At 43.5% G+C, this 116,900-nt stretch overlaps 2 protein-coding genes, 1 non-coding gene and 1 pseudogene across 5 annotated transcripts; 2 read left to right on the top strand and 2 right to left on the bottom strand.

The window, feature by feature from the left end:
- The first annotated feature begins 5,031 nt into the window (after positions 1-5,031).
- On the top strand, positions 5,032-5,093 carry LOC112426009 (U7 small nuclear RNA). Its single transcript, XR_003017255.1, has one exon. It is a non-coding gene; the product is annotated as a U7 small nuclear RNA (small nuclear RNA).
- A 16,585-nt stretch (positions 5,094-21,678) lies between these two features.
- Positions 21,679-77,990, top strand: LOC105478172 (taxilin gamma). Of its 2 annotated transcripts, none has more exons than XM_011735228.2 (10): positions 21,679-21,819; positions 52,513-52,816; positions 54,100-54,191; positions 60,490-60,660; positions 62,000-62,194; positions 65,202-65,321; positions 66,864-66,938; positions 70,782-70,874; positions 72,995-73,090; positions 74,919-77,990. In XM_011735228.2, the coding sequence occupies exons 1-10, from the start codon at positions 21,718-21,720 to the stop codon at positions 75,243-75,245; spliced, it is 1,575 nt and encodes a 524-aa protein (XP_011733530.1). In that variant the 5' UTR covers positions 21,679-21,717; the 3' UTR covers positions 75,246-77,990. The 2 variants fall into 2 exon arrangements, with proteins under 2 accessions (XP_011733530.1, XP_011733531.1); XM_011735229.2 differs by having other exon boundaries at positions 72,995-73,149; positions 74,919-75,001.
- Positions 77,991-78,111: 121 nt separating this feature from the next.
- On the bottom strand, positions 78,112-105,016 carry LOC105478171 (RB binding protein 7, chromatin remodeling factor). 2 transcript variants are annotated; one of them, XM_011735226.2, is made up of 12 exons: positions 104,689-105,016; positions 103,727-103,871; positions 96,695-96,840; positions 92,075-92,248; positions 90,948-91,063; positions 87,084-87,244; positions 86,157-86,283; positions 85,969-86,046; positions 85,466-85,542; positions 82,694-82,751; positions 79,281-79,391; positions 78,112-78,562 (listed from the first exon to the last, which is right to left on the bottom strand). In XM_011735226.2, exons 1-12 carry the CDS (start codon positions 104,702-104,704, stop codon positions 78,494-78,496), a joined length of 1,278 nt encoding a protein of 425 aa, XP_011733528.1. In that variant the 5' UTR covers positions 104,705-105,016; the 3' UTR covers positions 78,112-78,493. The 2 variants fall into 2 exon arrangements, with proteins under 2 accessions (XP_011733528.1, XP_011733527.1); XM_011735225.2 differs by lacking the exon at positions 104,689-105,016 and adding an exon at positions 104,146-104,514.
- A 4,848-nt stretch (positions 105,017-109,864) lies between these two features.
- On the bottom strand, positions 109,865-109,933 carry LOC112426015 (U4 spliceosomal RNA; annotated as a pseudogene).
- Positions 109,934-116,900: the final 6,967 nt, after the last annotated feature.

Below are 116,900 nucleotides of genomic sequence, written 5' to 3'. Positions count from 1 at the left end.
GAGACCCTTGCCTCTACAAAAGTACAAATGAGCCAGGCGTGGTAGCCCGCACCTGTGGTCCTAGCTACTTGGAAGGCTGAGGCAGGAGAATCGCTTGAGCCCAGGAGATCCAGGCTGTAGTGAGCCGTGATCATGCCACTGCACTCCAGTCTGGGTGACAGAGACCCTGTTTCAAAAATAAGGGGGGGGGGCAAGTTTTTAGGGGGATGAGAAATATTCTTGGTAAATCAGGCCTTGTTTTATTTTGTTTTGTTTTGTTTTGGAGACAGTCTTGTTCTGTCGTCCAGACTGGAGTACAGTGGCTTGATCTCGGCTCACTGCAACCTCCACCTCCCAAGTTCAAGCGATTCTCCTGCCTCAGCCTCCGGAGTAGCTGGGATTACAGGCACCCACCACCATGCCCGGCTAATTTTTTTGTATTTTTAGCAGAGATGGGGTTTCACCGTGTTGGCCAGGCTGGTCTCGAGCTCCTGATCTCAAATGATCCGCCCGCCTTGACCTCCCAAAGTGCTGGGATTACAGGCGTGAACCACCGTGCCGACCTTAATTGGTAATTTTTGAAAAAAAAAAAAAACTAGAGAAACACCATTTCAGAGATAAAGCAGCAATTACACTTGTACTCCCAGTGATTTAAGATGCACTATTGTAATCAAGATGATTTGCTTTAATCAAAATATTGTTAAAAATAGGATTTCAAGACATTTAAAAGGTTTCAGCAGAAATCTTATGATTATGTCTGACTTGCAGTATTTTATTTGCCTGTTTGACAGCTTTTTTTTTTCCTTTTTTGAAACAGAGCCTCACACTGTTGCCTGGGCTGGAGTGTAATGGTGCAGTCTCGGCTCACTGAAACCTCTGGCTCCCAAGTTCAAGAAATTCTCCTGCCTCAGCCTCCCTAGTAGCTGGGATTACAGGCATGCACCACCACACCCGGCTAATTTTTGTATTTTTAGTAGAGACAGGGTTTCACCATGTTGGTCAGGCTGGTCTTGAACTCCCAACCTCAGGTGATCCGCCTGCCTGGGCCTCCCAAAGTGCTGGGATTACAGGCGTGAGCCACCGCGCCCGGCCTTGATGGCTTTTTGGTATTAAAAACCAGGACTCTGAATGTGCATCAGTAATTCAAATTATTTTATATAGTTACTCTTTCTAGTAATAGTGAGATATCCCCCTCCATTTTTAAGTAAAGATAAACATTTTTTAATTAGGAAAATTAGGCACATTTAATTTTAGCAAATTTAGTTTTCAACTTTTTTTTCTTTTTTCTTTTTTTTTTTTTTTTTTTTTTTGAGATGGAGGCTCACTCTGTTTCCCTGGCTGGAGTGCAATGGCCACAATCTCGTCTCGTCTCACTGCAACCTCTGCCTCCTGGGTTCAAGTGATTCTTCTGCCTCAGCCTCCAGAGTAGCTGGGATTATAGGCCTGTGCCACCACACCTGGCTAATTTTTGTATTTTTAGTAGAGATGGGGTTTCACCATGTTGGCCAGGCTGGTCTTGAACTCCTGGCCTCAGGTGATCCGCCCACCTCGGCCTCCCAAAGTGCTGGGATCACAGGCATGAGTGGTAGAATTTTTTTTTTTTTTTTTTGAGACAGGGTCTCACTGTGTCACCCGGTCTGGAGTACAGTGGTGGGATCTCAGCTCACTGCAGCCTCTGCCTCCCAGGCTCAAGGGATCCTCCCGCCTCAGCCTCCTGAGTACCTGGGACCACAGGCACACACCACCACACCTGGCTACTTTTTGTATTTTTTGTAGAGATGGGTGTCTCCCCATGTTGCTCAGGCTGGTCTTGAACTTCTGAGCTCAGGTGATCCATCTGCCTCGGCCTTCCACAGTGCTGGGATTACAGGCATGAGCCACTACGCCTGACCAAAAGTGGCAGAAATTTTGATATGGTTTATAATCAGTTTTATTGTGGGGAAGATGGGCCATTTTAATGAATGATTACTTCTGTAGGCTAAACTACCGAGTCATGACATGACAAATACACATGAAGCTTTAATCACATGCAGTTACATACTTCTCACAAATCATCAAATGATTTATCTGGTCTTCACACTAAGGGATTTACTTAGATAAAGCCATCTATGATTTCAGTTGTTGAAAGTATGGCTTTTAAAACAGCATTTATTCAATGCATCCTGATTTATTTCAAAATGAAAAATTGTATTACGCTTTTTTTCTGAATAAATAAACCTTACTTTTAGTGGCAAGGTATAAGTTATAATGGTTGTTCCTGGGTAACTAAAATTTCAGATAAAGAGGACCTGTAAATATTTCAAAGCCATCTGGTATGTAGGCTCCTATTGTTAGAATTAAAACTGCCTCGAGATAGTATTGCATTTTAAGAACACATTTTACTTTCACTGTAGACTTCTCAAATTCAATGGGTTGTCCTTCATAATGAAAGACCATTCTAACCCACAGTCAGTAGCTCTGGTATTCCAAGGCTGTTGTGGGATTTTTCCTTCACTGCCACCCGCCCCCAAGGAGTGATAATACGTAGTGATTTTTCTTTTTTTTTTTTTTTTTGAGATGAAGTCTCGCGCTGTCACCCAGGCTGGAGTGCAGTGGCCGGATCTCAGCTCACTGCAAGCTCCGCCTCCCGGGTTCACGCCATTCTCCTGCCTCAGCCTCCCGAGTAGCTGGGACTACAGGCGTCCGCCACCTCGCCCGGCTAGTTTTTTGTATTTTTTAGTAGAGACGGGGTTTCACCATGTTAACCAGGATGGTCTCGATCTCCTGACCTCATGATCCACCCGTCTCGGCCTCCCAAAGTGCTGGGATTATAGGCTTGAGCCATCGCGCCCGGCCCGTAGTGATTTTTCTTGTTCTTCCCTGCTAACCATAATAAACAGTGACTGTGCTTTTTGCTGGCCAGAGCTAAAACTCAGCGACGTTAACCAGCTCCTATGACCTAATAAATAGAGATAATAGATCAATTCATCATAATGGAGGTTTTGAGTAACTACTCCTACAGTATCCAGTGTCCAGCTGTAATCAGCATAGTAGCCATAAAGTGCGTAATGTTCTCTGCCATTACTGCACTTAGACAATGAAAACATCCTGATATAGCAAAATGACTACATCACTCAGCAATTTTAAACTGTTTCATGGAGATTTGCTTTAGGGTATAAGTGGCATGTGAGAACTGAGCTAAATAATATGCCACTATCAAAGGACTGTGGCACAAGAACACCATATTGATGCCACTAACAAAATTGTTGAGTGTTCATTGTTAATTGGATTAACAGAATACATGCTTGTGAAATTGAGGCATGAAAATAGATACTATTTTAAATCTGGGGCCGGGTGTGGTGGCTCACGCCTGTAATCTCAGCACTTTGGGAGGCCAAGGTGGGCGGATCACAAGGTCAGGAGTTTGAGACCAGTCTGGCCAACATAGTGAAACCCCATCTCTACTAAAAATACAAAAAATTAGCCGGGTGTGGTGGTGTGCTCCTGTAATTCCAGCTACTCGGGAGGCTTAGGCAGGAGAATCGCGTGAACCCGGGAGGCAGAGGTTGCAGTGAGCCGACATCACGCCGTTACACTACAGCCTGGGTGACAGTGCGAGACTCCGTCTCAAAAAAAAAAAAAAAAATCTGGATAACACACAAAGGTAATTAATAAAAATAGGCCAGGCACAGAGGCTCACGCCTGTAATCCCAACACTTTCGGAGACCAAGGTGGGCAGATCACTTGAACTCAGGAGTTAGAGACCAGCCTGGGCAACAGGGTGAAAGCCCGTCTCTATTTAAAAAAAAAAATTAACTAGGCGTGATGGCGGGCACCTGGAATCCCAGCTATTCGGGAGGCTGAGGTGGGAGGATGGCTTGAGCCCGGGAGGAGGAGATTGCAGTGAGCTGTGATCAGGCCACTGCACTCCAGCCTGGGCAACAGAGCCAGACCCTGTCTGAAACAAATAATAATGAGCTTGTGATGGATGTCTTGATGTCCACATTACCATGCTTTTAGAAATGGGGCTAAACCGGTCAATCTCCTGGCAGCAGGTAGTCATCCTCAAGCATGGCTGCACAGTAGGACCTCCTGGCAAGTCCAGGTGCTACTGATGCCCAGGCTCCCCTGCAGAGAGACTGATTTTTTGGCGGGGGATGTAGCCCTGAGGGTACAGGGTTGTTTGAAACTCTCCAAGACTTTGTAACAGCAGCCAAGATTGAGAACCACGGGGCTGGGGAAAGAGATTCGAGTGGAAAGTCAGGAAACTTGGTGAAAATACTCAGCCTGACACACTCAGCTTCTTTAACAGTACAATGAAAGGGTTGGACTGCACGTTTTTTAACAACCTGTGTCTAAAATGTCATCCTATTTTTAAAGAGGCCTTTGTAAAATAAATACTGTTTTAGTTCTGTTTTCAAAGTGGGGTTTGGTTTTTTAGTTTTCTGAAATGTACAATATCTTAGGTTTTCACACAAATATATGCATTTATCGCCACTCCATCCACAAACCCCACTGAATGACAATAAAGGAATGAAAAGAAAAGCTGTAAATTCATAGTGACAAAAACAGAAGGGCCAGCAACAGTCAAGTGATAACAAGAACACTTTCATGCTTCAGAAGCCTGGAAAGGCTCAGGAATTCTGGAGGTGCAATAGCTCTGAAGGCTGAGGAAAAGCTGGTATCAGAGTGGGCAATTTGCAGTCTATGCACAATCTACAACTGAAAATCAAGGGCAAGTGGCGTAAGCATATTGTTATGAGACATAGATGCAAACAGACAAAACTGCTAAGAGTTGTAAATGGCTCCTGGGAAGTGGGAATTGGGGATGTGAAACGGCCTTTGCAAAAATTATAACAGTGAGACAGTTATGGCAGTGTGTAGATTTGACCTAACTGACTCCATCTTGCTTCTGTGTTCATTCCTGGGCATAGGCCAAACTAACTTTGGGAAGAACTGAGTTTATAATTTAACTTTGACACAAATTATAACAGCCCTTTCCTCAAACCCCATTCTTGCGTGGGAACCAGACTGCCTTTGTAGGACTAACAAATTAGCCACAATATTATGGTTTAGTGTTACAGCTGTTTTAGAATTTATCTAGCAGGTTTTCTGGTCTTTACTGGAAAGCCCAAGAAAGTAAAAATAGCCGGGTGCGGTGGCTCATGCCTGTAATCCCAGCACTTTGGGAGGCCTAGGCGGGAGGATCACTAGGTCAGGAGATCGAGACCATCCTGGCTTACACGGTGAAACCCCGTCTCTACTAAATATACCAAAAAAATTAGCCGGGCTTGGTGTTGGACGCCTGTAGTCCCAGCTACTTGGGAGGCTGAGGCAGGAGAATGGCGTAAACCCGGGAGGCGGAGCTTGCAGTGAGCCGAAATGGCGCCACTGCACTCGAGCCTGGGCCACAGAGCGAGACTCCGTCTCAAAAAAAAAAAGGCCGGGCGCGGTGGCTCAAGCCTGTAATCCCAGCACTTTGGGAGGCCGAGACGGGCGGATCACGAGGTCAGGAGATCGAGACCATCCTGGCTAACACGGTGAAACCCTGTCTCTACTAAAAAATACAAAAAACTAGCCGGGCGAGGTGGCGGGCGCCTGTAGTCCCAGCTACTTCGGAGGCTGAGGCAGGAGAATGGCGTAAACCTGGGAGGCGGGGCTTGCAGTGAGCTGAGATCCGGCCACTGCACTCCAACCTGGGCTACAGAGCGAGACTCCGTCTCAAAAAAAAAAAAAAAAAAAAAAAGAAAGTAAAAAATAATAATAATAAAAGAAAAATAGCCTGGGCACGGTGGCTCACCCCTGTAATCCCAGCACTTTGGGAGGCTGAGGTGGGCAGATCACCTGAGGTCAGGAGTTCGAGACCAGCCTGGCCAACATGGTGAAACCCCGTCTCTACTAAAAATACAAAAATTAGCCGGGTGTGGTGGCGGGTGCCTGTAATCCCAACTACTCAGGAGGCTGAGGCAAGAGAATCGCTTGAACCTGGGAGGCAGAGGTTGCAGCGAGCCGAGGTAGTGCCATTGCACTGCAGACTGGGCAACAAGAGTGAAACTCTGTCTCAAAAATAAATAAATAAATAAAAATTAAAAAATAAATTATGGTTCTGGAGTCTTGCAGCTAGAGGCCACAGGATTCTTTTTTTTTTTTTTGAGACGGAGTCTCGGTCTGTCGCCCAGGCTGGAGTGCAGTGGCCGGATCTCAGCTCACTGCAAGCTCCGCCTCCCGGGTTCACGCCATTCTCCTGCCTCAGCCTCCCGAGTAGCTGGGACTACAGGCGCCCGCCGCCTCGCCCGGCTAGTTTTTTGTATTTTTTAGTAGAGACGGGGTTTCACTGGGTTAGCCAGGATGGTCTCGATCTCCTGACCTCGTGATCCGCCGGTCTCGGCCTCCCAAAGTGCTGGGATTACAGGCTTGAGCCACCGCGCCCGGCCGAGGCCACAGGATTCTAAACCTCCTCAATTGCTCCTAGGGATAACATCACTACCCACTACCGTAAAACCTAAGGTTGGTGTTCAAGATATTTTTCAGTCCCTGCACTGAATGGACTAGCTGGCGCCACCCAGATCAATAAACTGGCTCATCTGGTGTTGTGGTCCCCACCCAGGAACCGACTCATTGCTAGAGGACAGCTTCGACTGACTCCCTAGGATTTCATCTCTGACCTGACCAATCAGCGCTCCCCACTCCTTAGCCCTCTACCCACCAAATTATCCTTTAAAAACCTCAGTTTCCAAATCTTCAGGGAGACTGACTTGAGTAAAGTGAACCTCAAAAATCTGAGACAGGCCTCAGTTAATTTAGAAATTTTATTTTGCCAAGGTTGAGGATGGGTGCCCATGATACAGTCTCAGGAGGTCCTGACGACATGTGCCCAAAGTGGTCAGAGCACAGCTTGGTTTTGTACATTTTAGGGAGACATGAGACACCAATCAACATATGTAAGATGAACATTGGTTTGGTCCGGAAAGGCGGGACAAGTGGAATCAAAAGGTGACAACTCCAAGCAGGGAGAGGGCTTTCAGGTCACAAGTAGGTGAGAGACAATAGTTTGCATTGAGTTTCTGATTAGCTTTTCCAAAGGAGGCAATCGGATATGCATTTATCTCAGTGAGCAGCGGGATGGCTTTGAATAGAATGGGAGGCAAGTTTGCCCTGAGCAGTTCCCAGCTTGAATTTTCCCTTTAGCTTAGTGATTTTGGGGGCCCAAGATATTTTCTATTCACAGTAATAATAAAACTCCGGTCTCCTGTTCGGCCAGCTCTGTGTGAATTAAACTCTATTACAATTCCCTTGTTTTGATAAATCGGCTCTATCTGGGCAGTGGGTAAAATGAACCCATTGGTAGTTACAGAGAGAGAAGCACTGGTCAGGGGTCTCCGTTGTTTTAAAAGCCTTGTGTAATTTGACTTCTAAAATTAAGGACATGCATCCTTTAGAATTTTTTGGGTTTTTTTGTTTTTTTTTTGAGACGGAGTCTCGCTCTGTCGCCCAGGCTGGAGTGCAGTGGTGCGATCTCCACTCACTGCAACCTCTGCCTCCAGGGTTCAAGCGGTTCTCCTGCCTCAGCCTCTGGAGTAGTGGGATTACAGGCACCAGCCACCATGCCCAGCTAATTTTTGATTTCTTTTAATACCTAATTTTGACACAGGGATGGGGAAAAAGCATAAAAATACTGTAAATGGGAATGTAAAATTGTTAAATCTTTCCAAATGGCAGTCGGGTAACAAGCATCAAAATGTTAAATGTGAGGAACATTTAACCCAACATTTCTACTATTGGAATTCATGCTAAGGAAGTAATTAGACAAGCACTGCTTTGAGTATACAACAGAAAAATTGGCAGCTACCTATATGTCGTACACCAGAACCTTGATTCGAACAAATGATTGTTCATCCACACGATGGAATTGTGTGCAAATATTTTAAGTGATACATTTTACACCCATCAGATAGTCAAAAATGTAGAAGTCTGAAGGCTGGGCTCAGTGGCTCACGCCTGTAATCAATCCTAGGACTTTGGGAGGCTGAGGTGGGCAGACTGCCTGAACTCAGGAGTTCGAGGCCAGCCTGGGCAACATGATGAAACCCCATCTCTACTAAAATACAAAAAATTAGCTGGGCATGGTGGTGCGCGCCTGTAGTCCCAGCTGCTTGGGAGACTGTGGTGGGAGAACCACTTGAACCTGGGAGGCAGAGGTTGCAGGAAGCTGAGATCGTGCCACTGCACTCCAACCTGGGCGACAGAGTGAGACCCCATCTCCAAAAAAAAAAAAAAAAAAAAAGAAGTCTGAAAATATCAAGAGTTAGTAAGCATGTGAAACAACAGGAACATCGACATGCTATTGGCGCGACTATATACTGGCACAATCTCTTTGGAAGAAAGCCAAAACTGGCATTACTTCAATGAAAAGTTGAATATGTACTTCTCTTTGCCCAGCAAGCAGTTCCTCTCCTGGGGAGTACCAAATGTATTAACCACTTATGAAAATAACTACCATTACTTAGTAAAGTGGAAAATAAAAACAACATATGGCATGTGCTAGTAGGTGGTACATGCACAACTGTCAATAAAAGTGATGTTCTAGTGACCTCAGGCTGCACCCAACCCAAATGTGCATCAACAGTAGAATGGAATTATAATGACAATGTAATAACCATAGAGAAGAGCCAAGAACACGAAAAAATAACAGCTGTGCACAATGCTGTGAGTGAATCTATGAATCTCATAAATGTAATGTTAAACAGAAAATGCAAGATTGGAGAGAAGACCTATGTAAACTCCAAATACAGGTATAACTATACTACATATGTAGTAGAACTAAAAGAAACAGCTACCGTAAAAGTCAGATATTACATAGCATAAGAGAAATCAAGAAACTACAGCTACATAAAACAAGAAGACAGGTCCCAACATTACACACATCAATAAAACACCCAGTTAAAACTCTACTGACTGGGCCTGGCACACCTATAATCTCAGCACCTTGGGAGCCCAAGGCTAGCAGATCCCTTAAGCCCAGGAGTTCTATACCAGCCTGAGCAACATAGTGAGACTCCATCTCTAATAAAAAAACTAAAAATTTGCCAGGCATGGTGGCATGCATTTGTAGTCCCAGCTACTCGGGAGGCTGAGGTGGGAGGATCACTTGAGCCTGGGAGGTCAAGGTTGCAGTGAGCTGTGACTGCACCACTGTACTCCAGCCTGGGCGACGGGGCAACTGTCTCAAAAAACAAAAACCCAACAAAGACTATCTCATAAAACAAACAAAAAAACCCCCAACAAACTCTACCGTCTCAAAAAAAACCAAATACATAAAAAGTAAAAATAAAAGATTAGCTGGGCATTTACTGCAGTGGCAAGAGAATGGCCTGAGCCCAGGAGGCCAAAGCTACTGTGAGCCATATTTGCACCACTGCAATCTAGTGTGGATAGCAGAACAAGACCCTGTCTCATAAAACAATAACAATAAAAATTTAAAAAAAAAAAAAAAAGCGACTAACTCAAACAATCTAAAGAGAAAAAACCGCAACAACAGCAACCTCGGAAAGGCAGTTGCCAGGTAACAGCCACCTCTGGTACACTGAGGGTGAAATTAAGCCCAGCTCAAATACATACAGCAGTTCTTTCAGGCGAAAGTGTAAAGAAAAGTATCATTCTTCAAAACAATAGGTTTAAAGGACACCTACGGCTTTTAACTTGTAAATGTTTTGCATGCAGTGCACCATGGTTATGCAAATGAAGCTGAGTCATTGCCCTTTAGATTAATGCTGTAGCTCCCAAGCATGACTGCAGCCTGCAAGGCAGGGAAAAGGCCCAGTCCAGAGTCCACCTGGGAAACTGAACCAATTTGTTTTGTTCATCAATGCCCTGACTGTGATTTCTTTTGGATAAAGGATTTCTTGAATGCTTTAAAAAATGACGTCAAAGCGCTACATTTGACATGAGAGAAGGTTCACAATATAATGTTAAATGAAATATAAAAGGGAATTTACAAAAATATTTAATATGATTACACTTTTTCTTCCAAAAATGCCCGTGTATGTGTGTGTTGGGCATGCGTATGTGTTACTGGTGGAGGGTGTCCAGGTTCCTGGCGTTTTGAACAAAGAATTGGACAAAACGCACAAAGCAAGGAAAGAATGAAGCAACAAAAGCAGAGATTTATTGAAAACAAAAGTACATCCCACAAGGCAGGAGCAGGCCTAGTATAGCAGCTCAAGAGCCCCAGAATTTTCTGGGGTTTAAATACCCTCTAGAGGTTTTCCATTGGTTACGTGGTGTACATCCTATGTAAATGAAATAGTGGCCTGCAATCAGTCTGATTGGTTGTGGAAAGCAACCAATCAGAGGATGAAGTGTAGTTACAAAGTTACACTCACTCCCATGCAAACGTCTGATTGGCTACAGAAAGCAACCAATCAGGCTAGGCGTGGTGGCTCACGCCTGGAACCCCAGCACTTTGGGAGGCCAAGGCGGATGGATCACCTGAGGGCAGGAGTTTGAGACCAGTCTGGCCAACATGATGAAACCCCATCTCTACTAAAAATACAAAAATTAGCCGGGTGTGGTGGCACATGCCTGTAATTCCAGCTACTTGAGAGGCTGAGGCACAAGAATCGCCTGAACCTGGGAGGCAGAGATTGCAGTGAGCTGAGAAGGCGCCACTGCACTCCAGCCTGGGCCACAGAGGTAGACTCCTTCCGAAAAGAGGAAAGAGAAGAGAAGAGGGAAGAGACGAGGGGGGGAGGGAGGGAGGGGAGGGGAGGGGAGCAACCAATCAGAAGAGAAGAGAGCAACCAATCAGAAATGCTTTCAATTTTCCATCTGCCACACAGAAAAGGTGTGGAGCGGGGGATTTGCAAAGGGAGTAGCTTCCAATCCTTTTGTTATTTAGGTGTGGAAAGTCGGGGTTTTCCTTTTGACTTAGTTCTAGGAAGCTAGCGTGAATTGGCCTTAGGTTCCCTGCCTCCAGACCCTATTCTCCTGCCTCATATGCATAGAAAAAAAAAAACTGAAGGCTTACACCAAAATGGCGGCTATATCTTTTTTTTTTTTTTTTCTTAGAGGGCGTTTTGCTCTTGCCGCCCAGGCTGGAGTGCAATGGTGTGATCTCGGCTCTCCGCAACCTCTGCCTCCCGGGTTCAAGCGATTCTCCTGCCTCAGCCTCCCAAGTAGCTGGGATTACAGGCATGTGCCACCATACCTGGCTAATTTTGTATTTTTAGTAGAGACGAGGTTTCTCCATGTTGGTCAGGCTGGTGTCGAACTCTGGACCTCAGGTGATCCACCCTCCCGGGCCTCCCAAAGTGCTGGGATTACAGACGTGAGCCACCCGCGCCTGGCCATCTTTTTTTTTTTTTTTTTTTTTTTAACTATTTGTGGTTATGTTTTTGGGAATTTCTGTGCTTAACATAGTAAGAAAAAAATAAGAAAAATCGGTAATAATTTACATTTCCTTTCCTCAGACCTGGAAGCAGGCAATTCTTCGAGGAATCTTGATTCCTTTTGATGGGAAAAGGTATTTACTCTTCAAGAATTGTCAGCCTGGGCCGGGCGCGGTGGCTCAAGCTGTAATTCCAGCACTTTGGGAGGCCGAGAGGGGTGGATCACGAGGTCAGGAGATCGAGACCATCCTGGCTAACACGGTGAAACCCCGTCTCTACTAAGAAATACAAAAAAAAACTAGCCGGGCGAGGTGGCGGGCGCCTGTAGTCCCAGCTACTTGGGAGGCTGAGGCCAGAGAATGGCGTGAACCCGGGAGGCGGAGCTTGCAGTGAGCTGGGATCCGGCCAGCCTGGGCTACAGAGCGAGACTCCGTCTCAAAAAAAAAAAAAAAAAAAAAAAAAGAATTGTCAGCCTGGCACCGTGGCTCACGCCTGTAATCCCAGCACTTTGGGATGCCAAGGCAGGAGGATCACCTGATGTCAGGAGTTCGAGACCAGCTTGAACATGGTGAAACCCCGTCTCTACTAAAAATACAAAATTAGCCAAGCATGGTGGTGGTGCATGCCTGTAATCCCAACTACTTGGGAGGCTGAGGCAGGAGAATTGCTTGACCCCGGGAGGCAGAGATTACAGTGAGCCAAGATCAGGCCATTGCACTCCAGCCTGGGCAACAAGAGTGAAACTCCATCTCAAAAAAAAAAAGAATTGTCCTGCAGGCTGCGTGCAGTGGCTCACACCTGTAATCCCAGCACTTTGGAAGGCCAAGGAGGGAGGATCCTTTGAGCCCAGGAGTTCAAGACCAGCCTGGGCAACATAGTAACACCAAGTCTCTACCAATAAAATGAAATAAATAAATAAATAAATAAACAAATAAATAAATAAATAAAAATTAGCCAGGCATGGTGGTGCATGCCTCTAGTCCCAGCTATTTGGGAGGCTGAGGTGGGAGGATCACTTTGTTACCGGGGAAGAGTGTCCAGGTTCTTGGCGTCTTGAACAAAGAATTAGACAAAACGCACAAACAAAGCAAGGAAGGAATTAAGGGATTTATTGAAAATGAAAGTACACTCCACAGTGTTCGAGTGGGCCTGAGCATAGCTCAAAGGTCCTGTTTCAGAATTTTTGGGAGTTTAAAAGTACCCTCTACTTGAGGTATGCCCTATGTAAATGAAGAGGATAAAGTTACAAAGTCATTTACTTGGCCTACGCCCTATGGAGAGGATATTTCATGTCATAGCTGAAGTGTGAATCGGCCTTATAGTCCCTGCCTCCAGACCCTATTTTCCTGCCTCAACTTGAGCCCTGGAGGTCAAGGCTGCAGTGAGCTATGATCATACCACTGCACTCAGCCTCGGTGACAGAGCAAGACCTTGTCTCAAAAATTAATAATTAAATAAAAATTAAATAAAATATAATGACATTGATCAAAACTTCGTTAGTAGTATTAGAAGACAAAGTTGAGATCATCTACAAAGTACAGATGTTCCCTGACTTATGATGGGGTTATGTTCCAATAAACCCATCAGAAGTTTAAAATATCATAAGAGGAAAATGCATTTAATACACTTAACGTGACTGGGTGTGGTGGCTCACGCCTGTAAGCCCAGCACTTTGGGAGGCCAAGGCAGGTGGATCACCTGAGGTCAGGAGTTCGAGACCAGCCTGGCCAACATGGTGAAACCCCTTCTCTACTAAAAATACAAAATTAGCAAGGTGTAGTGGCACATGCCTGTAGTCCCAGCTACTCGGGAGGCTGAGACAGGAGAATTGCTCGAACCTGGGAGGCAGAGGTTGCGCAAAGCCAAGATCACACCATTGCACTCCAGCCTGGGTAAGACAGAGCAAGACTCCGTCTCAAAAAAAAAAAAAAAAAAACAATCTACCAAACATCATAATTTAGCCTAGCCCACCTTAATGTAAGCTCATAATACGTTTGTTTGTTTATTTGTTTGAGATGGAGTCTTGCTCTATCGCGCAGGCTGGAGTGCAATGGCACCATCTCAGCACACTGCAACCTCCACCTCCCAGGTTCGAGCGATTCGCCTGCCTCAGCCTCCCAACTAGCTGGGATTACAGGTGCCAGCCACCATGCCCGGCTAATTTTTGTATTTTAGTAGAGATGAGGTTTCACCATGTTAGCCAGGTTGGTCTCGAACTTCTGACCTCAGGTGATCCGCCCACCTCGGCCTCCCAAAGTGCTGGGATTACAGGCATGAGCCACCACGCCCGGCCAAGCTCATAATACTTACATTAGCCTACAGTTGGTCAAAATCATCAAACACAAAGCTGTTTTACAATAAAGTGTTGAATATCTCATGTGCTTTATTGAATACTTGTACTGAAAGTGAAAAACAGAATGGTTGTATGGGTACTCGAAGTCAATCTACTGAATTCATATCACTTTGGCACCATTGTAACATCAAAAAATTGTAACCCTGGAACTGTCTGTAGCAAAACAGGATATAGGAAAATAGAAGAGAAAAGAAACATGGAGCAGGGCACCGTGGCTCCCACTGAGGCGGGAGGATCACTTGAGTCCAGGAGTTTGAGACCAGCCTGGGCAACAGAGCAAGACCCTATCTCAATTAAAAAAAACAAAAAAAGAAACATAAAAAAGAAATTACTAATAGGATACTATACAACTAGGTTGTGGATAATATTTACATGAAAATAATGTAAAAAAATTAAGATATTAAATTACCAAAATGAAAACACCCATTTCCAGAGGATGGTGATGGGAGGAAGTGAGCATCTGTGTGTGTGTGTGTGTGTGTGTGTATGTGACTGTGAGTGAAAAAGCATAGACCCTCTTCCCTAGAAGCAAATCTATATATATCTTTCTGTGATTTCAGAATCAGTTTGATGGCAAGTGACAGAAAAATCCAAAATTACAGTGGTGTAAACTGGATGTTGATTTCTTTCTTTTCTTTCTTTTTTTTTTTTTTTTTTTTTTTGAGTCTCACTCTGTCGCCCAGGATAGAGTGCAGTGGCACAATCTCGGCTCACTGCAACCTCCACCCTTCTGGGTTCAAGGGATTCTCCTGCCTCAGCCTCTAGGGTAGCTGAGATTACAGGTGCCCGCCACTATGCCTGGCTAATTTTTTGTATTTTTAGTAGAGATGGGGTTTCACCAGGTTGCCCAGGATGGTTCTCTTTTCTTTTCTCTTCTCTTTTCTTTTCTTCTCTTCTTTTTTCTTTTTCTTGAGTTGGATTCTTGCTCTGTCGTCCAGGCTGGAGTGCAGTGGCGCGATCTCAGTTCACTGCAACCTCCACCTCCCAGGTTCAAGCAATTCTCCTGCCTCAGCCTCCCAAGAAGCTGGGATTACAGGCACGTGCTCCCACATCCAGTTAATTTTTTGTTTTTTTGAGATGGAGTTTTGCTCTTATTGCCCAGGCTGGAGTGTGATTGTGCGATCTTGGCTGACCGCAACCTCCGCCTCCCAGGTTCAAGCTATTCTCCTGCCTCAACCTCCCAAGTAGCTGGAATTACAGGCATGCGCCACCACGGCCGGCTAGTTTTGTATTTTTTAGTAGAGACGGGGTTTCTCCATGTTGGTCAGCCTGGTCGCGAACTCCCAACCTCAGGTGATCTGCCCACCTCAGCCTCCCAAAGTGCTGGGAGTACAGGCATGAGCCACTGTGCCTGGCCTAATTTTTGTGTTTTCTTAGTAGAGATGAGGTGTCACCATGTTGGCCAGGCTGGTCTCGAACTCCTGACCTCAGGTGATCCACCCGCCTTGGCCTCCCAAAACGCTGGGATTACAGGCGTCAACCACCGAGCCCGGCCCTTTCTTTTCTCTTTTTTTTTGAGACAGAGTCTTGCTCTGTTGCCCAATTCGAGGCTGTAGTGGGCTAGGATGAAAACCACTACACTCCAGCCAGGGTAACAGAGAGAGAGAGATTCTGTCACTTAAACCAAAAAAACAACAACAAAAAACACAACTTAAAAAAAATTGTTTGACTGGGCACAGTGGCTCACACCTGTGATCCCAGCACTTCGGGAGGCTGAGGCCAGTGGATCACGAGGTCGGGAGTTTGAGACCAGCCTGACCATCACGGTGAAACCCCATCTCTACTAAAAATACAAAAATTAGCTGGGCATGGTGGCTCGTGCCTGTAATCCCAGCTACTCAGGAGGCTGAGGCAAGAGAATCACTTGAACCCAGGATTGCATTGAGCCGAGATCATGCCAACTGCACTCTAGCCTGGGTAACAGAGTGAGACTCTGTCTCAAAAAAAAAAAAAGTTTTAATTGTTTTGAGTCAGGGTCTCACTTTGCACGCTAGCCTAGGTGACACAGCAAGACTCCGTCTCAAAAAAAAAATTTGCTTTGTTTTGAGACAGAGTCTTACTCTGTCACCCAGGCTGGAATGCACTGGCATGATCACAGCTCACTGCAGCCTCAACTTCTCAGGCTCAAACAATCCTCCTGCCTCAGCCTCCCAAGTAGCTGTGACTACAGGTACGCACCACCACACTTGGCTAAGGCTAATTTTTTATTTTTTGTGGAGATGGGGTCTCCCTATGTTGCCCAGGCTGGTCTTGAACTCCTGGCCTCAAGCAATCCCCCTGCCTCGAACTCCCAAAGTGCTGGGATTACAGATATGTGCTACCACGCCGGGCCCCGTGATTTTCAATAAAGCCTAAACTTACTTGTATTTTGTATTTTTCTTTTCCATTGTCTCTATACATGAACGTTGTTTCCATGTCCTTGAAGTTTATAATTATAGGCGAGACTTGGGGAAGTATATCAGAACAAAATTAATGAATCCCAATACTCTGAAATATGCAATATACGTATTCGAATTTTCGAAATGCACATACTCTCTCCCAATAGTTCATACATGAGAAGAGTTTTTATTTTAAAAATCCTCTTTCTGCTAGAGCTGGCACCCTGGTGTGTGCCAATCTAATAGTACACTCCATAGCCTGCCATCAGTATGCCTGAGTGATCTGTGTATAAAGTACAATCATTTTCTAAATCTTTCAGTGTCTGCCAGAAATGTGGACATCTATAGCAAATGCAGAAACTGGCCAAATTCCTACAAGGACTAAAATCAGGGTTAGCTCAGAAAGATGGTATTGTGTAATCATATTAAACAATAAGCTCTTTGTTCTGTGAAGAGGCAAACACTCTTTTTCACTACCTACAACCCCAATAGTATGCAACAAACATGAAATTCAACTCTTTTGATGAAACAATACTCTTGGCTGATTTAAAAGTTAGTAGGAGCTTTTCTTTCTTTGAAAGTACTCTGAGGTGGACAAGTCAGAATAGTGTGGCTAACTTAACTTCTGTTGCCCTTTAGACACAGCTCAGATGTCACCTTAAAACATCCTTAAACCACCCACCACCAGTAGAAAATAACCCTCAAGAGGTTACCCTGCAATACCTCCATTTTATACATTATTGTTTGTTGTACATGTTCAGTGTTATACGTGTTCAGTGTTATACATGTTCAGTGTTGGCCTAGGTGCCCCTTATTCTAAATCAAGGTATGCCCGGTGGCTAATACAGTGCTCCTGTTTAACTGATGAATGAAAACTTTCTATTGCCACCAAGTTTATACTGGGTTGACCTTGGTCCGGTGGCTGCTGGAGGGTCTACACAGTGTTGCAGAGGGACATTGCTATCAGAAAACTCTCCAAGATGTTTCAACAAGGGATAGGATATCACCTTGGGGAACTGAAGGTTTGGTCCTCATCTGAACAGATTCAGAAAATTGATTTATTAATGCAGTTATCTATTCAGGGGTTCTTTTTCTCAGTAAGTATGTGTGGAGAGCTTTCTCTGTGCCTGGCTTTTTTTTTTTTTTGGTGGAGTCTCACTCTGTTGCCCAAGCTGGAGTGCAGTGGCGCGATCTCGGCTCATGGCAACCTCTGCCTTCAGGGTTCAAGCAATTCTCTTGCCTCAGCCTCCTTAGTAGCTGGGATTACAGGTGCCCACCACCACGCCTGGCTAATTTTTGTATTTTTGATAGAGGTGGGTTTCAACATGTCGGCCAGGCTGGACAGATCACCTCAAGTGATCTGTCTGCCTCAGCCTCCCAAAATGCTGAGATTACAGGCGTGAACTACCATGTGCAAACTGTGCCTGGCATTCTGCTGGGCACTGGGAACACAGGAGTCTCATGGGTACAGTCCTTGCCCTCACTTTGTTCACCATCTGGCTGGGGGAAAGAGTCAATTAGACAAGCCACTGCCTTGAAGAGTGGGGACTGGCCTGGTATGGGAAGTACAGTATGCTAGGGGTGCATAACATGGGCAACTAAGTTACTCGGGAGGCTGAGACAGGAGAATTGTTTGAACCTGGGAGGTGGAGGTTGCAGTGAGCCGAGATCATGCCACTGCACTCCAGCTTTGGGCGACAGCAAGACTCCGTCTGGGGAAAAAAAAAAGAAAAGAAAAAAGAAAAGCCCATCACCACACCACGACCTGCTAATTTTTGTATTTTTAGTAGATACGGGGTTTCACCATGTTGGCCAGTCTGGTCTCGAACTCCTGACCTTCAGCAATCCATCAGCCTCGGCCTCCCAAAGTGCTGGGATTACAGGTGTGAGCCACTGCTCCCAGCCACCTTTTTTTTTTTTTTTTTTTTCTGAGACAGGATCTCACTCTGTGGCTCAGACTGGAGTGAGTGGCACAATCATAATTTGCTGTAATCTTGAACTCCTGGGCTGAAGAGTTTCCTCCCACCTCAGACTCCCCAGTAGTGGTGACTACAGGCACCCACCACCAGGCTGGGCTAGCTTTTCTATTTTCTGTAGAGATGGGCACTCACTATGTTGCCCAGGCTGGTCTCAGACTCCTGGCCTCAAGTGATCCTCCCACTTCCACTTCCCAAAGTGTTTGGGATTACAGGCATGAGCCACTGCACGGAGCCCCAAAGAGCCTTCTAAAAACCTCTTTATAAACATACTTGGAGGTTGGCTGGGCGCGGTGGCTCACGCCTGTAATCCCAGCACTTTGGGAGGCCGAGGCGAGCACATCACGAGGTCAGGAGATCGAGACGAGCGTGGCTAACACGGTGAAACCCCGTCTCTACTAAAAATACAAAAAAATTAGCCGGGCGTGGCAGCGTGCGCCTGTAGTCCCAGCTACTCGGGAGGCTGAGGCAGGAGAATGACGTGAACTCGGGAGGCGGAGCTTGCAGTGAGCAGAGACCGTGCCACTGAACTGCAGCCTGGGCGACAGAGCGAGACTCGACTCAACAAACAAACAAAAAACACACTTGGAGGCAATTCTACATAAATGGAATATTTTTTCTATATCAATTTTTTTTTTTTTTTTTTTTTTTTTTTGAGACAGAGTCTTGCTCTGTCGCCCAGGCTGGGGTGCAGTGGCCGGATCTCAGCTCACTGCAAGCTCCGCCTCCCGGGTTTAGACCATTCTCCTGCCTCAGCCTCCCGAGTAGCTGGGACTACAGGCGCCCGCCACCTCGCCCGGCTAGTTTTTTGTATTTTTTAGTAGAGACGGGGTTTCACCGTGTTAGCCAGGATGGTCTCGATCTCCTGACCTCGTGATCCGCCCGTCTCGGCCTCCCAAAGTGCTGGGATTACAGGCTTGAGCCACCGCGCCCGGCCTTCTATATCAATTTTTAAAAAATGTTCATCAGTTTTAATGGCTTCGTGGCATTCTATTGTACCATAATTTAACTACAGTGCATTTGCCACTTGATCCCTGGAGAATTGCATTACCGATAGATTTATTCTGCATCTTGTTGGGACTTGCCTTTAAGAATATGAGGCCGGGCGCGGTGGCTCAAGCCTGTAATCCCAGCACTTTGGGAGGCCGAGACGGGCGGATCACTAGGTCAGGAGATCGAGACCATCCTGGCTAACACGGCGAAACCCCGTCTCTACTAAAAACACAAAAAATTAGCCGGGCGAGGTGGCGGCGCCTGTGGTCCCAGCTACTCGGGAGGCTGAGGCAGGAGAATGGCGGGAACCCGGGAGGCGGAGCTTGCAGTGAGCTGAGATCTGGCCACTGCACTCCAGCCTGGGTGACAGAGCGAGACTCCGTCTCAAAAAAAAAAAAAAAAAAAAAAAAAAAAAAAAAGAATATGAGACATGGGCCGGGCGCGGTGGCTCAAGCCTGTAATCCCAGCACTTTGGGAGGCCGAGACGGGTGGATCACGAGGTCAGGAGATCGAGACCATCCTGGCTAACACGGTGAAACCCCATCTCTACTAAAAAATACAAAAAACTAGCCGGGCGAGGTGGCGGGCGCCTGTAGTCCCAGCTACTCAGGAGGCTGAGGCAGGAGAATGCCGTAAACCCGGGAGGTGGAGCTTGCAGTGAGCTGAGATCCGGCCACTACACCCCAGCCTGGGTGACAGAGCAAGACTCCGTCTCAAAAAAAAAAAAAAAAAAAAAAAAAAGAATATGAGACATGGTGGCTAAGGTCATCAGTTTTATAGAGTCCAGTTACCGGTTCATTATCAGTTGTCACCTACGTCTCAAACTATGCTTTGGTTTTGAAATCGCAAAGCTAGACTGCGATGTTCTGCCCAGGAAACAAAATAATGATACTTTTTTCTTTTTCTTTTTTTTTTTTTTTTGAGACGGAGTCTGGCTCTGTCACCCAGGCTGGAGTGCAGTGGCGCGATCTCGGCTCACTGCAAGCTCCGCCTCCCGGGTTTACGCCATTCTCCTGCCTCAGCCTCCCGAGTAGCTGGGACTACAGGCGCCCGCCACCTCGCCCGGCTAGTTTTTCGTATTTTTTAGTAGAGACGGGGTTTCACCGTGTTAGCCAGGATGGTCTCGATCTCCTGACCTCGTGATCCGCCCGTCTCGGCCTCCCAAAGTGCTGGGATTACAGGCTTGAGCCACCGCGCCCGGCGATACTTTTTTCAAACTTACAGAAATATTTAAAAGCAATGGATGGAATTTCCCCAATATTGAAATTTACTCTCATCTATGTTATTAAATTTTTGCCGCCTGCTACCAACGTTTTGTATTCAAATCTAATAAAAAGTGATATGACTTGCACAGATTTTCATAATGAATTGTTATTATTATTATTTTTGAGACGGAGTCTCGCTCTGTTGCCCAGGCTGGAGTGTAGTGGCGCGATCTCGGCTCACCGCAACCTCCGCCTCCCGGGTTCAAGCGATTCTCCTGTCTCAGTCTCCCGAGTAGCTGGGACTACAGGGCGCACCACTATGCCCGGCTCATTTTTGTATTTTTAGTAGAGACAGGGTTTCATTATGTTGGCCAGGCTGGTCTGGAACTCCTGACCTCGTGATCCACCTGCCTCAGCCCCCCAAAGTGCTGGGATTACAGAAGTGAGCCACCGCGCCCGGCCTCATAATGAATTATTTAAGACAATCTATCAGGCTTTCATGACGGTCTGTGCCTTTCAGAGGCTCGGCCATTGGAGATCTGGTTCCATCAGATGGAAATAGGGAATATTCCTGAGGAAAACTCCCCTCTCTCCCCCAACATCATATCAAGAAAAAAAAATTCGGTTCAGCAAACCGAGTTTGTTGAACAATTTAGGTAATGAAACGAGTAAATGGGGTGGGAGAAAGCAGGATACATTCAACGTGAATGAAGTGCCAAGTAAGTGTGCAGAAGCCGGGGCGGTTCAACCAAGGTGAATAGAATGCGGCACCTATCCTGCAGGAGCTCGGGACAAGTAAACCGTGGTGACAACTCTGGTGGAGGGCAGGACTCTGAGCAGGTGCCCGAGCACGAAACTTCAAATTCTAAGAGCCAATACGCCTTCCGTCTTGAAAGTCGCGAAGTATTTTCCCTTATCCCCAAATCATTCGCGCCCGATTCCTAAGAACCGCAACAAAAACAAAAACACAAGAATGTGTCGCCGATCGTGCTCCTTCTCAAACACGGGGATATTTCTAAACTTTCCCCGAAGGATCATAACGAATACCTTCCTGTAGCCAGACATCGCCCCCAGAAACCGCAAGTCCCACTAGGCTGCACACGAAGCACACTGGGTGCAGCACTCTCCCCTTCTCAGAACGCCGCTTTATGTTGTTCCAATCCCGATCCGAGCCTGCTAGCTGTGGCCGCACGCCCTGCTGGGACTTGTAGTCCACTCCCGAGTCCTAGTCCCGATCGCGCAGACTCACACGGCCTCTATCTGCCCTTCGGTCTTGCAGAAGCCCAGCCCAATATTCAATGCTCCCCACCCCCATCTCGCTCCGTCCCCTCGGGGGCCAACCTCCTCCGGTCACGTGGGGAGTCTCGCATGCGGCGATTGGTCGTGGGGGCTCGGGGGCGGGGCGACAGGCCCTGCGAGATTCCGTGCCCCTTGTCGGGCCGCTTGTTTGGCTGCTGCCGTCACCTCATGGCGACGCGGGTAGAGGAGGCAGCGCGGGGAAGAGGCGGCGGCGCCGAAGAGGCGACTGAGGCCGGACGGGGCGGACGGCGACGCAGCCCGCGGCAGAAGGTCAGTCAGGGGGACGCCCTCGTTGTTGCTGGGCCGGGGGGATGTTTGGGCTCCCTTTTTCGGGGTCCACCTCTTCTCTCTCCCTGGTTACCTTTAGCCACGGGACGAACATCCGGTCCTCTTCCCTCCCGGGGGTGACGACAGTGGGAGCAGGTGGGGGGGGTGGGACCGCGATGGATGGGGTGGGAAGGGACGACGGTTGGGGTTTGGCGGCTCGCGGCTGGGAAGCCGGGAGGGAGGGCAGGGGGCGCACGCGGTTCTAAGGGGGTAGGGGTGCGAGGCGGGGGTGCGCCAGGTGTGACAGCCACGTGCGGCCAGCACCGCGGGGATCCGGGGGCCAGGCGTTCGGTCTCCCAGTCCCCGCCGTCACCGTGCTCCCGGCGCTGGGTGCCGCCGTCTGGGGGCGCGCAGGGGTCATGGACTTGCCCTCCTGGCGTCGGGCAGGTGCGCAGGGCGCGCTGCGGGGTGCCCCCGGGCTGCTCAGGCTAGGCTGTTGCGCAGTAAGATAACCGCGCCGGAGCCGGGGTGTGCTTGGCCCCCCTTCCCCCGCCCCCCTGCGCTCCCCGCCACTGCGCGGGCGGGCAGGCGAGCGGGTGAGCGTCGCAGGGCCGGTGCGAGCGGGACGCTCGGCCCCCGGGACCTAGATCCCGGCGCTCCGCGGGCTTGGCTGCACGTGGGGCCAGGGATGGATGGGGAGGCGATGCGATGCTGTAGGACCTTTTTTGGTTCCTGCAGAGTTGGGATGTCGCGTGATAGCTGGTCCTCCCAGTCCTATTTACCACCCTCCCCTTTTTTTTCCTCTTTTCTTTCTTTCATTTATTATTAGTTTTTTTTTTTTAATTTGATGATCGGAAACTTGAACGCCTTCCGGACCCTGGCCTTGGGTCTTTCTTAATCTGGGAAACAGGCCGGACTGTTCCCCTTGCCTTACTTGACTCACGTCAAGGAGTTTTCAGTCCCTCCCTAGATACAGGAAAATTGAAACCTCTTTCAGAATGGGATAATTCCACTTGTTCTGGAGCTCAGTGGGTGGAGTTTGAAAAAGATTGCACAACGAATGGGGTACAGGGCTTTCGGGGCCCTGGAATGGATAACTGCGGGGACTGAGGCTGGGAAGATGGGAACCCCATCTCTTTTTTTCCTTGCAGGCAAACATATTGAAACGTTCAGCCTGTTGGATGTCTTGCTTCATCACCGAGGGCTATTTAATATTACTTAATTATGTATTTGAACACTCTTAACTCCTGTATGAAATTACGAAATAATATTTTTCTAATGCAATTCATAAACTTCAAATGGGAGAACAAAGGTCCAGTTTACATCTGAGCAGTGTGTTAAGAATTAGCTTTTTGGGGCCTGTTTCTAAGGTCAGGTATTTTCATGTTTTTGCATGACAGTGTTACTACTTCTCAATTACCTCTCTTTCTTTCTCTCCCTCTCTTTGTATTCTAAGAGAAAGATCCAGTGCTTGCAGGACTGAAAAAGAAGCTGTGGACCAATGTCCTGTAAGGGATTCAACACGTCACTTTGGACACTTTACTTATTCCCTGAGGGTGGGGTGCCAATCTCAGTATTTGATTTCATAGGTTCCCCAGGGGAGGAGGACTCCGAGGTTGAATTAGGAACTGAGGTTTAATCAACTAGCATTTTAAATAACCAAGATAGGAGGTAATGATCCTTTGGGGTGCAGAGCTCTGCTTAACAGCTGGATAGGAATAGTCATGTGTATGTGTACTTATTTTTGTTTACGTACCTCATATTCCATTCTTCTTTGCTTATGCTCTTCTGGGCATCTTTTTCCTTTTGATTTCTAACTGACAGTGACGGCATTCAAATACATGGTAAAATATTAATCTTTGAATTTTCATTTAGCAAATTGGGTGAATATCTTGTGTTTGCAAAAATCATTTTTAAGCCAGCTATGGTGGCATGCACCTGTAGTACCACCTAGTCGGGAGGCTGAAGCAGGAGGTTAGCCTGGGCCACAAAGTAAGACTCTGTCTCTTAAAAAAAAAAAAAAAGTTTTTTTTTTAAGTCAGAGTCTCACTCTATTACCTAGGCTGGAGTGCAGTGGTGCGATCTTGGCTCACTGCATCTTCTACCTCCTGGGTTCCAGTGATTCTCGTGCCTCAGCCTCCTGAGTAGCTGGGATTACAGGTGTGCGCCACCACACCCAGCTAATTTTTGTATTTTTAGTAGAAACAGGGTTTCACCATGTTGGCCAGGCTGGTCTTGAACTCCTGGCCTCAAGTAAACCACCCACCTCGGACTTCCAGAGCGGCGGGATTACAGGCATGAGCCACTGCAACTGGCCAAAAATTTTTTTAAAAATCATTTTTACATTACTTCTTTTTTTGAGACGGAGTCTCGCTCTGTCGCCCAGGCTGGAGTGCAGTGGCGCGATCTCGGCTCACTGCAAGCTCCGCCTCCCGGGTTCACGCCATTCTCCTGCCTCAGCCTCCCGAGTAGCTGGGACTACAGGCGCCCACAACCGTGCCCGGCTAATTTTTTGTATTTTTAGTAGAGACGGGGTTTCACCGTGGTCTCGATCTCCTGACCTTGTGATCCGCCCGCCTCGGCCTCCCAAAGTGCTGGGATTACAGGCGTGAGCCACCGCGCCCGGCCCTACATTACTTCTTTATGTCCCTTAGTTTTTAAAATTTCCTTTGGGTCACTGACTTGAAAAAATATGCTTTAATTCCAACTTAACCTCTACCCTTTTTTTTCAGGAAGCAGAAATGATGTTTAATGAATTGAGTTTTTGAAAATATTGAAAGAATGAAAAGAAAAGTGACTGTTTTGTCGTTATCTAGTTACATCATGGGACCTGAAGTGAGGAACAATTGGAGATGGGCTTTTTTGGTTCCTGGTTGCTTTAACCATTTGCCTAGTCGTGACCTGCTCAGTTAATTGTGGCATTGTTTCATAACTACATTCATTTGAATGGTCTCTTGAGGTAACCTTTTGCTTCTAAAGGTAATGTTACAGTACATTACTGGGGTCTCTTGGAGTTGTCTAAAACTGTGCTGATAGTAGCTGCTAGTGACAGGTAGCTAAATTTGTTAACTATCATTAAAATTAAAATTTTTTTTCTTCAGTCCTACTAACCAAGTTTCAGGTATTCAGTAGCCATTGTGGCTAGTGGCTACTGTATTAGAGCAGATCTGGAATATTTCCATCATTGCATAAAAATTTTATAGAACAGCATTGGGCTAAAAAGATGAGTACACAATATCTAGTTTGTCAGGCATTTTTAAGAACACCAGGCTCATTCCTTTTACTTCCTAAATCCCTAAGTAGAATTTGTTTTATAAGGTTGATTTAAAAAAAAAATTAATAGACTTTTTTTGGGGAATGGTTTTTAGTTTTACATCAAAATTGAGTAGAAAGTACAGAGTTTCCATATACCCTTTCACATACCCTCTTTCCCCCTATTATTATTATTATTTTTGAGATGGAGTTTTGCTCTTGTTGCCCAGGCTGGAGTGCAATGGTGTGATCTCGGCTCACCACAATCTCCGACTCCCAGGTTCAAGCAATTCTCCTGCCTCAGCCTCCCGAGTAGCTGGGATTACAGGCATGTGCCAGCATGCCTGGCTAATTTTTTTGTATTTTTAGTAGAGACGGGGTTTCTCCATGTTGGTCAGGCTAGTCTCAAACTCCCGACCTCAGGTGATCTGCCTGCTTTGGCCTCCGAAAGTGCTGAGGTTACAGGCGTGAGCCACTGCACCCGGCCCTTATCCCCTATTATTTACATCTTGCATTAGTATGATACTTGTGTTAAAATTCATGAGCCAATATTGATATATTATTATTGACTAAGTCCATAGTTTACGTTAGGGTTCACTCTGGTGCTATATATTCTATGCATTTTGACAAATGTGTAGTGACATGGATCCACGATTACAGTATCACACAGAAGAGTTTCACAGTCCTATAAATCCCTTGTGCTCTACCTATTCATCCCTCTCTCCCTTTCTCTAGACTACTGGCAGCCACTGATCTTATTTTATGTTTTTGAAATTTTATTGAGATGGGAGTCCTGCTGTGTTGCCCAGGCTGGTCTTGAACTCCTAGGCTCAGGTGATCCTTCTGCCTTGGCCTCCTGAAGTGCTGGGATTATAAGTATGAGCCACCACACCTGGCCTGATCTTTTTACTGTCTCCATAGTTTTGCCTTTTCCACATGTCTAAGGTTGATATATTTTTTTTGTTTACTAGATTTTTGCTTGGGAATGTTAAAAATTATTTAACTACTATTAAACTAATTTTTAGGTCCATAAACCATGTGGAAGAATAATACAAGGTACCCAGGCCCAAATTAACAAAACCTTGCATTTACATAATGCCCTGTAGTTTTTATGGCACATTTGCACATACATTAACTCTTTCAACACCAGTCAGATGCTGTGGAAAAGGCTGGGCAGCTGTCACTGCCCTCATTTGCTGATGACAAGCTGCTCAACAAGGTTAACTCACTTGCCTAAGGGGTGAAGCTGAGTCTGGAACCCAATACTCTTTCATCTATACTACAGTAATAAGTAGTGTAGTACTGGGTAAATCTATGGATTTTGGAGTCAGGACTCCTGGCTTTCTGCCGCCCATAGCTCTGCAACCTTGGGCAAGTTTCTCAATCTTTCTAAGCTTCAGTTGCATCATCTGTAAAGAGGGGATAATGCTCATCCCTACCATAGAGGATTACTGTGAAGAAGGAGTTAATGGGACACATTTGGCACAGTGTGGGACATGTAGAATTTTACATGGTTTGGAGGGGAGGACATATGGAAGAGATTCATTTCTCTTGCATTTAGGGTGCTAATTTTGTAAATCCATCTTCCAACCTTTGTATTCTCTCCTCTTCCCAGAATCTCTCCGTGATAGACATAATGAGGAGAAATCAGGTCAGGGTTGGGCAAGAGTATGGGGGCAGGAAGAAGCCATTTCATTAATCTTGTTTTTCTCCTCATTTGCCAACTTGATGAACTTCCACTCTTCTGGTACAGAGATTAAGTAATGAGAAGTAAAGTGATCTTCTGCTTACACCATTGTTTTCTAATTGTATCACCAAGCTTTGGTAAATTTATTTTTTTCTTTTACTGGGATCAAATAGGACAAGCAGTAATGAGAACAAACCAGATACAGCATATTCTGCTATTCATGCCACATTTTCATATCATATTATGCCATATTTATTGTTATTGGAAGGTGTTTTATTTATTTTTAATTTATTTTGTTTTTTTGAGATGGAGTCTTGTTCTGTCGCCCAGGCAGGAGTGCAATGGCGCAATCTCAGCTTACTGCAACCTCTACTTCCCGGGTTCAAGTGATTCTCCTCCATCAGCCTCCCGAGTAGCTGGGATTACAGGCATGCTCCACCAGGCCTGGCTAATTTTTGTATTTTTAGTAGAGACGGGGTTTCACCATGTTGGCCTGGCTGGTCTTGAACTCCTGACCTCAAGTGATCCACCTGCCTCGGCCTCCCAAAGTGCTGGGATTACAGGAGTGAGCCACCGCACCCGGCCTGGAAGGTGTTTTATATGTTACTTTGTGTGTTATTTATATTGGTCTTGCTTAGAGAAGTTTTATTTAGGGAGGTATATATCAAATCCAAATGACATAAAACTGCTTTTGTGGGATTCTTCACAAGATTCACTATAATGGGCTTCTGTTAAATAGATATGCTGTTACAGTTTTACACTTCTCAGAGTTACGTTTCAAAGGAAAGAAATTTTGAGGCCGGGCGCGGTGGCTCAAGCCTGTAATCCCAGTACTTTGGGAGGCCGAGGCAGGTGGATCACGAAGTCAGGAGATCGAGACCATCCTGGCTAACATGGTGAAACCCCGTCTCTACTAAAAATACAAAAAACTAGCCGGGCGTGGTGGCGGGCGCCTGTAGTCCCAGCTACTCGGAGGCTGAGGCAGGAGAATGGCGTAAACCCGGGAGGCGGAGCTTGCAGTGAGCCGAGATCGGGCCACTGCACTCCAGCCTGGGTGACACAGCGAGACTCCGTCTCAAAAAAAAAAAAAAAGAAATTTTGAGGCCTCAAATTTCATTTGTGTTTCATGCACTGTGTTAGTCACTTAAGGTGTGAATGCATTCTAATATCTCCTTAACTCTGCAAGGTAGGTGGTATCCCCAGGTATATAGGTAGGGCATCTGAGTCTCAGTCAGAAACAAACTTGCTTGAATAATAGAGCCCACAGTTGGTGAAGTTTGCTAGAGTGTATAGTGTGATTGATAATATGACAGATGTCTCCTAATGCATGGGAAGTTTCTGCTTACTTCCTTAAGTTTTAACTTAATACCTCAAGAAATCTGTTTGCCTGTTCCTCCTCTTCCTGCTGCCCTCCCCCTAATTCCTTTTGTTTGGTTCTAATGTGATTATGAATAACTTTTAGTTAATATAACAGATGTGTCAGTATTTATAAAGTGTGGGCCAGGCATGGTGGCTCATGCTTGTAATCCCAGTGCTTTGGGAGACTGAGACAGGAGGACTGCTTGAGGCCAGGATTTTGAGACCAGCTTGGGCAACACAGGGAGACTCCCGTCTCTATGAAGAATAAAAAACTTAGCCAGGCACAATGATATATGCCTGTAGTTCCAGCTACTTGGGAGGCTGAGGTGGAAGGATCACTTGAGTCCAGGAGGTCAAGGCTGCAGTGAGCCATGATTGGGCCACTGCACTCTAGCCTGGGCAAGGGAGTGAGATCCTGTCTCTAAAAATAATAATAATAATAATAATAATAAAAAGTAAAGGCCGGGTGTGGTGGCTCATGTCTGTAATCCCAGCACTTTGGGAGACCAAGGCAGGTGGATCACCTGAGGTCAGGAGTTCAAGACCAGCCTGGTCAACAGGGTGAAACCCCATCTCTACTAAAAATATAAAAATTAGCTGGGCATGGTAGTGCATGCCTGTAATCCCAGCTACTCGGGAGGGTGAGGCAGGAGAATCACTTGAACTTGGGAGGCAGATAATGCAGTGAGCTGAGATTGCGCCACTACACTCCAGCCTGGGTGACATAAAGGGAGACTCCGTGTCAAAAAAAAAAAAAGTATACAATAATATACAAATTTAATATCATATTCATCAGCATTGAGATGGGGCATTTCTAGAAGAGGGTAGAAATAGGTAAGGTGACCTTTAAGATCCATTAAGACCCTGGGAGTATATTTTTATGATTGAATTTGCCTCCTAGTTGAAATTCTGTTGGCACTTATAAATACTTGCATTTTATTATTTGAAGGAAAAGATACATAAAATAACAGTTGTCCTCCTATGCTATCAAAATAATTGTATTAGCATTTATTGCTTAAGGTGTTGATTTGCATTCTGTGTTGCATTTCCAAAATGTCCCTAGAATGACCTCTGTTATCTCCTACTTCCCACCTTATAGTCTGTCCTGAGTAATATTTACTGGCTATTTTTTTTTTTTTCGTGTTTCTTTCCCTACTCTCAAGGTAGAATGGTTTGGCAAGAAAGATGTGCCAGTAGCTTAGAAACTCATTTCTTTTTTTTTTTTTTTTTTTGAGACGGAGTCTCGCTGTGTCTCCCAGGCTGGAGTGCAGTGGCGTGATCTCGGCTCACTGCAAGCTCCGCCTCCCAGGTTCACGCCATTCTCCCGCCTCAGCCTCCCAAGTAGCTGAGACTACAGGCGCCCGCCACCACGCCCGGCTAGTTTTTTTTTTTGTATTTTTAGTAGAGACGGGGTTTCACCATGTTAGCCAGGATAGTCTCGATCTCCTGACCTCGTGATCCACCCGCCTCGGCCTCCCAAAGTGCTGGGATTACAGGCTTGAGCCACCGCGCCCGGCCAGAAACTCATTTCTTTATGGGTCTTTTGGATTGCAAAATGGGCCGTATTAAAAGTGAGAATGGGCCGGGCGCGGTGGCTCAAGCCTGTAATCCCAGCACTTTGGGAGGCCGAGACGGGTGGATCACGAGGTCAGGAGATCGAGACCATCCTGGCTAACACGGTGAAACCCCATCTCTACTAAAAAATACAAAAAACTAGCCGGGCGAGGTGGTGGGCGCCTGTAGTCCCAGCTACTCAGGAGGCTGAGGCAGGAGAATGGCGTAAACCCGGGAGGTGGAGCTTGCAGTGAGCTGAGATCCGGCCACTGCACCCCAGCCTGGGCGACAGAGCAAGACTCCGTGTCAAAAAAAAAAAAAAAAAAAAAAGTGAGAATGAATACATTTTGTAAAATCTTTTTTTTTTTTTTTTTGAGACAGGATCTCCCTGTGTCACACAGGCTGGAGTGCAGTTAACGCTTATTGCAACCTTGAACTCCTGGTCTCAAGTGATCTTCCTGCCTCAGCCTTCTAGCTAGGACTATAGGTGTGTGTACCACCATGCCCGGCTATTTTTTTTTTTCTTTTTTTTTTTTTGAGAGACAGGGTCTTCCTATGTTGCGCAGGCTGGTTTTAAACTCTTAGGCCCAAGCATGATTCTCCTGCCTTGGCTTCCCAAACTGCTGGGATTACAGGTGTGAACCACTGCACCCAGCCTATAAAATGTCTTCATTCAAATATTATAACAGTTCTGCTATGTGTCAGCAATTTATATCTATTATATCTACTTATGGCTCTAAGAAGCTAAGTACTGTACATCTCAGTTTACAGATAAGGAAACTGAGAGGTTGGCCTCCCTGTGGTCACACAGGAGATGCTAAGTGATATATTCAGAGTTTCGGCTCTTTGGGCTCCAAAGCCATTGTCCATATTTCGTATCTCTCATGTTAACATTTCCTCAGATAGTAAAGGTCACAAAAGTGCTCCTAGTTGAAAGTGAGCAAAACATGCTGGTAGGTAAAATAGTAATAGTAATAGTTTTTGCTAAACGAAGACAAATTATGAGGGATGGAGTTGGGTGATTAGGGAGTATCAAAAATTGATTGTAATTTGGGGACCAGAGGAGTTTTGAGCCTCTTAATATCTTTTGCTTCATTCACTTAGGCCCTAGGTTAACCTTAAGATTTATGATTTAGGAGGTATGCCATGCTGCAACTTCCTGCAACAGTACCTCCAAGTGTAATTTAAATAAATGGAAAGGTAGAGAGTTTAGAGAGACTCTCTTTAACTTCTAAATAAAGTCCATATAACCTGGTGTTAGCACAGAGTTGAAGTGGTCTGGGGAAGTAAGACAAATAAAAAGAAGGCTTGATGTTTCAGAGGTGTATCAGGATTGGTCCATATGGAGCTAGGGAAGGATGACTTCATAAAATTGGGACAGGAATGTTCACTTAGGTAACCCATAAAAGTAAAGGACCATTTTACATGTAAGAGTCTGTGGCTTAAAGATGCTAGTTGTGTGACCCAGCCCCTGTCCTGTAAAATAGATCAGGCCCAAGTATATTTCAGTGGCTTTGGGCATTAAAATCTTTGAATTTATTGCTCCTTTGCTACTGAGATAGGTACCTACGCTAATACAAGTATCTTTCAGGTTGCCGATATTCACTGAGTTACAGTTTTAGAACTAGAAGTGTTTTTGCAAATCATGGAATCCAGTATCTTTTATTTTTTATTTTTTTTATTTTTTATTTTTTATTTTTTTTTGAGACAGAGTCTCGCTCTGCCGCCCAGGCTGGAGTGCAGTGGCGTGATCTAGGCTCACTGCAAGCTCCACCTCCCGGGTTCACGCCATTCTCCTGCCTCAGCCTCCCGAGTAGCTGGGACTACAGGCGCCCGCCACCTCGCCCGGCTAGTTTTTTTGTATTTTTTAGTAGAGACGGGGTGTCACCGTGTCAGCCAGGATGGATCTTTTATTTTTATAAAAGAATAATTTGTAAAAGACATAGCCACAGAAGTTAAATGCAAAATTTAATGCAGTCATTAACATTCACTTATTAAAAGGCACATGATGACACAGTCTAATATAGATGTTACCGGTAAATGTACAGTATTAGCACTTATACTGCTAGGTTATGAGACTAAAGAAGCTGTGTCCAAAGTAGACCTTTCCCGGATCCTTTTGCTCATTCTTGGCTTCTTCACCAGTGGGGGAGATCAGGTTCCCTCATCCCTTAGTTTAGCACTAGTCTGCCTCTCTTTTCTTGTCATTTACCTATTAATGGTTCCATGTGTTCTTTGTGCTCTTACATGCTGTGACAGTTACTCTGGATCCTTTAGCCGCCTGCCCCCAGATAGTAGTTAGGACAACTCCTAGAACTTACCCTGCCTCCAATTTATGATCCCTCCTCAGAACTCCATCATTTCTCTGGCTTCATTTATTTATTAATTTGTTTGGGTAGGCCGGGCGCGGTGGCTCACGCCTGTAATCCCAGCACTTTGGGAGGCCGAGGCGGGCGGATCACAAGGTCAGGGGATCGAGACCACAGTGAAACCCCGTCTCTACTAAAAATACAAAAAATTAGCCGGGCGCGGTTGTGGGCGCCTGTAGTCCCAGCTACTCGGGAGGCTGAGGCAGGAGAATGGCGTGAACCCGGGAGGCGGAGCTTGCAGTGAGCCGAGATCGCGCCACTGCACTCCAGCCTGGGCGACAGAGCGAGACTCCGTCTCAAAAAAAAAAAAAAAAAAAAAAAAATTTGTTTGGGTAACATGCCACACAGTTTGCCCATTTATAGTGTATAATTCAACTTTTTTTTTTTTTTGAGTTGGAGTTTCACTCTTGTTGCCCAAGCTGGAGTGCAATGGTGCAATCTCAGCTCACTGCAACCTCTGCCTCCCGGGTTCAAGCAATTCTCCAGCCTCAGTCTCCTGAGTAGCTGGGATTACAGGCACACGCCACCGCGCCTGGCTAATTTTTTGTATTTTTAGTAGAAATGGGGTTTCATCATGTTAGCCAGGGTGGTCTTAAACTCCTGACCTCAGGTGATCCACCCACCTCAGCCTCCCAAAGTGCTGGGATTACAGGTGTGAGTCATGGTGCCCGGCCTCACTTTTTTTTAGTATATATGCAGAGTTGTGTGACCATCACTACACTTGTTTATTTTTATTATTTTTTATTAGAGGCGGAGTTTCACCATGTTGTCCAGGCTGGTCTCAAACTCCTGGGCTCAAGGGATCCTCCTGCCTTGGCCTCTCAAGGTGCTGGGATTACAGGCATGAGCCACTGTGCCTGGCCGCACTTGTTTATTTTTAATATAACCTGGGAAGAGCATGCTCTTTAGAGAGTATGCTCTTTACAGAGACAGACAGGAATTCAGTCTCTGCTTTCCTTTCCTAGGTTCCTGACCGTGGACGTGGTACTTAAATTACCTTATCAGTGAGGCTGCTTGTTTATCATACCTGCCTATAAGATAGTTCTGAGAATTAAATGAGGAAGTAGTCTATCAGATACTGTTACAGAGGCTTCTGAATGAGCCAGAGCAATGAAGGTCAAGGGAAAGTGTTTATACCAGTTGTCCCTCACCACCCATTTGGATTCCACTGATTGGCACACCTGTCACTTAACAAAAAGGGGGAAAGACGCCTGTTTGTTAGGTGTAGTTGAATAAGAAGGAAGTGGCACTCTTCTCCCTGTTCTCCTCCCTCCCTGGTCCCAGGGCATATTCCCTAGGGGTGGATCTGCCTGCTTATTGCTGCCAAGATGTGGACCCCTTTCTGGTCATGATTTGACAGAGCTGGCCTTCTAGTCTCTCTATTCCTGCTCCCACCACAACCGGGACAGCAGTTCTCAAACTTTGGTTTGGGGATCTTTTTGTACACTTACACATTATTGACAGTCTCAAGGAACTTTTGTTCTTGTGGGCTTCTTTACCTAATTTACCATATTAGAAATTAAATAAAAATTTTAACATTATTAATTCACTTAAAAAATGAAATGAGGCCAGGTGCGGTGGCTCATGTCTAATCCCAGCACTTTGGGAGACTGAGGTGGGTGGATCACCAAGGTCAGGAGTTCGAGACCAGCCTGGCTGACACGGGGAAACGCTGTCTCTACTGAAAATATAAAAATTAGCCAGACGTGGTCGCGCATGCCTGTAATCCCAGCTACTGCGGAGTCTGAGGCAGGAAAATAGCTTGAACCTAGGAGTTGGAGGTTGCAGTGAGCCGAGATCATACCATCACACTCCAGCTTGGTCGACAGAGCAAGACTGTCTCAAAAAAAAAAAAAAAAAAAAAGAAAGAAAGAAATGATGTTGTACTCTAGTTATCTATCGCTGTGTAACAGATCACCCCAAAACTTACTGACTTGAAACGTTTGTGATCTCACAGTTTAGGGGTTTAGGAATCTGGGTGTGGCTTAGCCAAGTTCTTTGTCTTAGGGTCTCTCGAGGGCTGCAGTCACCTGAAGGCTTGACTGGGAAGGATCCACTTCCGAGCTCACTCTTGTGGCTGTTGGCAGGATTCAGTTCCTCGTGGGCTGTTGGACTGAGGCCTCAGTTCCTCATGAGCAGTTGGCCGGAGGCCTTCCTTGGTTCCTTGCCACATGGGTCTTTCTGTAAGCATCTCACAACATGGCAGCTGCTTCATCAGAGTGAGTAAGAGAGAGTGCCAGCACGAAAGAGAAGGAAGTTGCAGTCTTTTGTATCGTAATCATAGAAATGAGATCTTCTCACTTTTGATGAATTCTGTCTTCATTAAAAGCCAGTCACTAGGTTCAGCCCACACTCAAGGGGAGGGGACCATTGGGGGCCATGGCAGAAGCTGCCTACCATACATGTTAACATAAGTAACATTTTAAAAAAATTAAAAATAGCTGATTTTCCAAAATGTTATTGGGAAGAGTGGCATTCTTTTACATTTTTGCAGATCTCTTTAATGAATGGCTTAATAGAAGACATCTGCTTCTGCATTCAATCTGTTGTAATATGCCCTTTCAGCCTACGTATATGAAGAGAATGTGGCCTCACACATGTATGTAGTTGGAACAGGGAGGGGTACTATAATAGTCTGTGGATAATTGTGGAAATCCTTTGATTCTGTTGATCTGTCTTGCATGTCAAATGGGTCTCTTTTCCCCATGTATCATTTTGTAATACCATCCATTAGTCATTTGGAAAATACTGGTTAACTGAACTGTGTTCATCTTCCAAATGTTGGTACGTTTTGGTATACTATATAAAAATCCCATTTGTTAATAAATCACTGATTTCATCAGAAAAGTCTTTTTAAGAATTAGGAAGCTGTTTAGCTCATGGTGGCAGATAGTTTTCAAAAATTCTATTTTTTGCTTGAAAGCTCAAATTTTATCATTGGCAACAAGTACTGTTGTTTGCTTGCCTTGAAGTGACAGGCTCTCTTCGTATATTTTGGAGAAAATGTCTGCCAAATACCCAGGTCTGAACAAACAACCATAGTTTGTCTACTTAAAAAATGTTCCATGGAAAGAGCAGCAAGTTGGGTTCATAATTCAAACAGCACTTGTGCTTTTTTCGAAGACCACCAGCATACTGTGGTATACAGCAAAAGTTTTTTTTTTTTTTTTTTGTTCTTAGAGACAGAGTCTTGCTCTGTCGCCCAGGCTGGAATGCAGTGGCATGATCATAGCTCACTGCAGCCTTGAACTCCTAGGCTCAAGCAGGCCTCCTGCTTCAGCCTCCCAAGTAGCTGGGGCTACAGGAATGTGCCACTGTACAAGGCTAATATTTTTATTTTTTGTAGAGACAGGGTCTCACTATGGCTGGTCTCCAACTCCCAGGCTCAAGTGATCCTACTGCCTTGGCCTCCCAGAATGCTAGGATTACAGGTATGAGCCACTGCGCCCAGCCAGCATTTCCTTTTTTTTTTTTTTTTTTAAAGACAGAGTTTTGCTCTTGTTTCCCAGGCTGGAGTGCAGTGGTGGGATCTCACCTCACCGCACCCGCTGCCTCCCAGGTTCAAGCAATTCTCCTGCCTCAGCCTCCCGAGTAACTGGGATTACAGGCATGCGCCACCACGCCTGGCTAATTTTGTATTTTTAGTAGAGATGGGGTTTCTCCATGTTGGTCAGGGTGGTTTCGAACTTGCAACCTCATGTGATCTGCCCGCCTTGGCTTCCCGAAGTGCTGGGATTACCGGTGTGAGCCACCACGCCCGGCCACATTTCCTTTTTAAGGTGGAATGATATTCTACGTTATGTATTAACCACATTTTGTATATCCATTCATCTGGCTATAGATACTTGGGTATTCATCATGATTCTTAGCTTTAAATGTGGTTCTTTAGGACGTCCCCTTATAGAAGCATCAACCTCCACGCCAGGCTTAATAAATGTAGGTCTGAAATAATGGCTTCCCCCCCTCACTTCCTACTCTGCTCCCTAGTTTCTTTAGCTATACAATGGGGTAATGTTCTTACTATCTTAGAATTGTAACACTGAACTAAATAATGTATTTAAAATGTCAGGCGTTAGGCCGGGCATGGTGGCTCATGCCTGTAATCCCAGCACTTTGGGAGGCCAAGGTGGGCGGGTCATGAGGTCAGGAGTTTGAGACCAGCCTGGCCAACATGGTGAAACCCTGTCTCTACTAAAAATACAAAAATTAGCTGAGCATGGTGGCGTGTGCCTGTAACATTAATTCACTTAAAAAATGAAATGAGGCTGGATGCGGTGGCTCACGCCTGTAATCCCAGCACTTTGTTAGGCTGAGGCGGGCGGATCACCTGAGGTCAGGTGTTTGAGACCAGCCTGGCCAATATGGTGAAACCCCGTCTCTACTAAAAATACAGAAATTAGCCAAGTGTGGTGGCTCATGCCTGTAGTCCCAGCTACTCGGGAGGCTGAGGCAGGAGAATTGTTTGAACCCCGGAGGCGGAGGTTGCAGTGAGCCAAGATAGTGCCACTGAACTCCAGTCTGGGCGACAGAGCGAGACTCTGTCTCGAAAAAATAAATAAAATGTCAGGCATTTAGTAATGTTAGTTTTTTTTCTTCCTTTTTTTCACTTAGAACTTAGCCTTGCATGTATTCTGTTAGCCATCTTGTGTATTCCATTTATCTCACATAGTAAACTTAGATATTGACCATCTAATTCCACTTGGGAATAATTATCCATCATCAAATCTTTTTTTTTTGAGACAGAGTCGTTGCTCTGTAGCCCAGACTGGAGTGCAGTGGCATGATCTTGGCTCGCTGCAACCTTCGCCTCCCGGGTTCAAGCGACTCTCTTGCCTCAGTCTCCCGAGTAGCTGGGATTACAGGCATCTGCCACCATGCCCGGCTAATTTTTGTATTTTTAGTAGAGACAGGGTTTTACCATGTTGGCTAGGCTGGTCTCAAACTCCTGACCTTGGGCGATCCACCCACCTTGGTCTCCCAAAGTACTGGGATTACAGGCGTGAGCCACTGTGCCCAGCCACTTTATTATTATTTTTAATTTTTAATTTTTTTTAGACAGGGTCTCACTCTGTCACCCAGGCTGGAGTACAGTGGCACAGTCTCAGCTCACTGCAGCCTCAACCTCCCAGGCTCAGGTGATCCTCCTGTCTATGCCTCCTGATTAGTTGGGACTATAGGCGTTCACCACCACACCTGGCAAATTTTTGTTTAGAGACGGGAGAGTTGCTGTATTGCCCAGGCTGGTTTGGAACTGCTGGACTCAAACAATCTGCCCACCTCAGCCTCCCAAAGTGCTGGAATTACAGGCGTAAGCCACCGAGGCAGGCCTGGAGAGGAGGAAACTTTTTTTTTTTTGAGATGGATTCTCACTCTGTCATCCAGGCTGGAGTGCAGTTGCGTTATCTCAGCTCCCTGCAACCTCCACCTCCCGGGTTCAAGCTAGTCTCCTGTCTCAGCCTCCTGGGTAGCTGGGATTACAGGTGTGTGCCAACACATCTGGCCATGAGGAGGTACTTCTGAAAAATACTTATTTGTTAGTGTATTTCCTGTGAAGCAGTTCTTGGCTTCAGCAGCCTTAGACCTGATTTGGTTTGGATCCTGTTCCCTCCAAATCTCATGTTATATTGTAATCCCAGTGTTGGAGGTGGGGCCTGGTGGGAGGTGATTGGATCATAGGGGCCCTCGTGGCTTGGTGCCAACTATCCCCATGATAGTGAGTTCTAGTGAGATTTGGTTTTTAAAAATGTGTGGCACCCCTGACCCCTTAGCTCTCCTGCTCCTGCTCTCGCCGTGTGGCACGCCTGCTGCTGTTTTGCCTTCCATCATGAATAAGAGCTCCCTGGGCCTCTCCAGAAGCAGATGCCAGCACCGTGCTTCCTGTACAGCCAACAGAACTGTGAGCCAATTAAGCCTCTTTTCTTATAAATTACCCAGTCTCAGGCATTCTTTTTTTGTTTGTTTTTTGAGACGAAGTCTCGCTCTGTCGCCCAGGCTGGAGTGCAGTGGTGCGATCTCAGCTCACTGCAACCTCCACCTCCCAGGTTCATGCAATTCTCCTGCCTCAGCCTTCTGAGTAGCTGGGATTACAGGCACATGCCACCACACCCGGCTAATTTTTGTATTTTTAGTAGAGACGGGGTTTTACCATGTTGGCCAGGCTGGTCTCGAACTTCTGACCTCAGGTGATCTGCCCACCTCGGCCTCCCAAAGTGCTGGGATTACAGGCGTTGGTCACTGTGCTCGGCCTCAGGCATTCTTTTATAGCAATATGAGAACGACCTAACACACCTCCCTTTCCATTATGCTTACCTGAAGTCTACTCCCCAAAACATCCAGATAGTCAAGGACTTTCCCCCTTTACTCAGTGGTCAACTGATTTATTTAAAGGCAACCTACCTTTCTCCCAAAGATAGTGATTTCTTTTTTTTTTTTTTTTTTTTTTGAGACGGAGTCTCGCTCTGTCACCCAGGCTGGAGTGCAGTGGCCGGATCTCAGCTCACTGCAAGCTCCGCCTCCCGGGTTCACGCCATTCTCCTGCCTCAGCCTCCCGAGTAGCTGGGACTACAGGCGCCTGCCACCTCGCCCGGCTAAGTTTTTGTATTTTTAGTAGAGACGGGGTTTCACTGTGTTACCCAGGATGGTCTCGATCTCCTGACCTCGTGATCCGCCCGTCTCGGCCTCCCAAAGTGCTGGGATTACAGGCTTGAGCCACCGCGCCCGGCCCAAAGATAGTGATTTCTTTAGCGTTATGATAGATTAATTCTCCACCTAGTGGGGTTGGAGGTAAAGAGGTTGGCTATTTTCTCTGCTTATAAACGAGTCCAGTCGTTGGTGAGTTCTCCTTCTGAAGCCCATGTCATGCATGTATTTTATTCTTAATGTTAGTGTTGCCTGTGAACCCTCTGACAGTAATAAAAAGCCCGGGCTTTGAACAAAGCCAGACTCCCTGTGTTTAGATCTTGGCCTGTTACATAATCTTGGGCAAATAAGGGATACTTTTTATTAGCGATTTATTTTTTTTATTTTTATTTTTTGAGACGGAGTCTTGCTCTGTCGCCCAGACTGGAGTGCAGTGGCGTGATCTCGGCTCACTGCAACCTCTGCCTCCTGGGTTCACGCGATTCTCTTGCCTCAGCCTCCCGAGTAGCTGGGATTACAGGCGCACACCACCACGCCCGGCTAATTTTTTTTTTGTATTTTTAGTAGAGACGTCTAGGGTTTCACTATGTTGGCCAGATTGGTCTCGAACTCCTGACCTCGTGATCTGCCCACCTCGGCTTCCTAAAGTGCTGGGATTACAGGGGTGAGCCACCGCGCCTGGCCTTTTTTTTTTTTTTTTTTTTTTTTAAGGCAGAGTCTCACTCTGTCACCCAGGCTGGAATGCAGTGGCACAATATTGGCTCACTGCAGCCTCTGCCTCCCAGGTTGAAGCAATTCTCCTGACTGAGCCTCCCGAGTAGCTGGGATTAAAAGCGCACACCACCACGCCCAGCTAATTTTTGTATTTTTAGTAGAGACGGATTTTGCCATGTTGGCCAGGCTGGTCTGGAACTCGACCTCAGGTGATCTGTCCACCTCAGCCTCCCAAAGTGCACCTGGCCCCTTTTATTAGTGATTCTGACAGCTACTTGTGTTAAGTTGGCTTGGTTGCATTTCCCACTGGCATAGAGCAAGGCGAAGGGAAAAGATGACATGAAATAATGTATGACCTCCTGCCATGTACAGATTCTGAGCTTGCATTAGTAATGGAAAAGTGAGTAAGTATAATACTGTGATATTCAACCAAAATCTCAACTTAAAAGGTCTTTTTTAAAAAATAAAAGTAATACATTCATACAATAAAAAACACTGCTTTCGGTTTTCTGCTCGGAGGAGGCCAAGATGCTTTCTTTTTTTTTTTTTTTTTTTTTGAGACAGAGTTTTGCTCTTTTGCCCAGGTTGGAGTGCAGTGGCACGATCTTGGCTCACTGCAACCCCTGTCTCCCAGGTTCAAGCAATTCTCTGCCTCAGCCTCCCGAGTAGATGGGGTTACAGGTGCCTGCCACCACGCCCAGCTAATTTTTGTATTTTTGGTAGAGATGGGGTTTCACCATCTTGGCCAGGCTGGTCTTGTACTCCTGACCTCGTGATCTACCCTCCTCGGCCTCCCAAAGTGCTGGGATTACAGACGTGAGCCACCGCCCCCGGCCTGCTACTTTGATGGTCCCAAATCTGCGTTCGTCGGACACCCGCTGCCTCCACCATGCAGCCTAAGTTTGACCTAACGAACTTTGCCTTACAGACGTGGCACGGATCTTTAAGAACTCTCCGTAACCATTAGAGATCCTGGGGACTGCCCAGTCTGGATTGCAGTGTTGATGGCTGTCACTGTCATGACATTGTAGATGACATCAATAGTGATGCAGTGCAATGCCCAGTTATTTAAGAAGCACAAAGGGGCCAGGCACGGTGGCTCACGCCTGTAATCCCAGCACTTTGGGAGGCCGAGGCAGGCGGATCACGAGGTCAGGAGTTCAAGAACAGCCTGACCAACATAGTGAGCACTCCATCTCTACTAAAAATACAAAAATTAGCCGGGTCTGGTGGCCCACCTGTAATCCCAGCTACTCGGAGGGCTGAGGAAGGAGAATTGCTTGAACTCCGGGAGGCGGAGGTTGTGGTGAGCCGAGATTGTGCCATTGCACTCCAGCCTGGGCAACAGAGTGAGACTCAGTCTCAAAAAAAAGAAGCACAAAAGAAAATATTCCAATAAAGGATCATTTGACAGCCAAAATGTAAAATAAGGCAGAGCTAAGAATTATAAAAAGAAAAAATAATTCTTATTTCCAACTTCTAGGCCCACAATCCAAACAAAGGTAATTATGGTGAACAATTTTGGGGATATTCTTGTAGGAAAATTGTACATATATTGGCTTATGTAGTATATGGATATTTTAAATTTTATACTGATGTATTCATCCTGTACTGGCCATTTGCCTTTTTTCCTACCTAATTATACTGTGTCAACATATGATCTATTTTATTCGTTTGAATGACTGCATAGTTTTACCTTGTATGGTTGACCATTATTTAACGAGTTCCCTCTTGGTAGATATTTAGGTTATTTTCTGGTTTGGTGAGTAACCATTTACACTTGAGTGAGAATATCTGGAATAAACTCCAAGTGGTAGAATAGCTGGGTGAAAGTGCATGTGAGTTCAGACATTGATAGAGCTTGCTAAATACCTCTACAAACCTACTCTACCAATTTAGAGCCCCCCACCCCCCGCCAAGAGTATGCTGAGTGCCCTGTTTGCCCACACCAAAGTTGTTTTTTTACTCCTTTAAAATGTGGTTAGTTAAAGATGGTACCTTGGTTTGCTTTGCATTTTTATTTGTATATTGGGCATTTTTAGTTCTTTAATCATGATCTGCTTGTTCACAAACCCTTGAAAACTGCGTCTCTGGCTCATTTGTAAGGGCTTCCTGCAGTCTTTTGGTTAGTCTGAAAGTTTTAGTTTTTTAAAATTTGTTGTAGATTTAGGGGGTACAAGTTTCGTTACATGGATACATTATGTAGTGGTGAAGTCTGGGATTTTAGTATAACCATCACCCGGAATAGTATAAGTTGGGCCCAATAGGTAATTTCTCATACCTCACTGCCCGTTGTCCCTCCACCTCAGGAATTTCAAAGATTTTAATTATTCAGTAAACTAATCTCCAATCACCACCACTGACCCTGCCTCCTTTTTTTTTTTTTTTTTGAGACAGAGCCTGGCTGTGTAGACCAGGCTAGAGTGCAGTGGTGCAGTCATACCTTGCTGATCTTCCAAGCTCAAGACATCCTCCCACCTCAGCCTCCTGAGTAGCTGGGACCGCAGATGTGTGCCGTCACACACGGCTGATTTTTAAATTTTTATTAGAGACAGGTCTTGCTGTGCTGTGCAGGCCAGTCTTGAACTCCTGAGCTCAAGCAGTCCTCCTACCTCCGCCTTCCATAGTGTTGGGATTACAGGCGTGAGCCACCACACACGCCCCCCACCCCCTTTTTAAAAATAGCTTCTGGGTTTTTTGCTTTCCTTTGAAAGGCCTTCTTGGCTACTCTGTGCTACTGAGATAGCCATGCTCTGTCTATGGAGCAGTCATTATGCTGTATATAATTTCATAAAAATAAAAAAACCAAAACAACAACAACAAAAGAAAGGCCTTCTTCATGCCAAGGTTATAGAAAAAAATTTGTTTAGGACTTCTTCAAGCTCTTTGTGGTTTTCATTTTTCATGTTTCAATCTTGGTATATCTGGAGGGGGTAAGACAGGATACCCCTTTGTTTCCGCATATGGTTTGGGAGATATCATAAATCATTTATTTCCTTTACCAATTTGAAATGACATCATTTTTAATGTAGTAAATTCCCATGTATGGGTCTGTGTGGTCTGTTTTTAAAGACAGTGCTATATAATTTAGGAAGTCTTAGACAAGTATTTCATGCCTAAAATTTAAATAAGATCTCACCTTTGGGAGTTTATATTTGGAAACATTGAGAATTTATTATCTTTTTTTTTTTTTTTTTTTGAGACGGAGTCTCGCTTTGTCGCCCAGGCTGGAGTGCAGTGGCCGGATCTCAGCTCACTGCAGGCTCCGCCTCCCGGGTTTACGCCATTCTCCTGCCTCAGCCTCCCGAGTAGCTGGGACTACAGGCGCCCACCACCTCGCCCGGCTAGTTTTTTGTATTTTTAGTAGAGACGGGGTTTCACCGTGTTAGCCAGGATGGTCTCGATCTCCTGACCTCGTGATCCGCCCGTCTCGGCCTCCCAAAGTGCTGGGATTACAGGCTTGAGCCACCGCGCCCGGCCAGAGAATTTATTATCTTAAAGAATATAGTCATGTTGTAGAGACATGTATACCAGAATCTAATTATATAATAGTGCACAATAATATATCATTTTTATCTGTTAAAAATAAAAATCCTTTCATTTCTTTGTTCTAACACAGTAAAACAGACTACTATTTAAGGAGGCATTGAGTTATGTAATACATATTATAAAGGCTTTGATCCAAAATGGTTAAAACAGGAATTTGAGATAAATGATTGATAAAGTATTAGCCGTGAGGAAAACTGTGCTATCCAGAATAGTTCTTTGGAAGATTAAAATAGCCTTAGTGTATACACTATTTTAAATGACTTGTACAAAGCTAAAGTCATTGTTGTAATTTAGCCACATGACAATGTAATTTTTATAATAGGTTTGTTTGTAAAACTTTGTATTTGGAAATGTGAAAGCCCCTCAAAATACTGGAAGAGTTTAGGAGGAAGGTTTATGTTTTACAAAATCAAATAAGGCCAATAGCTGATGCCCTGAGAGTATGGGGTATCTTTGATATCTTTCACTATTTCTTCATCTATTTCTGCCTCCACTGCCCCTCCCAGGGCAGCGCGAGCATGGTTGCACATACACTGTTGTCCGTACAGTCCTGGTTGAAGTTAACAACTCTTAGGGTAAATTATTAGACACATAGGGTTGGAAAGATTTTTAGAGATACTTTGGTTTATCCTAAAACACAAAATTAAGGCCAGGCATAGTGGCTCACTCCTGTAATTCCAGCACTTTGGGAGGCTGAGGTGGGTGGATCATCTGAGGTCAGGAGTTTGAGACCAGCCTGGCCAACGTGACAAAACCCCGTCTCTACTAAAAAATATAAAAATTGGCCGGGCACGGTGGCTCACGCCTGTAATCCCAGCACTTTCGGAGGCAGAGGCCAGTGGATCACGAGGGCAAGAGATCAAGACCATCCTGGTTAACACAGTGAAACCCCATCTCTACTAAAAATACAAAAAAATTAGCTGGGCGTGGTGGCACGCGCCTGTAGTCCCAACTACTCGGGAGGCTGAGGCAGGAGAATTGCTTGAACCTGGGAGGCGGAGGTTGCAGTGAGCTGAGGTCGTGCCACTGCACTCCATCCTGGGTGACAGAGTGAGACTCCATTTCAAAAAAAAAAAAAAAAAAGCCAGGCGTGGTGGCACACGCATGTGGTCCCAACTATTCAGGAGGCCGAGGCAGGAGAACTGCTTGAACCCGGATCGTGGAGGTTGCAGTGAGCCGAGATAGCGCCACTGCACTCCAGCCTGGGCGATGGAGCAAGACTCTGTCTTAAACCACAAAATTAAAAAACAACAACAAACTAACCTCAGTTCCTTAAATAATCACTTCAAATTATTTGAAGCTATCCCTACCCCCAAATTAGATGTGTCTTACCTCCCTAAATCCCAGAGTTAATCCCTGCTAAAAATTCTACATATCTTTCATGATGTTTTCTAAATGCATATTGGTATTTCTAGTGTGCTGTGTATTTTTAGACATTTAATTTAGATTTGTTTTATAACTGCGTCAGAGATCTGTTTGACTTTGAACTTGGCGTTTTCCAAAAGCTGATTAACGGTGTAATAGAGAGAACATTGACTCTTGAGTTTGGTGGACCTGGTTTTGAATTTTCCCAGCCCCTTTTATCGGTTTTAATATGATTTTGAGCGAGTTACTTAATCTCATCAAGTCTCATTTTCTGTACCTGGGAACAATAAGGCCTGTATTTCAGTGAGGCAGGGAAGGTTAAATGGGGTCACTTTGAGAACACCACGCACAGTGTCAGCCTGAGGTGCTAAAGGTTCCCTTTACTTATTTGATAAGTTCCTCCTAGACTGTTTGGGAATCTGAGGCAAGCTAAGGATGTCTGTCTAGGAAAATGGAGAAATATAGACAACCTCTCCCACCTGCTGCCTCTGAAGGTCCACTCTAGCTCTTGCTGGCAAGGACTGGGTAATTTGTGTCCTCTGCACATGCCTGGCCCTGGTCAAAGGTGTTTGAGCTCATGTGAGCAAGCAGTAGTTGAAATAATTAGGAAGTGAATGTAGGTGTTGGTAGAAGGGAAAGAGACCTAAAAAAATTTTTTTTCCTTTAGGTTTTAATTTCCATGTTCTCAGTTTTGAATGTTTTGATCCAAAAAGCTATTACAAGTAGTTGATGAATGCAGAGTACTTCCTCATGTCCATTTGCAAAAGTTTCTATGATAGTTGTTCTTTGCTCCTGCCATTTATTATTGATAAACTGGTGGCCGCCCATTTTGAAGGCATCTCTTGGTCAGTTAGCGAGTCCTCTTAACTCCAAGTATTGAGACAGTGGAAGGAAGATTGCGAAATATATCTTTTGACCGGAGGGGAGTGGCTAGGGTGGAGGATTATTGGTGTTTAAGGCTCTTGTAAACAAACATTTGTAGCACAGTGTTGTGCTTCTCTAAGAGGTACACATACTGCTCACAAGATGCAGATGTGTTAGCTTTTGTGTCATGATTTTCTATAGGGAAGGGTTCTAATAGAAATCCAGCTGGAAACTACTCAGTGTTGGTTTCATTTTCATTTGAGATTGGAATTTAAATAAACATTTCCTCCCCTTTTGTTTTTCCTAATAAGGCACTATATTAGAGAGCTCTCTTCATTTTGCTGTTAAAAAAAAATGTTAAAGCTCTTGTAAAGGTAACTCATGGCACCAAACTTAAAAGGTGAAAACACGCCTGCTGTGAAAGTCTTGTCCCCACTCACTCAGTTTGTCTCCAGTAATGTTTCTTTGTGTCTGGCCAGAGATTGGATATACTTCTCTGCTCATAAATTTATACAGTACCTCCTCAAGCCCCACATCATGGCATATGGTAGGTACTACAGGGTATTTTGCTTTTTCCCTTATCAACCTATCCTTACCAGTAATTATATAACTGCCTTATTCTTTTTTTTAACAGATACTACGGTACTCAATTGGATGGATGTACGGCAGTTTATTCATCCAGTCTATTATTTATTGATATTTAGGATATTTTGGATTTTTTGCTACCATAAATAATGCTGCATAAATAACTTTATATATTATGTCATTCACAAATGTACTGGTATATCTGTAGGAAAAACTGATAAGAAATGAATTTGGTGGATCAAAGCATATGTGACTTGATGTTTTCTCCCTCCAACATCTTATAAAAAATTTAAAAGATACTGCAAAGTTGATACTAAACATCAATTTTTCCACCACCTAGATTTTACCTTTGACATTTTACTCTGGTTGCTTTTTCAGTTATCTGTCCATTTAACTGTCGCTTCACCCATGAAGCCTTCAGAAGTGTATATGTGCTAAATTTTAGCAAATGCATGCAGCTCTGTAACTCAAATCCCCATCAAGATACAGAGCATTGCCAGGCCGGGCGCGGTGGCTCACGCCTGTAATCCCAGTGCTTTGGGAGGCCGAGGCGGGCGGATCACAAGGTCAGGAGATCGAGACCACGGTGAAACCCCGTCTCTACTAAAAATACAAAAAATTAGCCGGGCGCGGTTGTGGGCGCCTGTAGTCCCAGCTACTCGGGAGGCTGAGGCAGGAGAATGGCGTGAACCCGGGAGGCGGAGCTTGCAGTGAGCCGAGATCGCGCCACTGCACTCCAGCCTGGGCGACAGAGCGAGACTCCGTCTCAAAAAAAAAACCAAAAACAAAACAAAAAAAAAGATACAGAGCATTGCCAACACCCCAGAGGTTCCTTTGTGCTGGTTCCCGGTCAGTCCCTTCCGCAACTGGACTCCTTGGTGGTTAAGTCAATTTATCCTCCCACCAGGAATGCTTGAGAATGCCCCACACCCTCTCCAACAGTGTTGTCGAAGTTTTTGATGTGTAAAATGATATCTTATTTATTTATTTATTTATTTATTTTTGAGATGAAGTCTCGCTCTGTTGCCCAGGTTGGAGTACAGTGGTGTGATCTCGGCTCTCTGCAACCTCCATCTCCCAGGTTCAAGCAATTATCCTGCCTCAGCCTCCCGAGTAGCTGGAATTACAGGCACCCGCCACCACGCCTGGCTAATTTTTGTATTTTTAGTAGAGATGGGGTTTCACCATGTTGGCCAGGCTGGCCTCGAACTCCTGACCTCAGGTTATCTGCCTGCCTCAGCCTCCCAAAGTGCTAGGATTACAGGTGTGAGCCACCACGCCAGGCCAAGATATTTTCTTCCAACACTTCTCTGTGAGTGTGTGTATATACATACGTACATGCACACATATGGTTCCTGGCTTACTGTGGTTCAACTTGCATTGTTGACTTTAGGATGGATTTATCACTGTGTAACCCCAACGTATGTTGAGGAGCATCTGTATACATATATATACTGCATATACAAAATATACAGTACATTCTGTTTTGTAATTCATTTTTGTACATCGTATTTTGGGAGAATCTCTTCCCATTATTAAATAGGCTTCTCTAAGATGGCTGGGCCAGGACAAGGATGTTTGAACAGTGGTAGACAAAGGGTAATTATGAAGCGGTATATTTTTGTAGTTAAGAGCATGGACTCGGCAGCTAGACTGCTAGAGTTCAAATCTTTGCTCTGCAGTTTACTAACTGTGACCTTAGGCAGGATACTTAACTTTACATGCCATAGTTTGCTCATCTCTAAAATGGAGAAAATAATAGTGCCTACCTTGTGGCATTGTTGTGAGGATTAAGCTAGTTAATATAGGAAAGTTCTCACAGTAGTGCCTGGATGTACTAGTTACTGTTTGTTAGCTGCTACTACTATTATTTATATAAGAGATTGATCCAAGAAAAGGCGTCCAGAATGGGCATCAGAGAGAGAAGACAGAGTAGGAAATTGTACTGGGCATATGATATAGAATTCTCTGGTTGAGGAGATGAGGTCTGAGAAATCATTTACAATTTAATAAAGTTATTGGCCTAAGAATTTGCTTAATATTCAATAGCCCAGGTACAGAGCCTCAAGTATAAGTTGTTAATTGAATAGTCCTTGGGGTAGAAAAATTGGGGCCTGCTATTTCAAGAGTATTTGTAGACTGTGGTGTGAATCAAGTCCTGTTGGAACTGGGTTTATTAATAAACAAAAGGATTTTGTAGAGCCAAAGTATATCTTCCATTAGCAAATGTAAAAATTACCCCAATACTACATCAAAATTAGTTGTACAAGAGAGAAGGGAAATGTAATACGTCTTGCTTCTAATGATAAAAATAGTGGTATTTTCTTTTTTCTTTTTTCTTTTTTTTTTTTGAGACAGAGTCTCTCTCTGTATCCCAGACTGGAGTGCAGTGGTGTGATCTCAGCTCACTGCAGCCTCTACCTCCTGGGTTCAAACAATTCTTGTGCCTCAGCCTCCCGAGTAAACTGGGATTCCAGGCATGTACCACCATGCCCAGCTAATTTTTATATTTTTACCAGAGATGGTGTTTTGCCATGTTGGCCAGGCCGGTCTTGAACTCCTGACCTCAAGTGATCTACCCACCTCAGCCCCCCAAATTTCTGGGTTACAGGCATGAGCTACCGTGCCTGGCCAGTAGTGGTATTTTCTTTAACTTGTGTATTAATGCCTAGGTTCTTTTCGTGGACTGTTTTCAGCAGCCATTTTTGCCCCTGTATGCTCCTCATCAGTTGGCATTTGAGTACTATTTGTGCATAAGAAGCTGTTGCTACCTAGGAGGATGTATACATCAAATATGTGATATTGTAGTATGTGATAGGAGTTCAGAGGCAGGAGTGTCTGGAAAGACAAAAAAAATCAGAAGTATTAACTACAAATAGGAAGTGATGACATACATTAAAAGGAAAATAGGTGATGTGGTATTTGTGCAATATACAGATTAATTTAATGTTCTTGTTTATGCCATATGGCACCAGCTATTATTACACAATAGTTTTTTGGCCTTCTTTGAGTCTTTTTTTTTTTTTTTGAGACGGAGTTTTCACTCTTACCGCCCAGGCTGGAGTGCAATGACGCGATCTCGGCTCACTGCAACCTCTGCCTCCCAGGTTCAAGCAGTTCTTTGGCCTCAGCTTCCTGAGTAGCTGGGATTAAAGGCATGCGCCACCACGGCCGGCTGATTTTTGTGTATTTAGTAGAAACGGGGTTTCACCATGTTGGCCAGGCTGTTCTTGAACTCTTGACCTTGGGTGATCTGCTTGCCTCGGCCTCCCAAAGTGCTGGGATTACAGGCGTGAGCCACCGCGACTGGCCTGTAGTGCCATTCTTATACCTAATGGGTTTCAGGGAATAGGTTTGAAACTACTATTATTATTTTTTTTGAGATGGAGTCTTGCTGTGTCACCCAGGCTGGAGTGCAGTGGCGTGATCTCAGCTCACTGCAACCTCCGCTTCCCGGGTTCAAGCAATTCTCCTGCCTCAGCTTCCCGAGTAGCTGGAATTACAGGCGTGCTCCACCATGCCCGGCTAATTTTTGTATTTGTAGTAGAGGTGGGGTTTCACCATGTTGGTCAGGCTCGTCTTCAACTCCTAACCTCGTGATCTGCCCGTCTCGGTCTCCCAAAGTGTTGGGATTACAGGCGTAAGCCACTGCGCCTGTCCAAAAATTTTTTTTTTTAAATTGGGGAAAATGGTATTAATAGTACTCACTTTTTCCCTCTCTGTTGCTTTTGTGTAAAGGGTCTCTTTATATATCTGTGCACCCAATTAGTACATGACATTTTAATATTTGATTAAAGTAGAGGCGAAACTAGTAGTTACATGTGAAATGTAGCATTGAAATTATCACTTTGCACCTGTTCTGTTAATAATACTGCTATAGTATGTTATTCGGGTATATTAATGATTTTTTTTTTTTTTTTTTGAGATGGAGTCTCGCTTTATCACCCAGGCTGGAGTGCAATGGCGCAATCTCGGCTCACTACAACCTCTGCCCGGCTAATTTTTGTATTTTTAGTAGAGACGGGGTTTCACCATGTTGGCCAGGCTGGTCTTAAACTCCTGACCTCAAGTGATTTGCCCACCTCAGCCTCCCAAAGTGCTGGGATTACAGGCATGAGCCACCTCGCCCGGCCTATTAACAATTTTAAGAAGTTTCTACAGTAGTGAAATCATACAAATGATTTTTCCTGAAACTTGATTGTGAATCCTCTCCCACCCCAAGAGATGAGGTCTCACTGTATTGCCCAGGCTGTCCTCAGACTTGCCTTAGCCCCCCAAACAACTGGGACTACAGGCATGTGCCACGATGCGTGCCATCGTGAATTTTTGAAAAACTTTATGGGTTATGCTTGAGAAACATTGCTCTATAGAATATGATACATATGGAAGTGAATTTTTGAAATCTTTTCAAATAATTTAAGAGTTTCAGTATTTGTAAGTTTTTTCTATCTGAATTAGACTTAGAGTGTGGCATCAAACCATAACTGAAATAGATAACCCATTTCCCCTTAATGTGTTACTTTTTTTAAGAAATCAAAGTATTACATGTACATTATTTTAGAAGTGTCATGAAAAGCAGCGTATCTTTAATCTGTCTTCTTAGAGGAAAATATTTGTTTTGGTTCCTCTTGAATAATGTATAAATTGCAACTTTTAAAATAAGCTTTACTGAAATAAAACATAAATTGAGAAAAGTATACAAATCATAAATGTTAGGCTTAATGAATTTTCACAAAGTGAATGCGTCAACCTCATTTAGACCAAGAAATAGAACACTACAAGCACCCCAGGAGGCCCCACCCCCAATGGTAACCGCTATCCTGATTTCTAGCACCATTTATTAACTTGCCTTGTTTTCTTTTTTTTTTTTTTTTTTTTTGAGACGGAGTCTCGCTCTGTCGCCCAGGCTGGAGTGCAGTGGCCGGATCTCAGCTCACTGCAAGCTCCGCCTCCCAGGTTCGGGCCATTCTCCTGTCTCAGCCTCCTGAGTAGCTGGGACTACAGGCGCCCGCCACCTCGCCCGGCTAGTTTTTTGTATTTTTTAGTAGAGACGGGGTTTCACCGTGTTAGCCAGGATGGTCTCGATCTCCTGACCTCGTGATCCGCCCGTCTCGGCCTCCCAAAGTGCTGGGATTACAGGCTTGAGCCACCGCGCCCGGCCAACTTGCCTTGTTTTCGAACTTTATACATAAATGATTTCCTATAGTAGATACTCTTCTGGCACCTTTTTCACAACATAGGTCTGTGAAACTCATCTATGTGGTTGCATCTAACAGTAGTTCATTCTTACTGCTTATATACTACAGTTTATCCATTCTGCTACTGATAGCAATTTGGGTTGATTCCATTTTGGAGCTATTACGAATAGTGCTCCTTTATTCTTGGCCTTTGGATACACATATGTACACACTTGGGCAAAATCCCAGGAGTAGAGTTAACTAGGTTAGAAGGTATCCATATTGCCAAAGAGTTTTTCAAAGTGTCCTTGCCAATTTGTTCTTATGAAAGCACAGTATTGGATTTATCAACATTAGACTATAAAATATAAGATTTTATTTTCCTTAACTTCTCCATCCCCTCCTACTTTGATATTTTGACTTCTTCAGTTGCATAAAATGATTATAACCTAAAATCTCAAATATCTGCTCTCCCATACATTTTTGAATGTAGCTTTTGTCCATTTGTGATAAGAGAAGGATACTAAACACCTCCTCACCTCAACTGTATTATTCAGAAAAGGAAGAGGCCCTCTTTCATATGGAGAGTAAATGCACAGAATTTAAATTTGTGCCACATCATGACCAGGTAGTGTTCACAAGGGGAAAAAACTCAAATAGGGTTAACAATGTGATAGAAGAGAGAGTAAGGTAAAATTACTGACGTAAGAATAACATACTGGAATAAAGGCATCTTTACCATGTGTATTACCTGTATGAAGGCTGGGATAGTTGCTTAAAATATCAGTCTCAAAATTTCCATGGCTTAGCATGAGAGAAGTTTATTTCTTGTTCACCTATACTCCAGTGTAGGTTTTCTTTGTAAGTAAGGTGGCTTTCCTGTATGTACATAGGATATGGAGGCCCAGGCTGCATTTATCCTGTGGCTCTGCCATCCCTTAGGGTCTTGGAGATGTCTACGTTTTACCAGAGTTGGGGAGAGATGGTGGAGAAAGAACTTGTGCTTCTGAGAATAAAAGTCTTGTTACAGAAAGGACAGTCGTGTCCTATACCCACATTCAGTTGGTGGGAACTTCATGCGGAAGTCGCCCCTTGGTGTAAGGGGCCTGGGAAATGTAGTCCCTGGCTGGGCACTTGTCTCATAGTGTCAGCTCCACAGGAACTTGGGGGAGCATGGGATTTTAATGGATAGCTAGCTAGCTATCCCTGCTGTACTCTCTCCTTGAGGATAAGATCAGAATAATTAATATTCATTAACTGGGGACAGTTTCACTTCTGTTAAGGTGCTAATTATGTTAAGTGGTGAATTTTTATATGGAAATCAATTTAGATTTATAACTAAATGGCTTTCTTGCCTCCTTTGGTACTGCATAGTTGTGTGATTCATTTTAACTTTAATTTCCTTATACTTTATAGTTAGGTCACCTCTCAGTGAAACCTAGAAAGTACCATATTTACATCAATTTTGCATACCACTAAGGAAGAAAAAACCGTCAGGCTATGATGTTCCGTTGCTTGTGAACATTGATTACATTTGATTTAACCCCTTCTCCATCTTTTTTCTCCTTCTCCTTTCCTCTAGTTTGAAATTGGCACAATGGAAGAAGCTGGAATTTGTGGGCTAGGGGTGAAAGCAGATATGTTGTGTAACTCTCAATCAAATGATATTCTTCAACATCAAGACTCAAATTGTGGTGGCACAAGTAACAAGCATTCATTGGAAGAGGATGAAGGCAGTGACTTTATAACAGAGAACAGGAATTTGGTGAGCCCAGCATACTGCACACAAGAGTCAAGAGAGGAAATCCCTGGGGGAGAAGCTCGAACAGATCCCCCTGATGGTCAGCAAGATTCAGAGTGCAACAGGAACAAAGAAAAAACCTTAGGTAATAATCCGTTCAGTGGTTGGACGTTTCACATGCTAATCATTTTGCTTGTGTTTTCTGCAGCCCAGATCATTTTGAACACAACCACTTTAGAGGTGCTTAGCCAACACACCTAGTGTCTTCAGTGAGGTTAGTCCATGTGTCTGCTGCAGTTATGTGCAGGAGGCCAAAACAGCAGGGAGGACGCTTAGCTTTTTTTCCAAAATAATCAAGAATTGGCTAATTAAAAATTTTTTTTTTTAGAGACAGGGTCTCACTGTGTTGCCCAGGCTGGTCTCAAACTCCTAAGCTCAAGCAGTCCTCTCCTGCCTTGGCCTCCCAAAGTGCTGAGATTTCAGGTGTGAGCCTCTGTGCCCGGCCACACTGCAGTTATTTCTGATCATATTCAGTAATCGTGTTTAATCGTCTCTTAAAGGTCTTATTGACTTTGGGTTAAATGAGAGAAGATTTCACTAATAAAATTTTATATGAGTAGAAAAGCATTCTTTTTTGAAGTCACTCTTTCCCCCCCACGGCAGTCCATATGTCAGAATTATTTTAAGATATATATTTTGATGCAATATCTTACATACAAGAATGAACATTACAAAAATAAAAATGGTACCTATCACCTAGCTTAAGAAATAAAAGATTACCCTGTACTTTGAAATGCCATTAGTCCCCTCCTGTCTCAGCCACCTGCCTCTCTCTGCCAAAGTCCTTACAGTATTGTTAAGGTCTTTTCCCCACGGGAAGAGCTATCTTGTCATCCTTTAGTTAGTTGACCTTAGTTAACACATAGAATATACTTAGTAAATCATAAGAAAAGCATACATTTTAAAATTGTTCATAGGAAAAGATATGTTCACCTGTGATTATGTGTGTCTTAGGCAAAGTGTAGTACCAACGGAAACTCCCTTTGAACTTGCTTCTATATTCGAACTTGGTTAGGAGGAAGCTTTAAAAAAATTTCCATGCAATTTGTAACTTGCCCTTTGTCTTAACTTGGACATCAGTGATTAGGCAAGGAAATTTATAAGCTTTTAACCAGAGTTCTTAAAAATAGCTAGCAGTGTTAGTGAGTCAGTTAAGAAATTTGGGGTGGGGGTGGGGAGGGGAGCGAGGCCTGCTAATCCAGAATTTAAAAATTGCCTTTTTCATTGAGCTGGTAAATCTCTTGTTTATAATCATAGGTGTAAGTTACTTTACTCTGGATGTCAGAGCACAGGAATCGTTAGTAGAATTTACAGGTTAGATTTGATCTCATTCTTCTGGGACTTATTTCTTTTCTTGTTAATCATCAGGAAAAGAAGTTTTATTACTGATGCAAGCCCTAAACACCCTTTCAACCCCAGAGGAGAAGCTGGCAGCTCTCTGTAAGAAATATGCTGATCTTGTGAGTATTAAATCAAGGATGTGAGCCATATAAAATATAGTGAAATGTGTGTGTGCTTGGTAAGTTTCTTAAAGTACAAATTTGATATGGCCTTAAATGTAAAATTGTATTTTATTCTGAAATTGAAGAAGAGAATCTGCTTTGTTGGGGCTTTTTGTTGGTTGTATAGTTTCATTTTATGAGGTAGTATTTAGGGAACATTGTAATACTAAGATGTGGCAAAGATTTTCTAAAACTCAGTTTTAGAGTATAAGTCAGCCTTTGCATTGTTATGTTGTGATGCCTTAGGTGCCACTCAGTTGGGGTGAGGTGGTTCCTGTCTTAAACTTTTCCTAGTGGAATTCTAGAGATCAAGGGCTGTTTTGATTGAGATTGTGAGTTACATGAAATCGTCTGCTAAAACAATACTGTGTCTCAGAAATACTTATTTAGCGGCCGGGTGCGGTGGCTGACGCCTGTAATCCCCGCACTTTGGGAGGCCGAGACGGGCGGATCACGAGGTCAGGAGATCGAGACCATCCTGGCAAACACATTGAAACCCTGTCTCTACTAAAAAAAATACAAAAAAAAAAAAAAAAAAATGCACATTCTCATTCACTAGGTCTTGGTTGGGGCCTGAGGATCTGCATTTTAACAAATGCCCGGGCAACAGTGATGATGCTGCCAGACCTTGGATCACACTTGAAGTAGCAGGGGCGTAGGGTGTTTTTGTTTGTGGCTTTTGATTTTATTGTTTTGATTGTGGGTTTGGTTATTGCTAAGCACCAGCAGTAATGACTGTGTTCATTTCAGGATGTGACACATCGAAGACTTGCCTAGTGAGTAATCTCTCTTTTATACAGATTTGTGCCGAAAATTTGAAAAACAAAATATGTATTGTTTCCAGAAAATGTTCTAAAGCTTGATTTCTTGAAGCTAGCACATATTTCACTTAAAAGGTAGATATAGGCTGGGCATGGTGGCTCACGCCTGTAATCCCAGCACTTTGGGAGGCCAAGGCAGGCGGATCACCTGAGGTCAGGAGTTCGAGACCAGCCTTACCAACATGGAGAAACCCCGTCTCTACTAAAAATACAAAATTAGCTGGGCGTGGTGGCGCATGCCTGTAATCCCAGCTACTCAGGAGGCTGAGGCAGGAGAATCGCTCCAACCCAGGAGGCGGAGGTTGTGGTGAGCTGAGATCGTGCCATTGCACTCCAGCCTGGGCAACAAGAGTGAAACTCTGTCTCAAAAAAAAAAAAAGAAAGAAAGAAAGGTAGAGTATATATAGGTTGTATAGCAGTGAGGCCACCAAGGGAGTCATAGCCTTTCCCAAGGATTATTCTGAAAAGTTCCCTTTTGCCATCACTGTCCTCTGCCCTTTTGTGACACAGATCATCTGATGTCATTGTGCTTGTTGCACTGACATGCATAACTGTTTTGTGGAGCAGTTGGAATGGATTTCTGTGCACTGTAACTGGGATTGTCCATTGGGGAGACCCTATGGCCAACATGTTCACCAGATCACACAGATTCATGAAATTGTAGCATTTTGCTTTTAGCTGTGGATACCATTAACATGATCCTTAAGTACTTTATAATGCTTTTCTTTCCCATCCTGTAGTCAGTTTGTATAGATTATTATAGTGTAATAATCTTAATGTATGCTTGGGTAGGTTCCATTCTCCTTACTCTTTTCTTCTGAAGTATCTTGGCTCTTCTTGGCCCTTTACTCTCTATAGATTTTAGATTCAATTTAGTAGTTCCGTGTGTTGGGGGGCACTATTTGGGATTTCAAAGAGCATTTCACAGAATCTGTAGATACATTTGGGGGAGAATTGCCATCCTCATATTAATGTAACTTAAAAAGTGGTTATCCTGGCCGGGTATGGTAGCTCAGCCCTGTAATGTCTGCACTTCGGGAGGCTGAAGCAGGATTACTTGCTATCAGGAGTTCAAGACCAGCCTGGGCAATGTCGCAAGACCCTGTACACACACACACACACACACACACACTCACGCCTGTAGTCCCAGCTACTTGGGAGGCTGAAGTGGAAGAATCACTTGAGCCCAGGAATTGGAAGCTGCAGTGAGTTCGTGCCATATGGCACCCTAGCCTGGGCGACAGAGCAAGATGCTATCTCCAAAAAAAAAAAAAAAAAAAAAAAAAAGGTTCTCCTTATGAGAAAAAAGTGAAATTAGATCCTTACACATCCGAGGCAACAATCAATTCCAAATAGATTAAAGGCTTAAATGTCAAAAATTAAGCTTTAAAATTTTTAGATATTATTTTGACTTATCAATAGGTAAATATTTTTCCAATCTTGAGTTAAGGAAATATTTCTTATAGCACAAAAAGCATTGTCAGAGGAAAGATTGTACAAATTGGCTTTATTGAAATCAAGACTCTCTTTTTGTCAAGAGATGCCCTGAAAAAAGTGAGAAGATGGCCAGGCTTCGTGGCTCACACCTGTAATCCCAGCGCTTTGGGCGGCTGAGGCAGGCGGATCACGAGGTCAGGAGTTCAAGACGAGCCTGGCCAATATGGTGAAAGCCCGTCTCTACTAAAAAAATTAAAAAAAAAAAGCCGGGTGTGGTGGTAGCGCGCCTGTAGTTCCAGCTTCTCAGGAGGTTGAGGCAGGAGAGTTGCTTGAACTGGGGAGGTGGAAGTTGCAGTGAGCCAAGATCACGCCACTGCACTCCAGCCTGGGCAACAGAGTGAGACTTCATCTCAAAAAAAAAAAAAAAAAAAAAAAAAGAGCGAGAAGACATTACAAACTGGAGAGAACATATTTCCAACAAATATAACCAGCAGGAGATTTAGTATCAAGAATATCTAAAGAACACTAATGTGAAAAGGACAAATATCCCTATGGAAAGCTGGATGAGAGACATGAAAGGGACATTTCATAGAAGTGGAAAAACAAAGATACGAAGATACCTTAACATAAGGGTCCATAAACATTCAAAGAGGTGTTCCACCTGATAAGTGATTAGGGAAATGCAAATCAGGACCACAATGAGATGCCATTTTACGTCTGTTATAGTGGCATAAATGAAGAAATCTGATTATTTTGGAGAGGATGTGGATCTATATGGTCTCTTATATATTGCTGTTGGGAATATCAATTCGCCATTGTCATGTGAAATGAAACATTTAGAAATCATTGCCCGGCAACCTCATTTCTGATGTTTGTGCACAGAAGAGAAATTCCTGACACGTGTATACCAGGAAACACATGAGAATGTTCATACCACTGTGAATAATAACAAAACCTAGAAACAGCCCAGATGCCCATTTATACAAGAAGATGGATTAATAAAGAGTTCCGTGTGCCATGTGTGTTGTGTTTTTATTTTTTATCTATTTGTTTATTTTTGAGACAGGGTCTCACTCTGCCACCCAAGCTGGAGTGCAGTGGCACGATCATGGCTCACTGTTTATTTTTTAGAGACAAGATCTTATTTTGTGTGGTATGTTTGTGTGTGTGCTGTGTTTTTAAAAAGTAGAATATTAGACAGCCTGTGGGCCAAATCCATCCAGAGTCTGTTTTTACACTGCCCACAAGCTAAGAATGGTTTTAATTTTTAAGATGTTTAAAAATAAAGAACACATGACAGAGACCATATGTGGCCTGCAGTGCCTAAACTATTTACTTGCTGGCCCTTTACAGAAAAAATCTGCTAAGTCCTGATCTGCAGCTACACGCCAACAATGTGGATGAGTCCTAGCAATGTAATCGAGTTGTGCTGTCCAAGACGGTAGCCATCAGCCACATGTGGCTTATTAAACTAGTATAAATTAAAGAAAATGAAAATTTCAATTCCTCATCTGCACTAGCTACAATAAAGTCAAAACAGCTAAAACCAAAAGGATTGTTTTTTTTTTTGAGAGGTACACACAGAAGAAATGAAATAATACAGAAAGGAAAGCGAAGGAATAATGAACACCGGATTCAGGATTGCATTAACCCTGGGTCAGGAAAGGCAGGAGCTCCGCACCCTGGTGAAAGTACAGCTAGTGTGTGCTGGACCTGCAGCCTCTTAAACTGGGTGGTCGCATGTAGTTCGCAGTAATTTTGCTTTACAAAATTATGCAAAAACAATTTTTTTCCTGCAAGAATTCCAGTAAAGGTGTTTTTGGTATCTGTAAATGTGGCTGTAAGGATGCGTGATATGTTTTGGTAGGCCACAAGATGTCACTCTTGCTCTTCAAATTGTGACTCAGCATCATTTCCTTTTTCAGTAAAAGCTTTATTGAAAGGTCAGTAAGGCTGCCATCTTATCTGTTCATGTTGATTTAACCTTGAAACAGACTGATTTGTTCCATATCTAAAATTGCAGCAGTTCTTCTCACGAAGAACCCTGAGTGCTGTTTACTGAGTTTTAGATTCTGATGACTGTTTCAGTATAGTAGCCTGTGGGTGTAAAACTTGATAGTATTGACTCCTAAAACATCATTTAAAAAAACAAAACCCTGCCGGGCACAGTGGCTCATGCCTGTAATCTCAGCACTTGGGAGGCCGAGGTGGGTGGATCACCTGAGGTTGGGAGTTCGAGACCAGCCTGACCAACATGGAGAAACCCCATCTCTACTAAAAATATAAAATTAGCCGGGCATGGTGGTGCATGCCTGTAATCCCAGCTACTTGGGAAGCTGAGGCAGGAGAATCGCTTTAACTCTTGTTGCCCAGGCTGGAGTGCAATAGATCGTGCCATTGCACTCCAGCCTGGGCAACAAGAGCAAAACTCCATCTCAAAAAAACAAACAACAAAAAACCAAAAACAAAACCCGGCCAGGCAATGGTGGCTTATGCTTGTAATCCCAGCACTTTGGGAGGCCAAGGCAGGTGGATCAATTGAGGTCATGAGTTTGAGACCAGCCTGGCCAACATAGTGAAACCCTGTCTCTACTAAAAATACAAAAATTAGCTGGGAGTGGTGGCAGGTGCCTGTAGTCCTAGCTACTTGGGAGGCTGAGGCAGGAGAATCGCTTGAACCCGGGAGGCAGGAGCTGCAGCGAACTGAGATTATGCCACTGCACTCCAGCCTGGACAACAGATTAATAGTCTGTCTAAAAAAAAATAACAAAAATAAACCCCCAAAGAAAATAAAAAAAAATAACCCCCCCCCCAAAAAAAAATAAAACCCCAAAGCACAATAAATTTGATTGTTAAAATATTTGGATTTCAGCAGGTTTTTTGCCAGGTAGGAAATGATCTAGACAGACATTCACCCAGCAAACAGCAATTCGGGACATGCCTGGCTTTAGCACTGAGTCACTCCTGGCCTTCAACATTGGAGTAGGTTTCAGTGAGAACTAGGGCTGGTTTATTTTCCAAAAGGTTAAGGCTGGAATACTTGGGCAGTGTTCCCAGTGGGCCCAGGAAGATTCTGGGGCAGGAGGTATCCGGTTGAAGGGCATCATCCTTCCAAAAGCACAGGATTGTAGCTAGAAGTTGAGGAGCCCATGTTGCTTGTGAGTTGTTGGGTTGAGAGCAGGAAGAAGATCTGTGATCAGTGTCTGAAGTCAGGAAGCTGGCAAAATTCAGGACCCCAGGGGATAGGAGGCCAATACAGAAGTCAAGAAAGCCAGAGATTCAGGCTGCTGGCTTCAAATCCCAACCTCACCCCATACTGATTATCTGTACTAATTAAAGAATGTTGGGCAACTTATTGACGTCTCCAGGCTTATACATTTTTTTCTGTAAAACCTGGATAATAAAGGGTTGTGAAAATTAAATCTGTCTAAAGGATTTTTTTTAGAAAGAAAAAGATTGATTATTTTCTGCTACCCTAAATTTGCTTACTTTTCTGTCACAACTGGAAGAGAGGAAAAGGGTGGCAATGTAGCATGGCATGAAACAATTTAAATAATATATTATAGGCCGGGCACGGTGGCTCAAGCCTGTAATCCCAGCACTTTGGGAGGCCGAGACGGGCGGATCACGAGGTCAGGAGATCGAGACCATCCTGGGTAACACAGTGAAACCCCGTCTCTACTAAAAATACAAAAACTTAGCCGGGCGAGGTGGCAGGCGCCTGTAGTCCCAGCTACTCGGGAGGCTGAGGCAGGAGAATGGCGTGAACCCGGGAGGCGGAGCTTGTAGTGAGCTGAGATCCGGCCACTGCACTCCAGCCTGGGTGACAGAGCGAGACTCCGTCTCAAAAAAAAAAAAAATAAATAAATAAATAATATATTATACTATAGTATTTGACTTTTTGAAAATGTGTTCCATAGCTCTCATTATAATTCTTCTAGCCATAACTGTAAGGTTTTTACTGTACTTCCTAAATGTAAAGTGCTTATGAATTTTAGCTGGAGGAGAGCAGGAATGTTCAGAAGCAAATGAAGATCCTGCAGAAGAAGCAAGCCCAGATTGTGAAAGAGAAAGTTCACTTGCAGAGTGAACACAGCAAGGCCATCTTGGCAAGAAGCAAGCTAGAGTCTCTTTGCAGAGAACTTCAGCGTCACAATAAGACGTTAAAGGTTAGTTGGTTCGTTTGTTTTTTTCAGGAGGGACTTAGCTGATTTCATAATCAACCTTGTGCCTATCTGAAATAAATCCTTGTCTCTACTTGGAGACAGATACTGCCTTGCTTTTTATTTTGCTTGGCCTGATGCCTTGTGTGAGGTCATTGTAAATGTAAGACCAATTCTTTCTACGTAAGTTTTGGTTTCCTGTTCAAGGAAGAGCGCCTTAGTTGCCTCATCCTTGGCCCCAGGGAATCTATGCCCAAGGCCCTCCTGCTTAGAGCCGTGGCTTAGGAAGCTCAGAATTACCATTTTTCTGCTGAGCACTGATACAGCTGATCACCAAGTAGGAAAAACTGCAGTGAAATGAGAAACTAGTAACAGACAGTCTGGGAAGGGAGAACTCCTGCTGAACTCTTGGGTGGAGCATTGCCCAGGAGTTCACCCCCAGCTATTCAGTTGCTAAGTACTTTTAGGAAACCACTTAACACCTTGGCTGATTGTAAAGGAAGAGGGAATAGGTATCCAGAGATTCATTGGTATCAACAGGGGAAGAAGGAAAGGAGCAGAGCCGCAGGAAGGAATCTGCCTGTTAGAATGGGACAGGCTTGTCCCCATGTACAGTTGCAGTATGACTTTGAGCAGGATCTCTGATCAAACACCCTTTATGCTGTAACAAACCCCCAAGGCCCTAGACTATAAGAGCACTCTTGAAATGGATCTTCACCTGGTATGGGAGCCATGATTATCTTCTTTGCTTTTGAGCCCTTGGATTTAGATGTCAAAGTAAGTGATATTTTTTTTTTCCCATAGGAAATCAATATTTTGAGTAGGCTCGTAACTGTTCAGACACGTAAAGGTCTTTTGACACACATATCCTAGCAAGAATTGAAAGTAAGCTTTGAATTTTTTTTGTTTTTTTCTTTTTCATCATCAGAAAGTAGTTACAGAAAGGAAGCTTTTTGAGATGAGGATTCCATTTGTCCTTTGCCCTTTAGGGAGTAGAAGTTGTGACCCAGAAAGTAAGCGGCAAGGGAGCAGAGGGAGCAGGATCTCTTCCGACCCATCTAAGATGATGGCCTTTGTAACCGGCGAGTATTGCAGTAGAGTGAATTGCGGACAGCCATAACATTTATTTTGTAGCAGGACAGTTTGCATCTCTCTGGTTATCTGTCTACTTAGGAAAAAATGCTTGCTTTTCAATGAGAGCCTTCTGGTCATAAATAAGGGGGAGGAATTGTAGTTCAGAAGCAATATGTCAGGGCAGCAACAAATGAACCCACACGGCAGCAGCTTCTCTTGTGAGCATCTTCTCTATAGGTCTGTATTAACAAAAATTATTTTGGGTAATAAGGAGGAAAATATGCAGCAGGCACGAGAGGAAGAAGAACGACGTAAAGAAGCAACTGCACATTTCCAGATTACCTTAAATGAAATTCAAGCCCAGCTGGAGCAGCACGACATCCACAACGCCAAACTCCGACAGGAGAACATCGAGCTGGGGGAGAAGCTGAAGAAGCTCATCGAACAGTATGCACTGAGGGAAGAGGTAACGGAGTTTGGTTTATTTAAACGGCTTCTCAAGATTAGCAAAAATGTCACCATTCACACCTAAAGTAAAATCGCTGTCACGGGGTGTTTCAGAACTTTGCATATGCATAGTGCATAGTGGCAGTCGGTTATTTATTATTTATTAGGCAGTCGGTTATTTATCAGGCACCACAAGTGAGATCATCACTTGATGTCCCAGGAGTCACTGGATTTGGATAAAGGCGGTTATTTCTAGGAGACATGTTAAGTACTGCTTGTCTTCATGAAATACTGGAAGATTGCAGTTTTTGCATGCAGATTGTTTTCCCTTATCCAGACTAATAATGAATAAATATTTGGGCCCCAAATACCCTGTATCTCAGACATCTGATAATCTGTACAGTATCCACTGCCATGGTATTATACCTATATACTTATGTTTCAGATTTTTTTTTTTTTTTTTAAACGAGGGCTTTATATTATTTGAGAGGAAAAACTTACTTCTAACCCCTCACACATAAGCCCATTGAGGGTAAAAAGTTTACTGGGAAGATCCATGGCTAATGAACTTGGCCATTGGCCTTCAATGAAGACTTTTGGAATTCTTTTATAAGCTAATCTGAAAGTTCAGAGGTAGTATCCTCTGAACAAAGTGAGGAACTTTAAAAACCAGGTTTGTACCTATTTGCTAGAAGGTACAAACCTGGTTTTTAAAGTTCCTCACTTTTAGAGGTTTGATGGACAGGGTTAGAGGCTTTAGGTTTTTTTAAATGGTGCATCTCTGCCTTTAACTTTAGTGAAATGTTGGGCTTTTATGTTCCTTACAGAAAAGAATTCAAAAAGCTGATTCAAATTAAAAAAAAAAAAAAAGATCAGGCATCTGTGTGTTACTTTATCCTGTTTTCAACTCAAACTTTATAGTTTTACATACAGCCCTTCAAAAACTGCTTTTTTTTTTTTTTTTAAGGATTTTATTTTTCTTACTGGCTTTTGCTTTTTTTAAAAAAAAATTATGAAAAATTTCAAGCTTAACAAAAAGTAGAGAGATAATATAGTACCTGGCTTCAGCAGATGAAACCATAATTCGTGTGTGTGTGTGTGTGTGTGTGTGTATGTGTGTGAGAGAGAGAGTGTGTGTGTGTGTGTGTGAGAGAGAGAGAGAGTATGTGTGTGTGTGTGTGTGTGTGTGTGAGAGAGAGAGAGAGTATGTGTGTGTGTGTGTGTGTGTGTGTGTGTGTATAGACAGTTTCTGGCTAAATTGCCCAGGCTGGTCTTGAACTCCTGGGCTCAGGCGATCCTCCCTGTCTTGGCTTCCCAAAGTGCTGGGATTGTAGATGTGAGCCACTGTACCTGGCTGATAATTTCATCTCTGTTCCCCTAGATTATTTTGAAGCAAATCCAAGATGTCAGATATTCCATGGATAGATATTTGAATGTGTAGCTCAAAAAAATAAGGATTTAAGTATAACCACAATACCAGTTTCATACCTAAAAAATTAACAGATAGGCCAGATGCAGTGGCTCACGCCTGTAATCCCAGCACTTTGGGAGGCCAAGGCAGGAGGATTGCTTGAGCCTAGGAGTTCGAGACCAGCTTGGGTAATATGGCGAAAGCCTGTCTCTACAAAAAACACGAAGACTAGCCGGGTGAGGTTGTACTCACCTGTAGTCCCAGCTACTCAGAAGAGTGAGGCAGGAGGATCACCTGAGGCCGGGAAGTCGAGGCTGCAGTGAGCCATGAGTGCACCACTGTACTCATGGCTGGGTGACGGGAGTGAGACTGTCTCTAAATAAATAAATAAATAAATAAATAACAATTACTGAATATTAAATATCTAGTCACTATTCAAATTTTTTGGATTGGCTTCTTTTTAAAAGAGAAATTGTTTGAAACAAGATCCAAAGAAAGTCCATTTCACTGATTTATATAACGCCAGTCTCTAAAATATAGGCCCCCCCCCTTTATTCTTACAGTGTACTTATTGAAGAAACGTCTTTTTTGTTGTAGAGGTGAAATTTTGTTTTTATTAGATTATAAAGCCCTTAATTGTCTTAAAGTGGTTCTTTTAGTTTTGTTGTTTGTTTTGACAGTCTATGTACCTCATAATTGATGGAGCAGATTAGAAAATGAGATTTGTTTAAATCATATTGTGTGTGTCTTATGTAATGTCCTTTGGTCGGAATATAATGATCAGATTACTTGCAGGCGAAGATCAGTTGTGTGTGGTGCTCTCAATACATAGTTAGACCACCTTATTTTACCAACCAGCATTTTCCCCTCTCATATAGGGTATTGTAACTAGAAGAGTTCTGTTTCTCCAGCTGGGAAGGGATTGTTCTGTTGACTTTATTATACATCAGTAACCACTTAACAGTTTTGTTTGGAAATACTAATGAGCTTTTACCTAATGTCTAAAGTGTGCCAGGCACCAAGCACCTTACCTAGTGCCACCGTCGCATTTACTGTTACAGCTCTGCAAGGTAGGTGGAGGTATCCCCCTGTACAGAGGAGGGCACTGCGCTTCAGCGTGGAGAGGAATTAGCCCAGGGCCACACACTGGCCAGGGTTTGACCTGGGCCATTCCTACCGTCATACCATGTTGCCTCCAGCTGAGGAATTTGGGAAAATTTGGGGAGGATGAAAAGGAACTGTGTGCATGATGTATGGTTTAGTACTTTGCTCTTCTTACCCTTCTTTGTCTTGGTGCACTCTGAGCCTTGTTTTCAGTGTGGGGCAGAAATAGGAAGTACTAAGCTGGTGAGGGGGACAGCCCATGTCTGACAGGGCGGGGGAACAGGCAGCAGTCAGAGGGCCGTGCTCCTGCCGGTGTGGGATGGTTTGCAAGGTGGTGTCCAGTAGCCACTTCTCTAAGTGGAGTATATAGGGAGAGAGATCTGGTGTTCTTAGCTGCAGTGGTAGCAGCAGAACAGCAGGGTGAGCAGGGTGCTGTAACTGTTGTGACGTTTCCTCCCCACTGTGCTCCTTTCTTTGGTGAGTGATGGAAGAAACTCTCCTTTTCCCATAGCACATTGATAAGGTGTTCAAACATAAGGAACTGCAACAACAGCTCGTGGATGCCAAACTGCAGCAAACTACACAACTGATAAAAGAAGCTGATGAAAAACATCAGAGAGAGAGAGAGTTTGTAAGTTCTACTTCTTAAAAACAAAGACATTATTGCCAACATTGTGCATGAGGCCATTTGAAACATCAAATTGTAACCAAGGCTGTTTGAAACATTTATCTATTCTACCTTTAATGTAGCACCTGGGGCCATGCCAGCTGGTGTTTTGCTCCATTTAGAAGAGAGTGTGTGGTGTGTGTGTGCTAGAAAGTATTTGGCTGTTTATTTCTGTTTAACCTTTTATACGGAAAATACACTGGAGAGATTACACCAAATCAGTGGGAAGACCTGTACTTGTTGTTTTTCTGTGCTTAGAATATTTAGTTCCCATCTTAGATAATGGTCATCAGGTTCAAGAGTTGTGCTCACATTTAGCACGTTAAATTTGGTGATTCAGTTTAACAGCAAGCTTACCAAGCCACAGGTCTCCTATATATGGTTACATTTTGTTTTCAAACAAGTAACTTGAAACTGGGGAAGTCATTTATTTACTTTCTCTGGTATAATTTTCTGATAAAAATTTTAACAGAATTTTCTACCCTAATCACTCACCATTGTTGCCAGTGTATGCTGAGATTCTGTTGCCTGTCAGTAATTGTGAATACAGTGGAATCTCATTGGGTGTGTATATTACCATGTGCAAATTCAGCTGTGTGCGCTTATCCACAAGGGAGAAATGATTGCAATAATGCAGACTGTTGGATCCACAACCCTGACATGAGCACGGTGTGAAGATTCAGTTCCTGAGTGGCCCTCATCATACGGGCGTGTCACACTGAGTGCATCTAGGGTTTAGAGAGACATGTTTTTCATACAGTGTGATCCTTCAATATGAACTGACAGTGGTATCCAGTGTTTAGCTGAGAAATGGTTATCATTTCCAAAGTTGGAGTATAAATTGTATACACACACACATACTTACATACATACATACATTACATGTGTGTACTTTCTGGTTGCTTCAGTAGGACTTTTCTAGGCTTCTTTGGACTATGTGTGATATTTTACTTCAGGGACTGAATTTCACAGCTGCCTACTACGCAACTTTGTAATTTTTTTGAAAGCACAAGTACTATATATAAATGAAAATGCCCATCCCCTCCCTGCTTTCTAAAAAAGTGCTCAGAAACCAGGTCTCAGATTGATTGCGTTGCTTTCCCCATACCCTTTCACCCTGCCGCATCTTGCCTCAGGGAATAGCGAGGCTTTCTGAGTCACCCAGACAATATCAAGGTTCCCAGCCATGTTTTCTGCTAATACTGTACGTGTAATTATTTTCACCTAAAACACAACAATTTAACTGAGTTTTATAAACCATATTAGGCCCCCAGGGTACTTTATCTGCTTCAGCAATAAAAGATAATTCCTACATTCCTAAGTGTTAACCAGCGGGACAGATAGAAGATACAGGTAAATGGCAATTTGTGGGAATAGAATGTTTCATCTGTAGACCTGTGGTTCTTGCTAAAATAGCAGAAGGATGAAGCCTAACTCTGATCATTTGATATTTAGTCCTGCTTGTAATTACTATTAGCATTTTGCCAGAATGTTTCTGTTTTCTAGTTATTAAAAGAAGCGACAGAATCGAGGCACAAATACGAACAAATGAAACAGCAAGAAGTACAACTAAAACAGCAGGTAACTTCACAGCAGGGGAGAGTACAATTTGTAAGAAAAATCTGTGGTTCCTTTTCTGCGTATCTTCAGTCTCCTCTAAGATGGTTTTGCTTTTTGCTTTTTCCCAGCCAGAGCTGACCAGGATTGAGGCAGAAATCTCATGGCCCTCTTGGGATTTTCCACTTCATTTAGGTTAACTACCTCATCGCAATTTGCCCAGCACTTTCCTGGGTTTAGTACTGAAAGTCTTGTGTCCCAGGAGATGCCCATCTCAGCCAGCCTGGGATGGTTGGTCAGCCTGTCTCCAGTAACCTTTCCAAGAGTCCAGATAATTCCTCCCTTTTTCAGTCTGTTCCCACTACATTTCCCACTAAAGGAAAACTGAGACATCTGCATATTTTATTTATTTTGTATTAAGTTGAACTGCATGAAATTGCTAAAGAAGACAAGAATATGTCCTTGGCCTAAAAAAATGGCAGTTTCATGTCGTGAACTCTAATATTTTTAGAGTTTTGTGCTATAAGCACATAAGTTATTTTAAAAACTACATATAGCTGGGCGTGGTGGCATGCGCCTGTAGTCCCAGCTACTCAGGAGTCCGAGGCAGCAGGATCGCTTGTGCTGGTGTTTTTCATCAGGGCCTTCCTTCTCGCTCAGTCCAGACCCTGTAAGTGTGTCCTACTGTGATCTCTCTCTGTGGTTACCTTGTGTGGAATGAGTGTAGGAGGAGCTATCTCCTTAAAAAAAAAAAAAAAAAAAAAAAAGGGTACAGGAAAGACTTGCTGTGGCTTTACAGATGGGTAAAATTAGGCGTTTGTACCTGTACATTCATCCTTTTTTCAGTTAACTAGATTACATTTGGCTGAAAGAAGTGTTACTTATTTAAAAGTTTATCATAAGTTTTCGTGAAGACTCTAGATTAGCTGTGATATAACACTGATACCTTGAGACTGACGTGGTCTTCACGCGCACCTCTTTGGAGCGCTGCTTTTCTTTGGGAACATCTTACAATGTGGTGAATTTAAGGTCCTATAAAGCTAGCCTAACTGAGTGTGAATATTCAAGAGTGTCAGATATGAAGAATCTTTGGAACTGAAGATCATGCCAGAAAGCTTCAAGATTTGAATCCCTTACTTATCAGCCCTATCCAGTCAGTTGTCCATGTAAATAGAGATGAGAATTGATGTGGAGAAGGTGTAAAGTCTCCAGATGGTTTTGGAAGATGTTCCTGAATGTGGGAGTCATTGATAATGCTGCGGAAGTCACCAGAGGGCCCTTTTACCAAGCCCGCAGGCCAGCTCCCATTCTGTTGTACTGTCACCACCGTAGCTTCTGTTGTCTGTGATCTGTACCACTCAGAGTCCTCTTATCCAGTCACTATTTTGTTTCCTTTGCTGTCACCTCTTGTTTTCCTCTACCTAAATGTGGCCGTCCTTCCCAAGCATATCTCACCTTTTCTGCTGTCACTATGTCATTTCCCAGCATCTGCTGCTGGTGATACTTTGTGCTGTCTTGACCCGCTGTTTTATAATCTAGCCATGGAGGTCCATGTGTGATGATAGGGGCCACTTACTGGCTACCCATCGGGCCAGCGTTGAACTCTCACATGGGACAGTCTTTATTTGGATGTTCCATCTTCAATAAAAGTGGACCATGGCTGCCAGGCACAGTGGCTCATGCCTGTAATCCCAGCCAAGGCGGGCGGATCGCTTGAGCTTAGGAGTTTGAGACCAGCCAGAGCAACATGGTGAAACCCCATCTCTATAAAAAATACAAAAATTAGCTGGGCGTGGTGGCTCACGCTTGTAATCTCAGCACTTTGGGAGGCTGAGGCGGGTGGATCACTAGGTCAAGAGTTAAAGACCATCCTGGCTAACATGGTGAAACCCTGTCTCTACTAAAAATATAAAAAATTAGCTGGGCATGGTGGCACGCACCTGTAGTCCCAGCTACTTGGGAGGCTGAGGCAGGAGAATCACTTGAACCAGGGAGGCGGAGGTTGCAGTGAGCCAAGATTGCACCACTGCACTCCAGCCTGGGCGACAGAGTGAAACTCTGTCTCAAAAAAAAAAAAAAAAAAAAAGCCAGGCGTGGTGATGTGTGCCTGTAGTCCCCTCTATTCAGGAGGCTGAGATGGGAGGATTGCTTGAGCCCAAGAGGGAGGTCAAGGCTGCAGTGAGCCGTGATTGCTCCACTGCACTCCAACCTGAGTGACCGAGTGAGACCCTAAAGGACCACATCAAAACTGCTGTAACTTCTAAATGTCCCTCAGGCACTAATACTGCTCCCTCCCTCTGCGTGAGCACCACTTTTGGCCCCAACCCCAGGCTTGCTTTGTCAGAGGCCCCGTCAGTGTCTGCTAACAAATCCTGTGTATTCTCCAGGTCACCCTGCATTTATCTTCCTGCTTTGTCCTCATCCCAGGCCAGGCCCTTGGGCAGACATGGCTTGGCCATCTCACAGGGACCTCGTCTAGCCTGACAAACACAAGGTCACTGTGAGATGACTAACTTTCAGTTGGCTTCTGCGTCCACCACACCACAGTGTGTGCTGCTAACGTGCTTCCTGCATGGCCCGTCCCCCTGCTGGCTGTGGTTGGGCGGGCACCATCATATTCCACCCTGCCCCGCATCCTGTGTGCTAGGTGGTGCTGGTGAATATTCTGCATCCAGCACTGCTTATGCTCTTTCTTGGCCTCTGAAGAGCCTTTATTCTTCTCTGCTTTTCTTGTATCTATCGTGTGATCTTGCCCAAAATACTTTATTCCTCTGGGTCTTTCTCTGTTCCCCTATCCTGAAAATAATGTCATTATGTTGGATGGTCTCTGAAAGGTTTCCTCCTGGTCTAAGATGAACTCATTCAGCTCACAGCCCAGCTCAGGCCTCCCACAGGAAGCTTCCCCTAAGTATCCTGAGCCTCACTGTGCCCTTCCCCTTGCACTTCTCTGGACTCCTTTCTAAGGGGGAGAAGATGGTGACTGCATTTTATATTCTGATTGCCTTGTTGGTTGGCATTTTTTTCCTCATCCTTAAATAAAAATTCCTTGAGGGTAGGACTATGTTAAGAGTAGATCTCGGCAGGGCGCAGTGGCTCACGCCTGTAATCCCAGCACTTTAGGAGGCCAAGGTGGGCGGATCACAAGGTCAGGAGATCGAGACCATCCTGGCTAACATGGTGAAACCCCGTCTCTCCTAAAAATACAAAAAATTAGCCGGGCGTGGTGGCGGGCGCCTGTAGTCACAGCTACTCGGGAGGCTGAGGCAGGAGAATGGTGTGAACCCGGGAGGCAGAGCTTGCAGTGAGCCGAGATTGCGCCACTGCACTCCAGTCTGGGCGACAGAGTGAGACTCCGTCTCAAAAAAAAAAAAAAAAAGAGTAGATCTCTACATTTTCTTTTAATTTTACTCTCACCGAATTCTTCTTCCCCAGCCAAACCAATTCTTTGGCTTCTGTTGCATTTTCCTCCCTACATTAAGGAGAGATACCATTGCTATCAAACTAAACTCTGCAGGTGGTATTCTAAAGGAATGATCTTTTCCCTAGGACAGTTTTCACATGGCAGGAGAGGGGTAGTTGGGCGAGCACTCCACATGCATGATGTTTCTAGTCACCACATCCTTCAGGCTGTGTTATGATCAATGGGTGGGGATCTAATATTAAAGTCAACAGAATGTCCTCAGTTTTCATGCATTTCTGTGGGTTGTCAGAACTTTAGCCATCTATGTCTGGTGTCCAAGGATTGGATGTGCATTTGTTCGTATTTCTATCACTTGTAATAAGTAACTGTACTACTTTCTTTTGAAAGTTTGGGAACGGAAATTGTTTGCGTGGAACTCAGAATGTTTCATACTTTTTTTCCGGTAGCTTTCTCTTTATATGGATAAGTTTGAAGAATTCCAGACTACCATGGCAAAAAGCAATGAACTGTTTACAACCTTCAGACAGGAAATGGAAAAGGTATTTGCATATTTTTAGTAGAATATTATATCAAATGGAATTTGTATAAGCTCTTTTAAGTGTGATTACTACTTTGCTGAGTTCCCATTGTTATGATACTGTCTTCATTTTCTCTTTAGTGATCCTCCAGTGGCATTTTTGGTCATTTTGCCCTCAGTGTACCCCAAGTAGCTAATGTCCTCTGTGCTCTCTTTTATTATAGTGAAATCCTATATTAAATGCAACTTGTTAGAAATAAAGTGGTGATTTTTTGGTGTGTTGCTGTTTTTTGTTTGTTTTAACCACTTTAGAGGATCATCCTCACCCCTCTCATAAAACTCTGTGACCTTGGAGATTAAACTGTTGAAAGACGTCCAAGCCTAGAAGAATAATCACATGTTTTGGTTGGTTGATGTATCAGTGTTTCTACCTTTTTTAGTTTCTCTGTTTTTCTTATCTTTACTCCCATGGAATTCTTTCTCCCCTGACCAAACCAATTCTTTTGCTTCTGTTGCATTTTGTTGCCTGTGTTAAGGAAAGAGATATCCTTGAGATCAAGCTAAGGACCAAAATATGTAATTCTATACATATCCAGCCAGCCAGCCAGCCTTATTTTACTTGGCATCCTTCCCTTAAAAATGGAGGATTTAAAAACACAGTGTTGGGTTGGGGAGAAGTACAGTAGTGCCTGGCACTTTGTTAGCATTCAATAGATGTTAGTCATGACTATTATTAGATCTCACACAGTGATGGAGACCATGTGCCCTGGGTTAATGTCCCAGTTGCATCATAGAACGTGTGACTGTGGACAAGTTGTTTAACCTTTCTGTTCCTTCACTGTTAAAAATGGTAACAAAAAACCTGCCCTTCATGAAATAGAGTATTTCAGACAGTGCTTGGCACATTAACATGTACTCAGTTACCATGTGGCTGATTGGTGCTCAAATTACCACCTCCAGGTATTTTTAGACCTGGTAATCTGGAGAATTCCGTGAGCAGCAGATTCGTTCTGCCTGCCAGTCCTTTCCGTTGAGGCTGCAGTCGAGGGGGCGCTGTTAGGCACAGTGCAAGTGATAGCTGGACGCCAGCACAGACTCACTGGTGAGGTGGAACAGAGTTCCCGCCTCCTGGATCTGCCATCCTTCTGGTCCTCTGGGACTGGAACAGATTCCTCTCTGTCCGTGGCTGCAGAGGTCACTATGGGCCAGCAGTCAACCTGGGTCTTCCACCAGCTCTTCCCACGGCCTTTGTCCCAGTTTGCCTTGTGTTACAGTTTTGTGGGTAATTACCCAAGGCACAGGGTGCTGGCTGTGTCTTGTCCTTGTTTCCCTTAACGCCACCTGGCTCAGTGCCCCGACCTGGATCAGAGCTGGTGTGCAGTCAACAGTGGATGAAGGCATACTGGGAATGTAGCTGGTTACAGGCATGGATAAATGCATCCTGAATTTCTGAAAACTGTGTTCTGGTAGCGTAGGTTTAACACTTCCCTGATTTGGGGACCCACTTTATCTTTAGCAAAATCTGAAGTAAATCAGCCTCATGACTTGTGAGGATGACCAAAGCTGAGGTATTAACTACTTTTATCTTCTTGGTCACTGGAGTCTTATCTGAATCATGCTGCCTTGAGTTCTAAAACTGATGTGTTCTTGGAGGTTGTGGTGGAGCGTCAGTTCTTAATGTCTTGTGGGGCTGAAGATCGCTGTCTTCCCAAGAATCTGAGGAATTCGTTGAATGGACAGAAAACTCAGTCATGGGCATTTTTTTTCATACAACTTAGGGATAAGGAGGGCTTGTCTCTCACTACCCAGAGCTGGGATGAAAGCTGCACTTCAGCCTTAACTGAGTTCAGAGTGTGGCGGCTGACAGCTTCCTCCATGTGCTGCTGCCTCTGAATTGGAGATTGAATTTGGTTTTCTCATAATACAAACCCCCTTTGGTTCCACCCTCGGAGCTTCTGAGATAAGCTCTGCTACCGACAGGCAGGCACAGCTACTTCTATAAAGACACACACAGCTGTCAGCCGGGTGAGGCAGGTGCAGGGATGGGGGAGTGGAGGGGCACAGAAGCATTTTTGTGTAGTGGGACAGGGAGTAGAGATAAGGAAGGGAACTTAGAATTTAAATGTGCAATTGTGTTCACAGATGACAAAGAAAATTAAAAAACTGGAAAAAGAAACAGTAATATGGCGTACCAAATGGGAAAACAATAATAAAGCACTTCTGCAAATGGCTGAAGAGGTGAGATGGTTTCCTGCGACTAAAGTGTAGTCTTAGTCATGGGGACTCCTTGAGTTCAGGTATCTATCCGGGCCGGGGACGTGTGCTCTAACACTACTGCCATAGCTGAGGACTCCAGCCCGAGTTGGGGCGGGGGTGGGGTTGAGTTGCTGGGTAAGAATCTGTGACTTCTTTCCTGGAAGTTAGGTTAGGGACAGGGCCCCAAGTGAGGGGCTGAGCTTCCTAACACCCAGTTAGCCAGCCCAGGCTTGTGTCAGAGATAGCGTAAAACGTCTAGATTTTGCTTTTTTCTACAGCAATGATTTTTCAAACTTGAGCTTGCATCAAACTCCCGCTTGTTAAGACCAGGATTGCTGGGCTCCACCCGGAGGCTCTGAGTCATTAGTCCTCGGGGCCGGAGGCAGGTAATCTGCCTTTCTAAAAAGCATGCAGGTGATGCTGATGCAGCATGTAGGGCCTTTCTAGCTTGACTTACTAGGCTTTCAAAAAAGCAACAAAGATGGCCGGGCGCGGTGGCTCAAGCCTGTAATCCCAGCACTTTGGGAGGCCGAGGTGGGCGGATCACAAGGTCAGGAGGTCGAGACCACAGTGAAACCCCGTCTCTACTAAAAATACAAAAAATTAGCCGGGCGCGGTGGCGGGCGCCTGTAGTCCCAGCTACTCAGGAGGCTGAGGCAGGAGAATGGCGTGAACCCAGGAGGCAGAGCTTGCAGTGAGCCGAGATCGCGCCACTGCACTCCAGCCTGGGCAACAGCGTGAGACTCCGTCTCAAAAAAAAAAAAAAAAAAAAAAGCAACAAAGTACATTTTGCCTGTTTTATTATAACACTTCAGGAAAGAATATGCTGGGGCACATGTGTACAAGAACCTTGTTCTCGGCTGGGCGCAGTGGCTCACGCCTGTAATCCCAGCACTTTGGGAGGCTGAGGCGGGCAGATCACGAGGCCAAGAGATCGAGACCTTCCTGGCCAACATGGTGAAACCCCATCTCTACTAAAAATAAAAAATTAGCTGGGTGCGGTGGTGCATGCCTATAATCCCAGCTACTCAGGAGGCTGAGGCAGGAGAATTGCTTGAACCTGGGGGGCGGAGGTTGCAGTGAGCCGAGACTGCACCACTGCACTCCAGCCTGGGCGACAGAGCAAGACTCTGTCTCAGAAAAAAAAAAAAGTCGTCTTCTCATCTAAAAATTGGTAGAGGAGAAATCTATGTAGAAGTGAGTCATGTTCTGTATGTAGGCCTTTGTGTCTGCTAGTCTTTATGATGAATATCTTGAATTTCCTAATAGTTCAATAGGAAATGTCTTAAAAAGTTTATCTTTGGCTCACGCCTGTAATACCAGCACTGTGGGAGGCCGAGGCAGACAGATCACGAGGTCAGGAGATCAAGACCATCCTGGCCAACATGGTGAAACCCCGTCTCTACTAAAAATACAAAAATTAGCTGAGCGTGGTGGCGCTTGCCTATAATCCCAGCTACTCGGGAGGCTGAGGCAGGAGAATCACTTCAACCCAGGAGGTGGAGGTTGCAGTGAGCCGAGATCACGCCACTGCACTCCACCCTGGCGACAGAGCGAGACTCCATCTCAAAAAAAAAAAAAGTGACAAAAGGAATTTAATTTTGTCCCCCTGAAACAGTATCATGGTGCTAAATCTCATTTGGTATAAAGTTATAGGTGCAGTCACGCTAGCTAGCTAGAATGTTAGGAGGCTGAAAAGATGGAACACGTTCCATAGGTGAGAAGTGTCCAATAAGGCTCAGCTGGCTTAATTTTTTTGTAACCTGATTGATACTTAACAAAGTTACAGAAATCCTCTTTTTTCTTACAGAAAACAGTCCGTGATAAAGAGTACAAGGCCCTTCAAATAAAACTGGAACGGTTAGAGAAGCTGTGCAGGGCTCTTCAAACAGAAAGGAACGAGCTCAATGAGAAGGTAGAAGTCCTGAAAGAGCAGGTATCCCTCAAAGCGGCTGACAGGGATTTAGCAACACCTGTGATACAGCCCTGTGCTGCTCTGGATTCTCACAAGGAGCTGAACACTTCCTCGAAAAGAGCCCTGGGAGCGTACCTGGAGGCCGAGTCCAAGAGCCAGAGAAGCGCCGTGCAAAAGCCCTCGTCCACAGGCTCTGCTCCGGCCATTGAGTCGGTTGACTAAGATGAGGTGTGATCACTGTATTGAGAGATATATTTTGTGTATAACTTTCTCTGTTAGTAGTTAACTATTGGTTTTGTGGTGAAAATTTTCTTACTTTTTCTACCATATCTGTATTTTCTTAGAACTACTGGACTTACATGGTACAGGAGGCTGCTTAGCAGTTTTGAATAGTTTTAATCTATAAATTTTCCTCGGCTGTGTTGCACATCGGCCTCATTCTCCCTCCACTGGAATGCATGTGTTCATTGCCTTGTCCTTTCTCTCCCTGCTACTTGCACATTATCATCCTAATGAAAATTTCACTGACAGGGCCGACCATTACAAGGGAACTTTGTTCTGATGATGGTTCCTAAATGTGAAAACAATATTAATTTAAACGTCTTAGGTCCCCCCCCAATTAATATTATTCAAAAAAAGAAAATACCAAGGTGATTAGTTTTGTCTAATAACCCATTTAAATGCCAAGTAAAAATAAAACTCTGTTGGGTCAGAAACAAGCATATTTGACTGAAATTAGCTTTTTGAAAATATATCTTGGGACAAATTGAGATGGCCACATGGCTAGAATCCAAGTTTCAGCAGAATATGTATATAAAGATGTCACTTGTCAACAAAATAGTATATGCAGGCAAATCACTAGACAAATAAGCTTAGTGTTTATGTGACTGAACAGTCATCCTGCTTTGGTTTCAGGTGTGGGATTTGGACCATGAGGGGCTTCTGTAGAGGATGGCGGTTTGTGTTTGATTCTGATTTGGGATTTGAGTACATATTCTCCACTTCCCATAGAAGGTCACTTATTCTTTGAAAACTGGTGTTGGTGTTTCCCGTTCAATGAAGTCCCTTGTCAAAGACAAGGATGGTCAATTCACGTGTAGCTTTCACGAGGCAGAAGTTTCTCCAATACTTTCTGGCTACTTGAAAGCTATTACAAAAGTTCCACCAGCAAAATACTCCAGGTTTTTCAAAAGGGAATTTTCATTATGGATCAGTAGTACCAACTGAAATTGATTTTCATTTGCAAAGCAAACACTGGCACCAACATTTTTACTTTGGGAAGACTTGGCAGAGTGTTAGGATCTATTACTTATGTGTTCAGTCTGTTTCTCACCCCCTTCTTAGTTACCATCTCTTTTTTTTAAGAAGGAAAAAAAAGCCACAGTATTATCAAGGTCTCTACACTTGGAATGGGGGAACATTTGAAATTAAGCACGTAACTTTTGAATTAGTTCTTTGTTTCAGTGTTGAATGTGGCTCAGTTATGCAGATGATTAATCAGGCTGCACTGATGGAAGTTTTGACTTTGTCCCTGGTATAATTTGCATTGAAATGCTTTATGAAATAAAAGGTTCTACTAGAACTGATGTTAGCACATTCCACTGAGCAAAACTATCAGACTGACACTTGTTAAATTGCTTACTGGACTGAATAAACTCTGTTTTGTCCAGTTAAAAGGGTTTTCTCTTTGTTACAAGTTTTATTTGTAAAGTCCTGTCACATTCATGGTCTAAACTGGGTTGAAAGAATTGAAAATTGTCCAACAGATAGGAAACCGCCTGGAGTGGAGGGTTGTATCTAAGCCTCCACCATCAGTCATGTTAATTCACGGGGCCAAACAGTGGAGGAAAAGAAATCCACAAAGTAGATTATCTAATTACCATTCAAAATGAGTCAGAAACAAAAAACAATACCCTCCAACAGCCTCTTATGAGTACACCCCGTTCTGCTACTAAAGAAATACTAGGCTCATTTCCCTGGGTGGGTGGGGGGGGGAAATGCAGGTATAGATCAGAAATATAATCTACCTTAAAATTAGTACTAATGATCACATTTCACAAGAACTCTGCTGGATGTACAGCTCTTAACATTTTATTAAGCCATTTGTGTAGCCCACCACATTTCTTTGTGGTGCTTGTCCTGTGTGGAAGATTGTCAATCTTTGGCCTGTTGCATACTTCCAAGGGCTTTAAAGCAATGTGATTAACCGTACTTGGCCTGCTGCTTTTGGCTTACTTTGTATTTTTAGCTAGATGCTACTGTAGTCTTGAAAGGATATGGATTCTGTCTGGGATGCATCTGTTCCTTTCAGAACCCTTCCTCCCATTACCCTGTGAATAAAAACAAATGGGGACCCCCTGAGAAGGACATCTTCCTACAGTGATCACCTCACCAGCCCAGTGTTGTGGCTTTGTAGCACACCCCCTTATCTATCATATTCTAGAACACTGTAATGCTACTAGGCTGGCCCAGAAAAGGTTTAAATGTTGAATTCACTTAAGTTGCATTTGTTGCACCATCATGGAATCATGATGTGTATTATTTATAGTGGCAGTAGACTCCAAGGTGTAGAGAAAACTTGGGTCTTGGGTAATATGGACCATTTCATCCTCAGACTTGTTAGGAGTACATTTCTTGGTCTTGAGACCAGTATTTTTCAGTTACGTATGCAACTGCCTTTATTACACCTGGTTATCACAATTCAATTCTCAGGTGTTGCAGAAAAATCTACCTCTTTCAGACTGTAGATGGAAATAACTGTGAAAAAATGATGCAGATATCTTCTAGTTTGTGCTAAACACACTGCTTTATTTTTACAGCCCACGTCTTTCATTGAGGATACGAATTGTTAAGAGGCAGTCTTGTTTTGCTTTTCAAAGACATTTTGTAGAGATTTTTCACTAATGTGAATCTGATTTTATCTACTTGATTCTGTATAGATTAAGTAAATATGTATGATAAACTTAACAGCTTCTGTGTATTCTTTTATTATCTATGTGGCCTTAACTGTACGAGTCCAAAGGTACCATTTTACCCATTTCTACTCAAAAAGTAGACCCCCCCCACCACGCTTCTAAAAAAACACAAGTTTTATTTTAAAACTTTATTTCTGCAAAGCCAATCAAGAAGTGTTGGAAGGAAAAAGTGTAAAAGTTATTCTTGCATATTTGGGAACAGCAAGCACTTAGTTTGAGAAAATGAGGACTTAAAACAGTTGAATCAAAGGCAATACCCTGCTACTTGTATTTAAAATCAATGATGTTCTTTCTTAAGTAACATTCTTCTCTTCCCTAATAGCTACAATATGATACAGTACGCAACAGCTCACTTGAAAGTGCTAGAATCAGAGGATAAAGAAGCCATAAGCCAACCCACTTACATTTCCTACTATACAATGCCTTTTTGGCGCTTGACAAATCAAGCATTCATGTAGCATTACATTCAACAGAAACATCTCTCGTACTTTGGGTTTAAGATCCTTGTCCCTCCAGTTCGGATGTCGTGACATCTGACTCTTCATCGTTGTAAATATTTTCAGCCTGGAGATAACCAAATAAATTCATAGGTGTAAAAACTCCCTATGGTTTTCACAAGGTCATCTAAAAACTAAAAATTTAATCTATTTAAAACTTACTAGTTTCACTTTTACATTTCTTTCTAAAAGCTTCAATAAGGAAATGGCAGGCTAGCCAGTATTTTGAAAAATTCTTTGCCAGTGTGTAATTCCACATGTATACTTAGCCACCCATCCATGCACTAATTTCAATCACTGTTCATAAGAGATGTTTTCCAAAAGCACTTCAAGCATCGTTTAGAGGAAGTGGTAGCCCAGATGTTATGGAAGTCTCAGTTAACACCTTAGAAATGTCAATTACTCAGTGCTCATCCTCAGAGAACTTGGTGTCATTTGAATGCCTTGACATCCCCTTCCCGTATCCCTCATATCTACCACACAGAACAGACACTGGAGACAGAGCAGCGATGCCAAGACTCCAGTGTATGAAGAGCGCAGCAACAATGAAAATCAGTGCAGATGCAGAGATTTCTCCTGACCTGACAGGTGCTACAAATAGCAAACAGTGGACGAAGCACCATATGGGACTAAAGATTGTATTGTTGAAATGGAAAAAGTTCTTTTAAACTGTTTCTGTAAATGTTTGGCATAATATGCACCTACACATTGGAAATAACTTCATTACATTATGTAACTAGTAAATCTCTACAAGATAGTTATTCAAGAAAAACATTTTAACTCACCATTTGCCATATCTGCATGATGTTATCCTCAGACACTGAGCAAATGACCCAAGGCTCATTGGGGTTCCAGCTAAAATCTGAAATCTTAGCAGTGTGTCCTCCATGAATAAACTGTTACAAGAACAAAAAAAACTTTGGTTTCATATACTCTCCTGTTAATCCTAATAAAGATTTTAAAAAGTCTTTAGAGCATCAGTATTTCAACTGGGGATGGGTGCTGTCTGGTTTTGAAGAGAGGGTGGTAGAGGCTCAGTAATCTATTTATACCTGTTTTGCAAATTTCCAAACCTCCAGAAAAGGTGACAGAATATAGTACAATGGATACCTGTATACCCTTTACCTAGATTCAACAAGTACTAATAGCATAACCGATGCTTTATCCACGTGCCTATACAATGAAATGGCTGAAGACTTCAGCCTGCACCCCTTAAGAATGAGGACATTTTCCTATATAATCAAAATGCCATTTCCATACTGATTATGATGAACATTAATCCAGCATCATTTGCTCATATACAGTTACGTGCAAATATCTAAGGTAATCAATCCATTATATGCCATGTAACATACTCTTCTATTATACAAGGGGCCTGAGGAGTCTTCTGGTTCTTCCCCTCTGCACTTAAGATAGGCATACTTCTTGCCCATCTTTCCAAGGTACACAAACAGCGCCAGGGTGAAAGAAAATCCCTGGCTCCAAAAGCATAGCTCCAGATAGTCCCTCATAAGTTATGCCTAAGGTGAGACAGCTTTGCTAAACAATTCTGAAGAAAGCAGTTGTTCCCTGAAAGAGAGAACCTCGTGGGAAGGCACTATGCCTTATTTATCTTAGAATTAAGACTTAAACAGTTCTTCACAAGGATAGTATTAAATACACTGCTTGGAATTGGGACATCACACTTTCTGACAAAGTCTGATTTGACTCTAGTTTGACAATGAGGTCCCTGCCTGCCGACAACTATGTCTTATGCAATGTATCTATTTTACCGAATAATCTTATCAGGTTAAAAATATGAGGTGGGGCTGCGTAAAACTCAACGCCTGTAATCCCAGCACTTTGGGAGGCCAAGGCAGGCAGATGGCTCAGGCTCAGGAGTTCAAGACCAGCCTGGGCAACATGACAAAACCCTGTCTACAAAAAATATGAAAATTAGCCGGGCGTGGTGGGGTGTGCCTGTAGTCCCAGCTACAAACTGGGAGGAGGAGGTTGAAACTGGGAGGTGGAGGTTGAGTGAGCTAAGACTGCACCACTGCACTCCAGCCTGGGTGACAGAACCAGACCTTAACTTAAAAAAAAAAAAAAAAAGAGGTAAACAGCTTTTTAAAGTACTCTTAAGGGGTACACAAGTGAATATATTGCCTGGGTGCAGTGCCTCATGCCTGTAATCCCACCACTTTGGGAGGCTGAGGCAGGTGGATCATGAGGTCAAGAGACCGAGACCATCCTGGCCAACATGGTGAAACCCCATCTCTACTAAAAATACTAAAATTAGCTGGACACGGTGGTGTGCACCTGTAGTCTCAGCTACTCAGGAGGCTGAGGCAGGAGAATCACTTGAACCCGGGAGTCGGAGGTTGCAGTGAGCTGACATCATGCCACTGCACTCCAGCCTGGGCGACAAAGCGAGTACTCTTAAGGGGTACACAAGTGAATATATTTTAAGATCACTGGGGCTTAGAATACATACAGGAGTTATCAAAGCATACTGGTGGAATAGTTCACTACTTTCTTTTTGGGACCGGGTCTCAGTCCCATTGCTCAGGCTGGAGTGCAGTGGTGTCATCATGGCTCACTGCAGCCTCAACTTCCCCGGGCTCAGGTTTCTCCTACCTCAGTCTCCCAAGTAGCTGGGACTACAGGCACACGCCACCACGCCTGGCTAATTTTAATTTATGTTTTTTTTTTTTTTTTTTTGGTAGAGACAGGGTTTTGCCATGTTTCCCAGCCTGGTCTTGAACTTTTGGGCCCACGTGATCCACCTACCTTGGCCTCCCAAAGTGCTGGGATTCCAGGCAGGAGCCACCATGCTCAGGCCCAGTTTAATTCTCTCAAATGTCCCTTGATTTCAAGCTCTCTTGTGAAAAACAAAATCCTAGTGTATTTTCTCAAGCACCTTGGAATTGTTGCAGAGCCATAATACACAAAGTAATACGCTTTCCTTTCTCCCTAAAAAAATTGCTAGAGACCTTGAAAACACTGTACTATGTGAAAGAATCAGTCCCAAAAGACAAAAGTCACATTTACATGAAATATCTAGAATAGCCCAAACCTATAGTGCCAGAAAGTCTCGTAGTAGTTGCCAAGGGCTGGAGGAAGAAGCGAATTCAGAGGTGATAGCCACAGTTTCTTTTGGAGGGTATGAATAATGTTTTAGAATTGATTTGTGGTGATGGTTGTACAAGTCTATGAATATACTAAAAACCACTGCCTTCAAGAACAAAAAAAGGAGGAAAAAAATCGCCCAAAACCCAAGAACACCCCCTCCCCACTGAACTGTACACTTTAAAGAGGTGAACTGTGTAGTATGTAAATTATATCTCAGCAAAGCTGTCATCAAAACAAAAGGGATTGGGGCATTCTTACAAGGTGGGCTTAGTGAACATCTTCTGTGTGCAGGGCTTGCTCTCAAGGGCCTTCTTTACCTTTGAAAATGTGTGGACATTCAACATAATCCATAGGTTCAGACAAAAAAATAAATAAAACTCATGGACAAAGTACAAGTGTGCCAAAAATGAGTACTGGCATTAGAACTAAAATCATAAATGACAAGAGTGATGAGTGACTATCTGCCAAATGATAGGAGGAAACAAATGTTAGATTCAGAGCAAGGACAAGGAACCATTGCTAAATCCGGCAATGTTTCACAGAAAAATGACGAAGTGAGCACTGAAGGACTCAGACGGGAAGAATGAGGATGGGCAGATACCACCATATAAGCTTTCAAAGGGCCAAGGAGATGCATGTGCTTCAATTGGGCATGGGAGGGAGGTAGTGGGCTCTGCTAGCATCAAGATCGAGAAAGCCCTCTTTTTCTGGGCAGGAAACTTAAAAAGCATTTAAAATTTTTTCTATACTGTTAGGAAATGTTAAGTATTGCCAACTGAATAGCAGTTATACTCACTCCCCATCCCCAAACCATCACAAATACCAGAGTTGAAATCAGTGAGAAATCACTACACACTATTTTCCAGGACCTCAAACCATTCCCAGTGAAACATTCATAAAAACCTACTGGGCACCATTTACTATTTTTGATAAATGTCAAAGCCCAATCGCAATAACCTTCAGGACCTCCATTTTGAAACCATCTGCAAGAGCTAGAATTCGAAGTTCTGACTCATTCTCGAAATAAATGGATCAATGACAATCCAATCTGCATATGGCATTTCATCTTCTATAAGCCAATGCGTACCAGGAGTTCTGGAGGCCCATCTTCTGCATCTTCTGCTGATTGTTCTTCCCCAATTTTACTGTAAGAATAAAGAATATAATGCTTTCATCAGTGACATTCTTGTAGCACGAACATCTGCTAAACCAGTCAGCCCAGAAAGTAATCTTAAAACACAAACACACTCACAAAAATAACTTATTTCTATACTACAATCAATTAGGTTTTTTTTCTTTTTCCTTAGAGACATGGCCTCTCTGTTTCCCAGGCTGCAGTGCAGTGGCTATTCATTCACAGGCACGATCACTGTGCACTAGAGCCTTGAACTCCTGGGCTCAAAAGCGATCCTCTCGCCTCGGCCTCACCACACCTGGCTACTGTTTATATTTCGTGTAAGGGTGGAATGTTTACTTTCTGGAAATTAAAAGTTAGAGTTGTTCATAATTAAAGCTGCAGAATGAGGAATTATTGTCAATAATAACTCAAAATCCCTTCATTATTTTAACTATTTATTGCCTTAGAACTAAAAGGTGAAATGTATAGTTAAAAAAATCTACACATGAACTGACGTGTAATCCCTATACTTCACTCAAAGCCTTTTGCATCCCAGGAGTAAAATATAATTACATATCAGTACTATAGATCTGTCTAAAGATATGGCAATAAAACTTTACACAATGTGTAAGCCAAGGAAAGGTTTCTAAGGTTTTTCTCTTAAAAACTTCAATTTGTAGAATTTGCCAGTGCTCAACAGTGAAATCACTCTTTATATATCAGTATCAGCCCTGTCCTTTTACCTAACCCAAAGACTTTACTAGTAACAACTGCTAAAAAACAAAACCCAGCCCTCCAAGTGAGACATTTTTTTCCTTCCCATAAAATTAACCAAACAATCTCAAACCTGTGGGATTGCTAGACAATTATATTTCTCTTCCACCTGTCAGTACAGTTGCTAACACTCACCCATTTTAATCCCAAATTTTATCTAATATTTTTAAATTTTTTGTAGAGACAGGGTCTATGTTGCCCAGGCTGGTTTCGAACTCCTGGGTTCAAGCGATCCTCCTGCTTCAGCCTCACAAAGTACCGGGATTATAGACATAAGCCGCTATGCCTGGCCCCCTATCTAATGTAATTTTAATATTAAACAAGCTAAGAAATAATTGTAATAAGAAATTACACACAATGGTCACAAATTATTGGCACCTTCAGGGGCAATTCAGTTGCCAGGGCATCAGACTTCCAAACCTTACTGTACACTTCATACAACCTCTTTATAGTTTTGATTTAGGTTTTTTAATTTTACTACTAAAATTGTTTTTAAATCAAATACAATGCCCCGAACTGTCTGCTTTAAAGGTTTTCTACATCTTCACGTATTTATCACGGCAAGAGTTTGCTCCATCAGAACCCTGAATATTAGTTATTTTAAGTTTTATATACAAGCATTTTATTCTCCAGTGTCTCTTCTATATACTGAGGATTACTGCCTCTGTAATTAAGGTAGCCTTGGTTTTAATATACAGGTTGAGGATCCCAAATCCAAAATGTTACAAAATCCAAAACTTTAAGCACCACACGACACTCAGAATTTGGACTTTCACACCGAGTGCAATGGCTCATGCCTATAATCCCAGCACTTTGGGAGGCCAAGGCGGGAGAATCACTTGGGGTCAGGAGTTTGAGACCAGGCTGGCCAATATGGCAAAGCCTTTTTTTTTTTTTTTTTTTTAAAGTAAAAAATACAAAACCGGGCATGGTGGCTGTGGCAGTGCCTGTAGACCCAGCTCCTCAGGAAGCTGAGGCACGAGAACCGTGTGAACCTGGGAGACAGAGGTTACAGTGAGCCAAGATTGTGCCACTGCACTCCAGCCTGCGTGATAGAGCAAGATTCAGTCTCAAAAAAAAAAAAAAAAAAAGCAGAAGAATAATTTGGACTTTCAGTTCAGATTTGAGATGCTCAACCAGTTAAGTATAATGCAAATATTCCGAAATCCTAAAAATTCCAAAATCCCAAACACTTCTTATTCCAAGTATTTTGGATAAGGGATACTCAACCTGTACTAAATTCAGTCCACTTCAAAGCAATATATTTAATACAAGCAGAAAATAAGTTATTTTTTGGTAATTTAACAATTTAAACTTAAGATGACATCTTATGGAGAAGTATGTAACTGAGCAACTTTATTAAGTTGTAAAGGCTCAGATGAAAAAAGTAAAGGAGTCTAAAATTCTTAGAACAGCAAGCTGAAGTAAAGGAACTTTTAAAAATTGGGAGAAACTCTTTATACAATGAGGCCCCAGAGAACATAAGCTCTCTGACAGCTTGGGCTGTCCTTGTCCCCTTCACAAAGGTCTCCCCGGCAGTTACACAACCCACAGCGGGAGTGCACATCTGCAGAATGAATCACTGAAAGCAAAGTAAATGGTACAAAAACTCAGAATAAACAGTCCTGCCTACATGTACGATGAGATCCAGTGAGACATAAAATAGCTAACATCTTGATCTCTCAAGTGTTTTAAATACAGTCATTTGAATGCAAAACCAGACACATACACCTTCATGCCTGAATATTAAGAGACAAAACTCACACCAGAGAAATTTATTTTATAGTTCATTTGCTGCTTCACTTCCATTTTACAAAACAAAGACTCTTTAGGAAGATACTTAAAAGTTTCTTTAACATTAGGTTTCTTGAAGGGGGATTACCAAATTGCTTTTCTAGTTATGAATTACTATGTAACTTGCCAGATGAGCATATTTATGCAGTATCTTGTCACGGGAATGTAAGTTACCTTAAATCCCACACATTCAGGCGGCGGTCAGTACCACTTGAAGCCAGAATAGTTTCATTATGTGGAGACCAGTGGACCTAGTAATAGATAATTTTGAAAATGTATTTAAAGAATCATCCGCTGCTAGGTTTGTGGCTGCTGTTTTAATCTTGTATTTTCCCATCTTGCGCTCTATGATCTTATCCTTGGCCTGATGTCCTCACTCTCTTGTCCCGGACTTTCAAGTGCTCTGAAAGGGCTCAGCTCCATCCTGTCCTCAGGAAGGCTGCACTCCCCAGCACTGAGGAACTCAGCCTGGGATTTCAATAAATTTATTCAACCCCATAACCATCCCACAAGCTTTTTAATTCTTCAATAAGGTGTACCTTACCCTATGAATATCTCCATGTAACCATGGACAAGGCATTTTTTTCAATAGTGGACCCACCAGTCTGGTATAGCTTAACTGACGAATCCCTGGATTTCATTTCTTGACATACAGACACCAGAAAACTGTCACATACCTGGAAAATTTCATCTTTATGAGATTCGAAGGTATGGAGTTTTAATTTTAAGTTACGCAGATCCCATAAAGCTACGGTCTAAAAAAAATAACAAGTGAAAATGATTTCTATGCTTTACCTAAGAATTTTCAAATATCTGATTAAAGCACAAGAGAACTGGGTTTTATAAACACCAAATAATGCAAAACCTTATCCGCAGAGCCGGTGGCTAGAATAAATTCGCTGTAGGGATTGAATGAGAGGCAGTTGACTTCGGCAGTGTGCGCATCCACCAAGTGGCTCGGCTTGGAGGTGGTATTGGACCTGGTGTCCCATCTAAAACACAAAGGTAAAGTCACACAGCACCCAGGGAGGACACACTCACATTTGGCCCCACGTCACTGTCACTACACTCCACAACTAGCTCCACTATGTGAGCCCCTTCATGAGGAAACCAACCACACAGCTGGTGATTCAGACCTTGACCACTAAATGATGGTTTTTTAAATTAGATTTTTAAATTAGATTTTAAATTAGATTCCTATTTTAATTACCAGCTACTTCAAGCATACACAAAATACAGACTATGTAGAGAATAATGTTAACAATCTGATACCTACAACTGGTTTTGACAAATGCCCAGTATTTTGTCACATTTGCCTCAGGTTATTTGTTTATAAGATTATAGGTGAATGAAGCCCTGTGGCCATACCTTGATGCAATCATTTTCCTCCCTGACCTCCAACTGGCATCACTCTGGATTCCAATCTTGATATTTACCACCACACCAAGTATGTTCCTTCACATGTCCATACCTATTTTTTTTTTTTTTCTAAATAATAAGCAATCCTCCCACTTCAGCCTCCTGAGTAGCTAGGACTACAGGTGCACACTATCATACCTAGCTAATTTTTTGTTTTTAAATTTTGTGTAGAGACGGAGTCTCACACTCCTGGTCTCAAGCAATCCTTCTGCCTCAGCTTCCCAAGGTGTTGGGATTACAAGGGTAAGCTACCTAAAGCCGTTTTTTTAAAGCCATAACTTAAAAAAAAATAATCAAACTACAGCCTGCAGCAATCACTGATGGTCATTCAGGTCACCCATTTAACAAGATCCCACTGAACTTTCCACCTTACATCATAAGTTTCTGATCATCAGCAACAGATCCAAACAATGACTCGTGCAGCAGGTGCCAGGCCACATCCTCTACAACAGCTGAGTGGCCAGTAAAGATCGCTTTAGCATCCACAATTTTGCCTTCTTTTGGTCCTGCGTTTATATCCCACAGACAGACAGTCTAAGAGAGAAGCAGAGAAAAAAAAAAGAACAAGGGCTATGAGAGACTATTTTTCCCCCCCTCGAGACAGTGTCTCAGTCTGTCACCCAGGCTGGAGCACAGTAGTGCGATCTCGGCTCACTGCAGCCTCCGTCTTCCAGGCTCAAGCGATTCTCCTGCCTCAGCCTCCTGAGTAGCTGGGATAACAGGTACAAGCCACCAGGCCTGGCTCATTTTTTTTGTATTTTCAGTAGAGACGGGGGTCTCACCATGTTGGCCAGGCTGGTCTTGAAAACTCCTCACCTCAAGTGATCCACCTGCTGCCTTGGCCTCCCGAAGTGCTGGGACTACAGGTGTGAGACACTGTGCCCGGCCAAGAGATTGAATTTAAATGCTAACATCTTATTTAAAATAATTTCATTACAAACAAAACTATTCAACTATATAAAAGTTTGAGGTAAACACAAGAGAGAAAATATAAGCAAACAGAAGAGTATGTGGGTGCAGCCTCCATGTGAGGTGCAGAGGAAAAGGAAACTCCACTGTAATGAGGGGGAGGGGAGACTGAGTATGGTGGCAGGCAAGGACACTGACGCTGGAGTTTCTACCTACATACATTCAGACATTCAAGTACCCCAAATTCACTTAGACAACACAACAAATCACCAAGAGCCCGGCGCTCAGCATCTACTGAACACAAATGCACATCCTAAAGTTTACACTGGGATGGGAAGACTGGGAATTAAAATTAAACTGTGCCTCTCACATAGCAAAAGCCTCATGGACAAGTCTTTCACTTCATGGCAGAAACCACCATAAACATCAGGAGATGTGACAGGTAAATGACACTGGGCCAGAAATCTCTACTAGTCTACTCTGAGAGGTCAAGGCCTGGGGCCCACAGACAGATCCCCAATGATATGCTCCTTGAAGCATCAGCAGAGTCCAAGGAGGGGCCATGGGGCCTTGCTTGGGCCTCAAAGGTCACAGCAGCCCACAAATAAGGAGGTCTCATGTGGGCCTTGACATCCTATCACAGAAAGAATTAAGAGGAAAGTCTTAAGTTTTTAATGAAAAAATATTGCAAGGTATAGGGCAACGATTCTCATTCAATGGTTAATAAGAAATAATCCCATGAAGGTATATTAGCACTATAGTTCCACTGACACTGGTATGGGCTTCATGTTTTGTTTTTTGTTTTTTAAAATTCAGAGCACGTGACCATGAAAAGGCTTCATCTCTTTTTATTAAATCACTTTCTTAGAAGAGTTTCTTTTCTATTTTTTTTTTGAGACGAAGTCTCGCTCTCTTACCCAGACTGGAATGCAATGGCACAATCTGGGCTCACTGCAACCTCCACCTCCCGGGTTCAAGCAATCCTCCTGCCTCAGCCTCCTGAGTAGATGGGATTACAGGTGTGTGCCACCATGCCAATATTTTTGTATTTTCAGTAGAGACGGAGTTTAACCATGTTGGCCAGGCTGGTCTTACACTCCTGACTTCAGGTGATCCACCCGCCTCGGCCTCCCAAAGTGCTGGGATTCCAGGCATGAGCCACTGTGCCCAGCCACATGAAGGACTTTCTGTAACAAAGTTATTTCCCAGTAATGGCTATTTTCCCAGTAACAAAACTTTTTTTTACACAATACATATGCCCTCGAGTCTCTGTTGTTACTTACACATGAAGACACTCAATGTACGTAAACTGAAGAGAAAGGAACATGTGGCGCTGCTGCCATTCACACCGACTCAGAAGGACCTGGCAAGATTAGCATGATGCTTGGCATGGGGGGAGCCCCTGGTAAATGTCAGCTATTATTACTACTACCAAATTCCCAGCCTGGTCTCTTCAAAAGGTACTAGTAATTGGGTTAATGAGTACAGTCCACTTTCCCTACTTGGGAAACCATCTCATATACACTTTGAGGGAAGTATCCTTTCAGAAAGCCTGTAATCTCTTTGGGAGGCCAAGGAGGGTGGATCACTTGAGCCCGAGAGTTCAAGACCAGTTTGGGCAATATGGCAAAACTCCATCTCTACAAAAAATACAAAAATTTGCTGGGGTGGTTGGTGGGCGCCTGTAGTACCAGCTACTTGAGAGGCTGAGGTAGATAGCCACTTGAGCTGGAGAGGTGGAGGTTGCAATGAGCCGAGACTGAGCCACTGCGCTTTAGCCTGGGCGACAGAGCAAGACCCTGTCTAAAAAAGTGAAAAGACAACCAACAGAATGGGAGAAAATTTTTGAAAATCAGAGGGACTTATACCTAGAATACATAAGAAACTCTTATAACTTGACAATAAAAAGACAAAATTAAAATATGGGCAAATAATTTGAATACCTATTTCTCCAAAGGAGATATGCAAATGGCAAGTACAAGAAAAGATGCTCATCATTAGTTGTCAGGGAAATGCAAATTAAAACCACAATGAGCCAGGTGTAGTGACTCATGCCTGTAATCCCAGCACTTTGGGAGGCCAAGGCAGGAGTATTGCTTGAGCCCAGGAGTTCAAGACCAGCATGGCCAACATGGTGGAACCCTGTCTCTTACTGAAAGTACAAAAATTAGCTGGGCTTCATGGCGCATGCCTGTAATCTCAGCTACTTGGGAGGCTAAGGCAGAAGAATTGCTTGGACCTGGGAGGTGGAGGTTGCAGTGAGCTGAGATCGTGCCACTATACTCCAGCCTGGGTGACAGAGACAGACTCCATCTCAAAACAAAAACAAAAACAAAAACAAACAAAAAAACCCCAGGAGATACCACTTTACACACACTAGGATAGCTATAATAAAAAAGACAAGCATTGGTGAGGATGTAGAGAAACTGGAACATTTGTACATTGCTTGTGGAAATGTAAAATGGACAGCCACTTTGGAAAATAGTTTGGTAGTTCTTCAAAAAATTAAACAGAGATACCATATGATCCAGTAATTCCACTCCTAGATATATATCCAAGAGAAATGAAAACATACATCCACATAAAAACTTGTAAACAAATGTTCATAACATAATTCAAAGTAGCCCAAAAGTAGAAAGAACTCAAATGGTTCATTGACTGACAAATAAGTGAACTGTGGTATATCCATAAAGTGGAATATTGTTCATCCATAAAAAGGAATGGAATGTAAGTAATGTTACTTGAGAACATTATGCTAAGTGAAAGAGGCCAAACAGAAAAGGCTACATATATGATTTCATTTATATGAAATATCAAGAACAGATAACTCTATAGAGACAGAAAATAAACTAGTGCTTACCAGGAGCTGGGGGAAGGCAGCGAATGAGTGGGGAGTCACTGCTTAATGGGTATGGAATTTCTCTTTCAGAGAGCGAAAACATTCTAGAATTAGTGGTGACAGTTGTGCACTTTTGTGAATATACTAAAACCCACTGAATTGTACACTTAAAAAATACTTTATATTAATCAGGTCCCACAAACATTCTAGAGTTTCCATTATAAGGGCCTGGAGGATCATCTTTTAAATAATGGGAGGCCTTTTGCCTATGCTCCCTCCATCCTAAGGCTACTTCAAAAGAACTTTGTGGAATCCGAAGACTCATACAGGACAGTATGATAACCATGTCTCTAAGTCCTGGGGGAATGTTACCACAATAATCAGCAGTATTATCTTAGAAAACCTTTCATCTATATAGCACTCCTTCAGTACAGCTGTGACACATCAGCTCTCACTATATGAACAAATTACAAAGACTACGTTTCTCACATGGTCATCAGATGCACTTAGGAGATGTCCACTCAAATTCGAATTCCAGGAGAGACCATAGCCTTCCTTCTGGTGACCTCTTAACCTGAGATCAGGATTACATTCTCCACTTGGGTCTAAGAAAAGATGAAAAAACATTAAGTTGTTCTCTGTTTATCAGAACTGGTGAGAATAAATTCTCACTCCTTCATTGAGTGAGCCATTACAGCAATTGCACATGAACAAGATCTGGTCTGACCCATAACCACTTTAAAAAGCTGTTCTCTTTGCTTCGTTCTTAATACCCAATGCAAATTGAGCCTCATGACCATTAAACGATTGGTTTCTTTGGAAAACCTAATATTATCCCCAACACAAAAATACTAAAAACTATAGCTATCCTACAAATTTGGGCAGTGGTAACCCTATCCCCCCAACTCCTCAATTTTTTAGAAATATTTCTAACACAGCAGGTCTGGTTGCTCAGTCCTTGCATGCCTCTAGGGTAGCCTGCAACCATAAATGACCCTTAGCCAACCCCTGGGAATGTGACCCTCAGAAAGTTCTTCACGTCACTGACTGGTAAAGTTGTGTAAGCCCAGAGCAGTGGGGTATGCCATAGGAACCTGTCAAGACTTGCAGGATTGTTTAGCAAGATTCACAATGTATTTGGCTTCACTATTGGGGTTCTCAATTTTGTTACCATGGCTGGTCATAGAACAGGATGTGCCCATGCCAACAGACCTCCACAAAAATCCCAGATTCTGAAACTCAAATGGGCTGCCCTGGGTAGAGACATTTGGCACATGTTCCTATGGTTTGCTGCTAGAGACAAAGTATGTCCCACGTGACCCTGGATGGGAAGGACTCAGACACCTGTAGCTAACCTCTCTGGACTTCCCCTGATGTATATCTTTTTCTTCCTACTTTTGCTCTGGATCCTTTGCTGTAATAAACTTTAGCTGTTAGTATAAGCTGCTTTTAGGCAGTTCTGGCAAATCCCTGAACTTGAGGATGGTTATGGGACCCCCCCCAAAGCAATTTTTAAACCTTTAAATATTACAAAGTATGCTACTTTGACTTAAAAACATTACCAGTTTGAATCAAGAAAACTGCTCAAGTAATGACCTGACTTTATTATTACGTACCTGGTTTAGCAGGGTGTTTTGTATAGTCAAAAACCAACACATCAGAAGATGGTGTTTTTGTAGCAATGATGTGAGGATTCTGCGGCATGTAACGAGCACGGTTTACTTCTCCTTCATGATTGATTTTAATTTCACATTCAATTTTTCCTGTTACAGAACCAAAGCCACCAAATTCTAATGTGAGGAGAAAGAAACACACACACACTCAGGATTAAAATTCACAAATTACTTAGTTCTATCAACCCAACAGATTTTGACCTGGCAGAATACAACACAAATTGACAAGCCAAAGACAGAGACATGCATAGAGAAAATCCAAAAATGTGGGTTCATTTGCCACATCAATTTATTCTTTTTTTTTTTTTTTTTTTTTTTTGAGACGGAGTCTCGCTGTGTCTCCCAGGCTGGAGTGCAGTGGCGTCATCTCGGCTCACTGCAAGCTCCGCCTCCCGGGTTCACGCCATTCTCCCGCCTCAGCCTCCCAAGTAGCTGAGACTACAGGCGCCCACCACCACGCCCGGCTAGTTTTTTGTATTTTTAGTAAAGACGGGGTTTCACCATGTTAGCCAGGATAGTCTCGATCTCCTGACCTCGTGATCCACCCGCCTCGGCCTCCCAAAGTGCTGGGATTACAGGCTTGAGCCACCGCGCCCGGCCCAATTTATTCTTAAAGCCCATTTGCACTGGAAAACATTGGTAGCTGCCTTATGCAACTTAATTCAGTTCCACCTTGGATCTAAAACAACTGTCCTCTTTCAGTTATGAAGATGATACAGTTATTCACTGAAATTTCAAATAACCATATAATAAGCAGACCAACAGCTTTTTAGTTCAAATACAACTCATTGGAAGTGCTGCACTGATTTAGCATCTTATTTTAGGATTCATCAAAACAGGAAAAGTTTTAACCCTCAGGAGTATGAACACCCTTTGAGTCTAAAGTCAGAAGCATCCTCAAATCAGTGTGAAACCCATGCTAACCCCTACCTGTCCCTAAACACACATACGTTGGCCCTGCTAGCATCCTTGGTTTAACTGCTAGTGCAATGCCAAGGTTAACCTCTCCGCCCATCTGGTGTGTGAATAAGACTGTAGTATTAAATAATCATGAAAAAGGCCTTGTAAAGTAACAAAGCCATATAAAAAGCACAGTAACTTCCAAGAAGTAGCAACATATTAGCAGAAAGAATACAAATAGAGAATATCTAAGCAAATACAGCAAACAAGAACATTCTTTTTTGTGCTCATAGATAAAAAACTTGAATTAGTTGCTGAGGCTTAAAAAGATAGGAGAGTTCACACTACAATTGTGTTATTATTCCTGACCTATATTGCCTTTTCTTTGCACATTCCATTTTAGCTCACCCTATGTCTCAGGTCAGGGACAACTAGCACAAATGCCTACTGGAGCCAGGCTGATAAGTAGTAAAACAGACCGGGGCCTGGAGCAACCACCAAAAGGAGAAAACCATTTCTCAGTTCCAGGCAGCTCCTTCTATGTGGAATGCTTAATGAACATTGGCTTCCATGTCTTAATATTAGTATCTAGCTGTTCTCTCTGAAGCAAACATAGCTTACTATTGCAGTGCGGCTGAAAAAACCGTATCTCAAATCCACGATTACTTCAAAGCTCCTTTACCCACTACTCTCACGTGACAACATGCAAAAGGACCCTTTTTCCTCGTAGCACCTTCTGTTCCATGGTGTCAATGGAAGAAGTGTGCCTCAGCATGCTAAGACCCCTCCTGATCCAATAGTCTCCTGCCTCCTGAGACTGCTCCAAACCTGCTTCACTTTGACCTTCAACATCCCATTGCATGGACTCCAGTGACTCTAACCCTTCTGCTACAAAGATACTCAAATTTCCTGATTCCTTTAGCTAAAACAACCTGAAGAGCTCTCCAAAAAAAAGGGGGGGAGGGGCGCTTCCAAGTAGGATTTACTTTGAACACAAGAGTTTTGTTTCCTCAAACTTAAAATTTTGAAGTCACTGTCTTAATGATCACATCCATTAAAAAATATAACTGAATATTGGCCAGGCGCAGTGACTCACACCTGTAATCCCAGCACTTTGGGAGGCTGAGGCGGGCGGATCACAAGGTCAGGAGATCAAGACCATCCTGGCTAACAATGTGAAACCTTGTCCCTAACTAAAAATACAAAAAATTAGCTGGCTGTGGTGGCGGGCGCCTGTAGTCCCAGCTACTCAGGAAATCACTTGAACCCAGGAAGCAGAGGTTGCAGTGAGCTGAGATCGCACCACTGCACTCCAGCCTGGGTGAAAGAGTAAGACTTTGTCTCAAAAAAAAAAAAAAAATATATATATATATATATGTATATACACACACACACATATAAACGTAAACTGAATATTAACAAAGGTATTAAATTATTTCAGCTACTTTTTAGAATACATTGGATGTGTAACTTTAAGATTTTAATAGTATATTAATATCGTTATGCAGAGACTGTTAAACTGCAAGCCCAGTAAATACATACTTCAGGGCTAAAAGCCATTTAAAAATTTCTGATTACAATATATTCAGGCCGGGAGTGGTGGCTCATGCCTGTAATTCCAGCACTTTGGGAAGTTTAGGCAGGCTAATCACTTGAGGCCAGGAGTTTGAGACCAGCCTGGCCAACATGACAAAACTCAGTCTCTACTAAAAATACAAAAATTAGCTGGACGTGTTGGTGGGCGCCTGTAATCCTGGCTACTCTCGAGGCTGAGGCATGAGAATCACTTGAACCCCAGAGGTGGAGGTTGTAGTGAGCCGAGATCGCACCACTGCACTCCAGCCTGGGTGACAGAGCGAGACCCTGCCTCATAACAAACAAAAACAAAACACAAAAAACTCCCAATATTTAAAGAAATAATGCATACAGTTGTCGGGGAATGAACGATAAATTGTGGGAGGGGTAAACTGGGTGAATCACTTTGGAGAACAGTTTTCTATGAAGTTGACAATGAATACACCATACAACCCAGCAGTTTCGCTACACTAGAGAATGTAATATTTTTGAGACAGGATCTTGCTCTGTTGTTCAGGGTGGAGTGTAGTGGTGTGATCCTAGCTCACTACAGCTTCGAACTCCTGGGCTCAAGAGATCCTCAGCCTCCCAAGTAGCTAGGACTATAGGCATGCGCCACCACACATGGCTAGTTTTTAATCTATTTTTTGATAGAGACAATGTCTCACTGTGTGCCCTGAGTGGTCTTAAACTCCTGGGCTCAAGCGTTCCTCCTGCCTTGGCCTCCCAAAGTGTTGGGACTATGGGTGTGAGCCACTGTGCCTGGCCAGTATTTTATTTTCAATAAAAAAAAAACCCCTAAGGCACGTATTAGAAAATGCTAACGGCATTAAGCTATTTGGGACTGTGAAGAGAGAGTTAATACAGCAGTCTGGGTGCTTAGCCCTGGAGTCTCTGAGGAACACTGGGACCCCATTACTGACCCTTGGCAAGCTCCTGGGAACATGCACCTCAGAATGTTCCTTCTGTCACTGATGAACTGATGATTTTGTGGTGTGCACCTGGAGCAATGGACCGCGTTGTACCAGTTTGTCAGGTTTACTTTGCAGATATCAAGATTGATGATACATACCTTCTTTTATTACTGGGTCCTCAGTTTGTATTACTGGGGTCCTCAAGTTTCAGTCACCATGGCTGGTTGTCAGCAGGATGTGCCTATGTAACTAGTCCCCCAAGAAAACCTCAGACCCCAAGACCCAAACAGGCTTCCCTGAGCAGAGATATTTCACACATGTCCCTGCAGTTTGCTGCCAGAGAGAAAGCACATCCTGTGTGGCCTTGGACAAGACTTGTGCCAGATCTCCCTGAGCTTGCCGATGTACATCTTTTCCCTGCTGCTTTTGTTGTGTTCTTTACTGTAACAAACTTTAGCCACAAGTATAATTTGTTCTTGGGAGTCCTAGCGAAATCACCAAACTTGGGGTGGTCATGGGAATACCAAAAACAGGAGAGTATGTGTTTGACTAAATTAAAAAAAGAAAAAAAAAAGCCAAGAGATTCCTAAATTAACCCTACCACTACTGCCACTCTCCTCAAACAAAAAAATACCCACTGCACACACCAACACATATTACTTCTACCAAAGAGGAATATCTTAATTACACATAGCAGTTATTCACTTAATTTATCTTAGATACCTTCCTATACCAGTGTGTACAGATTTTTCTAATTAAAAAAAAATTTTTTTTGAAATTTTGGTAGAAACGAGGTCTGTGTTTTTCTTACTGGACTTGAACTCCTGAGCTCAAGCAATCCTCCCACCTTGGCCTCCCCAAGTGCTGGGATTATAGGTATGAGCCATGGCACCTGGCCTTTCTCTCTTCTTAATTGCTGAGTAGTATTTCAAACATACCATGTGCTTAACCAACTTTCTATGAACCAACATCTGGGTTACAAGGTTGATCCTAATTTTTCAATTATGCAATTATGGCTAAAATCCTTGTGCACATGTAGGTGAGTAGTTCTGTAGGATAAAGTCCTAGAAGTTAAATTACTGGGCCAACAGCTAATAGTATAGTTTTAATAGCATATGCTTTGAAAGAGACATTTTCCCTTTGACATCAATATTGGAATATATGATATACCTACCACCCTTGTCACTGTCACAATGGGAAGCATCAAACTGTGCATCATCATTGGGAATATGTACTCGAGCAACCACCAGATGATTCTGTTCATCAGACGTATGAGTCCCCAGCACTAGCCAATGAAGGGCATAATCTTTTCCTTCCGGTCTGTTTAAGAAAGAAAATAAGTCACACTGATCTGACAAGAAATCTCCAGTTGCTAACAAATTCAGTCTAGTTCCCTCAAAATACATTCAAATTTCTTTAGCAAATATATACTTAGCATCAACTGTGTATCTTCTCCCCCTCTGGTTACCAACTTTACAATCCCCACATATGCAAATATAAGAAAATATTCTAGTTACAATATGCAGAGGGCTTGCTTCTTTCTCAAAGACCCATCCTCCTGTGCCTCAATTATCAATGTGAACACTACCTTTTATAGAGCAGCACTCTGGGGAAGGCAGGCCCAACTCAGTATAACACAGACAAACATCTACACAGGAATCCACCAACAATCCCCACACTCATAAATCACAACTTCCCACCTAAAGAAATCTTCTTCCCACCTAAAAATATCTTACACACTAGATGTTTCCTATTTCCCAATAAGAAATTCTACAAGATAGTATGGACAGAAAGTACTGAATCAAAAAAACAGCTTAAATCCTGGATCAAACTAAAATGCAATTGCTTAAAACACAACCTCCCTGGGGCCTCAGTTTCTTCGCTGAATAAAACAGGCTATAAGTGCAAATGGCATGATGTGAACTCCTTGATGTTTATGATACCTAAGTTTATGAAACGAACATTCTCAATTTTACTGAGCCATCTTTGTTACCTTGTTCTGTGGAAACTCACCTTGAGGCTGAAGAACTTGCCCAAACCTCTTGGCACCTTGGTCCAAGCAGTGATTTTTTGCATCAGTATCTATCAAAAAGGCTTCCCCATTTGTATTATCTAGAACACAATTTTCAACTGTGCTCCATGGTCCCACTTCAATGAAGAGGACTGAGAAGTAGGGCTCTAGGCCCCAACACAAGACAAGTTAGGCCATTTATCTGTTTCTAATTTTCAGCTGCACAAAGGACTCAATGTTTTTTTTGTTTTTTGTTTTTTTTTTCCTAAAAAGATTGAAAGTTACTTCTAGGCAAGTAATTTAGTAATAACTTAAGAAAATACAAGGCCGGGCGCGGTGGCTCACGCCTGTAATCCAGCACTTTGGGAGGCTGAAGCGGGCGGATCACGAGGTCAGGAGACTGAAACCATCCTGGCTAACACAATGAAACCCCGTCTCTACTAAAATACAAAAAATTAGCCAGGTGTGGTGGTGGGCACCTGTAGTCCCAGCGACTTGGGAGGCTGAGGTGGGAGAATGGAGTGAACCTGCGAGGCGGAGCTTGCAGTGAGCCGAGATCGTTCCACTGCACTCCAGCCTAGGCGACAGAGCGAGACTCCATCTCAAAAGAAAAAAAAAAAAAAGAAAACACAAGATGCAATTTTACCAAGATTTGGCTTACAGTAAAAAAGTGCGTGCACACAGACACACGCGCGCGCACACACACACACACACTCCCCCAAGAAGAGAGTAAGGCAGCCATGACTACACAATAGCAACGTGTTTGAAAAAAAGACACCTGGGCACGGTGGCTCATGCTTGTAATCCCAGCACTTTGGGAGGCCAAGGCAGGCGGATCACCTGAGGTTGGGAGTTTGAGACAAGCCTGTCCAACATGGAGAAATCCCGTCTCTACTAAAAATACAAAATTAGCCGGGCATGGTGGCACATGCCTGTAATCCCAGCTACTCAGGAGGCTGAGGCAGGAGGATCACTTTAACCTGGGAGGCGGAGCTTGCAGTGAGCCAAGATCACACCATTGCACTCCAGCCTGAGCAACAAGAGTGAAACTCAGTCTCAAAAAAAAAAAAAAAAAAGACGACGACGACAACATGGGTCTTGATTGATACATGCACAGTGGGCCAAGAATATGATGTGGCTACCAAAAAAGTAATTAATTCCATCTTAGGTGGTCTTTTTTTTTTTTTTTTGAGACGGAGTCTCGCTCTGTCACCCAGGCTGGAGTGCGGTGGCCGGATCTCAGCTCACTGCAAGCTCCGCCTCCCAGGTTCACGCCATTCTCCTGCCTCAGCCTCCCGAGTAGCTGGGACTATAGGCGCCCACCACCTCGCCCGGCTAGTTTTTTGTATTTTTTAGTAGAGACGGGGTTTCACCGTGTTAGCCAGGATGGTCTCGATCTCCTGACCTCGTGATCCGCCCGTCTCGGCCTCCCAAAGTGCTGGGATTACAGGCGTGAGCCACCGCGCCTGGCCCTTAGGTGGTCTTTATACCCGTGTAGGGGGCAATCCACATGAGCCCATGTGCCCCCGCCCCCACTTTTTTTTTTTTTTTTTTTTTAAGAGACAAGGTCTCCCTATGTTGCCCAGGCTGGTCTCCAACTCTTGGGCTCAAATTGATCCTCCTGCATCAACCTCTTCAGTAGCTGGGACTACAGATGTGTGCCACCACATCTGGCTTGCCCACTTATTTTTAACCAGTAAAACCAACATACTTTATGAGGACTTGGACAGAAATCAAACCTTTACAGGGAATAGTGGCTTAAAATGAAAGGGTAAGCCAGGTACAGTGCTGTGCACCCACAGTACCAGCTACTAGGGAGGACTGCTTAAGCCTAGGAGTTCATGTCCAGTCTGGGCAACACAGCAAGATCCTGTCTAAAAACAAAAACAAAACAAAACAAAACAAAAACCAGTCTGGGCAACATAGCAAGACCCTGTCAAAAAAAAAAAAAAAAAAAAGAAAGAAGAAATATTTGGCCACATGCGGTGGCTCATGCCTCTAATCCCAGCACTTAGAGAGGCCAAGGCAGGCGGATCACTTGAGCCCAGGAGTTCGAGACCAGCCTGGGCAACATGGCAAAATCCCATCTCCACCAAAAAAAAAAAAAAAAAAAAAGTAAATATTTAAAAAGAGAAATAAGAATGCTTGAGAGAAAGAAGGCACCACAAAGCAATGCCGGGACTGACATCAAAGGAAAAAAGTGACTTGTTTTTTGTGGAGTTAAGCAAGAAAACTGAGACTCACAGGTAAAAAATTACAGGTAGACAGGTCAGTTTATCATAGGCCCTTTCTAATGAACACTGTCCCAAGATGGACTGGAGGAGCTTAAAAATCCCTCTGGACTCAAATTTAATTATTCCAGTTTTCCCCAACTTGATCATCATATGAGGGCTTTTCTTTCTACTAGAAATCCTTTCACCTCCATCACTAAAACACAGCCTGTTTTCCTAAACTAATCAATATGACACTACTTTCCTCCAATACTGGATGTATTTAAAGGCTGCAGAAACACTAATGTTTAAGAGAGCCTATCCATTTTCAGTGCAGAATCCTCTGACCCCAGTAACTACCACTAGGAAATTTAGCCAAGCATCACATAAATATGGCCTATTACAAGATTATTCTCAGCAGTATTGTTTATAGCAGCAAAAAGACTGAAAATAACTAAACATCCATCAGTAACGAACTGGTATCATATATTACACAGTGTATCTATAAACAAAATTCTATGGCACCCTTGAAAAGAACAAGCATATCCAAGCATGCTGACAGGAAAATCTCCAATATGTACTCTTACTGACAAACTCAAGAACTTGCTACCATAAAAAATGAAGATACAGGTATGCACTTCTACACACTGGCAAGGATGGGTTAGGAAATTGAAAACAATGACTGGGGAAAGGAAGTAGGACAGTAAGGGATGTGGAAAGGGGACTTATTCTTCACTCTACATCCTTTTGTACTTCCTGAATTTGAAAAACTACAAAGCTTTTTAGGTAGACAATAACTTAGTCTCAATATATTTAAAACATTATTCAACAAGAGATATGAAATAACTACCTAATTAAAAAAAAAACAATTTCTTAGAGATATCTAAATAAAACCTTTTAAAAGTCAAATCAACAATTGTAATCCCAGCATTCTGGGAGGCTGAGGTGGGTAGATCATGAGGTCAGGAGTTTGAGACCAGCCTGACCAACATGGTGAAATGCTGTCTTTACTAAAAATACAAAAATTAGCTGGGTGTGGTGGTACACACCTGTAATCCCACCTGCTCAGGAGGTTGAGGCAGGAGAAACGCTTGAACCTGGGAGGTGGAGGGCGCAGTGAGCCAAGATGGTGCCACTGCACTCCAGCCTGGGAGACAGAGTCTTGCTCTGTCTCCAAAAAAAAAAAAAAAGCAGCAAGCCAAATCAATTATTTGGACAATTACCTAACTCGACTGAAGGACAATAGCTCAGAAAGTCCAAGTAATCGTTATATGAGGTGGAGCAGGGTCTTGTTCCTCAGAGTCAGACACTGAGGAACAGTCAACATTTTTACTGTTCTGTATGGTGATAAAACACAGTCCCTTTATACCCCTAACTGAACCCTGCAAAGCACCACACAGCAATCCTCAACATCCAAGAATGCAGGCTGCTTGGCATTTTCTTACATTCTCTAAGGCACTGCACGTCCCACAACTCAATCCCACAACAGCTTTGTATACAAAGAACACCATGATACATATTAAATAATTTAATTAAAGCATTTTCTGTTACATTCCTAAGTATTACATATTATAGGTAACATTTAAAAAAAAAAAACTTCAGCAAGTAGCTTCCATTGAAATCCAAATGAAGAAACACAGAGCTATTTCAATCCTGACAAATTATTTCTGAACAGGAAGGGGTGGGAGAATCAGCATCAGTCACCACTTACTGTGTACTTATGCTGCACCAGGCACTTTAACATGCATGATCTCATTTAATTCCCTCAAATGTAGGTAGTCAGTACGACCAACATCTCCATTTACAGCCCAGACAACACGGCCCCAGTTCACAAAGCTAAGAAGAAGCAGGGGCATGATTCTAACCCAGGTCTCTAAGTTTAAAGTCCCTGCTGTTTTCCATTATGTTACAGTGGGTGAAAAAGATCCCCAAAAGGGTAAATTTAGTTAATACATTTTAAATCTGCTTAACAGACCAAAGAGGCAAATGCACACAATGCTCAAACCAGAACTTGAATACCCCTGGGCATACGATGCTTAATCTAGTTTTCAATCTGTTCAAAGGTGACTGTAAACGTCAATGCTTCCAAGTGTCCATCACTTAGTTCTTCTCTACTCTTCCCACATCTGTACATTTACATTTAGATTTTTGGGAAGCCCAGTGGAAATTCCTATCTGTATGGAAATCAATGTTTGCATATGGAGAACCTAGCCATTGTAAGAGCAGTTTTATATACAATTAGATTATTATTGTAATTATTTTTTATTTTTTTATTTTTATTTTTAATTTATTTATTTTTTTTTTTTGAGACGGAGTCTCGCTCTGTAGCCCAGGCTGGAGTGCAGTGGCCGGATCTCAGCTCACTGCAAGCTCCGCCTCCCGGGTTCACGCCATTCTCCGGCCTCAGCCTCCCGAGTAGCTGGGACTACAGGCGCTGCCACCTCGCCCGGCTATTTTTTGTATTTCTTAGTAGAGACGGGGTTTCACCGTGTTAGCCAGGATGGTCTCGATCTCCTGACCTCGTGATCCGCCCGTCTCGGCCTCCCAAAGTGCTGGGATTACAGGCTTGAGCCACCGCGCCCGGCCTATTATTTTTATTTTTAAGAGAGAGAGTCTTGCTCTCGCTCAGGCCGGAGTGCAGTAGTGCGGTCTTGGCTCACTGCAACCTCCGCCTCCCAGGTTCAAGCAATTCTTCTGCCTCAGCCTCCCTGTAGCTGAGACTACAGGCACACGCTGCCACGCCCGGCTAATTTTTTTTTTTTGTATTTTAGTAGAGACAGGGTTTCACCGTGTTGCCTGGGCTGGTTTCAAACTCCTGAGCTCAGGCAATCCACCTGCCTCGGCCTCCCAAAGTGCTAGGATTACAGGCGTGAGCCACCGCGCCCAGCCAAAATTAGCTTATTATTTTTATAACTTGTTGCAAAATCCTCTTTTTAGGTTAGAGTTTCATTTAATCCTCTTTAAATTATATGCCCACAACACTCAAATTTAAGATGCTTTTTTGTTGTTTCTTTGGAAGACAGGGTCTCACTCTGTTGGCTAAGCTGGAATGCAGTGGCGCAATCATGGCTCACTGCAGCCTTGAACTCCTGAGCTCAAGCTAACCTTCCAAAGCGCTAGGATTACAGGAGTATAAGCCACTGTGCCTGGCCCCATATTTAATACACTTTAAAAAGTACATGGTCAAGTTCCTACTAGAAAAGGTTCAAGTGAATGAGAAAGGCAGACTAACGCAGGGACCAGCTGTGTGATCTTGGGATGGCACTTAAACGCTCACTCCCAGTTCCCCTATCAGTAAAACAAGGATAATGAAAATTACCTACAGCATAGTACTACTGTGAGGATTACAACAAGACGTAGATTCCTCAGCTGTGCCAGGCCCTGTTGAGTGCTCAATAAATGCCAGCAATTATTACCAGAGAAACCGTAGATCTAACAGAAAAGAATACTCTTATGAAGACTAACGGCAATCTCAAAGTGTATTCCATAAGCCGATAACATCTTTTCTTTGGTCAATTGTTGACAAGGTCTTTTTGCCTTTACCAATTAAAATGTATTTATCTTGGGTGACTGTTACGTGTGTTCACTTTGCAAAAATTTATGAAGCCATACAACACTTATGATGTGTGAACTTTTCTGTAAATATTCTCTTTTTCAATAAAGTTTTAAAGAAACGCATTAGTTTGGGCCCAGAGAGATGCTGCTCTACATTCGAGCCCGGGAACTGTCAAATACATTCAGTGTTTCCTCCAAATACCATTAATCTCACAACGGATTCTTTCTCCCCTTTTACCACCACACTATACGCCAGAAATCATCCCATAAATCACGTTAAGTTTTGAAAATAAAAACCACCTGCCACCCCATGCAAGGGCTGATTACATACTTATGTTCTAGGTATAAAACGCCAAAACTAGGAAATTCAGAACGACAGTTAAATTTAAGCAAAAAAAAAAAAAAAAAAAAAGTTGCCAGAAACCCTTACTTAGTCACTTCAGGAAGCCACTGAACGGTAAGACTGGGCCACTGAAGAGCATGGGTCATAACCAGGTCATACAGAAACGGTGTATTCTTCTTCCAGATTTTATATTCTTCATTGATGACACGCTCCTCCACAGTATCTTCAAACACTGAAATTTGGAGAAAGCCCACACAATTAAGTGGCTGAGATGGATCGAAGTCAGAAATTGGAGGTCACCTCAAGATGGCCACACCTCATGTACTCTTTCCTTTTACCTCTAATTTGGACACGGACAACTAACTGCTCTTCCAGAAGGTGAAGAAAATACTACCAACCACGAAGCCTCTTTTTTTCCGTTGAGATCAATACCCTCTGCGTATACCATGTTGGGTAGTCAATTACACGGACATGGAAATTGTTTACCCTGTTACAGCTGTTCGCACCTGTTCTAAGATGACGACCTGTACGTACAGGGGCTGCGCGACCCACTCGGGAAGACAACTGCACGTGTACCAGAAGCCCACAGGCCTGGTCCCTCCAATCCCCATCAGGGGAGGCCCCAGCTCCCACGACACCCGCCTCGGCAGCCATAGGCCTGAGGGCTCCAGCAACCCCCGGACAAGGGCCGCGACCCCGAGGCGGTCAACGCGCGCGCGTAGAAGGAGCCGCGGCGCTCGCTTCCCGGCGGCGGCGGCGGCCGCCTCCGCCCCGGGGCCGAGGGCGCCGGAGGGAGCGCAGCCGCTGGAGGAGGGAAGAGAAGAGGGGGGCCCAGCCCTCGGCCCCGCGCCCGGCTCCGGAAGTGCTCGGAGCCCTCGGCACGGCGGTCCCGTCCCGCGCAGGCCCCTCGAGGCGCGCGCCCAGCCTCGCGCCCGGCCCCGCCCCCTGCTCCGCACGCCAATTCGCGCCTTTCGCCGGCGCGTGCCGCGGCCTCGCGCGCCCGCCGCCCCCCGCGGCCCCGGCGCGCGCCGCCCCGCAGGGCCTCTTACTCTCTTTACTCGCCATCTTGCGTCGGGTCGTTCGCCCCTCGCCGCCGCCTCGGACTCCCCTCGTTAGCCAAGAGCAGCCCGACCACTGGCGCTCCTGCCTTTCCCAAACGCGTCACACACTCCCCGCGGTCGAAAGCCCGGGCCCAGTCTTGCTGCCTGGGTGCTCCCCAGACGCCGCGTCCTTGTTTCCTGCCTCCTCCCCGCTCGCGGGTACCGAGGTCTGAGGCGCTCTTCTCTCTCTCTCCAAACTTGGAACGAGACTTTTCAACCCGCGCCTCCCAGCCCGCCCAGGCAGCTAAGCGCAGGCGCATCCGCCCTGGGAAAAGTGAGAGGAGGCGGAGAGGCGGGTCTGGGAGCCAACGGCTCCAGCGCCGCGACCAATGACGCGCGGCGGGCGGGTTTCACGCGGCGTTCGGAGGCGGGCTTCTGGGGGTGGGCGGAGCGTGCCGCGGCAGGAAGTTGGCGATGCGCAGGCGCGAGGGCTCGCCCGGTGCTCCCAGGGCCGGCCGCGGGGGCGGATGGGGGCCGCGGGGGCGGGGCGGATGAGGGCCCGAGGGGGCGGGGCGGATGGGGGCGCGCGAGGGTGGGGTGGATGGAGGCGCGGCTGGCCGGCTGAGCGGGGGCCGCGAGCCCCGGGGCGGCTAGCCTTGGGGCCCGCGGGGCGTGGTTGCTTGTAGCGGCAGCGGTGGTGGGGGTGAGAGGGGGGCAGGGAGGCTGCTGCCGCTTAGCCAAGCAAAATCTCAGAGCAAGAGGGGAAAATGGTTCCTGTTCTCGAGAGATTACTGTGCCTTCAAAGTCTCCCTGATAATCACGGACATGCAATTCTCTGCACCCCTGAAATGTTCTCCTCCAGCCGACTGGCCTTTCCTGGGGCCCGGTCGGGCCGAGGTGGGGCTGGTCTCAGAGGGAAGAGAGCTTCTGGAGAGGCCGCGGGCGTTTTTTGCCTGCAAAAGCCGCCGGGCCGCCTTGTTAGGCTAAATGTGCAGCCTGTAGCGGCACAGGCCGCCGGCGGGCCGAAACCGATTTACATTGTTACATTTTAATTTGTTCGATGTTTGGGTCCTTAAGATGATGGTTTGAGGCCTCTTCGTGCTTCAGGGGATTTTGTTCCAGCACTGGCATTCCTTTCGCATCCCAGCCCCGGCCCCTGCTGAGTCATTTTTGTCACCTGCAGGGGTCCCCGGGCGACCCCACCCCAAGCTGGCGGAGCTGGAGAGAGCAGGGCTGAACTGCCCTGGGCCTGCTTACCTGAGCCATGCTCTGCTCGGGAACTTCGTAGCCCCTGGGGAGTGTATCGGGGGAGGAGAAAACTGGCTGCAAGGCCAAAAAGGGAATAAAAGAAAATGAGGGCCAGGAGCAGAGGGGACGGAGTTGGGGGAGGCGACCAAGGTGCCTGCGTGCAAAGGGAACCGAAGTGTACGTCCAGCTCCGAGAGAGGCTCCTCTTGCAAAAGCACCCCCGGAACATTTGCTGCCTTGATACCTTTCCAAGTGCCTTCATGCTCAGATGCTATCTTGCAGATGCCGCTGTCATGCCCACTTTTCTGACCGGGACGCAAACCCAGACGTTAGTCAGTGGCAGAACCAGTCACACATTCCCTTCTGTAGATATTTACTGTCTTGTTTCCGATACAATACAGTTCATTATTATAACGCCCTCCCCCTATGCCGGGTCAAAGAATCTTGTTAGTGCCTAAGGCTGAGGGGGTGGCTGGAGAGGGAAAAGAGTTGGAAGGGTGTTTAAGCAATACAGCCCTCATATTCTAGGACGCTGGTTGGCAAGACTTTTTCTAAAAGGACCGAGATAGTAAATATTTTAGGCTTCGGGGGCAACTGCTCGACTCTGTCGCGTTGTAGCGCAAAGCAGCCGTGGAAAATGTGGATACATTTGGCCGTGTTCCAATAAAACTACAGACACTGAAATCGTTTTCAGGGTCACAAAATCTTTTTTTCAACCGCTTGAAAACGGAAAAACCATTCTCAGCTCGAGGGCCATACAAAAACGTGGTGGGTTAGATTTAGTCGGAGGACTGTAGTTTGCCCACCTTGTTCTAGAATAATTGTACCTTATGGCTCTGCTTCAAAGAGAACCTCGTGTGCAAAACAAGAGGCGGCTTGGGAGATGATTTGTATCCCTTTAATACAGTGTACTGATTTCTGATAAGTAGGCATGATTTCCAAAACCTATTAAAAGAAATGTTTGAAGGACTGAAAGAAAAGAAACCTTCCCAGACGACGTGGCTTTAAAATCTTGATACTGTTGACCTCAGTGAAGGTCAGAGAAGGAAATACGGAACAAATATTTTGGGAGTTTCTGAGAATATTCACACGCTATCATGCATTTAATCCGAAGGTATCATGTACAGCATATTTCATTGGTTTTGCATTTTTGTTGTTGTTAAATTGAATCTGTCAATTCTATTTAATTTTTTTTGGCCTTTTTTCCATCAACTACTTTTTTTTGAATTAAAAAAAAGTGATGTTTTCTCTCTTGTATTGCTTATCTGTTGGGTTTGCCTTTCTCCCCAACCTCTTAGCTCTGGTCCTAATCTTTTCTGGCACTTTTCTGGGGTTGTTCTTTTTGTCTCTTCTGTGCTCAGCTAATAGAGTAAGGCACAAACAGGTGCACACACACAAGAAAGGGATGAATTTTATTTCATTTTTCCAAAAATGCAAATTCTAAATGGACTTCATGATTGAGCTTAGTCACAACTTGAAGTTTGAAAAACACTATACTATGATTTTTAAAATTTCTCTTTCCTTTTTCTTTTATTTTCTTTTTCTTTTTTTTTCTTTTTTCTTTTTTCTTTTTTTGTTCTTTTGAAAGAGGCTCTCATTCTGTCACCCAGGCTGGAGTGCAGTGGCACGATCACAGCTCACTGCAGCCTCAACCTCCTGGGCTCAGGTGAACCTCACACCTCAGCCTCCCGAGTAGCTGGGACCACAGGCACAGGCCACCATTCCCAGATTTTGTTTTGTTTTGTTTTTAGTAGAGACAGGGTTTCACCGTGTTGCCCAGGCTGGTCTTGAACTCCTGAGCTCAAGGATCTGCCCACCTTGGCCTCTCAAAGTGCTGGGATTACAGGCATGAGCCACCATGCTGGGCCTAGTGTTTAAACCTTTAGCTGTTCCCGACTACCCTTTATAAAATAGCAACATGCCCCCATCCACCCCCACAGGTAATCACCTTCTATTCCCTTTACTCTATTTTCTGTTTTTTCACAGTGCTTATCGCTTATCGCCATCTGACAGATGTTTGTCCACAGGCTTTTTCTTGCACACTAGAATGTAAATTAGAGGGTAGGATTCTTGTTTTGTTGCACCCTCAGCACCTGGACCTGTGCTTACCAGATGAGGAAGCTGAGCCAGAGTGGTGAGGTTTCTTGCCAAGGTGCCATAGCTAGTGAGTGCTGGAGTTGGAATTTGAATTTAATCAGTCTTATATTAAGACAGCAAAAGTGATCCTATGGATAGAATAAACTATTTACTAAAAGGAATCAGAGACATAATACCCAGACATACCTGCAGAGTGATTCCATGTTCATTAGCAACTATGGTTCACTAGGTTGGGGGCAAAAAAGTTTTAGCCATTCAAAAAAATTTTTTGAAGTACCTACTGTGAGCCAAACAGTGTTCTGGAAACTGCAGCTAGCTGGATGAACAAGACATACAGAGATCCTGCTCTTTTATACTCTCCTTTATTGTTTGTTTTCTTATTACAAAAACAAAGCTTGTTACAGAAAGATCTGAAAATTATACAAGCAAAAGAGGAGCATAACGAATACCAATTTTGTTTCTGGCCAAATTGTTTTCATCCAGTCATTATTAGGAGCAGAAGAAAATACACTAAGATATTAATAGCCATTGTCTCTTGATACTAGTATATTGTTATTTTATTCTTCATATATTGCCCTATTTTAACATTTTTTCCACTGGACGCATAATGCTCATATCAATAGAAAAAACGCATGCATTTTAGAAAAAAAATGTCGGAGTAATACAAATGAAGAGTTGTCTTAATGCGGTAAAATTCTAAGTAATTTAAAATATTGTTTAATGCAGTTGTGTGAGAGGGAGTTGAAGGAAAATTATTATAATAGAAAACACACTGTTCTTTGAACTTGTACTTTGTTTGCATTGACTATTGTGCTATTTTATTAGGTAAAGTGAAGTGACTGTTTTATACTTACAAATGTGTTAATACGTAACCTTTGTGGGGTGTCCCTCTGGACTTCTAAAAGACCAACCTACCCTGTTGCTAGCTGTTGAGGCTCAGCCACTTGAGCTCTGCATTGGGGACAGTGAATAAAGGAAATGACCTAGACCAGAATCACTGAGGCTTAGGCTTAGAATCACTGGGGCGTGGTAAATAAATATTTGTCAAATGAAAAATAATGAACAAGAAACTCCTCTTAGGCTTGTCCCAATCCATAAGCATCAATAAGAAAGCTTCGCATGTAAACCTTTTTTAAATTTTATTTTTAATGGACATCACAATCATATAAATGTATGGGGTACAATGTGATGTTTTGATATATGTTTACATTGTGAGATGATTAAATCAAGCTAATTAACAAATTCATCACCTCTCATAGTTAACATTTTTTTGTGGTGAAAGCATTTAAAATATATCTTTCAGCAATTTTGAAATATATAACACATTACTATTTATTATAGTCACCATTCTGTAGAATAGATCACTAAAACTTATTTCTCCTAACTGTAGAATCTTCTTGTAGACATATAGCCCTGAGTGTTTCACTCCAAGCACAATGTTCTTTTATTCAAAGTTTTCATATACAATGCATTCTTATTTACCGCTGAAGACCTCTTCTGAAATTCATTGTAGTGTACGTTTGTTGTAATTTCTGGCCACCATCCATTTTTCCTTCTCCAGGAAACAGCATGCTGGAGTTCTTTTGAGTGAACTACTCTTCCTTAATCCATTACAGTTTGGGAGGACTGTCCATCAGGATGTCCAACTCTCCACCAGCTAAAAGGTAGGGCGCCCGACCCCAGTGGGCAACACCCTTCTTGGAATGTGAATTCTATAGATTCATGCTGGTGAAACACCTGGAGGTGCAAGTCCATTGATTCCTGCTTCCTGGATCTCTGGAATGGCTCTGGTTCCTACCCTTTCCAAGTTGGCTCCTTTGATTCTGTGAGCTCCTACGTAGCTTTTCAATTAGCAATAATCGCGCCTCAGATAAACCTCATTGGCTATGATACTGCCACTGCGCAAAGCTCCTCTGTAGCTTTTATGGATTTCCTTTTTGCTTAAGTTAGCCTGTGTCCATTTGTTGCCTACCATCAAATAAATCTGATATTTGCACAAACCTACCCCCTTCTCTCTCCAAGTTCTGAATTTAACCACAGATTATCCCGAATAAGGAACATGACCTTTGTAGCTGGAGAGGACACAGACATGATACTAAAAAATTCGCAAAATTGTTCTTGCAATTGTATAAGAAAGCTACAACACTCTGTAAGGCAAAAGCTATGCTAAGTATTTCACATAGAGCTGATTCAATACCGAGAATTGGGTACATATCAGCTACTTCACCTGCTGGCTGGCACTCCCCACAGTCATTGCTCTGACAACTGAAAAGTGTACTACTCGGCTGAGACTCAGATCACCAAGGAAGGTGTGGCTGGTTGGTGCTGACAGCTATGTGGTATGGTGATGCTGGGAAGACTGAAAGAAAGTGGAGGCTGGAGCCATGTGTGTTGGGCATCTGTTGATAGGAGTTGGCAGCAAGAAGACCCTTCTCACCCCTTCCAATCTCCCATCAGAACCTTCCATTGACAGAACCTAACAGGAAGGCAACCAGCAAGGGAGTTTGGGAAAAGCAGTTTGCAGTGCCAGCCCTAGCATCACAAACAAAGTGAAAGGGGGTTAGCTTAGCATTAAGAGGAGGCAGGAAAATAACCACAACAAAACCATGCTTCACTTTTAAGAGGATCAGTAATGGTTTTTGAAAGTAGAATTCCCTAGTAAATTGGAAATTTGCAATATAACTGTGGCTGAATGTAAATTACTTCATTATTGTACTATGCTGAAAGACCTAAGGGCACAAATTTCAAATCTGTAACATGTTCTCTGGCCCTCAGTGATGGCATATGGGTATATCAGTCAGAAAATATGCCTTTGAATACATATTTATGAGGTACAGCAAGATTGTTTAGTTTGATTATTACAAAGAGGAAACTGACACTGATGTAAAGCTATCATAGCCTTCAAAAGGTCTGTAATTATAAGGTCACTTACAAATTCCTATTGAGAATTGCTTTTCAAAATAAGTTAGAGGAAAAACCAGAGACACTCATTATATTGTTTTTTTTTTTTTTTTTTTTTTGAGACGGAGTCTGGCTCTGTCGCCCAGGCTGGAGTGCAGTGGCGCGATCTCGGCTCACTGCAAGCTCCGCCTCCCGGGTTCCCGCCATTCTCCTGCCTCAGCCTCCCGAGTAGCTGGGACTACAGGCGCCCACAACCGCGCCCGGCTAATTTTTTTTTTGTATTTTTAGTAGAGACGGGGTTTCACCGTGGTCTCGATCTCCTGACCTTGTGATCCGCCCGCCTCGGCCTCCCAAAGTGCTGGGATTACAGGCGTGAGCCACCGCGCCCGGCCGACACTCATTATATTGTTGAAAAAATACTTCACAATCTCTAAAGGGAAATTATACATGCTTCAAATGTACAGATCTATTAAGCCAACAGATTTTATTCAGAAAGTTTGCAAACTTACTGCTCATCTGAGATTAACCGATAGAAGGGGAAATTATTATACTAGTAGAAAACAAAATGTTAGATGAAAATGCATCTGTGAATGTTCACAGCACTTTATTTGTAAAAGCTAAAAACTGAAATCAGACTAGATGTCCTTCAACTAGTAAATGGTTAAACAAACATATGTATGGTACATACATATCATCAATGTACAAGAAAAAGGAAGAAACTATTGATACACACAATGACTTGGATGAAGCTCCAGGGAATTAGACTGAGTGAAAAAAGTCAATTTCAAAAGGTTACATACTATATAATTCCATTCATATTACATTTTTGAAATAAAAATCAGGACAGATTAGTTGTGCCAGGGAATAGGGATGGGGGGTGGTGTATAGGAAGGTAAGTATGGTTATAAAAGGGCAAAATGAAAAATCCTTGTTCTTGTGTAGTATTGAAACTGTTCAATATCTTGACTTTGGTGGTAGATACAAGAACCTACAATTTTGGGTGATAAAATTATGTAGTACTTTACACACACATACACACACACGCACACACAGACAAGTAAAACTGGGAGAATCTAAATCAGATGAGTGGATTATATCAATGTCAATATCCTGATTGAGATATTATACTATTCTTTTGCAAGATGTTACCTTTGTGGGAAACTGGGTGAAGTATACAGGGGATCTCTCTATATTATTTCTTTTTTTTTTTTTTTTTTTTTGAGACGGAGTCTCACGCTGTTGCCCAGGCTGGAGTGCAGTGGCGCGATCTCGGCTCACTGCAAGCTCCGCCTCCTCGGTTCACGCCATTCTCCTGCCTCAGCCTCCTGAGTAGCTAGGACTACAGGCGCCCGCCACCGCGCCCGGCTAATTTTTTGTATTTTTAGTAGAGACGGGGTTTCACTGTGGTCTCGATCTCCTGACCTTGTGATCCGCCCGCCTCGGCCTCCCAAAGTGCTGGGATTACAGGCTTGAGCCACCGCGCCCGGCCTTCCTCTCTATATTATTTCTTACAACTGTGTGTGAATCTATAATTATCTTTAAAATTATAATCAAAAATTATAAATGGTGCGCAGACCACATGTTCTCACTCATAGGTGGGAATTGAACAATGAGAACACTCGGACACAGGAAGGGGAGCATTACACACTGGAGCCTGTCGTGGGATGGGGGGAGGGGAGGGATAGCATTAGGAAATATACCTAATGTAAATGACGAGTTAATGGTGCAGCACACCAACATGGCACATGTATACATATGTAACAAACCTGCACGTTGTGCACATCATGTACCCTAGAACTTTAAGTATAATAAAAAATAAAATAAATAAAAAATAAATGGTGTGCAGAAAAAAATCGAAAAACCTTAATGATGCTTTCAGTACTGTTCCATTTATCAACTGAAATAAAGGCAACAGTTTCTGTATCTGTGGAGTGGTTCTTTAAAACGCTTTAAAATTATAGACAATTTTAAACACAAAAAAGAAAACAGAATAGTGGAATGAACTATCTATGTACATGCCATCCAACTGCAATAGTTATCAGCTCATAGTCAAATGTGTTTCATCTCTCTCCCCAATCCACCCTTCCCATCTCTTATTATTTTGATGCAAATATTACATATCACACTATTTCATCTGCAAGTATTTCTCTATGCATCTCTAAAAGATAAGGACTTTTCAAAAAATTCAAATAACTACAATACATTCTCATATGTAAAAAAGTAGCAATAATTCCTTGGTATCAATATCCAGATAGTATTTACGTTTCCTCCTTGTGTGTGTTTTAGCTTTATGGAGGTATAATTTATGTACAATACACTGCACCCATTTAAAGTATGCAATTCAACGAGTTTTGACAGATATAAACACCCATGAAACCACAACTACAATTAAAAAAAAGAAAAAGAACATTTCAATCACACCCAGAAGTTTCCTTGTGCCCCTTCCTCTATCAATGACCACTGAGCAACTACGAATCTGGCTGCTGCCACCACAGATGAATTTGCAGAGAACGTGATTTTGGAAAAAAACCTACATAAATGGTACATAATTTTATAAAAATTAGAAGGGGGTTTAGAGAATGAAGAAAGATATGTATATATTTTTGTCTGATATATTTCAATAGTGAGCCCCAAGGCAGAAAGCAAGTTAAATTTTGAATACTCCAATAGTAGCAGCCCTTACTCAACACTTATTGGGGGCTTACTATGTGCCAGGTATTTTGCCTGTATTATCTAATCTGTCTCATGATAACCTTACAATTATTATTAATCATGTTGTTATCATCAACCCCATTGTACAGTTGAGTATACTGAGGCCGAGAGAGGTTAAGTAACTTGCCCATGATCTCACAGCTTGCAACTGAAAATGTTTAGATAAAAAAAAGATCATCTGACTCCAGAGACAATTCCCTTAAACACTTAGCTGTAGTCAGTTTATCAGCAAAAAGAACTGATACAAAAATAACACCTCGAGGTATTGCTAAAAAGTCTTACCTCTCTTTGACAAAGGAGCAAAGGCAATTAATGCACAAAGGACAATCCTTTTAAAAAATGGTGCTGGAATAACTGGACATCCACATGCAAAAAAACCAAAAAAACAAAACAAAACAAAACAAAACAAAAACGAAGCTAGACATAGGCCTTACACCTTTCACAAAAATTAACTCAAAATGAATCAGAGACCTAAATGTAAAATGCAAAACTACAAAACTCCTAAAAGATAATATAAGAGAAAATCTAGATGACTTTGAGATTGGTGATCACTGCTTAGACACAGCACCCAAAGTATGATCTACCAAAAAGAAAAATTGATAAATAGGACTCCATGAAAACTTAAAACTTCTGCTCTGCAAAAGACATTGTTAAGAGAACAAAAAGATAAGCCATAGAGAAAATATTTGCAAAACATTTATCTGATAAGGACTGGTATCCAAAACATACAAGCAGTTCTTAAACACAACCTTAAGAAAACAAACAGCTCAATTTAAAAACGCAAAATGTCTGAACAGACACCTCACCAAAGAAGATCTACAGATGGCAGATAAGCATATGAAAAGATGCTCCACATCATATGCCATTACAGAATTGCAAATTAAAACAAGAAAATACCATTACACACATATTAAAATGGCTAAAATCTACGGAACGGTAAAAAGATCATTGCTTGCCGGAGATTCAGGAGCGGGGAGGCAGGGATGAATAGATGGGATTTTTAGGACAGTAAAACTATTCTGTATGGTACTGTAATGGTGGATACATGTCATTATATCTTTCTCAAAAGCCATATAATGTACAACACAAAGACTGAACCCTAATGTAAACTACGGACTTTGGTTAATAATAATGCATCTATATTGGCTGATCAATTATAACAAATGTGCCATATTAATGCAAAATTAATGTGTGAAATTAAAGTAATAGAGATTAACATGTGTGAATTAACATGGGAAACTGTATTGATGGGAACTGTACTTTCAGCTCAATTATTCTGTAAACCTAAAACTGTACAAAAATAGTCTATTAATTTAAAAAGCCTTATCCTCTCTAAGACTCATTTTCCTCATCTCTGAAGTGAGGAGTTGGACTAGATCTCAGAATGAAATGCTGTATTTATTAGAGATAAATTGTTTTTTTTATCCCCTTACATTTCCAAAAGGATTCACTTTATTATTTTTCCTTCTCTCTGCCATGTGGCTTTCAATGATTGCATTGATAGATCAGCCAAGCTGGCATCACTTGGCTGTGGGTGTTCCGGCAAATAGGCTCACACAGAGGAGTCAAAAGTTTTCTTTATCAAGTCTTTTTGGTGATCTTTTAAATAAAACTTTGGGGGAAAACGTGTTTCTCAGGTCTAGCAAATGTTTTCTGTTTCTTAGTTTGAAGGTCATTTTGTGTATTCATCTATAATTTAGCTTCAGCAACCTTGAAAATATGATCATTTCAAGTTATAGTAAATATTCAAATTTTAGGGGGAAATCCCTTCCTTCCTTCCCTCCCTCCCTCCCTTCCCTCCCTCCCTCCCTCTCTCTCTCTCTCTCTCTCTCTCTCTCTCTCTCTCTCTCTCTCTTTCTTTCTTTCTTTCTTTCTTTCTTTCTTTCTTTCTTTCTTCCTTTCCTTTCCTTTCCTTTCCTTTCCTTTCCTTTCCTTTCCTTTCCTTTCCTTTCCTTTCCTTTCCTTTCCTTTCCTTTCCTTTCCTTTCCTTTCCTTTCCTTTCCTTTCCTTTCCTTTCCTTTCCTTTCCTTTCCTTTCCTTTCCTTTCCTTTCCTTTCCTTTCCTTTCCTTTCCTTTCCTTTCCTTTCCTTTCCTTTCCTTTCCTTTCCTTCTCTTTGATATAGGATCTCGGTCCGCCACCCAGGCTAGAATGCAACGATGTGACCACAGCTTATTGTAGACTTGACCTCTGGCACACGAGCAATCCTCCCTGGACTCTAGGTAAATGCCACCACGCCTGGCTATTTTTTGCATGTTCTGTAGTGACATGGTCTCACTATATTCCAGGCTGGTCTCAAACTCCTGGGTTTAAGCCATCCTCCCATGTGGGGATCACAGGAGTGAGCCACTGCACCCGGCCAGGAAATCTTAATTATCCTATGATTTTAGTGAAATCCTTTGTTAACCATGCCGTGTAGCCAAATATCACAGTAGTCTCGCTCTGTCACCCAGGCTGGAGTGCTGTGGCCGGATCTCAGCTCACTGCAAGCTCCGCCTCCCGGGTTCCCGCCATTCTCCTGACTCAGCCTCCCGAGTAGCCGGGACTACAGGCGCCCGCCACCTCGCCCGGCTAGTTTTTTGTATTTTTTTTTTAGTAGAGACGGAGTTTCACCGTGTTAGCCAGGATAGTCTCGATCTCCTGACCTCGTGATCCACCCGTCTCGGCCTCCCAAAGTGCTGGGATTACAGGCTTGAGCCACCGCGCCCGGCCGTAAGTTAGTCTTAAATGAACATAAAGATTTATATAGTAGTGTAAATTGGTCACGTGGACTTTATTGTTTCATCCTGGCATTAAATTAAAAGACATTCAAGAGCATCATGGCCATATAAACTCTGCCATTCTAACTTCTCCTTGCTAAGGGGAGGTACAACATTTATATAAGCCACCATGTCCCATTCTCCCTACTGGCAGCCATAAGCGTTTGGTCATGTTTAATGAGACAAACTGAGTGAAGAATGAGGTACAAGAGAACTAGATTTTAAAGAATCAACAACCATCACAATGTATACCATAATGTTATTTAAGTTGTAAATGTATAAACGTGCTGTGGATGATTCCTATTGAATCATTTATTTTATTTCATTTATTTTTTTGTGAGACGGAATCTCATTCTGTTGCCCAGGCTTCCCAGGTTCAAGTGATTCTCCTGCCCCAGCCTCCCAAGTAGCTGGAACTATAGGCACCTGCCACCACGCCTGGCGTTTTTTGTTTGTTTGTTTGTTTTGAGATGGAGTCTCACTTTGTAGCCCAGGCTAGAGTGCAGT

Source organism: Macaca nemestrina, chromosome X, assembly GCF_043159975.1.
Source record: "Macaca nemestrina isolate mMacNem1 chromosome X, mMacNem.hap1, whole genome shotgun sequence".
NCBI lineage: Eukaryota > Metazoa > Chordata > Mammalia > Primates > Cercopithecidae > Macaca > Macaca nemestrina.
This window is presented reverse-complemented; position numbering and strand designations above follow the sequence as displayed.

Coding starts and splice junctions, on each gene's coding strand:
- LOC105478172 (XM_011735228.2), top strand. CDS start 21,718: ATGGCGACGCGGGTAGAGGAGGCAGCGCGGGGAAGAGGCGGCGGCGCC. Junction 70,875..72,994: donor TCAGACAGGAAATGGAAAAG/GTATTTGCATAT, acceptor TTGTGTTCACAG/ATGACAAAGAAAATTAAAAA. Junction 73,091..74,918: donor TTCTGCAAATGGCTGAAGAG/GTGAGATGGTTT, acceptor TTTTTCTTACAG/AAAACAGTCCGTGATAAAGA.
- LOC105478171 (XM_011735225.2), bottom strand. CDS start 104,293: ATGGCTGCCGAGGCGGGTGTCGTGGGAGCTGGGGCCTCCCCTGATGGG. Junction 96,841..103,726: donor TGGCTTCCTGAAGTGACTAA/GTAAGGGTTTCT, acceptor TTTCTTAAACAG/ACCGGAAGGAAAAGATTATG. Junction 87,245..90,947: donor TAAGTGCATCTGATGACCAT/GTGAGAAACGTA, acceptor CTTCTCTCTTAG/ACTGTCTGTCTGTGGGATAT.